Source organism: Nyctibius grandis, chromosome 9 (genome assembly GCF_013368605.1).
Source record: "Nyctibius grandis isolate bNycGra1 chromosome 9, bNycGra1.pri, whole genome shotgun sequence".
NCBI classification, from domain to species: Eukaryota; Metazoa; Chordata; class Aves; order Nyctibiiformes; family Nyctibiidae; genus Nyctibius; species Nyctibius grandis.
The window spans coordinates 10,997,512-11,141,690 of record NC_090666.1 but is presented as its reverse complement, the minus strand read 5'-3'; the positions used below and the strand labels follow the sequence as shown (position 1 = coordinate 11,141,690).

At 40.7% G+C, this 144,179-nt stretch overlaps 3 protein-coding genes across 13 annotated transcripts; 2 read left to right on the top strand and 1 right to left on the bottom strand.

The window, feature by feature from the left end:
- Positions 1 to 19,254: 19,254 nt before the first annotated feature.
- On the top strand, positions 19,255 to 43,914 carry DNAJC10 (DnaJ heat shock protein family (Hsp40) member C10). 2 transcript variants are annotated; one of them, XM_068407418.1, is made up of 23 exons: positions 19,255 to 19,361; positions 20,017 to 20,378; positions 22,182 to 22,347; positions 24,109 to 24,159; positions 25,558 to 25,640; positions 25,805 to 25,936; positions 26,808 to 26,901; positions 27,121 to 27,198; positions 28,452 to 28,495; positions 28,869 to 29,006; positions 30,139 to 30,228; positions 31,000 to 31,113; positions 31,912 to 32,026; positions 33,803 to 33,930; positions 34,201 to 34,317; positions 35,594 to 35,695; positions 36,736 to 36,891; positions 38,048 to 38,181; positions 39,665 to 39,718; positions 40,102 to 40,249; positions 40,714 to 40,833; positions 42,066 to 42,182; positions 42,776 to 43,914. In XM_068407418.1, exons 2-23 carry the CDS (start codon positions 20,178 to 20,180, stop codon positions 42,785 to 42,787), a joined length of 2,394 nt encoding a protein of 797 aa, XP_068263519.1. In that variant the 5' UTR covers positions 19,255 to 19,361; positions 20,017 to 20,177; the 3' UTR covers positions 42,788 to 43,914. The 2 variants fall into 2 exon arrangements, with proteins under 2 accessions (XP_068263519.1, XP_068263518.1); XM_068407417.1 differs by lacking the exon at positions 19,255 to 19,361 and adding an exon at positions 19,568 to 19,735.
- A 16,300-nt stretch (positions 43,915 to 60,214) lies between these two features.
- PIKFYVE (phosphoinositide kinase, FYVE-type zinc finger containing) lies at positions 60,215 to 130,023 on the bottom strand. Of its 10 annotated transcripts, none has more exons than XM_068407305.1 (43): positions 129,903 to 130,023; positions 126,171 to 126,352; positions 124,469 to 124,648; positions 117,442 to 117,560; positions 114,436 to 114,607; positions 113,502 to 113,709; positions 110,903 to 110,992; positions 107,508 to 107,646; positions 104,762 to 104,919; positions 103,835 to 103,946; positions 101,933 to 102,080; positions 101,266 to 101,433; positions 95,658 to 95,720; positions 93,476 to 93,605; positions 92,949 to 93,129; positions 91,542 to 91,616; positions 90,758 to 90,865; positions 88,776 to 88,916; positions 87,968 to 88,094; positions 85,627 to 86,813; positions 84,041 to 84,141; positions 82,792 to 82,863; positions 80,984 to 81,155; positions 79,471 to 79,649; positions 78,874 to 78,987; positions 77,468 to 77,576; positions 77,201 to 77,355; positions 76,468 to 76,558; positions 75,557 to 75,617; positions 74,816 to 74,959; positions 74,525 to 74,645; positions 74,075 to 74,119; positions 73,298 to 73,393; positions 72,497 to 72,580; positions 71,917 to 72,008; positions 71,100 to 71,264; positions 70,457 to 70,516; positions 69,889 to 70,065; positions 69,081 to 69,184; positions 68,684 to 68,812; positions 67,086 to 67,347; positions 64,833 to 64,907; positions 60,215 to 63,876 (listed from the first exon to the last, which is right to left on the bottom strand). In XM_068407305.1, exons 2-43 carry the CDS (start codon positions 126,340 to 126,342, stop codon positions 63,761 to 63,763), a joined length of 6,402 nt encoding a protein of 2,133 aa, XP_068263406.1. In that variant the 5' UTR covers positions 126,343 to 126,352; positions 129,903 to 130,023; the 3' UTR covers positions 60,215 to 63,760. The 10 variants fall into 10 exon arrangements, with proteins under 10 accessions (XP_068263406.1, XP_068263407.1, XP_068263413.1 ...); XM_068407306.1 differs by lacking the exon at positions 129,903 to 130,023 and adding an exon at positions 129,169 to 129,250; XM_068407312.1 differs by lacking the exon at positions 129,903 to 130,023 and adding an exon at positions 128,908 to 129,092.
- A 168-nt stretch (positions 130,024 to 130,191) lies between these two features.
- Positions 130,192 to 143,940, top strand: IDH1 (isocitrate dehydrogenase (NADP(+)) 1). The gene is made up of 9 exons (XM_068407703.1): positions 130,192 to 130,304; positions 133,126 to 133,253; positions 134,768 to 135,059; positions 136,824 to 136,929; positions 139,554 to 139,731; positions 140,175 to 140,326; positions 141,390 to 141,530; positions 142,320 to 142,482; positions 142,976 to 143,940. Exons 2-9 carry the CDS (start codon positions 133,132 to 133,134, stop codon positions 143,067 to 143,069), a joined length of 1,248 nt encoding a protein of 415 aa, XP_068263804.1. The 5' UTR covers positions 130,192 to 130,304; positions 133,126 to 133,131; the 3' UTR covers positions 143,070 to 143,940.
- Positions 143,941 to 144,179: the final 239 nt, after the last annotated feature.

Below are 144,179 nucleotides of genomic sequence, written 5' to 3'. Positions count from 1 at the left end.
AGGAGGTATTCAACTGTGCATAAGGATTTAATTAAATCCTTCCAATACTTGACATTATAGATATTCATAACATTGAATTTTGATCCCAGAATGTCATATATTTCAGCTCTCTGTGTCTAGAATGGAAGTTCAGTTACACGTACAGTATTAGACATGAAAGAAAACAGGAAGAATTATTAGTATAAGTGTATGGCTATATAACATCCTGCCTTTGAAAAGGATGCAAAACACATACACAGGCATTATTGAGTTCTCCAGTATTCCCTTGTGCAGGAGTGCTGCAATGCCACTACTTGTATAATGAAAGATAACACCTTTAAGGAAATGCATGCATTTTAAGCTATTGCATAGCTATATCCCTATTTCCTCCCATTCTCTAACTGCAAGTTTCTCCTCTAGAAAGCAGCATCTCCAACATTACAGCATCCCCCCAGCACTCAGTAGTCCAAAAGAACTGGCAGCTAAAGGCACTGTACCAATCTACATATTCTTCCCAGATTATAAAACTCTATTGGAATTTATTTTGTTCTTTAGTGCAAAACGGGCATGGTTTTCTACCTTCTCCCACCACTCTACACACAGGTTTTCTCCACATCTCTGCCCCGCTCATTTTGATCCAAGAGCTAATAATACAAAGGTGGCCTTGGTTTCTCCCACAACTTTAATCTGACCAGCCCAGTACAAAGGCATTTCTAACCATAGGAAGTTCCCATTTTAATAAATGCAAGCTTCTAGTAGTCTCACTATACAATGCACATGAGATATAACGTTATAGTCACTCAACTCAGACCACAGGGATAAAAAGGCCCCTAAGAATGCTTTGCAAAATTATATATAATCTATATATTAAACAAAAAGGGCAATTGTTTCTGGAATGTTTTTGTGATACCTATTGTCTTTTTGTCTTCTGAGTTACAACACTGTGTATGGTATACCAAATTGAACTTCTATAAGAGGCAGAAACAGACTGATCTTATCCTATTAAAAATGAAATGGCAAGATGTTAATGCCCATAAATCCATGCTAGAAAAATAGCTGCATTTCACAGGTAAAAAAAAAAAAAAAATCTAAAATTTTAAAGCAGCCTTTATGATTGCAGCACATAACTAAAAAAAGCAAATTAAACACATATATATGATTCCTGACACCTGAAATATCTAATGCAGCACTCCTCACTCCTAACTTAAGCACTCTTCTACTGTTCTCTGCTGCACCGCTCTGTTAACATTATCTTCCGTGTGATTTCTCTATCTGCAGAAACACACAGTCACACTACTGTGGTTACTCTTGTTAAACAAATCTGCACACCATAAAGTCACAGTTCTGTAAAGGGTTTTGCAGTGCTTGCTATCACCAAGTAATATTTAGGAAGAAATATCCTAAATATTACTAAATATCCTGAATATGATATTATAAATAATATATTATATAAAATAATATGACAAGTGATACTATAGTTAAGAAATAGGACCTCCTTCGAAAAAAGTATCACTGATTCCAGAAAAAGCAGAGGACACAGAAAATTCTGTTGTCCATCATATATTTACTTATATATGTATATATAAAAAAGTACATGTACATATATATATGCGTATATATCCGTATTGATAAATATTCCAATTTTTTATATCTAGTTCAATTGGGATTCTCTAACATATTACACAGATGAATAAAAGGATAAAGATTCGTTGCATTCAGCATTTTTAACAGATTCATTCAATTTTTAGAATGACAAAAACAAAGCAAAAAGTTCAAGTCAAGAATAAGTTATCCATAGTTTGAGGCTGGGCTTATGTAGATCACATTAATCTATACTTGCTAGACAATGCTGTAGGCTCTAAAGAAAGTACTTTCTTCATTTCTGTATGTGCACTAATCTCACTTGCAAGATATTTGAAAGATCAGCCTTTATCTTTAATGGATGCTTTTTGAAAAATAGAACAATGATCTCAATAGCAATTTACCCATGCTACAAATGACACATTCTATCTGTCCTTTCTAAACAAATAGATAATGCATTTAATCAAGTAACCCTAGACCACGCTGTTAATCAGCACTGGAATATAATTTCATCAGTACCCATTTCCAGTTTCATTTGCAAAAATAACTAATTATCTTATGGAATTACAATTATATAAAGAAGAAACTTTGTCACTATCTGTCAAAAGTAATGCTAGACATAGCTCTTACTCATCTTTGGATATGCAAGATTCTGAAAAAAATTTCCAAAATCAGACTTACATGTAACATGACCTTTTCTAAACTGAACAATTAATGTTCAAATCAGGCAAAGAGATATATTTTTTGAAGACTTTAAGACGATCAATCAGAATTTTTCCTACAAAAGACAATGGAGAATTTATCTGCCAGCACTAGTACTGGGGACATAAGACAAAGGATATAAAATACAACACATCGCAGAATGTTAAGGTTTAGCATATTTTGAAAGTTTTTGGTCAAATCCTGTAAATACAAGACTTGCTTTAGTGGAATCAAGATTCCACATGAAGGAATAAAAATCAATGATCACTATGAACCCTTTAGTCATATTGATCTTCACAGAGAGTAATATTACCTAAGCTTACTTGTGCTGTTATGCAGTAGGCAGTACCTCATGCTTACAAAAAGCTAAATTTACCTTTCAAAAGGGTTCACTCAAGTATTCCTCACAACATGAGGCATGAAAAGTCATTAGAACAATGGAAGTTGTTCACCATTTAGCAGGATTAGGCCTTTAATTCTTAAATAGAAAAGTGTATATTTTAAGTAACCAAAACACAATCTAATTTTCAAGAGAGTTACAGAAACTGTTATATGAGGTAGAACAGCAGGGAATTCAGAAGATAAAACTGCCAGATGACTTCTGAAGTGGATAACGTACCACATTACAAGAATTAGACAAACAAAAACAATCAAAATGCACTCTATCAATCATCAGAAATTCCTGTCCAGATTCAAAATGGTGCAAGTCATCCTAACCCTGCAATTGAAGAGATTTAATATCACAAGAAGAAACAAAAATTTTGTATTTTCTGATGAAGTACATCATCTCCCTCTTCCACATTCAACCTTCATTGTTTGAGAGGAAGGGGAGAACCATAGAAGCCAATTCCTTATATTGGGGCTGGAGAAAGGGGATAAGAGAGAGGAAACTCTCTGGATCACCACATAATACGGTGCAACCCAGCAAGATCAACAGTGGTCAAGGCAACACTCTTGTCACTCCCCCTTGGGCTCCTAGTTTGATAGTACCACAGAGGACACCCTTCAAAACTTACTTTTGCAAGTTCCTAACTTCATGGTCACCCTTACCTTGTCATACCTCTCTTCCACAGATTCATCACCTTATCGCTTAAGGTAACAAGTTCCGAGGATAATATTCCTTTTCATTCAGCTTAGTCCATAGAGTTATGGCTTTATACAGTAAGAAATTAATTACTGTTCCATAAAACATTACAGTCTACAAAAAGCATCTGCCTAAAGATAATGAAGCCTGCATCTGGTTAAGGATTCAAGAGAAAAGGACAGTACAACTACCTTATAATTTTCTCAGGATGGAGAAAATGTGTAATTCACATCTAAATCACAAGTATTTGCTTTCTTCTTTCTCACAAAACAAGAAGTAATCCTCAAATGAGCCATATTTCATTGACATTTACTTTGCATACCTCTCAAGTACAATATTTACTTTGCCATATATCTTCATTATTATACTGACATCAGTAACCACAACAATCGAGTCTCACAAAAATAATGCCTCAAAAGGATATTAAACAATCAGTGTAGAGTAAATAATTACTTAAAATAAGTATATTATTCCAGATTTAATTTTTGATTATAGACATATAGGGAAAACATCAATCTATATTCACACAGCCTTTGAAATGCAGTCCTGGACATTTTATTATATAAACATATAATCCATCACTTGGATTAAACAAACTCCTTCACCAAATTTTGCATCTAGTTTGTGAATCAGCTAGAATAAGACAGGCACTGGAGCAAGGCTCATCATGTGTTTACCCGATACTTCATGCATGCAGGCCAGCACATTGCTCTTCTTTAAACAGAGCCCATTCTCTAGAAGTTGGTGTTTACTCACAGCAGTAAAAAGACAAAATCCCTCATCAGAATCCAGCCAAATACATTCAAGCCCACATAAGCTTTCTAGTTACTACACGGGGCAGTACAGGGTACAGGACATGCGATTTCCACAACACAGCTTTCTGTAGCTATTTTCCATTTCCATTAGTGTATTGTTTCTCTTTCCACACCTTCAGGTCAAGATAACTAATTGTAATAATACAGTGTTCTACCAGGAGCTGCAGCTCCACCCTTTCACATACCTCACAGACAAAGAGAGGGAATGCAAACAAAATATTGCTCAGAGTAATCGTAAATACATAAGAAATGTCATATTATGAGTTTTCTTCTTTACATAAGAATAGACTGGAAAGCACATGGAACAAGTAGGCAGGTACTTCGGGCTTTCCCCCCCAACCTCTTTGTGGCAAGTGGAAAAACCCTGCTATGGTTTACGTCTGCAAGTTATCAATCACTTTTATTATAAAAATGTAAAACAATTTTGCCTGAAGGACACTTCAAGAATTTTATCTTAAAATACAATTGTATACATGACTGGAAGCAGATTCACCAATTAATTTTCAGTAATTTTCTTTCAAGCTTGTTATTCATGTAAACAATTACAGAAAGCTAGAATTATTTTCTGAATGCATGAGTATGATGAAGGACTAGCATATACTTTGCTTTGTCTAATGGAAAGTGCTTTTAGGCTGTGTAAAATGCTAGCGATGGAACTGTCAATCATTCAAACAAGTAAATAGCTTTTTTCCTCCAAATTATGCTTTCAGAACATTTTCATAGCTACTTAACCTCAGTCCCTCATTACTTGTGAGTCATTACTTTTGTTAAAGGTTCTTTCTCTCACTCATGTCCAGAAATCTTTATCTCCAGCTACTGGGAAAGCTCCGAGATCCATGGGTCTCCATATTTCTCCAGACTCACTGAACTTGAACTTCAGACACTGAAATCTGGCAAGTACAGCCTTCCACCAACACCTGAATACCGTTTAATACATCAATCCCAGCCAGGTCAACTGTATTCCGAAGAACACTTAGAAGCCTACAGCCTGCTGGCTGTAACTCAGGAATCTCCTTTCTCCATGTGACACAAGAACCTGCCTCCACAGCCAGTCCTTTAGAGAGAGACTCTCCCATTTGAGCTCCTTATACTCCACATCTAACAGAAAGAGCTACTTGAACAGTACTATCAGCTGCCTTTCAGAGCCACTTCCCCCAAGACAATAGGTAAGCGAAGACTGAGGAGCCTGGGCAGGGAACTGACAAAAATGAACTGGGTTTCACATTGCTTTGTGAGGCAAACTAACACATTATTTTCTAAATGGAAAAGGCCAGTAAGTGATAGGTAGCCACAAACGATTTCCTAACCTGACAGTTTGTTAGGCCGCAAGTAACCTGCTAACTTGGGAGTGTATTCTCTTCTTGGTGTCACTGTGTCAGCCGAAGAGTTTAATAAGTCATTCTGACTTTAGCTGCTTATTGTTGTCCTTTTTGAAATAGGGTGTCACACCTTCCAAATCTGCTGCCTATTTGCTTGTATACACCCTGGCCCGTTTTAGTAAGAAAGAAAAGTTGTGTCAGAAGAACTATATTCCTACTGTTTAAACTAACCCAGCTTATATTTACTCTAATGGGTAAGAAATTGCTTATATCTTTGCCCTTCAGGAAAACTGGAGTGCTGGTAGCCTCTGTCAGTATAGGTAGAACTAGAATAAGACATGCATCTAGACTTAATGTTCAGTTTCAGAAGGCTACGCAGTTTTTGCTTTTTCTTTTCCTTAAAGGTGCACATAAAGTTACTTGTTACTCCAGTATTAATCTGAGTATCATATTGCCAGTTTTAAACAGGAATAGAAATATCCCTTTGCTTCAGAGGAATGTTGTGAAAATCAGCTGGTTAATATTTACAAACCTTTTGTATATCCATGCTAAGCACCACAAAGGCCTATAAAATTAACAGTTCTGTGTTCATTCTGTGCTAAGGACAGAGAGCAGAAAAAGCACTGACAAACTCTTCAAACCATGAAAAGAATGTAAATAATAGCTTTGCACCAAATGTACACAGTATTTTAATTAATATATTTTGATATATTAAAACACATACACAAAAAAACGTAACATAACAGCTGCTAATTTTAAAAAAATTGCAGAAGCGGCTGTGATTTCTTACTATTAGAAGTAATTTCCTGTTAATCTTGGCAAAGCTACTTCAGTCAAGTTCTTTGTGATTAGAAGGCACCTTGGACTAAACCACATAGTCTGGACTAAAGAATCTGGACTAAACTACAAGTATACTGCACAGTGAGAAACAGTGTATACACCAAGGAAAGATGTTTGGGTTAGTATTTTCTGAATATTCTAAGTTTACGGAGCATTCTAAGAGCACAGTGTAACAGATGGATGGAGAAAATGTGTCCTGATAAATTACATACATCTCTATTCCTATTTGAATTGTAAATACCCTGTTCATACCAGTTACCCTGCAAATAATTTGCAGTACACACTTACATAACCTTCTGCTAATGTAAAGTGTTGGAAAAAATGCTTGCTGTTAGCTAGAAGCATGTCAGAGAGATCTGAATGCAAGTAAAAAGCAGTTAATACTGAATACTGTCTTTGTAAACAGATTTTGACAGATTTAGCTCCATCGTTTATAAACCAAGAGACTAAACATAAAGTGCAATTAGGATATTGAATGTCTTCAGTACCAAATCCCTTGCAAATTGCTATGTGAAATATGGAAGCTGTCACTCAGAATTAATAAATGCTTCATTTTGGTATTTTATAAAAACAACATTTTTTCCCCATTATTCTCTATTAATACAAATTGTGGAAACATTCCATCTCCCACTTCCTTGAAATGAAGGTATCCAGCACAGTGAATGTAAGGCTGGGCAGTTGAAACTAAAGTCTCCTTTTAACTCTGATCCAGACTTTCAGTCTCACCTTGGGTGAGTCCAGCTGCATCCAGACTGAAACTGGGAATGCTTCCCATCTTACGGATTCGAGTGTGCATCTTGACTACATAACAGGAGGAGACTGGGTGGGCACTAGCACCTGGGAGCATCATGGGCAGGAAACCCAGTCACACAGGGTGGAAACGACATCATGCAGTGCAGGTGTAGCTTTGAACAATCTGTCTTGGACAAAAACCTTGCTAAATTCTAAAGCCTCTTCCTCTATTTAGTGAGGAAATAATGTAACCAACAGGTTAACAACTAAAATTAAATAATCACTATAGCCACGAAACATAAGCTGCCGCAACATCATGCAAGGTCTATTGTCCAACTGACATACAGCTACCTAATTAGAAATCATGGCTGAAAAAGTTATTACTGCATGATCCATATTTTATCTGCCCACTGACACATGGCAGGAAGTTATATGCAATATACAGGTTCTCACAAACAAATGTAAAATCCTGTATACTGACCTTCTCCTCAAAAATCTCATGTTTCCACACTGCCTGCACAAGTAGAATGCCTCAAAACACGTGTACTCAAACCTTTCCTCTGCATTACCGCACTCACAGGGTCTTGAGAGCTCTTCAAAAGAGAAAGGTCATAAATTGCCTTTTATTACATAAGCACAAGACTGAAAATTCCTCTATTGTACACCTTCTGTAGTATTCAAAAAAAATCCAGGTAATGGTAAGGCAGAACTGACTTTATGAACTGAGAAATTTCTAAAGATGTTTGCAGATAAGTGTCCTACAGTACTGTGATATTTTTTTATCTAAAAGCCAGAAGAGATTTTACTTTAAATTACTCATTAATAGAAATAGTTTTATTATCTTTGTAAAGCCACTTCTCTCAGTGCAGAAAACTGTGAAATGGGCTCCCTCTAGAGTCTTATCTCTGATACAAACTTTGAATTATAAAAGACTGCATAGGTCATTTATATGTGCCAACAGCCTACTTAGTTCCCTTCCAAAAAAAAGTTCTGAAGATACCACTAGTGACAAAAAAACTTCACATTCCCAGTTAAATAGGTTTATGTATTTGTACAGATCAATTAAATTCTTAACGCAGTGCAGTAAATTTTGCTCTTCCATATATCTATCAGAAGATCTAAATAAATTTTGAGATATTTCAAAAACCTGAAGCTAAGCTTAGAAGGGGAATCCTCTATCTGTATTAAAAAATAATATAATAATGCATTTGTTTAAAGATATATGTAAAAACATCCCTTTCCACTTGAACACCTCTTAAAGTTGTTTCAGTAATTCACGTAGAACTCACAGCAACCTGGAGCTTGATCTTGTTTGATTCAGGTCAGTGGATTCTTTCCCACTGATACAAGCGTGAGAACATGCAAGCAGATTATTAGCTCCACAGTAACTAGAGAAGGGCATAAAAAGTGTGGGTGGACAACTTTTGCCATCAACTAGTGAAAATTGTATTATAACTCATACTCATGAAAGATATATTCTTGTCTTCCACCCAGAAGACAGGGAGTGTGGAGGGGAGATGGTGAGCAACAGAGTGAGACTGGGCTGTGTCTTCTTTCCCCCACCAAACAACGCCAGGGAAGCAGAGCTGAAGCAGCATAAATGGGGCACTAGACTGGACCAGTAAAAAGACTGGCATCATTAGTTTTTCCTCCCTAAGCAAAGGGAAATCATATTGAAATCATATTGTCTCCCCGACACAATTCCATGAGCAGCTCCACACAAATACATAGTACCTCTTTCTCCACCTAATACAAGCAGCAGTGATGAATGCTAGGGACAAGGAATACAACAATTTTACAATAATACGCTGTTTCATTTCATTTTCTATAAACTGGTAACACAAAATAAACAAACAACTGAAAAAAAAAAACCAACAACTTTTTGAATGTATAAAATCGCAGCGTAAATGTAGCACTTTCCCGGCCTTACATTTTTATGTTGTTTCCCACTCTTCAGGAAAGAAAACAAGACTTCGCCTTCAGAAAAATATATTTTATAGTAGATGTGACAGTCTCTTCTAGAACAAAGAGATTATTACTTCCTCATAAATCTGACAATTACAATTATGTAATCAACACGACTGCACATATATAAATTACAACCAAAATAAACATGTGGATTAAAATCTGCCATTGACAGAGATACAACAAATCATAAATGCTTCCCTCACTTCCTAATGCTAGGATTCACGCTCTTGTTTTGCTCTACAGTTCTAGATCTAAATCTCACATTGTACTTTAAAAAAAACCAAACAACTAGCACATCACTCGATTAAAATGACTATTAAGTTTTCTTCAGAACAGTTAAGAATAGTTTTCAGATTTTTTTTTCCCCAACTGCAGATTATCAGTTAACTTACATTTTCCCTTTGCAATGTACTAGGTGCATTGCTAGGGCTGATATCATGGCCATCCTCTGCAGAGTGTGGCAAGGAAAAGGTACAACGAGTAAAGAGTCTGATACCTTGACTATCTCACTCTTCCTTAAATTCTTAGGCTGAGCACAGAAAACTGTCTGTACAATCCCTTAAAAAACAGCGGCACTGCTTAGAAGAATATGTTGAATGGCATCGTGCAGTCCCCTAGGGTTTTGACAAGTATACGTCAGAGTTCAGTCATTTAATAGGACTACAGGCTTAGAGAGAACTATATTCTAGAAAAGTTTCACATTTTTAAAAAACCTTATATTAGTGAGTAGACACCAAGACAAATAGAAATAAATGCATTATGTCATATTTTCCTTTCTTTATGCTTCAGTGCAAAACTACATGTGTAATTATATCACACAAATTTTCATTACTAATGCAGTTAAGACTTCTAGTTTTACCTATTAATAAAACAAGCTAGCATCTGCTATTATGGGTTGGAAAGGATTATCAAATATTATATACAACAGCACATAAGTTTTCAAACACAAAATTAATTCAGGACCTTCTACAGAGCTCATTCTGCCTTGAATTCATATTAGCTTCCTTTCTTCTTTCACAAGTCCTACAGCTCCCCACAAGCTGGGTAAAAGATATTTTGGGGTTTTTTTTACCATGGTTGGAAGGTAAGGTTTTTGAAAAATAATCAAAGGAATGATTCACTATCAATGTACATTGCTTCAGGGAGAACCCCTTTTGGTAGCTCCATATTTTATTTAAATGGTTTTCAGTCAATGTGCATCCCAAAACCTGAATATACTGCATCCCACAACACCCCATCAGAAAGCATAGTAACATTTAGTCCGTGATTAAGATAATTTTATGACAACATCCTACAAAAAATATGTTCAAACATGAATAAATTAAGTAGTTACTCTAAACCACTTTATTGATTTCCTCAGGAAATCAGCAGCCATCCCACCACCCCACCGCCAGCAGGGTAACTGCAGCCCCAAGCTCTTCAACGCAGCTAGCCCAGCAGGCTGTTTGGCCTGGGGCTGAGCAGAGGAGAGGCATTGAACATTCCTAACCCAAAACCAAGGCAGCACACTTCTGGGAGCTCTGATTTGTAAAGCAGATGGGATGGAGCCAAAGCAGAGGGACCTGAGCATTCAATCGCTGCATCCTAGACAACATGAGCACCCTGTTTTCTCCCTTCCTAGGCGGCAACAGTTAAAAAGATCCCTTTCAGCTGAGCCTCATACCTTCTGATCCAGCACCCTTCAGAACACTACTACTGCTAATCCATCCTGCCACTGAGGTCACACAATTACATAAGCACAGCTCCTCTGTGCTGCAGTCCATTTCAGACACGTGCCTCCAGTCAAACATCCTTGACTTCACCCGTGGCAGCCCAGACTGTAGTAGGGAAGTAGGTCCTGAGCCTAGGTGGGACCCAGGCCCTCCAGGTCCCACCACAAGGCCACGCACACTGGCAATGCCCCTCTCCAAAGCTGGGATCTGCCCACATCTCAGCTCCACCATTGTTCCAGGGCAGGACTGAGCTGCTTGAGTGCAGGCCCATAGCTGCCCACGCCTGCCACCCCCCAGCACAGCCACATGGCTCATCTTCAACTATGGTAGTGGTTGAATACTGATATTAAAGTTGTTTACTCTAAAAGCAACTACAAAGCTCTTAGTAAATAGTGCATTTTTGAACAAATGCCAAGCATTCAAAAATTGCTTACATATTTACAATAAATATCAAAGACAGGCAGGGTTGAAGCATGTTGATTTGCAATCTATGTATGAATGCTAGTTTACATAACAAAAATGAATCAGTAACTTTGGCTTCCACCACATTCTGATAAATTCTTGGATCACATTAATACATTATGGCATTTCTACAGCTGCTAAATCTATCACCTCGATTGTACAGACTTAAGTTTTGCAAACATTCACACACACACACATCCTCTTTTTTTAATTGTTGTTTTTTTAAAGTATAAAGCACTTCAGTGCAGTCATTTTTTTTTAAACAAATGCACATGAATGCAAAGTGCCTACAGAACTGAGACTATGTGTGCTAAAGTTCCCTCTTTGAAAAGTATTTCTTTCATAATAGCCCTACTAATATCCTTATAATTTGTTTATAAGAAACCACATATCATTATAACCTTTCACTTTAAACATAAATTGAGTTAAAATCAAACATAAGCTTTTTTTTTTTCTTAATTCAAATACCACTTAGTAAAGAAGTTGAAATAAGCTGAGATTTCCAGCGTTGTGAGGAGGACACTATGACAACTCCCAGTGAGTTCAACAGAACTACATCAGTTCACACCACAGGGAAAGCAGTTCTCTGTTCAGGATCCAGCCTAGCAACCAGAATGGGCATTTAAAACACTCCGCATTTCGACTTTAGCACATACATTTATTGCAACAGTCTCAAGTGCAAACTGACTGAATTGATAGGTCCTTTAAAAAGCTAGTGTTTATTAGAAATCTTCACTTTATTACAAATTCAGCATAGAAGTTACAACTATATGATGATTCAGAGCATGAATACGAATCTATTTATGGATCACGAATTTTAACAGGGGCACAGGGAACGATTTTAAAGGAATATAGATAAAAATGATGCCATTAACATCAGTTTTAAATTAACGAGCCAAGTTTAGTTGGCTGTCGTTCCTCAGGCTCATTAAGGATATCTGAATGTGAATCACAAGAAATTTAAAATAATATATTGGGTTTATCCATCAGGCTTTTTAAACATTTTCTTTTCATAAAAAAATTATAAATACAAGCAAATAAATGGACAATGCAAATACATGAGTTTTCAATTCTCTGTACTATTTCCAAGGGTTACACTGCAGCACCCTGTACAGTCAGATGTATAAACAATGATATATGCTATACCAGTGGAAATGAATGCTTTTTCTCACAATGCTGCCTTCAGAAATCAAACTAAGCATGATATCCAATACAAAAACACCACTGTATGTTAAGACACCTACAATTTGGTAGGTCATGTTAATACAGCACAAAAGTGTATACAATTTGATGTGCCAGTTACTCTAGAACATGTCCATAATGGATAAACCTTTATCTGCTTGCAAAGTGGAAGGGGCAGCACCATCACTGCAAACAACCGCAGTCAAACACCTGTTCCACACTTCAGTGGTAAAATACTAAATAAAACCAAAGGAATGACCTATGTGCCGCCAGGGAGGATGATTTTAAATCCCAATGACAACAAAACAGTGGTGTTTCTACTTTGTAAACAGACTGCCATACAGTTTACTCCTACTGTGTATGAGAATACGTAGATATTTGTTGAAGACGTATGGCTTCCACTACACGTTGCATGTTACGGTTCAGGTTAGAGAATGCAACAGCCATGAGGAAATACTGAGGCACAAAGACAAGTAGAATGCAATTGTGGCAGACTTGTATGCTGATGAGGGGAGGTACCCTGCATAAATAGCACCATTCAGTCCCATCATAAACCCCTTGCTCTGAAAAGCATTTACAAGAACAATGCTCATGATGTCAAATGAACTGTTTTTATGAATAGGTGTTCATCAGTGAGAGTAAAAGATCACAACCTAAGCCATTATATGAAAAATACTAATCTTTAAATAACTAACCCAATATGACCCCTGCAGTCACTTTCACTGCCTTCGACAAGCATGATTTGATATCCTCTAGCCTAAAAACGTCCAACTCTGCCTCCTCCAACCAAATTTGCCTAACCACTGACTCTTCTTTCTCCTTTTTAATTTTTGTCTCTACCTCCTATGAGCAGACCTTTTTCAGTTCAAGTAGCTAAATTTGGACTAAAGGGCCTACAGGGAATAACTGCACTCTCTGCAGAGCACAACACCCAGGCATAAACCCATGAATGGAGAGCGGAAAACCGGGGCTTCAGCCTGTAGCAAATCATTCAGCAGCACGTACAGACACACACACTAGCAGACCTAACACTGAGTAAAGAGAAAGCTGTGCAGGGAAGGGAGGAAGTAAGACAAATACAGACTTGTCTCATTTCATCCTAATTCATATCGTCAGCTTGAAGTCAAATAATCTGACTTGCTGTTCATGGGCCATAGCCATAGTACCTAGTTTGTGAAGATGGGAAATCTTAATACTTTACTATGCTCTGTTTTGTTTCCAAACAGTGCCAGACAGCTCAGAATTGCTGAAAAGGGGCCAGTGCAGCATGCAAAGTGGCAGTAAGTCAGCAGAATCAGAGTAGGATGCTAAAAATCTTAACCCCCCCAAGGGAAGTTTAAATGATAAATGAGAAGAAGCAAGCCCATCTTGCATATTGACTAAATACTGTGAATATTAAGAACGGCTCCCATTTATTTACACTTTCCTTTTTTTTTTGTACACTGACAGATGGCTGCCACTGCTATTCTCTCCAAAGTGACACATGCACCACCATTTTTGAAAGCTTCTGCTTTGGTTTCAGACTTTTTGAAGTGCTGTGCCATTGTTGTTATTCTTCTGCTCTCTTTAATAAAAACTCCTTCAAGGATAATAGGAACTGAATCATCAATATTTAAAACATCAAATGTTGAAATACTCAGACAACTCCACCATCTGCTACACTGTGGTCATTCGCATGCCCGCCCTGTACATGAAGTCTCACTTCAGGAGATGTGGAGCTCTTTAAGACCCAAGTCAAGTTTATGGATGCATCGTATACAAATTAGCCACCCTTGTCCTTAAATTATTACTGAATTAGGAAAAACTGTTAAGCCATGACAGAGTAGGGGAAGACAGGAGTGCTGGAATCAAATCTGTCAAAATTTTTAACCTTTTAGTGGACTATAGTGAAGCCATCTCTGAATGTCTCTTCAGCTAAGAGGTCTGAAAATCCTATAAAATATTGTAACTCGAAGCTTATTTCTACAAAATAATTTATCCTATTTAGATTTACAAAAGATCAGAGTTAACACTTCATGTTCTTATAACAATGTCTGTATATATTAAAACATTAAAACAGGTATAAAGATTTCTGGGAGGCCATTAGGAAACAAAATGAGGCACAAATCCCTGGAAAGTACAAGGGAAAAAACACTTTATAACACCATAATCAGGAATTCAAAAGATCAACCACTGGCAGACCAAGTCAGACAGAAAGTACATTTTTGTGTTCAAGATCTATAAAGAAACTCTTAAACTGCGACGTATACGTTACAGGAAACTTCTGCCCCCAGAGTTATGTCTCATTTTATCTCCTCATCTTTTCTAAACTGTCAGAAACTGTCCTTCTGACAAGCACCTTGCAAACAGCCTTTCAATTGCATCAGAGAATCTCCAAATACACTTTAAAGTTACATGCAAATAAAGCTCTGCCTGTTTATAAGACCACACTCCATTTACAGAAGATTTGGAAAGTTTGCTAACAAGGCTATGGAATTCCTGGCGGGCTCCTTTGAATGTTCAGGGTTGAGTTTGGATTTGGCAGGTGGCTTTCATTTGTGCAAGGGTTCCCCAGGAATTCTGCCACTGGGAATGACTGAAGAGACATATCGTTCCTGCTCACATGCCTTCTCCTGCCAGCTCCACATAACATGAGTTCATGTTGATTCTTTAGCAGCCTGCAACAGGTATTAGTTTGCAGACACCATGGCCTGAAAGAACTGTATCCTATCACACCTTCAGTTACTAAGCATCGATGAAATAGTCTGCAGGAAAAGGCCCAGCTGATGAATAAAAAAAAATAAAACCCAGTTCCTCCTAAATTACCCACCATGTATCATACAGAAACCTTCAAACTGCCACAGTTTACTTTAGCTTTTGATCGTCTTTAAACCGCTAGTAAGAGCAAAAAACCTAAATGACAAAAATCTAGAAGTTAAAGTTCAAAATGTGCTAAATTGAACAGAATTCCTGCTCAAAATTCTCTTCATTAACAATTATTGCATATTTCACTGCAGAAGAAAAAAAAAGCAAGTCCTTAGGAAAGCTGAATGCTAATTTTAAAGCAATCAAAAATGCATAGATGTTTTAAATTACAAGAAATGGCTCTGTAACATCTTGTCTATTTAAACAGAAGCAGATGGTTTACATGGCTTTAGTGCTTAATTAAACATTTCATATATTCTATAAAATGATATCTGATGGCATTCTTTCCGATTGGCTTTCTAAATTTAAATTACAACGTAATTTTATGTATGCCCCATATTAACCAAAAAATAAATTAAAATACTCATATCCAATACTAACTTACTAACCTACTTTGTTTTCTAATACATGTGAAAAATCTAATTGTTCACCTCTTTCCTTTTTCTTCTTCATGATAACACTAACATTTTTTCATAATTCTACTGGGTTCCTTTATTTTAAATAGTCCTTATTTAAAAGCCAATATTTTAGATTTTCTCTTCCTATCCCCTTTACAAAAACAAAAATAGTGAAACAGGAAAAATAAGATGGAATTTATTTTATGAAGACCTTAAAGCCAGCTCCAAACAAGATATAGGTATGGATGCTACTATGATAGTAAGAGATACGATGACTGATGAGTGTGAAAGATCGGAGAGAGAGAGAAGAAGGTTTAAAGAAATTGCTTAGAATCCATGTCATGAAAGAAAGAAAACTGGGAAAAGGTATGCTGTCCCCAAATTCCCCAGGGGAAAATAAAATCAGGTTACATAGTTCCACAAAGCCACACGGTTGGAAGAAAAAGAGGGATGCAAAGAAAAGACTGAGCATAGTGGGTAAAGTTTTCATAAAATCTTTACCAAGTACAAATTTGGTGTGGTAATTCCAGAAAAAGGAAGGGTTTCACAGTTATTATTTACAGTTACTGGCATGACTTTTTAAAGCTCATTCAAAACAAACATAGTAAAAGGTAGAAACAGACAAAACAACAACATAATCACTGAGCCAGGGGCTTGTTTAACTGTGTGAGTACTAAAGACAACCTTAGATGAGAATGAACTTCATTCTGTTCTCGTGGGTTATAGTTCAAACTGGCAAGAAAAGCTAACATCACTCATTGTGTGCATAAATGGCCCTGCTCAGTCACACTTCAGTACGATCCTTACGTAAGCAGCTGACAAATGCCTATCACAAAGTGAAGCACGAAGTTGCTTTTAAGTGACTTGTGAGTCACGTCAAGTCACTAGGGTCGCAAGTCATTGCACCCTCCATGTAAATCAAAAGCTGTAGCATTAGGGCATGTTGCATGTTTTAAGCTACAGCAGCTTTTCCTCGTTCTTTCTGAGCACTTGTTCAGCACTCTGCAGCTCAGAATTCCACACTTTGGGGGCCTCACCTCCTCCGCTTGACCCAACACAAGCCCACACCAATGAGCAGGGGAGCAATACAAAACATTAATAGATATTCCTTAATTGATGAAATGCAGCTATGTCACAGCACCGTTCTTTATATATGACCAGTACAGTGTAGAAAGAGAAATTACCCTATTTTCCCACCTAGACATGCAGACATGTATTTTGATTAAAAATAGCAGTTAAAAAAAACAAACCAAAAACTGAAGCATTTTATTGAGTAAATCAGAATATCAACTTGAGAAAAAAATTTGCTGTAATATGATAAAACTAGGATAGTTAGCTGTTAAAGTTATCAGAATCCTGAAGACTATATAAGAGTGTCTGCTCCCCATCTCCTTTAACACACAAATTAGGCATTCAAAACCACTGACAAAAAGAACAGCAGAATAACTCATGGAACTCACTACCATTAGGAACTAAAGCAAATACTTTAGTGAATATTTTTAGACATGCATTGTTTTCAAAAACATAACATTAATTTAAATTAAGTTAAAGTTATTATTACAGTTTTAATCATGACTGAAGGTCATGAAATGCCTATTCCTGTATTCCTCTAGCTAAACAAGAGAGCTTTTACACTCTTCCACATACATCGTGCATTGCCTTCTAGCTGAATAGGAGTTCAGAGAGAACTGATTTCTCTTACCTTGTAGTTGCTTATATTCCTCTAAGTGAAGCTTAGGCTGAAAAAAAGGAAGAAACACTTGACAGTTAGTTACACTAAACTAACTTAGGACTGACACATTTCATATGTTTTAGCATGCATTCTTTCCTTAATACCCCTGACAGACTTTATGTTATCTTCATGTGCTAAATGAACTTTTAAAGACTGCAAGACAATATTCCCACCCATGTGGAAGATCCCAAGTCACTGAATACGCACATAAAGAGATAAATGTTGCAATAAAAAGTCAGGCCTTCTTATAGAACTCTCATTTAAATTCTGAAAATTGAAAATTAAAGGAGCCATCCACTGACCTACTTTGTCACATAACCATTAAGAAGGAAATATAAATGTTTCAGCAGATATGTTTTTCTTTGCTAGTTTGACAGACATTTTGATTTCCCTAAGTTTGTAATAACATGAAAATTATAAACTAATTTCTCAGGTACATTCTACTGGAGTATAATATTTTTGTCTTTGTTGCCTAAACAGGCTTTTCCCCCAAATATTTCACAACGGAAATGTTTGTTCAGATAGCTAAGACTGAGAACCAAACACAAAAATCAATTCACTTTCAACAACAAGCCTTAAGTACTTCTATGTCAGTTTGACATTGGCTGAAGTATCTAACTCACGTTTGGTTTTGTCTACGTAAACGAGAGTCAGTTCAGAGAGTGAACCGTAAGACTATTTGACATAATTTCAAACAAAGCAAGTGCGTGGAGGGGCAAACTGCAAGAAATTCTGCATTATAGGCATTGCAATCTAATCCATAATTATCTTTAAAACAGATAATTCTTGCAAAGATTTCTTGCAATGTCTATGTATTTGAGAAACTGTTTTCCAGGCCCTGTTCATGAAACCAAGCATGTTTTGTCTCCACAAACAGTAACAACTGGCAGCAAGCACAATAGTTCTTAACTATACTTGAATTTTCAAAATAAGTCCACCCCATCCCCCAAAGCACCCTATCACATCCCAACCCCTTCATAACCCTCGGCCTCACGTACTGTACTTAGCTGTTGGCCTGACCTCAGTGAGAAGGAGCACCCCTGTCCCCTCCGGGAGGGATCCAGCAAGCCAAATTACACTCTGTATGTTCCTTGCTCCTCTGCCCAGCAGGAAGCCTCTAGCAATGTCTTAGGCCTGTTTGTTTTCAGACGTTTATGCCACCATGGACGTGTGTCAGGAAAAGCAAGTGACCAACTGCGCAGAGACCACCATGGTCCGTCCGCTCGCCCTTGGGAGCCTCTCTCCGCCACCAGCCTGCCGAGGTCAGCTCCCGGAGCTGCAGAGAAATGCCCCTGAGGAAATGGACCCCTTCACTGCCTTTTATCTCTAGAGACCCGTGAGGCACCTTCGGACGCGGTTCTGGACTCAGGGCACAGGTGAGGCATAGGCCGGAGGCAGCCTGCCAGAGGCTCCCCGCAGCAGCCCCGCCGGGCTCCCCTCAGCAACCGCCTCGCGCCGCTCTGCTCCTCCACTCCACCACTTGCGCCTCTTTATTCCCAGCCCCTTGGGCGCGCTGGGGGCTCCCCGGGGACGCGGCCCGGCCCTCCCGCGTAACGGCTGCCTTCGGGCACCGCCACGGTGCCCACCTCGCCGCATCGCGGACAGCTGCGGGCGGCAATAGCGAAGTCTGCCGAGGGCAGGGGGCGGCAGCTGAGGCCGGGCAGAGGGCGGGCCCCGCTATGGAAGGGGCGGGCCGGGGCTGTGGAGCCCCGGCAGGGAGCGGCCGGGAGGAGCCGAGCCCCCCACCCGAGGCAGGCGCGGCAGCCACGTCATCCCCGGAGCCGCCCGCCCGCCTCCGGCCCAGAGCCGGATCCCGGCGCGGGCCGCCCTTCCGCCCGGCGCCGGGGTGAAGGCGCCGCCGTCCTATGCTGCTCCGCGCCGGCCCGCTCCCTCCGCCGGCTGCCCACCGCCCTGAGCCGCCGGCCGGCGCCGCTGCCCTCCCTGCAGCCTGGTAAGCACCGCGCCGCTTCCCCGGGGTTTGCCCGGCACCGAGGCCGCACCAGCGGCGAAGAGAGGGAACCGCGCGGCAACCCCGCCCCGCCGGCGCTCCACCGCCGCACACCCCTTCTCCCGCCGCAGCCCGGCCGCCCCCGGCCTCGCGGGGCTCGTACTTCCGGCCTCGCCGCGGCGGGCGGCGCATCTCCGCGTCCCGCCGGCCCCCTTCGCCGCGGCGGCTCCGAGCGCCGGCGGCCCCCGGCGTCTGCCCGGCTTTATCTGCGAGAGGCGTCCGCCGTCTCCTTGACGAGCAGCCCTCCGCCCCGGGGCGGCTGCTGGCTCCGAGCGACCCGGGCCTCTCGGCCGAAATGTCCCCCTGCGGTACTAAAAGTAAGTTTGAAGAAGTGAGCTGTACTAAACCCGCTTTTTTTTTTTTAATGTGATATAAGTGGCTGGTATTGAGTGTCATTCAGCAAAGCTTTGCGTGATTACCTCACTCACAATATAATCGAGAGATGGTCTGTCACTTGTGTGTTCTTCAGAAAGCCGGTAACTAGCCACCAAGAAACTTCACGTGCAGTCTGCACAAGCTGGCAGTGGGGTTCTTTACTAATGTCTGTTGAATAAGTATGAAAATGTACTTAATTGCTTTTTCCCCCCTCTTCTTACAGGCTGTAACTTTTGCAAGACTTGTGACGTGAATTAGGACAACCAGCATTTTGAAGAACTCCATCATAAATACGGCTGTATCTCTGAACCCTGGCGGATTTACTGGAGACTCTTCCTAAAGCCTGCTTGAATCAGAACCTATAAACTTTCTAAAAGCTTTATAATGGAGTTTTTAGTATCCAAAGGAGATTATATTAGATATTTGACAAGATCTTTATTGCTACTTTTAGTATGTGTAATAGTTCTTGTGTACACTGATAAGGACTACTATAGTTTACTTGGAGTATCCAAAGAAGCAAGTAGTAGAGAAATACGACAAGCATTCAAAAAACTGGCATTAAAGTTGCACCCTGATAAAAATCAGGTAAGTTACATCTTTAACAGGTCAAAGTTGTTGAGTTAATGGATCTTAATGTTTAAACAAATAGTGGTTTTAATTTATCTAAAATGTTACTCTGTTCTTGTGAAGTAACATAACCACCTGATAACATGGTTCAACTCAGATTTTCTGCAGAGAAAATTTACAAGAAGGGATAGATTCATCATACATGGTTGTGTTGAATTTGGGCCATATTAAATTGCTGTAGTAAAAAAAAAAAAAAAAAAAGAGGTAAGGTCATTTAATTCTCAATTATATTTTTGTAAATAAAGGAAAACTTACATGTGTACCATACTACCTTGTTGGTAAACTGATGAGCTTGTCTCTTTCCGTTTAGCTTAGGGGAACTTACTGTTTCCCTGACATGAAGTCTCATCTGAACAGCAAACAGCAGCAGTCTGTACTGAGACAACAGTCTCCAAGTATCAGACAGGACAAAGCAGAAATTCTGGGACTGCCAGGACATAACGAGGGAGGGTAATAAGGAGCTCTGGGCTAACTAGAGAGAGAAGACTGGGAACAGTTTAGTCTGTGCTACCATATTTTCCAAAGTACAAATAAATAATTTTTAAATTTAAACATCATCAGTTTTTCGTCAAGATTTCCTGAAATAATCAGAAATTGACAGGAAATATGAGAGTTTAGATCTTTACATGTGCAACTGCACCTGCACTGAGCCCCAGAAGACAGTGATGTTCCATATGAGCTCAGGGCCTGCCTGCACAGAGTACGTTAAAGCCTCTGACACACTCATATTTTACAATGGGTTCGAACATGACAAAGCTCAAAGAGAAAGCCAAATCTCAATGAAGTTAGAAATGCCAACTTGTAGCTATTAACTGTAAGTTTTGTTTTCCCTGTGTTGATACCTTTCAAAACAATAACATTTTGGGTCAGATTCTGTAGTTTCCAAGTCTGTGAATACTCTTAAAATACTACTAAAGATTTTTCAACAGGTTATTTTCAACATTAAAGGTGATATAAAGAAGACGAAGCCATTAGACAAATTCCATAATAGTAATTAATTTCATGTGTATCTAGGTAAATAAGTCAAGAATCTTTAAGAAAAAGTGTCTTTTGAATGAAACATAAGCAGAAGTTATAAGTGGGAGAGTGCTGCAGATTTTGCTTACCACTGTTACGCTGCACGAGCTCAGAACTCAAACTGGGGTTCAAAATATGTCTGCAGATTTTTCACCGTTCTAATTCCAAAGCTACCTAGAACCAGAATACTTTCTAAATAAAAAAGGGCGCCTCTGGCTACACTGTAAGATCAGAAGGGATGAATCTCTCTTTTACAGCAGAGATTTTCAAACTGGACAAGTGAGGATTCTAGGGGCGCCTCTGGCTACACTGTAAGATCAGAAGGGATGAATCTCTCTTTTACAGCAGAGATTTTCAAACTGGACAAGTGAGGATTCTAGGGGAGTAGAAAAGATTATAGAGGAAATGGTAAGTCGTTGTTCTTGAGTACGTTTTTTTTTCTTCCATTGAAGAGAGAGAGTTGAAAGAAGAGGGATCACTGGAGAATGTTACAGCTTCCTACCAGTTCGCTTTGTATTTCAGTTAGTACTTTAGTGAGGATGAAGAAATGAGGACAAGACACATCTGGCTTCAGGAAAGGAAAACTTCATTGTAGTTTGTTTGGAGATCACTGTGTAATGTCTGCTTCCATCACAACTGACACCTTTCATAGGGATATAAAAATATTTCCAAATATTATTTTCTCAGCATTATATGTACAATATGGTTTATTAATTAATTGCTATTATCATTTTCCTTAAATAGAATGATCCAAATGCACATGAAAATTTTTTGAAAATAAATAGAGCCTATGAAGTACTTAAAGATGAAGATCTACGGAAGAAGTACGATAAATACGGAGAGAAAGGTCTTGAAGATCAGCAGCAAGGAGGTCGTTATGAAAGCTGGCACTTTTATCGCTATGATTTTGGTAAGTTATGATGCATGTTTGTGATTTGCTTAAAACAGTTGCAAACAAATGCAATATTCAGATCTATTTCAGGTCTTTTTACATGTTTCTGATGTATCCTCTCCAGATTTCTGCCTACTCTGTTCTCTTGTAGCTGTCATTTTCTCTTTGTTGACCCAGTCTTTTATTTACCCTGTTAATGGCTACCGAAAAATACCAAAAATGTAATAATCTATTTACATAGCCTTTTGTTCCTGCTGCTTACCTTTTCATTGGTCATCTGACTTCTTGTTTATTTTTTTTAAAGTACAAAGCTTTTTTTTTTTTTCACTTAAATTCCAGTGTTAATGTTTCATCAGTATTCTTTTTAAATCTAATGCAGGAAGACCTTTTTTGTTTAGATAAAATATTCTCAAATGGATTTTGAGAGGAGATTTTTGCAGTGTCAAGCCTATTTTATATGTAGTTATACAATTAGAGATCAGTAAAGAGGTAGTAGAAAAGAAAAAATAATAACAGAACATACCTAAAATGATCATGAGACAAGTTATTTAATGTTTCTCTCCACAAATTTTAGGTTGTTGTAAGGAAAGGCTGGGATGAGCCATTCTCACAGCTGCTGTAACAGGAGTAAGCTAAAATAGGGAGCTGAGGAACATGGTTTGATAGATATGGAAGAAAAAGCTGAAATGAACCTCCAACTTGGGAACATTTTTTTCTGGTGTAGTTTGATTTAATATGTCCTAATCTCTAAAAAATGGCAAATTGAAATTGAATGAACCAGAGGCACAACTGTCACAGGAAAATATGGAAATTACCCTAAAACTTCTTCAGATAAACAGATTTAAGAAATTTTATCTGTCTGAAGTTGCACTGCTTGATTGAGAAACAATATCCTTGAGTGTCTATTTACCAGTCGTTTGGAGAGTATCTATAGCTATATTTTTATATGTGTGTATATATATAAAGATATTTTATATATATGTATAGGTGGGTGTATGTATTATATTGTGTACTATATAAATGGATAGTAATGTGAAAGTACCTTGTCACCTGTAGAAATTAATTTCTCTCATTATTTATTTGCGTTTAATCTTTGCATACCTCAGGTGAAATGACATCTCACCATGTTAGGTACTGTAAAAGATCTGTAGCCACAGTATTTTTGGTATCTCTGCACTGCCTTTCTTGCGTACTTGAAGTAGTAGACTCTTTTGTAGTGATGTTCTAGGTAGGACTGGTTAGCTTTTTAGAAAAGCTGTCTTCCTTACCTTTATTCTGTCCACTTTATTCCACTGCGTTCACACATTGTTAGTGGAAAAGCTTGTGGCTGAAATGCCTTTGTGATCTAAATAGTTTAGATCACCAGAGGCTGAGAGAAGAAGTGAAAGCTTCTAGACATTACATACATACAGCTCTCTCATGGAGAGCTGAAGCTTCTTGAATTTTAATCTGACAACTGGTTGATGTTATTTCTCTTGCCATAACAGTGGGAGTTCAAGTTTGCTGCTCACTCAGTGGCTGGTCTACTAAAACACCATAAGAACTTTTCTGTTCTGATGGTGGCTTTTGGAGCACGAGGGCATGGGAGTTAGCAAGAGATTAAACTAAGGTTACATATTGCTAAACAAATATAGCTTTGCTGTAAAAACTATCTTTGCCAGCTTACTATTTCAGTTTAAGTGTACTGTCTTCTGTTTTCTGTCTTGTGAATAAGATGATAGTTTGTTTCTTCATTTTAAAGATGGCAAAAATAAAAAGCAATTTTTGTTTTTTTAATAGGTATTTATGATGATGATCTTGAAATTATAACATTGGATAGAGGAGAATTTGGTAAGTTTTAAATAAATAGCTATCTGTTGAACAATATGGCAACCCAGAGTAATAATTTTTACATTCCGAGCCGTATATCTATAAACTTCTGTTTCATATCTAGACAAAAAATTGTCAGAAAATCATCTTCAGATGAGAAAACAAAAAAAGCCCCCAAACCCTTAATGCTTCCTGGTAAATGCTAGTTAGCAAATAGATCAATATCAATAAACAGATTAGATTGTTTGAAAGATATTTTGTGAGCTCTGTGAGAGGAAATTATTTGAATTAAAGTTTTGTTTCTCCTAATTTATCATTACTATTTTTTGGTCTCTTGTCTAAAAATGCACTTGATAGAACTTTTCTGTTATATTTCTATTAATTTTTTTTTGTGAAATCCAGTCAGTTGTGCCTTGCACAAGAGGTTCCAGACCAGAAGGTGATACCAGATACTAAGAACACAGCTAAGTAAAACAAGGTCTGGAAAGATAACACTTTCAGTGAGGACATCATCTAGTTTTTTTCTTCTAAAATTATAGCTAAGATGTTTGTAATTAAAAGAGACAAGAGAGAAAAAATACTGGATTTTGTGTGATTTTTCATCTGCATTTTGAGTACAGCTTCCTTTGTATGGACTGGGTTTACATGCTGAACCAGTTCTGTAAACTGTTCTAATAGCAGAACCTCATGATGCTCTCCATGAGAACCTGGTCTTGCTTTAGTTAATTGATTTGAAGAATCTACACATTCCTTAGTTGGCTTGTTTCTGAGGATATTTTAATATAGGCAAATATAACTTAGAAAATTCACTATAAAAAATTATATCCAAAAATGGAGAGACAGAAAGCCATGTAATTGAGGCTGTAAACGTCTATGCCTGTGTATTTTGTTGCTGTTTTCTTTTATAAGCAAAAGTATTTAATTATGTTTCCCTTGACTTTTCTAGTAATTATATTAACTTAGATTTTAAATTCCATTTTCATCTATTAGATAGGGATTCTATATAAAAAGATTGCCTGGTAGAACCCAGAAAATACATGAAGTGATATAAGGAAATGGAAAGTTCTAGTGGTAAAAATCTTTCAGAACTTGTATTTTGTTTTTAAGGTAACTAGATTTACACTATCATGCATTTCAGCTAGGTTAATCTGTAGAGAGTACATTTATTCTTAATTAATAGAACAGATGTTGAAAGTCAGGGTGCTGATACCCTCTAAAATACAATTTTTGCGCACTTGCCTACAACAGCGAGTATATGTGAGATGCAATCTTTATCCCATCTGAGTTACTGTTACTAACTGCGTCTGACATATAAATACTTACTTCAGCTCTTGGGGAAAACAGTGTAGTAAAAATGTACATACTAGATATGACTACATTGCAGATGTTCATTACTTACATTTTCTTCTCTCCATCTAGATGCTGCTGTTAACTCAGGAGAACTGTGGTTTGTGAATTTTTATTCTCCTCGATGCTCCCACTGCCATGAGTTAGCACCTACGGTATGTATAACAAGCAAATTAACTGCATAAAACTTAATGAAGTGGATTTTTACACTGAAGCTGAAAAGAAAGACAACAATTCAAGATGCCAGGCATAAAACATGTACTGATTTTTCATTATATCTTTATAGGAAAATATCCTCCTTTTTTTCCCTTTTTTCTAGTGGAGGGAGTTTGCTAAGGAGATGGATGGAGTAATACGCATTGGAGCTGTCAACTGTGGAGATAACAGAATGCTTTGTCGAATTAAAGGGATTAACAGTTATCCCAGTCTGTATGTTTTCAAAACCAGAATGGTGAGTGCTAAAACTTTAAGCATTTTTAGAAAGACTGAAATCGGGAATAGTATTTCTTTAGGACTTGTTCAATCATAGAACTTTATATAATAAAGTTCTTACTTTTAATATATTACTTCCTTTTAATAAAATACTTTTCCTTCACGTTGGTTAAATTAATTTAGAAAGTTAACTTCCAAAATAGATACCTGGTTTATACAGTGCCTTTTTTTTTTTTTTTGAATCATTTTACTGTGCAACATATCACTTCTGATTTGGGAAGATACTATCAGCAATGGTTCTGTAGCAAAGCAACATGTCTACTTGAACAGTTTCTCTTATAGTATTGTAATGGATTTTTAAAATACAAAGAATATTCTGTGGTTTTGGGTTTAAAGAATACGACTACGTACCTAAAGAAACGTGGAAACTCCTTCCACAAGACTTCCTCCATGCTAGCTACGTTATGTATGTCATGCTTTACAGCTGCTTGTTAAGTAGTGGTGCCAGAGGTGGTGCACAAATTGCACTTGAATAGTTGGGTATGTTTTGACAATGATAAGATTTGAGAGGTTGAATGCAGAGATTGTGCATACACTAAATGGACTGATGCAAGCAATTTTTATTTAAATAGAAATATAATCATTGGGAGTTGGTGTTTCTAAGACTAAATTATCCTTGTGTTGCTGGACTTGGAAAGCAATCACATTACAAAAATCTAAAATTCCAAACATTCCAATATGGGAGGGAGAAAACAGTTAGAGCTAAGGTTTGGAGTGGCACAGGGGGAATCCCACAGTTGCATAAGTACTGTTATAACAAACAGAAGGTTTTGGGGTGTTTTTTTCCTTTTTTTTTTAACTTTAGAAACTTTATTCTTTGTCTTCTATAGCAACCAGTGAAATATTATGGAGACAGGTCAAAAGAGAGCTTAAAGAACTTTGCCATGCAGTATGTTACAAGCACAGTCACTGAGTTATGGGCAGGTAATACTAACACATTTTGCTTGAGGTGTTGTTCTTGAAATTGCATTTACAATATAAAATATGGCAGAAACTACTATACAACTGAATCTGTCAATTGTTGCTAAGCGTTATTTTTGAGATTAAAAATAGTTTACTGTAATTTGCTAATATAAATATAAAACCTTGTTTCATAGTCAGGTTTAACTAGTCACAGACTGATGCAAATTGTTTCACTCTTAGGAAACTTTGTTAATGCCATTGAAACTTCATTTGCTTCTGGCATTGGCTGGCTGATCACCTTCTGTGCTGAACGTGGGGGTAGGTGTATTAAATACTTTTCACATAAGGCAAACAGAAAAAAAGTACTTTTGCTGATAGTGGCATAATCCCTTTTGCTTCTAATAAGAAGTTGTAGAACGTCTTAGATGATGATCACAGTATTTGGACTGTGGGTCATTTAAGTTCCGTTTTAGAGGCAGTTTGACAAAAGGGACATTAATAGAAAGATTATGCTGTTGTGCTTCTGTAATGTCAGGTGACTCATTACAGCGGCTCTCAAGTATAACCCCTCAGGAAGGGAACTGGCAGAAAAGGCCTCTGACTTCAGTTTCCAGCTCAAGCTCAAATGATAGATACTGCATAGGTGCATGCCAGCTTGTCATGATAGCTAGGCAGAAGAAAGGATGTATCTCCCCATGCAACAACCACTACTCAAAAATTAGCTGAATATTTTCTCTTAAGTTAGGTTTGGACATAGTAATTGGTTCTTACCACAGATGTCATGACAAGAATTTAGATTGGCATTATTTTTTGTAGCTGTAACTGACTTTCTTGGGATCAGTATTGGATACAGTATACGAGAAAGTTGCCTTGGTTAGCTGGTAGAGCTAAGTAAATGTGCTACACCTTTGACAAATAAAGATTTCTCGGTCTTATGAAGAGACCTTTGCTCTGTGAACTGAGTAACCAGAGCTGCAGTCTTGGATTTACGTTTGTAAATATCTTGACTTCAAGTTGCAGTCCTTTTGTTATTAAGTTTTCAACTTTGGTCCAATTAAAGTGAGGTTGATACATCATCTTATTTCAGAAAAAAGCCTGCATCAGAAGGTAACTATTCAAAGTCTGGATGGGTAATTAGAGCATATGATGTATTTATTATAGCGAGTTATTATTTGAATCACCGAAAATTGATATTTCCATTGAAATCTCATTCCAAGACAGTATGTAGATACCTCTTGAGGGTTTTTTAAACATTGGTTAAGAATAAATTTTAAAGGTCCATCTTAGTATAACAAATAAAATATTAACATTTTTTTAAATGAGACTTGTGTGTTGATGAAGCAAGACAATGTTATTCATGTTATTTTTAACTTAGAGCAGACAACCATCAAGTGCTAATTACTAGATGTTACAACTTCAAGTCACTGAAATACTGGACAAATAGCCAGGAAGCATGCCTTTTGAAATGGTCACCTTTGTAAGGAAGAAAGGGGTAATTCTAAACAAGAGTAGGTTTAGTGCATTAATAATTTGAGGTTTGTGTTTGTAAATAAATCATTTTTATTTTGCAGATTGCTTGAGTTACCAAACACGCCTTAAGCTAGCCGGCATGTTGGTAAGCAGTGTTTCACTTTGAAAGCATTACCTGTTATAGTTAAAATAACAGAAGTGAAAGCATAAAGTTGTAGCCAGAACTCTCACTGAGTTCAGTGGAACTAAGATTTCACCCATTAACTTTCAGAAGACTGAAATATTTTGACTTAGAAGCTATTAGAATAACATTGAATTTTTGAAGAATTTTATAAAATATGAATGAATATTAGCTAATGAATTACAATGTGGTCTCCTTCCATTTTCTAAATGTTACATATAATTGCTTGTGTTGGGACTTTCAAAAGCATTTCTGAACCTGAAATTAAAAAATATTCTTTGGTTTTGTGTTTGGTTTTGTTGTTTTGTGTTGTTTTGTTTTGTTTTGTTTTTTACAGGAAGGTCTTGTTAATGTAGGCTGGATGGACTGTGGCACCCAGGGTGAGCTTTGTGATAATTTAGATATCTCATCTAGTACTACAGCATACTTTCCACCTGGAGCCACCATAAATAACAAAGAGAAAGGAGGTGTTTTGGTACGAGTTGTTTCTCAACCATTCTGTATTTAGATAAAATAAGGTGATGACGATGACAAAGGAATGTATAAATAATTTCCAGATTGATTATATACAACTGAAAAGATGCCTTTTTTTTTTTTTTTTCCCTCCCCTAAGCTTATATGCCCTGGTATGAGTTTATATCCCTCCTGGCTTCTAAGGCAGTGATCCCTGGAGGTGGTCCCCAGTGTGCTGGTATGCTGGGAGAGTGAACAGGAGCACGCTGCAGCAGCAGCAGCAGCCTGTAGCTCTGCCTAGACACCTTGTCAGGAGCCTCCCTGAGCAGCTGTGGGAATCCAGGGCTGGGATGTGCTCTGTGACAGGCCCAAGAGCTAGTTCTGAAGCTGCTACCCCAGCTATCCTGGGCAAGCTTGGGAGATTTGCCATGTGCCCCCAATTTTTATTCCAGAAGGAATACGCCCCAGGTACCACAAGTTTGCGAATGCTACTCTGAACAGAGCACTGACGTGTGATAAAAGTACTGCATTGTCTGTTGGTACGGATTATGCTGTTCAGCTATATTCTAATAATGCAGCCTCCTCCTACATTTGTATGGTAGTTTTAACTTCCTTAATTGATGGGAGATATTTCTCAGTTTGAAGCGCAGCTTGTTCCTTTATTGTCACTACTGTTATCGATATCTTTAAAAGGAGGAAATTAAATTTGTAACCTACCTACTTTCAACCTTGTAACTTACCAACTGTGAGTTACTGATTCATATTACTTCCTAAATTTAAAAAATTATTGAAACTTAAATATCTGTACAGTGCAGTTAAGTTAAAACTAGATTGGAAATTTTGTAAACTTGATTGATTGGAAAATTTGGTTTGAAATTTGAATTTGAGACTTTTAGCACCCATTTTGACAAAATATGATATCTTGAATTTAATATTGTGGGAAAACAAGCTAAAAAGCAGTATTCTGAGAGAGATATTTGTGAAACTATATCATATTGAAGAAGTTGATCAAATAACATATTATTAACTGCACTCTTCAGCTGATGGAAAGGAACAAATTAGAATAATTTCCCTGACACTTTGAGTACTAATCATCAACAATAAGGTGATGTTTGTAATTCCTTATAAAAAACACAATTAACTTTCCTTTCTAGTTTCTTAACTCCTTGGATGCCAGAGAAATATATCAGGAAGTAATGCAGCATCTGCCAGACTTTGAAATTATCTCTGCAGCATCATTAGAGGTAAATTTTTAAAAATATGTTAAGATTTCTTTAAATAATGTATTTTTATATTTTTTACATTACTACTTACATTTTTCAAATCCTGCTGATAAAACAACCTAGTATTTATTTAACTGAAAATGACACACACACAGCCCCCCCATAGCCAAAAGTATTTAACATTGTTTGTCTACATTTACTTTTGTTGTTTACCAAAACAACAAAAGTAAGGGGGAGAGGTGTATTTAATAGGACAATTGCCACAGAAATTGCCATTGCAACTCACTCTGCAACTGTTTTTTAAATCAACTACATTGTAGAGAATTTTATTTTAAATGCATTTTGTCAGTAATGTAAGAAAGAAAATAAATACTTGTTAATCCAGGATAATTTATGTATGAACTGAAATTAGAAGTCATAGAAGTTATTCATGTCTTGGAGGAAAAAAAAAGAGGAAACCTCTTTTCACACTTGTAGTAACACTTAACAGCTTGATCTACAATAGGAAACACACATGGAAATAAAAAGTATAGAGGGTAGCATGTAGCCAGCTTGTTTTCAGCTTTTTTCCTCTTTCCTGCTTATGATGCAGTAAAATGAAGTTTAGTGGAAGGATTACATGAAAGAATTTGTTGAGTGAAGGAGGTCACTCTGAGATCAGATGAATAACTGGGCATTTGCCTTTATAAAACATAAAAGGAATTTACAAGTTGGTATAAGCTGGGAATAATTTTTTTTTTCTCTGTTTTCTTGTTGTGGTTTGGCTTTTTTTTTTTTTCCCTTTGTTTAAAGGACCGTCTGGCTCATCACCGATGGCTGCTTTTTTTCCAGTTTGGGGAGAGTGATAAATCAAATGTACAGGAATTTAAGAAACTTAAATTTTTACTCAAAGATGAACACATTCAGGTAAGACTGCTCGCTCATCTGGTGTTAAATACCATTTACACTCAGAGAACAAGTCAGTATGCTTTTCATTATTATTAGCTGTTACTACAACCTGCCACCTCTGGTACTGAAAGACATATGCTACCATATGGCAGATCTGTAGTAAAGTTTTTCATATAAAGCAAGCAATGAAGTTTCCCATATGGTTTGAATAATTTAAAAGTAGTCAGGAAAGAGTATCGTTTAAATCTGCTCTCTCATGGGAAATGTTGCTTCAGATTCCATTTGGTTAACAATTATAAGTTAACACTTCACCATCAAATTGATGTATGTGAAACTGTATTTTAAGTACTCAGAAAAACCTATAATTATCTTGAAAATTTTCTTAATAAAAAGAAACAAAACTCAAACTTTGTACGAAAGACTATGGATTGTGTTATTCTATAAATATGTATTTTAAAAAAATTGTTGCATTGACTAGAATAATTTTAATGTCACATTTATTTTAGGTGTCTTTTTGCTTCCTTGCTATTTTGTTTGGAGCAGAAAAAAAAAGAGGATTCTTAAGGGTTTTATTCCCTGTTTTGACCTTTAAATCAAAAATTATCAACCAACCTAATATAGCTGTGCTAGTAGTTTTCCGCAAACATCATAGTTACAAGATTGTCTTAAGACCTCTGTTGTTTATAAAAAGGCTATTACTTTTCCATATTTTTAACTTTTTCTAATTAATCTATCCTAATTCTTACTGCCTTTCAAAATATGTTAATCTATATAAATTAGCATGCCTTAATTAAAATGGCACTGTCTGTTAAATAGGTTGGCAAGTTTGACTGTCTTTCCTCACCAACCATCTGCAACAAGCTATATGTTTATCAGCCTTGTTTAGCAGTCTTCAAAGGAAAAGGAACGGGAGATTATGAAATTCATCATGGTAAGGGAGACTTTGGCAAGTTTAAATCATTACATAATCACTTTGAGATGACACTATCTTTGGAAAACTGCATTTGTTTTCCCAAAGAACAGTTTTGTAGTTTTAATATTTGCTATTTTTCCTCTGACCTTACTGTAGCTTTGCACAAACTTATAATTTCCTTTTGGATTTTTTTTTTCCCCTGGGTAAGCAGTCAACAGATGCCAAGAGATGTATTTTGTCTTTACTATTCTGTCTATTTCAATGTCATTTACATAATTACATACAAATGACATCTCTGAAGCTGATCAGAACAGTTTCTGCTTTGGGTAGGATAACCAAAGAGCGCTGTAAGGCAAACCCTTCGGAGAGGCTTAACATGCTAGTTATAGAGTGCTGCTAACTTGAGAAACTTGGATTTGATTTCATGTGTCACTGCACTAAAACTAATTCCATGTTTTGCTAACTTCCATCCAAGAAAATCCATATTGGGACTTTTACCACTTACTTTCATTTCCAAGGTAGCAGTTTCCTTCCAGGAGAGGCTGGAACTATGTTACTGTGTACCACTGAAAGCATTCAAAAATGCTGGTTGAAGAAGAATGGAGCCTGAAGGAAAACTGTAGCTTGCAGCAACAGGTGTAGCTTCATCCAGAATGTGGCACAAGACAATTATGCAAGATGAGTTTCTCATTTTTCAGTCTCTGAGGTATTAGAAACAGCTTGCTAGAATTAAGTCAGAACCTCAGTACTGTAATAAAGAAGAAACGAGAAAAGTTTTTGACTACTTTGAAAAGATTAGTCATATCTAAGGGGGAAAGATGATCCCATAAGTCTAATGATTGCAGCTGGGAAAAGCCTTATATACTCTCTGAATTTCCACTCCTGCAGAGAAGCCAAGAAAGGGTCATATACATACAGCATTTTCAGATCTTTTTATAATTGCATAGATTACAAATAGTGTAAGAGAAATACATTGGACTACGGTACGTATATCCTTTTCTGAATGGTTTGGTTTACTTTTAAAAAATAGATGGCATCTAGAATGTTTGCCAATAGTCATCTCACTCCAGTATTTAAAACAATATAATACTTGAAAGAATCGGGCTTTTTTATATGCTATGTTGAAGGGCTACAACAGCTTAAAATCTAAGAACAGTAATAAATCTTAATAAGTCATTGTGTAGTGACTTCAGATTTAATTACTGTGAAGGTTCTTATTCTCAGTTCATTTCAAGACACAAACTCTCATTTCTACTGACAAATATGTACATGAGGGGTATGAAGAGACTTGATCTTTGCCCACTAGAGCTGTGTCAGCAGGAACTTCAGTTACACCTAAAAAGCTGTGATTTATCAATATCATTTGTTTTGCTTGAAGCCTTTACTGTGTCAATACCTTTGCCAAGGCAAGGCTATCTAGAATAGTAACTTTTTAATTCCAACACTAGTAAGATGGTAAAACAGCCAGTAGTCCAGTCGCTAAAGCAATTAATTTTGTTTGACAAAAACTTGTTTTGTTGTGGATAAAGCATTTATTTGGCTAATATTAGGTAAATATCCAGTTTAATACTTAGCCAAAGATCAGCTGTCACCTAGAGTACATCTTACCTATGTAGGTTTGGACAGTTTGTCTTCCTGAGAAAAAGCAAGCCAGTACCTGTTCAATTTATTTAAGCAGGCCATGTTGAAAGATCAATCAAGGGAACTGAAGGACTCCTGTTGCTGTCACTGAGTTTTTTAATGAGATCTCTCATAGGGAAAAATAAAGTTTCCTTTCTACATTGTTCTTTGAAGGAAAGAAGATCTTATATGACATTGTTTCATTTGCCAAAGAAAGTGTCAACTCTCATGTTATCACACTGGGACCTCAGAATTTTCCTGACAAAGAAAAGGAACCGTGGCTTGTGGATTTCTTTGCACCGGTAAATATTTAATATCTGTATTTCCCTTCTAAAATCTGTTATGCAACTGTGTAACAAAATACTAGCAGTATCTTGAAAGTGTCCTTCAGCATCATGAGATGGTACTGTAATTTCTCATTCCTTGGCAGCACTAGTTCCTAGACTGTGTGGGTTTTATATTTGGTGGAGTCTGCTGTCAAAGCAGCATGTTATTCATCTCAAACAGCTTACATTCTCCTGAGAGCCAACAACAGGGAAAGCAATTGCGCTTACTTGCGTTTTGTTTTCCAGTGGTGTCCTCCTTGTCGAGCTTTGTTACCAGAGCTGAGAAAAGCATCAAAGCATCTTTATGGTCAGCTTAAATTTGGAACACTAGACTGTACTGTCCATGAAGGGCTTTGCAACATGGTAAGCTACAGGAACTAAAAAAAAAAAATAAAATATTGTCCTTTCAAAGAATATTATTTTCTTCTAGTTGGGGGTAGTGGGATGGGGGCAGACAATGCTTGTTCTTTAATGTTACTTTCTTAAAGGGTAGTAAACCAAACAGGACACTTGTATCATAATTTTTTTCAAAGGAGCAAACTATGTAACCACTACTGATAATACATTAATGCAAAATACAGGTCACATTTTGCTCTCATTTCATAGTGTTACCGGAAGTCTCTGGAAGTGTCAGAATTTAATAATTCCTGGGTTTTTTAAGAGGGAAAAAAAGAATTAAAGCAGACCCAGAAAGTTTTTTTCTAGTGTGTATATAAATACATGCATTCTTTTTGTGCTCACATAGGAGGATAAAAAACAGCAAAACATTTAAAAATACAAGTTTTATATTGATATACCACTTTTTGAAGATGTCTGCAAAACCACTTCTAATTCAGTTCACCCTAACTGACTTTGCTTTTTGGGTTTTTTTTGTGCTTAAGAAGTGTAGGATCAATTTCAAAGTAAAAGAAAGTTTATTACTTATCAGTTTACATTTATTTAAAGATATAGTAATGGAATGAAAAAAATTTTTTTTTTAAATCTTGCCCAATTTTCCATGCTTAAATTTGCTTAAGTTTTGCTTCAATGAATTTATCATGGTAGAAATTATTGACATTACTTTTTCTGAATTCCAGAAAATACTGCATTTTGACAGCTTTCCTGCATCGCGCACACTATTGTTCACAAGAGCTTTCTATGCTAGAATGTTTGTATTTATCTTTAAAATGTGAATGTCTTGAAACACATGAAAAATGAGCAAAAAAGAACAGGCTTTTGAAAGTTTTACTTAGATGTGTTTACACACTGAAGAATTCAAATCCTGGAAGCATCTGTGTTCAATAGTAAACAATACAGTTATTCATACAGTACAAGCGTTTTCACCTGCAGTCTGGGAATAGCTTTAAAGTTAAGGCTTAGAAGGCCTGTGAGACTAATTCCTCTATTTGTGGAGCATGGCCAAAGAACTACTGGCTGGTTTTTAAATTCAGAACAAACGATGTCATCTCTGAACACAATTGGCATCTTTGCTGTACTGATTTGTAATGGTTTCAAACTCCCATCTGCATGTAAGTCTGAGCAGTTGTACTGTACAAACTGGACAGATTAGTGGCTGTGAGCCACCAATACCGATGGCAGTTAAAGGAAAGTACAAGAAACCTAATAATTCCTTGCAATTTCTTATTGTCTGTTTTGTTAGCATAACATTAGAGCTTATCCAACAACAGTTGTGTTCAATCAGTCTGATGTTCATGAATATGAAGGCCATCACTCTGCTGAGCAGATCTTGGAGTTTATAGAGGTATGTAAATTATAATCCTTGCAGTAGTGCTTTGTACGCAACTCATCCACAAACATGTTCTTAGTTGGAACATTCTAAATTTTTTTTTAATTAATTAGACTAGTAAAATAAAGAGTGAAAACCTTGGGCAAGATAAATGGTCCAGCAATTGTCAGTCAGGGATTGCCACCTAATGCATTAATTTCACTACTCTGTCAAGTAATTTCTTTGAGATTATTAGCAAATAACTTAAGATCCCTTACAATCTCCAAAGTAATAGTAATGATTTCTGTCTCATAGAGAGGATGAAGGAATTGAAAGTATGAAGTGCTGTAATATTAAGGTGAAAATGCCTCACGTACACACATTGACATAGGAGGAGGTTCACATTTTTGTCAATTAGCTTGCTGCCCTCCAGGCTTCTCAGCTGTTTCTTGAACTTTCTTAACTCACAGAACTGCAAATCATTGGTACTCATCATTGTTGCTGACAGAGTTCTGGCACCCATCTTTCCTCTGGCATTCAGGTTCTCTCACTGCTAGATCCACAAGCTATTTTCCACTCTTTGAAGAGACACTTGATTACCTCTCGGCAGCCCAGAAAAAGCAGGTTTAAGAGCACACATGGAGGAACAGGTGGGGATCAGTCTCTTTCAGTTGATGTTCAGAGGCCCCTAGTGCACCATCTGTATTCTTCTGCATCCCAGTCTAAATAGCACAGCTGATTCTCATAATGCCTGTTCTTGCCAGGTAAGCTGAATTTCTTGCCTTTTGCCTCCCTTGATGGAGAAGAGGCAGAAAACCTCCCTTTGCAGCCTGGCTGTATTTTTTTTAATAGCTCTTCTCAGCAAATCAGACATACGCTTGTTAGGTTGAAGGGATGACTTTCGATGCTTCCATGCCTTTCAGGGGTGTGGAGTCTGCCCTACCACAGCAGCAAGCAAATGTCACTAAAAGAGGGACAGTCTCACAATTTGGTACAGTCTGTTTGTATGTGATGGCGCTAGATACAGGATAACTTACTGTTGCAAAGTGTATGTCTGTAAACTGTCTTTACTTTAGGATCTTAGGAATCCATCGGTGGTCTCCCTAACACCAGAGACATTTGTTGAATTAGTTCAGAGAAGAAAACGAGAGGAAACCTGGATGGTTGACTTCTACGCTCCGTGGTGTGGACCTTGTCAGGCTTTAATGCCAGAATGGAAAAAAATGGCCAGGGTAAATGACATTCGATTTTTTTTTTTTATTTATTTTTTTTTTTTTTTTCTGATTTTGTGTCCTGTTCCGTGGAATTATTTAGACGGTACAACTGTTGTCGTAGAGTTTTGTCAACTGAGAAAGTCTAGTGATTCATATTGTGGCCAAAACAGGGAATTCCTACCTGACAGTTTTATATTGTTTCAAATACAAAGTTTTTCTGTGTTTTTTTTACTGGTTTAGTACACTGATACTATAGTCTAGTTTTTCCTGTTGATACAAGTGTGTTTTCCCAGATCCAAGAAACTTCAGAGTAACTAACTTTCCTTGATGCTTAGTGCTTTATGTAAACAGCTCTGCATGTTTAAAACAAAATATGAAAAAAAAATTATCCATAAATTAGATAAGAATTGGTTTAAATAATTTGCCACTTTATTCTCAGTATTCTTTATGATCATTAGTCATCTTTAGGATAGCACTTAGACCTTGGTGAAACCTCTGACTTGAATTCAAGATTAAAGGAGTTCAATCTGGGTTTTTCTGGACATGTTTCCAGGAATTTGAACTAGAAACTTTGGGCAAAAAAATATGGTTTTGGAAACAAGTCCATGACTTTCAGACACTTAGAACTTACCTAGACTAGGAGCTCTAGCCAGGATTCTATATTCTGGTCAAATGTCTGTGAAATGCTATTAGCTGTATAGTACACATTCAGTAATCATCAGCTTCCCTGCCCATGCCAGGTGGTTGGGGCCTTTGTAACAAGTACAGCATGTTCAAGACACAGGCCAACTGTGCAACTGATAGCACATCTGCACTGTACCAGGATCTGCCATAATTAATGAGCCTAGGATATGAAACACGGTAATACAGTCGGCCTTATACTAAATAACCACACTCATATGTACCTTTGAGGCAAGGTAGATGCCTCAGGAGCCATGTGTGTGCAGCTTGTACTAAAATATATGTGCATGATGGGAGTGTACCTGGGTGGCTGGCTCCCATCAGATACCAGTGACCTATTTATAGGAAGGAAGAAAGCCTTGTGAAAATCTTGGTTTGTTTTGTTGTTTTTTTTCCCTGAACTAAGTGATTAAGACTTAAATTATTAAGTATTACTGAAATTGTAGAATTATTGATTAGCATATTTTATTGTAGGTTTTCTTCTTTTTTTCAGCTGTTAAGTGGATTAATCAACGTAGGCAGCGTGGATTGTCAAAAATATTATTCTTTCTGTCACCAAGAAAGTGTTCGGGGATATCCTGAAATAAGACTCTTTCCTCAAAAATCAAACACAGCTCATCAGTATTAGTAAGTAGTTCACTTCAGTTTTGGAAATGTTAGGTGAATGTACATTTTCTGTTAGGTAGAAAAGGTTCATCACAGCTATTATAATAGGCTGTTATGATATTACTGTCCTGGCTGTTATCGACTTTTGTTGACTAGTGCCATTTTATTTTGCCATTTCATTTCAGTAATTTGAATTGAGACTAGCTCAAGAATCTTAATTTTTATTTCTTGTTCTTTATCGATTGCCAGTTTTCTAACTTTAATTGCCTGTTAAAGTAGATGATTAAAATCATATAATATAAAAATACTACTAGGCCTAATTGATTGTAGCTTTATCTTTAGAGAACAGAGTGATGTAGCCATCTGATCATCCTCTCTGCCAACAGTCTGTTAGCACCATTGCAAAAATTTTCTGTCCTATATCTGGTCATCCCATTCATTGTATCATTAGTGTGGAAACATTAATCATTAACAAAACAATAAAATTCTATGGGAAACTAAATCTGGCTAAAAACAAACAGCCTGTCCCCTCCATTTCACAGTACTGTTGGACGATCTAGGGACTTCAGGAAGCACATGCATATTTAAAGATAGATAACAGTCTGAAATAGCAGATGTGTTGCTTCATTATTTTACAAATTGGAAAGTTCTATTAAATGCTGGCAGATAATAAATTGTAATGCCTCTTCATCATAGTGCATAGTAGCAGACTTCAGTAGCTTTCATCACTGGACTGCTTGCTTTTATTCCGTTCTTCTAGATAAAGTTTCTCTTAAAAGCAGAATTTTTTTTCTTGTTGAAAACAACTATGTTGGTAAATATGACTGTTAAGTGCCAAATTCCTAATCATGAGTCAGCTATTTCCTGCAAAAATATGGAAATTTGTCTCTTAAAATATCACCAAAAACTATCACGTCAGATTTTGACCAGGTAACTCTTGAAAAATACTTTACTTTGTTATAAGTTGTAAATTAGCAGATATGAATCTTGAATTAATCTTTTTTTCTAACCTGGCACTGGAATTTCAAAACTAAGCAACGCTCTGGAAGTCTGAATAAAAAAATCCTTGTCCAAGTAACGAGTTTGCCTGGCTTTTCTACTGTCAAATTGAGGGAAATTGCTTTATTGAATGAACATCAGTTAGAAAAGATATTTCAATTTAATTCTCATGTTTCTTAGAGCCTGCAATTTTATCTGGAGTTATTATCAAAGAACCTTCATTCAAAATAGTTCTAGCTGTCAAAGCTTATGTGCTCCAAACCAAGTTTCTTACTCTTGACATAGAATTTTCTTCTCTTCATCTTCTAGTCTTTAATTCTGTATCTTTCAATTGTATTAATGAGACTTACTTATTCAGATTTGAAAGCAAGGTAGAAATATATCCTAAAACATATGCATTTAAGTTCGTTATTTCCCCATCTCCACTCTACAGCGTGTTTTTTTCCAAATATAATTCAAACTACTGTGCAACTGGATTTTTGTTTGCTTTTTAATCTTTTTATAGTAGCTACAATGGATGGCACAGAGATTCATATTCACTGAGAGGCTGGGCATTGGGGTAAGTTACTGCATTAAACTTTGTTCACGAGCTGCTAACATAGTTTGCTTGTTAGGAGAAACTAATATTTAAATGCTATGTAAATCAAGAATTGGAAACAGGTGTATGTATTGCTTAATTTAAGATGTTAAAGTTCCCACATCTTTTAACTCAAGCTTTTAAAACGTGGAGAAATACCATACTCCTTACTGTCCACCCATTTTCTTAAGACAATATTATTATTTTGCCTACCACTTTTTAAAAGTGATTCTCTTATAGTACAAAGTGTAAAGTAGGGATTTGCAGACTACTAATAATTTCAGAAATCTTTCTTCTGCTTAAATGGAATTTGAATATGTTTAAAGTTTTGAATGGATTATGACTGTTATTCTTCCTTTCCACAGATACTTACCACAAGTGTCTGTAGATCTGACTCCTCAGAGTTTCACAGAAAAAGTTCTGAACGGAAAAGATCACTGGGTCATTGATTTTTATGCTCCTTGGTGTGGACCTTGCCAAAATTTCGCTCCTGAATTTGAGATCCTTGCAAGGGTAGGTTTTTAACTGTATTAGTGGATTGGTGTACTCATAATGGTTAAAATATGACTCATCAGCACTTTATTTCTTAGCAGTCATCCAAAAATCGCATACCCCCAATGATCCTCATTGAAAGTCCACACTTTTAGGTCCCAGTTGCCAGTGGGTATTGTCTCTTGCACGGACACACACACAGACCCTCTTTTGAGATAGATTTCGGCTTACGATGGAGTGACCGTTTAGAACTGTGATGTGATTTGCCCTGAATTCAGGTAGAAGCATTCTACTGAGTATGTGTAGTGACTTCTGATGCAAGGTTAACAGTCTGAGAAGCAGGCAAGCAACTAACCTGAAATATTTAAAAGATTTGAGCAACGTCTTTCATTTACTTTTAGCTACACTGCTGGCTTATTCAAGTTACGTGCTTACAGTCACCCATGGAAACTTGAAGTTTGTTTCTAATAAACATTTCTTTTTAGACCATTAAAGGAAAAGTAAAAGCTGGAAAAGTAGACTGTCAGATGTATGCTCAGACCTGTCAAACTGCTGATATCAGAGCCTACCCTACTGTTAAGTTTTACCCCTACCAAGGAACAAAGGTAAAGTGTCTCCTTTGTGTACACTGGTGAGCAGGTACTTTTAGTAGATGTATTTCATTTCACATTAAGACTTAAGAGACTATTTCTCTAACATATTAAAGTGCATTATTTAGATATTCAGGAGATAAAATAATAATCAATTTCAGTAATATTTAAAATACTATGACAATGATACAGCAATAATGTGTTATTGAAAAATAATAAATTGTAAATTAAGAGAACAGTAACTAAAAAGTGGCTTAACAAGAACCAGGGTTTAATTTTGCAGGAGTCTCATGTGACAAAACGTTTTTCAACCTTTACAAATTCCACCACCAGCTACCAAAAGCAGGCAGTCTCTCTCTAAATGAAATGTGGACAACGTCATTTTGGCCAAGGAGAAGTAGTCTTTCAATGTCATCATAGCATTTCATTATAAAATTCATTATTTAAGTCAAAATTAAGATAGAAAAGTGATTAAAAGTATTTAGTTATATTCTGTCTCAAAAACAAACCTTATCAAACAATTTCAATTATCATCGTGATTCTCTGTTGAGATCAACATTTCCTATTAACAGATTAGTAGTAATAAATTAAAAAACTGAAAAGTATCCAGATAGTCCTAAGAAATTGCCTTTATTGTAAAACTATTAAATTTCAAGAATATTATAGTCATCTTTTTAAATGTATGAATGCTGAAATATAGTATTCAATGCATTCTGATAGTTAAGCCATTTTTTTTTAATTATACTTTCCTTTTCTTTTTTTAACTGAGTCTCTTATGGGCAGTTCTAGAAATCTTTCCTCACACAATCCCATCAAATTCAATGAGACTTTTCTGTGGTAAAGAGTAATGGCTTTTCAAGTCTCAAAAGTAGTGACCCACACTGACAGATTTCATGAACGTAGATTACGAAGTGGCAGACTGTGTAATGGCTGTCTACATTAAATAGCTGAATAAACGTGAAAAATTGTAGCTATTTCAGGTTTCTTTAAAGATGAAGAAAAAAATCTGTGTATTTCAAAATTTATGTAGTTTTGAAAACTAGCAGCTAAGAGTGGTTCTTACTATAAAGAAATTAGTATTGTTTAAATGGAGACAAAAATATATCTGTGATAAATCAGCCTACCAGAGCCATTTTCTTCCTCCCTGCATTCCTCTTGAATTCTATCTGAAAGTAAGCAGATTTTCTATTCAGTGTAAAGCATGGGTAATGTGTTACACAATTTTTTTTTTTTTTTTTTTTTTTAATAAAAATGTTTTTGGCGAATATATAGACAGTAGAGATGCAAAAAGTATTGCTGACCTTTTGAATGAAAAATTAGAAGCAATTCAAAATAAAGGAAAAAGAAAAAAATCTAGAAATAAGGTAAGAATACTTATTGTGGGGCCTTTTGCAAAAGACATTATTGTAAAGAATAGCCCTTTAAAGTGATGTTAGTATTTGCTCTTTGTCTGGGAAATATTAAATGCCATATCTTCAACTAGTACCAGGTACATCTTACTTCCAGTCTTGTTTTGGGTACTATTATTTATTCAAACTCAGTTCTCCATGTCCACAGACACAGCAGAGAATATTGCAGTTGCAACATCAATTATGGCAAGATTTGGCAGCTAATCTATATATATCCATAGGACAGCTGCGTTGATAGATCTATCTATCTATCTATAGATAGATGGTTGAGATGTACTGTATCCTTAAGTGTAATCCTTAGACTAGATTTAGCAAGCAGGCACCAAATTACAGCAGCTGATTCGTGCACGATTGGGATTGACATTTTAACTCAGAAAGAAGATACTAATACACAGCTGTTAAGAAGTACCCTGAATTCTATTTAAGAAACATTTGTCCAGTTGAAAAATTAGTAGCACAGAGAAATTTAAAATCACAGGAAAAAAAAATAATCTTGACTTTTATTTGTACTTTCAGAATAACTTAATTGTTTATTTTCTTGTCACTAGGATGAACTCTAAGTGGCACAGGAGGTAGATACGATTCAAAATATTCTGAAGCTGTGAATACAGAAGACACCACAAGGAAAATATAAGGCTGATTACATTCATGACAGGACAAAAGAGATGAAAACTAGTTTTAAGTTCACAGGCATATGTGACTTTATGAATTCTGTTTAAACTGTGGGGAGATGAAAGCGTTTTGGTTTTGGTGGAGGCATTCAGTGTTTCTGCAAATGAATTCTGGCTGTCCCTCTTCTGATACACCGACTACCTTCTTCCTAGTCAGACATTGGAGCTGACAAGAAATGTGGACTGTATCACTTTTACTTACCTATTTACTAATTACTTATATTTTTCTGTCTCTCTTCAATGTGGCATTCAGCCTGTGGCTGAATATGCACTCAAACCACTCTGCAATGCAGAAACACAATGAGGGATTGTCTGTTTGAAAGACAAACAGTTTTACCTGATGATTATTGTGCTTTGGGGTTGCATTATTGTCTAGTCAATTGCTCAGAAACAAAATCAAGAACTGGTAGCAGGATAGGTTTATTGAATTACATTGCTCCTGCCCTTGAGTGGATTACTGTATTGTGGCACTGGTGGTCATGCCTGGATGAACAGAACTTTGAAGAGCTTCTTTGGTTGGTTGGTTTGGGTTTTTTTTTAATTTTTTTTTTTTAAATAATCAAAAAAAAAAATCAAGGACTTCAAACTCAGTGTTTCATTGACTTTCAAAATTTAAGTTATGCCATAGAAACATCTGCTTAAGTTATTAGGTCATAACTTTATTATTGTCTTTTTAAATATGAATGTATTCTGTGGACATATTTAACCTCTCTTGGTATTACCACTTTTCCTTTCTCTGCAAACATGTTTTGGGGGTTTTGTTTGTTTGTTTTTTATATAATCTTTAGGCAAGCAGGCTAGCAAGTGCCTTTTTTAATTTAATAATGAACACTGTGCATTGCAATGTCTCCTCCTACATCTTAATAAATTCCCACTCTTTAATATTTTTCATAGCTTCTCAATAGACAAGAAAAATTACAGATGACGACAAAATGTCTGCTGCATTTAGAAGTTCCACATTGAAATGTTTCCCATTTTCAATAAAATGCTGCTGAGAAGTTGTCAGATGGACTTTTCTCCCTGCTGTCCATGTATTTAGATTTGGCATGACTACTTCCTCTAGTGTGATTATTATGAATTTGTAAATATGTTATCTACAAGTAATTTATTTTATAGAGAAGGCAGCAAGAAATAAAAGGAAGAGTCTAGTAAGTTCAGGGTTGCTTCTATTGCTTTGTGGTTTTGTGAGAAAGAAGAGAATGTGTTGCATCTATTTTTTAATAAAGTAGACCCTCCTACATCTAAATCAAACTTCAAACTCAATCACAGTCAAAAATGAAAATTTTGGTATTTTCTGACTTTTATACAAACTTTGTTTTGGTCAGTTTTTGCATGTATGTTTAATTGTAACTTCAGTTTCCACTGCCTACCTTCTTCCTGGAGAATGAGGTCATGGTTATATACTCTAGGATCCTACTGTTAAAAATCTAATCAAAAATAACCCACTATAGGCATTTGTACAGTGTCCTCTTTATTCCTGCTAATGTAAAGTTTCTCTCTTATTTCTGCTAAGAGGAACAGAGTAGTTGGACAAAAAAAAACACAACCAAAAAAACAGCAAAAGTGCTTCACACCAGTCTCCTCCATAAGATGATAACAGCATATATATATAAAATATATATAAAGAAGAACATAACTTTCTGGCATTACTATGGCTCTATTCAGACTTCAGCTTTTTGTAAAAAGTTACTTTATCACTTCCTTCTGGTTTAATCATTTGAAGCATACAGGTAACTACTATGAAAAGACAACACTACTACCCTCATCAAAATAACCTCTACACTGACTTACTTTGTCCAGGCTACTGGTTTTGAAACTCATTTGGTCTGTAGGGAAGAGGATTTAGTTTAAATATCAATGAATTTAATTTTTAAGATTTAATTCTGTATCATGATATGCCCTTCGCATCCAATTTTTAAAATTTCTAAGCTAGAGACCAAAGTGATGTGTATGGGGAAAAAATTATCTTTAGAACAGAAAGAGAGTGAGATGTAGATGATGTAGGTTTCTAAGTTTTTCCAAGTTTTCATGGTTTTTTTTTTTTGCCAGCTGCCCTGACAGTTTTCAGTAAGCCGCTTGGGGGAAATGCAGTGAGTAATAAAATCTTGCCTTTATTCCTAGCCATACAAATCAATAAATAAAACCTTTTATACATAGTTATATCTCCAGCCTTCTCTAAGGACAAATTCACATAATTACATGATCCAATTTTTACTAATCAAGGATTTAAACTGGTTATTCAAGACACTTCTGGAGCAGCACTATTTTTAAATAATAAGATCTTGAAGTAGCCAGGTCCCTGAATTTTCTCCTGTAGAATCATGGAGGTTGTCAGCATTGCATCATTCTTCAGAAATCAAATTCTAAAAAACCCCAAAAACCACCCCATGACCAAACCACAAAAACCACCCAGAATAATAAAAAATATTCTCAAAATGCAATCAAGAATTGTATTGGTCAACAAATATTTTTGGAATATACTCCCCCAATGCCAAACATAGTTCAAAACAAATAATAGTCATATTTTAGTAACTGTTTTGATACTTGGAAGTTCATTTCATATTTTTAAAAGAAAAACCTTCAAATTCACATATCCAAGCAATAAACCAAGTGGAAGATGAATCTGAAACAGTACATGAATGAATGCTCCAATTTTAAATAATGTTCCACCATTCCTTAGTCCTCCTCTCTTCTCCTGAGAGTAAGTGTCAATTTTACTCTCATCATACAACCAAGGTTGTTCCAGTTCTCCCTGTAGCTACCTGTAGATAGTGTTTATTATCCCTTATTCTTCACTGCTTTCCTAGCACCACCCTCTAGCGTGACTGTTAACTGGGTGGACAAGTGTGATGACCTGTGGGTTTTGACTGAATGGCACAAAACATCTAAAGTCACAGCAGGGCACAAGCACTCTCCAGGGCCTCTGTTGCTTAGGACTTGCCAGGGTGTTAAATAAACATTGGCAGCCGTGCCAAAAGTTTTCAAATTAGAGGCAGCAGACCGTGAGGCTGGCCATGTACCTTTTCCTTCTCGTGTAACTACCTGTGCACAAAGAAAGGGCAAAACACATAATAAAACACAACATACGTATATGCTGTACAATAGGTGGCACAGTACGTACGGAGGCCTAATGGCTTTTAAATTTCTCTCTTGCATCCTATTTCGCTTTAATTAAAAGAAGAACTTCTATGGCCATTTAGTGTCACTGAACTGATAAGCTATCATGCCTTACACTAAAACAACAAAGTTCCCAAGACACATTTGGCTCCTTTATCTTCTGCTGCTGCTAAGAGGCATAAAAACAATAGAATATAGCAGAAGTTTCAAGCAACATACTGTTTTTATATGGTCTGCAGTTGGAAAAATATTTTGATCAAACTTGGCAAGTTTGATTTTTTCCAGTCATGGACATCCTTCAAGTTTAATTAGTTGTGGAAGTTCCATATGTTTTTATCAGTTTATAAAAAGAGTTAAAATGTTTTAATATTTAAAGTTTTCAACGCACAAAAAGAACTTACTTCATTTACTGAAACTTTGCATCTGAAAACACTGACGTTCCAAGTCCAAATACTTTCAACCTTTGTCTTCTCTCTATGCTATAATTCATTATTAATTTTTTCTTCCATCTTTATGTAAGCCACCACACTTTGGATAATATAAACAGCTAAAGGTAAATCATCAACATGATATTAAGTACTTACCCCAACATTAAAAAGACTCCTCCTTGTACTGCTAATTTTCTAAGCTCTAACAGACCTCTCTGTATGTTACTAGATACCAACAAAAATTAATTACAGTTAGCTGGGCATAAAGAAAAATGTTTCCTAAATGAACGTATACTGTCAGTGTATTCTGCAGACTATTTCTTGACTAAGACTACAAGAGTCGTGTCTGTTAACATTTGGCATGTGTTCTTCACAAGCCAACACATCTTGTAAGAAAACGTCTACCTTACTTAAATGTCAGTGTTTCAAAAAAAACATTCAAGAGCTGAATTAAGTAGGGGTTGGGTGTTTTTTAGAATATGATACACAGTAAAAAAGTTAGTTCTGGTCAATTCTTACTATACAACTGAGCTGGAATGGGAAATACTGCCTTAAAGATGTTCTCTGCTTTCTAGGGCCTAAGGGACAGAGAGCAGAATATTGTTTTTCCATAAGGCAGCTCAAACTTATATGAAGAAGTAGATATAATTTCTGCATGTTATGGACTACCGTGGAGCCACATAAAGAATGGCTTTAGTCTTTTCTTTTCCATCCTTGTCAAGTACCAGACACGTTAACAAGAACACACTTCAACCAGAATTGATTACAGTTCCTTTCAACGATTAGAAATTCATATGGCTGACCTGGAGTTTCCAGAAAATAATTTTGTCCCTATAGTATGTGTGTTTCAGATAGTCTTTATAATCCTGGTAGAAAAAGAAAACATTTTCTTCCTCTTGTTATGTGCATATGTGTACATTAATGTCACGGTTTAAAGCTGGGCCAGCTATTAACCTGGTGGCAGACGCTCTCTGTTAACCCTCTCCCCCCCCACCCTAAGGGAAAGGGAAAAGGGAGAGAGACTTATGGGTTGGGAAGTTAAAACAGTTTTAATAAACTATAGTAATGAAAAAGAGTATAATAAGAATAATAGAAATAATCAAATATATAAAAATATCTACAAATCCAAGATTGAGAGCTTGGAAATCCTCCTCAGGCAGAGTTGCTCCCCCCAGCACGGGCAGAGGAGAAAATGCAGTAGCTCCCCTGCCATTACACCTGCAGGCTTTTAACTGGAGAATTGGCAAAGCTGGTACCAATCAGTGGAAGAAAGGAGGGCCCCTCCCTCCTGGGCCCCACCTCCAGGAGGCAGTGGGTTAGTGATAAATAGGAAAGTGAGAATGATGTGTATGGGATGGAATACCTCGTTGGTCAGTCTTGGGTCACCTGCCCTGTCTGCTCCTCCCTGCAGGTGTGACCCCCCTTCAGCTCTTCACTCGTAAGCAGTGAGGAATTTAGCAGTGACCTTGGTTTCTCTAAGACTAATTGGCCTGGTTTGGGCCAAACCAGGACATTCCACCCCTTATTCCATACCATTCACGTCATACTCAGATCACCACTACCTTTTCATTTTCAAATATATATACACATATCACTAGTTTATGATTCATCTCTATACAAAAAGTTCATTAAGTTCATTTGGTTCAGGATTGTGGGTTTCCATCTGGCTAGCAGTCTCTCAGCAGTCTCTCTGGCTAGCAGTCTCTCTTTTGTCATGGTTCGTGCCCACAGGTTGCAGGTTAAAGATGTCAGACTCGAGGAGGTTACTGGACGCCACTTGATGAAGCTCCGGTCTCATCACCACTGTCTTAACCTGAAAGACACTTATGCAGCAACAACATACAGTTCAGAATTAAGTAGTCTCACCCAGAATCAGATCACCTTCAGGGACACATCGGACTTCACCATCTTGCAACATCACCCACCAAGTACATCCAGGTCCCTGAGCAAAAGCAATCCCACAAATGGGTTTACCTTTGCCCGTTGCAGGAAGAATCCAGACATTTTTTCCCAATAGATTCCTTTCATGCACCACCGGGACTTTATCTCCTTCTACTGTATGTAGAAGGTCTGACTGAGCAGGGCCAGCTCGATTGATAGATCCCCTGGTGTTAACTAACCAGGTAGCTTGTGCCAGATGCTTATCCCAGTTTTTAAATGTTCCACCCCCCATTGCTTTCAGGGTAGTTTTTAACAGCCCATTATACCGTTCAATTTTCCCAGAGGCTCGTGCATGATAGGGGATGTGATATACCCACTCGATGCCATGCTCTTTGGCCCAGTTATCTATGAGACTGTTTTTGAAATGAGTCCCATTGTCCGACTCAATTCTCTCTGGCGTGCCGTGTCGCCACAAGATTTGCTTTTCAAGGCCCAGGATAGTGTTCCGGGCAGTGGCATGGGGCACAGAGTATGTTTCCAACCATCCGGTGGTTGCCTCCACCATGGTAAGCACATAGCGTTTACCCTGGCGGGTTTGAGGGAGTGTGATGTAGTCAATTTGCCAGGCCTCCCCATATTTATATTTCAACCACCGCCCCCCATACCACAAAGGTTTTAACCGTTTGGCTTGCTTAATTGCGGCGCATGTTTCACAATCATGGATAACCTGTGCAATAGAGTCCATAGTTAAGTCCACCCCTCAGTCACGAGCCCATCTGTATGTTGCATCTCTCCCTTGATGACCTGAAGTGTCATGAGCCCACCGAGCTAAAAATAGTTCACCTTTATGTTCCCAGTCCAAATCTATTTGGAACACTTTAGCAGCTTGATCCGCTTGTTGGTTGTTTCGATGTTCCTCAGTTGCCCGACTTTTAGGTACGTGAGCATCTACATGACGTACCTTCACGACTAGTTTCTCTAGCCGAGCAGCAATATCTTGCCACAATTCAGCAGCCCAAATAGGTTTACCTTTGCGCCGCCAGTTGCTTCGCTTCCACTGCTTTAACCACCCCCACAAGGCATTTGCTACCATCCATGAGTCAGTATAAAGATACAGCCTTGGCCACTTTTCTCATTCAGCAATGTCTAAAGCCAGCCGGATGGCTCTTACCTCTGCGAATTGACTTGATTCACCTTGTCCTTCTGTGGCTTCTGTGACTCGTCGTATGGGACTCCATACAGCAGCTTTCCACTTCCGATGCTTTCCTACAAGACGGCAGGATCCATCGGTGAACAGGGCATACTGCTTCTCATCCTCTGGTAGTTCATTATATGGTGGGGCTTCTTCAGCACGTGTCACCTCCTTTTCTGGTGGCATTCCGAAGTCTTTGCCTTCTGGCCAGTCCATGATCACTTCTAAGATTCCTGGGCGATTAGGGTTTCCTATTCGAGCCCTCTGTGTAATTAATGCAATCCATTTACTCCATGTAGCATCAGTTGCATGATGGGTAGAGTGGGAACCTTACCCTTGAACATCCAGCCTAGTACTGGTAATCGAGGTGCCAGGAGAAGTTGTGCTTCAGTACCAATTACCTCTGAAGCAGCTCTAACTCCTTCATATGCTGCCAGTATCTCTTTTTCAGTTGGGGTGTAATTGGCCTCGGAGCCCTTGTATCCTCGACTCCAAAATCCTAGGGGTCGACCTCGAGTCTCCCCTGGTACTTTCTGCCAGAGGCTCCAGGTAGGACCATTGTCCCCAGCTGAGGTGTAGAGCACATTTTTAACATCTTGTCCCATACGGACTGGTCCAAGGGCTACTGCATGCACAATCTCTTGTTTAATCTGTTCAAAAGCCTGTCGTTGTTCAGGGCCCCACTGAAAATCATTCTTCTTTCTGGTCACTTGATAAAGAGGGCGTACAATCTGGCTGTAATCTGGAATATGCATTCTCCAGAAACCCACAACGCCTAAGAAGGCTTGTGTTTCCTTTTTGTTAGTTGGTGCGGACATGGCTGTTATTTTGTTGATCACCTCTATCGGGATCTGGCGACGCCCATCTTGCCATTTAATCCCTAAAAACTGGATCTCCCGGGCAGGTCCCTTGACCTTGCCTCTTTTTATGGCAAAACCAGCTTTCAGAAGAATTTGGATTATTTTCTCCCCTTTGTCAAAAACTTCTGCTGCTGTATCACCCCACACAATGATGTCATTAATGTACTGCAAATGTTCTGGAGCTCCACCCTTTTCTAGTGCAGTCTGGATCAGTCCATGGCAAATAGTAGGACTGTGTTTCCACCCCTGGGGCAGTCGATTCCAGGTATACTGGATACCTCTCCAGGTAAAAGCAAAAACTGTGGCCTGCACTTTGGTGCCAAAGGAATAGAGAAAAATGCATTAGCTATGTCTATGGTGGCGTACCAGTTGGCTGCCTTTGACTCCAGTTCGTATTGAAGTTCTAGCATGTCTGGCACAGCAGCACTCAGCGGTGGCGTAACTTCATTTAGGCCACGATAGTCCACAGTTAATCTCCTTTCTCCATCAGACTTTCGCACTGGCCATATAGGACTATTAAAGGGTGAGCGAGTCTTGCCAATCACTCCTTGGTTTTCTAATTGTCTAATCAGTTTATGAATGGGGATCAGGGAGTCTCGATTGGTGCGATATTGTCGTCAGTGCACCGTGGTAGTAGCAATTGGCACCTGTTGTTCTTCAACCTTCAGCAACCCCACAACAGAAGGATCTTCTGAGAGGCCAGGCAAGGTAAACAGCTGTTTAATGTCCTCAGTCTCTACAGCTGCTATACCAAAGGCCCATCTATACCCTTTTGGGTCCTTAAAATACGCTCTCTTGAGGTAGTCTATGCCAAGGATGCACGGAGCATCTGGGCCAGTCACAATGGGGTGCTTTTTCCATTCATTTTTAGTTAGGCTCACTTCGGCCTCCAGTACAGATAACACTTGAGATCCTCCTGTTACTCCTGAAATACTGATAGGTTCTGCCCCTTTATGATCCGATGGCATTAGGGTGCACTGTGCACCAGTGTCTACCAAGGCTCGATACCTTTGTGGTTTTGATGTGCCAGGCCATCGAATCCACACAGTCCAATAAACTCGGTTGTCCCTCTCCTCCACCTGGCTGGAGGCAGGGCCCCGCTAATTAAGAAATGGATTCGTGCTGCTCACAGGGACTGGACCTTCATTTCTCCTATTCACACTTGGGAAAAAGTGATTTGAGGCCCATCTACCCTGACTGGGGTCCTGCTCACTGGTAACTGGAGCAGCCATCCTCCTAGAAAAATTCTCTCTGGTATTTCTTTTAGCTTGCAACTCACGTACTCGTGCCTGTAGGGTACTGGTAGGTTGTCCATGCCATCTGCTCATGTCCTCCCCATAACCACGCAGGGCAAACCACAGGATACCTCGTGATGTGTTCCGTTTCCTTTGAGCTGGTCCTGTAGGAGAACGTTTTCTCTTAACAGCTGCAACGCGCGCCTGTGTAGGTAGTCAAGTTTATTCTCAATCTTGGACAGTTTGTCTGACAGTTGTTTAAATGAGTCCTTGTTCTCCTTAGTCAGTTTTTCCACAGCCGAGATGCGTGCCTGCAGTGGGGAAGAAATACTATCTTCATACTGTCGCATACAGTTAGCCATTTCGCCCACAGTAGAATGTGCCATAGCATCTTCTCCCCAGACTAATATTAACAATGTATGGGTATGTGTCGGTGGAGCATTCTTCACAACCTTCCGGAACATGGATCGGTTGCATTCCACTTCATCAGGATCTACAATGTCCCGTGGGTGTCTATAAATGATCTCTTGCACAGCCAGTTCTCTAAGGTAGTTAATACCTTTTTCTATAGTGGTCCATTTGTTTAGGTGACTCATAACATCATCTTTATAGGGATACCTGCTCTTTACAGCTGACAAGAGTCGCCTCCAGAGACTGATAGTGTTTGACTTTCTTGCGAGCGCCTTATCAATACCACCATCTCTGGACAGGGATCCCAGCTGTCTGGCTTCTCTGCCATCTAATTGCATGCTATCTGCCCCATTATCCCAGCATCGGAGCAACCAGGTAATAATAGGTTCACCGTCATAACGGCTGAAGTCTTTCCTTATATTTCTCAGGTCCTTCAGGGATAAGGAGTGGTAGGTTATCTCTACGTCCGAGTCCTCCTCTTGTGATAGTTCTGCTTTAGAAGGACCTTTCTTCTGTGATGGGTCTGCTTTAAAAGGACGATCGAGGAAACCCCCATCTGTGTCAGGCCCTAACTCTGCCTGAGAAGGGCCTTCACCTGGGTCATATGATGGCTCTGCCTTAGAAGGCTCCGAGTCATCATCCTTCACTTCACGAGCTGATTTCTTTTGGTATTTCTTCCTGGTTACAGGAGCAATTGGCAGAGATTCGATAGATGCTGGAGTCTGAGTAGATGCAGTGGCCGTCTTGGGGGGTGTAGCAGCTGTGGTGCAGGCTGCCGAGGTTTCAGTGGATTTAATGGCCGTAGTGGCAGCACACGCTGTAGGATCTGAGGTGGCTGCATAACACCTACAACTGTCCCTGCACTGATATTTAATCTTATCCCACATCAGAAACACATTCAGGACAACCGAAAATAAAAACATGCCACCTAGACAGCACCATCCTAATTTCGCAAAATCTAGTGGAATCAGCTTGGCAGAAAAGGAGAAGGTACTATTTCCCGAAGTAAAACTGGAAGTGTAATCATTAACAGAACCAGCTAAAGGACTCCTGGAGCGTGCAGATGAAGTTGCTGCTACTGATTCGCGATTAAAGCTGCCCATCATTGTGTCATAGAGATAAGAGATCGGAATATTAACTGCCCAGTTTATCACAGCATAAATCAGTATCAAACCCCATACCAAAACAATACATTTCGACCAGCGCCCACTGCTAAACTGCATGTAAACATTCATAAGAAGCAAGCAATAACACAGTGCCCACGGCAGGTAAGGCATCATTGCAATACTCAATTGTGAAAGAAACTCTATAAAAAGATGAGATAACACAGCATTCAAAAATGACATCACCATCTTCACTATCTGTTTTAATTTCCAACCCCTCATAAATCTCAAAGGAAGAAATCTGATAATCTCTCAGCTGAGCTCTCTGGGTCTCCTCCCACCAGAGCCAGGATTCAACTTATCAGAGCAACCTGTTGGAGCTTCTCTCGAGCCCCACATTGGGCGCCAATAAATCTGTCACAGTTTAAAGCTGGGCCAGCTATAAACAGACACTCTCTGTTAACCCTCTCCCCCCCCACCCTAAGGGAAAGGGAAAAGGGAGAGAGACTTATGGGTTGGGAAGTTAAAACAGTTTTAATAAACTATAGTAATGAAAAAGAGTATAATAAGAATAATAGAAATAATCAAATATATAAAAATATCTACAAATCCAAGACTGAGAGCTTGGAAATCCTCCTCAGGCAGAGTTGCTCCCCCCAGCACGGGCAGAGGAGAAAATGCAGCAGCTCCCCTGCCATTACACCTGCAGGCTTTTAACTGGAGAATTGGCAAAGCTGGTACCAATCAGTGGAAGAAAGGAGGGCCCCTCCCTCCTGGGCCCCACCTCCAGGAGGCAGTGGGTTAGTGATAAATAGGAGAGTGAGAATGATGTGTATGGGATGGAATACCTCGTTGGTCAGTCTTGGGTCACCTGCCCTGTCTGCTCCTCCCTGCAGGTGCGACCCCCCCTTCGGCTCTTCACTCATAAGCAGTGAGGAATTTAGCAGTGACCTTGGTTTCTCTAAGACTAATTGGCCTGGTTTGGGCCAAACCAGGACAATTAAGCAATCCCAGTTGTGCTGTCCTAGATATCTAACTTTTTCATCGGGTAGCTATTTACTTCTGTTACATCAGAAGATCTCAGCTAGTTCAGTAACAGAAGCCCACATCCAGGATACTACGTGTTTCATTTTTGCTGAGGCTACATTAGAAAAATATTGTATGTAAACAATGGAGAAAAGTTACTATACATTCCCATCCCACCTCTACAACTGTAATTCAATGCTCTCTTTTCAGTAATTATGTTCGCTTCCTTTACTATCCTACCTTTGATCACTGGATCGTTATGTCTTGAATTACTTTGTTATTCCAACTATAGGTGTTTAAGGAAAGACTAGATGTGGCACTTAGTGCCATGGTCTAGTTGACACAGTGGTGTTAGGTCAGAGGTTGGACTCAATGATCCCAGAGGTCTCTTCCAACCTGATTGATTCTGTGACATACTAGAGTGAGTGAACTGTGTTTATAGTGCACAATTTTTCTGTTCAGGCTTGAGGCTGGAACAGCATGCAAGAGGTACCTGTATGCCTGGCCAGCCACTAGAGCCAAGAAGTACCAGCTGATGTTCTGGCAGTACCTCCTATTCTGCTTTGGTCTTTTTTAGCATGATCATGCTCTTGTGCAGCTGCAGCTGTCAGGTACCCCTGTTCCACAGGCACTGCTGTTAGAATAAGGCCAATGTGGGGAATTACAGCTGTAATAACATAGGTCTTTGTGCTTAAGGCATCACACAAGATGCGATAGCTCCCTGTAGGATGTAGTGTTACATGCACAGCTGCACTCAGTTAAGGTAAGACAGGTAGGCACTTTGTCACCTTTTCACCTTTCTGTTCTCAAGGTGTTTAAGGGCTAAGGGCTAAGCTACAGTACATAAGTATGCATGTACACTGTATAGAAAAGAACAGATTCCTACAAGACTTCGTACCTATAGTTGCTTAGCTGAGATTAAAGGGGCATCATACTAAATACAGCAGAAATGAGCAGAGCAGAAGTGTTACTTGCAATCTTAAATAGCAGGAAAGAGTTTTAACCATAGGTATTCTGCACAACTTTTACTTCAGATTGTTATCCTGTTGCAGAATAATTAGTAGAGCACAAGGATCCAACAGGCTAAAAACTAAATAAATACTGCAACATACATACAGGTCTTTAATAAAATGCCTTTAAAATTTTGGACAAGTGAGAGATGCGGATTTGGTTCTGAAATCAGGAGTCCAAAATTTTTTCTGGTAAAATAAGGACAATGGCAGCAATTTCACTGAGCTCACAGAACAAGTTTTTCTTAAAGAAAACATTTCTTGGTCGTCCTCAGAAATATTGTTTCATTGCTCTCGTACTTGCAGAAAAGCAGAAGAGCTCTGTTCTTGTGAATACCAGCGTGGGCCATCAGAGGTTATGCTACAACATCAACATCTGAATGCATGGGGAAAAAAAAATTTTCCCTACCAGTGCAGAAAAAGAAAAATACTGTGTGCATAAACATGTAAACACCTTATTTTACAACATAGCATCTCAGCACACAATTTCTTTGTGTAATATGACAGCGAGACAAAAACATGAAACATCCTATGACAGCAAACTGTAGGTCAGGTTCATCTTAAATTTCATCAGCAGTAAACAGTTAAACTGCCTAATTTTTCTCTGGAGGTACGTTTAGTAAAAACAGCTTCAGTCATGAAATTGCCTTTGATTCAATCCTTAACATACGCCTTCATTTGCTGTATATTCTCTTGTCTCCATTTAGCCCACACCCAGGGCTAAACAATACCCAGTTGTTCTGTCACCCAACTTCCCCTCCCCAACCGAGAAAGGGAAATGGGAAAAGGAGGGAGACACATAGGTTGAAATTTAAACAGATTTAATAAAATCATAAAACCAATATCGATACTAATATAGACGACAAAAAATTATACTTAGCTCATAGAGTGGTGACAAGTCCCTCCAGGGATAGTAACCGTTGAGAAGGAGGGAGAAGAGAGCAGAACAAAGAGCCCCCCATCCCTAGCAGCTTTCCCATTTATAGTGACCCCACGTTAATGTCATAGAATACACCTGTGGGCCAGCCTGGGGCAGCTGCCCTGGCTCTCACTGCTGATGGTCTTGACCACCATACCACAGCTGGCCACACACTGAAACAAAATGCAACAGAAAAGTGATTCTATAAATCTTATCCCTGCAAAACTAGGACATTATGCATATAAATAAGGGTTTCTACAGAAACTGGATATAAAAATATTTATCATTAATTTGGGTTTTCAGGCTACTAGGCTTGGTGTGCTATTCAAGAATGGGCAGAGTTGCTATTGCCAGTGAAAGGAAGAGAGCTCTGAGATAGGAACACAGAGCTGCCCTGCTATTTTGCCAGACAACCTCAAGCACACAAGACAGCTCTAGCCAAATACTGATAAGAGATATTGGAAGAAAGCAGGAGTTCTCCCCCAAAACTAAACAAGTAAATAAAATTATAGTAGTCATGAATTCTGACCTTTCTATAGTGAGAGTAATCACTAGTCAAATACTATGCTATATTCAACCACTACTTACTATAGAATACATCTGTAAAAACAATTACTAGAGAAATATATCTAACTAGCAGACAGCATTGAATTAAAAATTTATTTTCACTGTACAAGACTTTTAACTTTTTTTTTTTAGAGTACTATGTTCACATCACTAAAGGCTGTAAACTGGTTTTGTGCAGACATACTGAGATCACCACTCTGTTCTTGCTATTTTGGTTGGAAACTGGGAAGCAAATTCCACAGGCCCAGATCCTTAGTACAGCCTTTCTTTGACAAGGAGCAGGATACAGCTGTCATGTTTTTACTGGCCATAGACATTAACAGAAAAGATATCTGTCCTCACTGAAGTGCTTATTCTGCTATTATGGGACTTCAGTCCTCCACCTCTTCAGAAGTAGATTCACAGCACATTTAGACACCTGGAAAACAATATAGAACTGCCAATAAGATCATATTTTCTCTTAAATTTTTATGTCCTGTGAGGTAATTTAAGCAAACACAGAGCTACATGAGGAGGAATGGATAATCTGAACTGGTATGCCAGCAGGTGGGAGCGATGATTCAGGAGCAGGTCTCCCACAGGCCCTCAAGCAGCTTACCTTTTACAAGCAAAACAAAACAATCTGTAATCTGCTGCTGTAACTATACAGTAATCACTGTTTTTTTCCTCACATCCACCTTTTCAGCAAAAAGAGCTTCCTAACTGCAGTAAACTTTTATTTTGTCCCCTACACCAAACACAAATAACAACATCCAGGACCTTGTAATACACAAAGTTCTGTTCTGAAGACAAAGTCCAGGAAACTTGACTCAAAACTGCAATTTCAGGAGCATGTGCAGGTAACCAAAGGCCAAACACTTCTAGGGAATGGTAGGGAGTATTTCTCGGTAATTTACTACTTCAGAAGGCACACTCTTACCTGTTTTGGGGGGTCCTCGTTTTGCTTTTTAACTTCAACAGTGTTGTTTTATGTCTCTTTCTCCCACCTCCTCTTTGTCAGCTTCATAGATGAAGCACTACAAAATCCTCAGAGCTGAAGGCAGGGTTCTTCTGTTTCTGGCAGCGAAAGCACACCCTTCTGTAAGAATAACTTTCCAAGATGATAATCAGCATAAATCATCTTTTATACTTTTCTATCACTTTCTTCTTCTACTGACATGTTTGCTTTTTTACATGCTTGCTATTTTCCTCACACAAGTCATCTTCAGCACTATAAAGGTGAGGCTATAATTACTAAGCCTAGACATCTCTCCTTCAGAATGGCAATGAGATTTTACAACTCCTCTCACATATTTACATGTACAGCCAGTTTCGTCATCTTAAGAGTATTGACTGCAATGGACCTTTCACTACCAAACCTCTATTCTTTCTCCTCAGGACTCCTCACACCACAGCTCCTGCATACCTAGCACATTTCTCCTGTTTCCAGAACTTGTTTACAAGTATATTAAACAAACAACTGGAAGGAGTCAGAAGACAGGTTGCTAAGGCTGCAAGGACTATGGACTAGTTAGGTAGCCTTCAGACTGGGTTTAGAAAGAGCCTTCAGATTAGGACCAGAGACCTTATGTCAGCTAATTATAGTAACACAAGTTTACCTACAGAGATCTACGAGCAAGGTCTCCAACAGAGGAGCTATCTATAAGCACAGAAAATGAGGTGCAATGAAAGCAGCTCCACAAATGACAGTCCAGCAGGAAGGGATCTCACCTAAGGAAAAAAATGCAGAGGGAATAAGGAGTTGGCTGGCTGCTAACAGCTCTGCTTTCATGTATTATTGCAACCTACTGCAGGAGTTAAACTGAGAAACAGCCTCTGTAACTGGCACAAGCTGTGTGAAAGAGCACAGTTTTGTAGGATGACAACCTTGTGCCTTTGGAAACACTCACCAACACTGGCTTTATGGTATGTAAGAAGCTAGCCTGCTTGGAGCTCTGCAAAGCTGAGACTCAGTATGCAGGATGATAATAATTCATAGCCAGGGATATTTCAGCATTGGTTTTCATCATTCAGACTAAGCATTGCTTTCTGCCCTCACACACATCACTTGGTGTAGGACTTGCATGCCGTGAGAGGCAGCAGGGGCTGGAGAACAAGGCATTGTAACAGGATGCACATGTTGGGGCTCGTTCTGACTCTGCTGGATTATCAAACAATCCCCCAACCCACTCCTCTTACCTGTTCTGTCATCCTTAATCTTTTGAGAAGCAAGCTCTGCCTCCAGGCACACATTTAGAGATACAGACAAACCTCTCACCAAAAAAATGGGGGTTTTTTTGGTTCTTTTTGTTCCTTACAGAAATCTGACAACAAACCAAGGCTCCACAGCAGGAGCTTGAGGACCCGACATTCCTGTTTTGTTATTACTTTAGTAACAGTACCAGCTAGTTTCAGTGTCTAGCACAGCTAGATCTTGAATCTCTACTGTGCCAGATTTCCAGTTCTGTGTCCTGAAAAGAGCGAGATAGAGGGATGGCCTGGCTTTTCCCAAACCTCCACACTGAAACTGAAGCATTAGGCCATCATAGGACGCAAACTGAGACATTACAGCATAGACTGAGATGGTGAATCCCAACTTTTTTTTTTTTTTTTTTAAATAGTAGTATTGTCTAAATCGAGGTGGTTGTGGGGAAGTCAACCAATGTCTCATACCATCAGTTGCATCAAAGGAAAACACATGCAATTACCATTTCATTTTCTAATACTGATGACTTCAGTACCCACCAAAACAAGCTTTGCTTAGACCACAAACTCTTGTCCTTTACTAGGTGTTGGCAGTCCCACTTGTAAGTATTAGTGAAATGCTGTTCTAATAACCCTGCATTTGTGCTTTTAAACTTTGTGCCAGAAGTCCCTCAAGTCCCACCACTCAACCTTACACCAGAGTAAGGCAGCACTGCCCCTGAATCGAGCATCCCACCTTTTGCCTTGCTCACACCCCCATGGTGGGACACCTTCTGATACAGTTTCATACTGCAGCAGATAAAAGAACTCAAACTCACCTGGCAAAAGTAGTGATGGCACATACTACAGGTAAAATCTTTCAGTTTTAGAGTTTTATATTCTAGGAACCAACAAGTCCTCTTCCCAGAACTAATCACACATTTTTAGCTTTAAGAGAGGAGGTTACTATATACCAGGTTAATATGAAGCAATCAAGATATGCCATTAATTTTCAGACCTCCTTGGATTTTTTCTTTATCTAGTCCACTTAAGAGAAGACTATAGAAATACCTGGAGATTTTTCTTGAGGAGTGTGTTCTACCTCTTGGAAGAACTGGGCCACAGCAACACCACCATTAGCTGGGATAAGCGCATGAAAGGTTATTTGTGCATTCTACTGCCGCTGACCTGGACAGCTGCCCAGAGGTCCTGCTCCATTAGAAGATACGAGCTGCAAGGTATAGAGACATGACAGCCATGTTTACACCGCATGCAAAGCTGGCAACCTCCCACAGAGCAAATGCTACAAAGCAAGAAGAGGGCTTAGCCTCTGATCAAGAAAATGGGATGCTATGAGACCTAAATGCTCTACCACATGGAACAGACTCAAATATATTTTAGTCACTTTATTTGTATCTATATACATTACATTTTGATTCTCCAAGTAGTCAAGGCAGTTATTCTCAAATAGTTTAGTACATCAATTTTATAAAATACAGCTGAACCAAGGTAGATTAGAAATACATACATTATGGTACATGAAGTGCTTTGAATAATGATTAGTCTGGCCACCTGCTAGTGAGAGATTCATTTTGTTTTTTTTTATTCTCAGAGGAGAGTCCACTCCACAGGTAACTCCCCTGAGCCCAGCAGAGCTACTTAACCAGTAAGTGTCCCTCATGTGCTTTTGGGGGACAGAATGCATCGCTAGGCCACTACAAGGCATTCTACCGTCTACGTGATGACTCAAAGCAAGTCACCACTTATGTCTAAGTCTTGTCCCAGTCAGTTGTCACAAGGCCTCAGATCAAAACAACAGAAGAAAAAGAGCCAGTGTTGCTCTGAAGCAATGCAGTCTTCATGTTTGCAACTGGGATTTTCTTACAGACATATATGTTAAACCTGTGTTATAAAGAAATAAAAAACTCTAACTAGGCTGCTCCTCTAGGACATCCTTAGGCATGCTACAGGGACACAGACCTAACACAGTCCCACAAGGAGCTCTCTCAAAGACCTCTTCTGCATGAAGTATCGCCCTCCTTTTGAGGAAGTCAGCATTGTAGCAAGTGAAATGCCAGGACAATTCTTACTCTGAAAAGGGAATGCTTGAGGAGATCTGTTCAGCTGCTGGGATTTGAATTAGAAATGCTTACAGCTTTATGTCACATGGCACCCAAAGATGTCCCAGTTCCAGCTGATACTGCAGCTACTGTGTTACCCATGACTAGTATTTTACTATTTACTCCAGTCTGGTCAGGACTAGTCTATCAGCCACATCCTGACCCGAAGTTAGCTGTTGATGCCAGCTCAAGATCCCTCCTGCAAATCTCTCCAACTGTTACAACTTCTGCCCAAGGTCGTCACAATTCACATGTATGGGCTCTGCTGCAGACAGGCTGCAAAACAGCTGGCCAGTGGAAGGTTCTCTCACTTTTACAATGCTGAGGGCCTCATGCTGTCATGTATAGGGGAACATTAGCTACAGTCAGATGATCATGTTGCTTTACAGCCAGCTGCTTGGGACTCTGCAAGGCAAGAAGTATAGAGTAGCCAAACATCACTGGAGTAAGGGTTACTGGTGACAGGACAGAGCTAGCACATCACAACTCTACATTAGCCTAGTGCAGATGCCATGACACTACCCATATTCATGCTCCATCAACCAATCCACATACTGACAAAGGTGGAAGATAACATAACCAGCTGGTGTTGGGTCACCTTAGCTGATCAGGCAAGTCAAGTTTTTTCCCTGTAAACTTTAGGAGGGGAAGGAAGAAGAACACATGTAAACTTTAACTGAGACTGGAACAGATTCAGGCTGCATGGCATGCTCTTTCACATCAATGGACCAAGACAGAAGGTAGAAGCCACAGAAGTGAGAGTAGCATTGAGCTGATGGACTGGTTGGTTCCACATTACACAAGGCCCCGCACACACCTAGCCATCCTGGGAGTACATTTCAACACAGGAGGCAAGATGTGTCCCATAGGTGGTCAGCTGTCCCTGATACACTGTGTTGGACTGAAGGGACTCTGGGCCAGAGGGAGCAAGAAGTACTGTCTCATCTTTCCACAGCACACATCACTGCAGCCTTCAACACTGCACCCCTAGAAACAATGATTATGTCGTACAGAGGAAGCGAGAACACTTTCATTTCTGCTGCTTCAAGGTCAGTATCTTTGCTCATCCTCCAGCAGGGCTTTGCAATGGGGTGGGGAAGACTTCTTCCAACAAAAATGACTGTTGCCTTCCGGCAGCTCAGACCTGAGCTGCACTGGTTGTTTTTTGGAGCCAACAGTTCAATTCTCACTGCTGGCATTTTCCTTTCTCAGTGCTGCCCAGTTGTCACTCCTGAACAGAGTCACCATCATCTGTTGCAGAAGAAAATACTGAACACAGAAGGAGTGAACAAAATGCACATTTCAATCCATAGTTACAGTGAAGATGGCATTATCTGGCAACTGGTCAGAACAAGCAAGAGATCACAAAGAGCTATACTGACCCAGACTCCATGTTCATTTGAAGTCCTTCCATCAGAGACTGGAAGTCAAAGGACAGTATTCTTGCCTCTCAAACTCATTAAAAACCCTTTTATTTACTGGCCTATATTATAATGAAGCTAAAAAGTAAACTCATCACCTACAAAACCAGGTAAAAATTAATAAAAATTGAAAGAAGTGCTTATTGTCATAACACAGAGATTCACAGATCTCTGCACATATTATCCATCATACAAGCTAGCTGCTAGTTCAGTTTTTTCTTTTTACAGAAAAAGACAACTACATTCATCTCAGTGGTGCAAAAAAAATCTAATACTGCTGAAGAGACAGTTTTTCCATTGGGACTGCACAGTGTCATGAGATCTGGATGCTCATTCTCATCAGCATGTCATGAATGCAAGAAAAACATTATCCTGGCAAAGTTTCACCATGAGGTAAATGCATTGTTTGAAAGTCCTGGGGAACTGAAATGGATATGAAGTGATCTGTCAAGAATGATGGTTTCATTAAGGAGAAAGTTGTCACTCTAAGGCAGTATGCTTCATTTTGTCTAGCAACCTAGCACCTTCTGCTAAGGAAAGGGTTAATCAGCTTCATAACTATAATTAATCAAGTCTTGTTAAATTAAAGGGTGTATTTTTTTAGTTACCTGTTTCCAGAGATTTGGGCAACATTCAGATCAAAGTACTGTTTAGGATTGAAGGGATATGTTTTGGGGTTTGCAGTATGCTGATGACTGACAACCCGTTTTTATGGGATTTAGCTAAAATGAAATTATGACAAAAACACAGTTGTACTGCAGTAATATAACTTAGAAGATGTAGTGATATGGCATTATAGCTGTGGAGCTGCCTTTAAAAAAAAAAAAATACTGTTTACAGAACCCAGGAAAAATTGAAGCTACAGAGCATAAGCAGGACAAGTTATTCATGGATCCTAAACAGGTCAATTACAGACCACTGCAAGAACAGCAGAACTCAGGAATTAACTTCATTCTTCTCTCACCCACCCCCCCACACACACAGCGGGGGGTTATTTCACATTTGCAGTACCACACATCCACTACAGAAACATGAGCTGCTCATATTCAACACCACTTAGGCAGTGCAAGACCTACAGAGATCATGTACTTCTACACCATCATGAACTGGACAGTAACAGTTTCAGTGCTCTTACATGGAGATAGCATCACCTTCCCTACTGACAGAGTATCTTATCAATGCTGTTCAGTGGTACCTTACAGCTTAGATCCTTAGTGAGGCTGGTTCACTTATCAGCCTCCACGAGAGGATTAAAGTGCAACAAGCAGGTTTCACACTTCACAACGTGACGCAAATGGTCAGTGTAGACACAGAACTGCAATCCTCTTGCTTACTGCTGGACAGACCACAGGAAGAGAGTGGCCTATAATGTCATTGTCTTCTTGTGCTTTCCCAATATGGGCTTTAGCTTAGCAATTCAGGCCCAGTCCTGTCCAATGGTCTGGCACCATCAGGAAATACTTGTCCATAGCTTCACAAAACCTGGTCCGGTACAGTTCTGGAGAGACCACAGTTGGCATCTTACCTAATGTGTAAGAGTCAAGAGCAGTTAGAAATGGGCTAAAGAGTATACTGCAGTACAGACAGATATCATATGTGATTACAACACCAGACAGCATAATCATGAAGGCATACTGTACATGGAAGGGTCTTGGAACCAACAAGCATTATCAGATGTCTTTTTTTTCTTTGATTTTTATTTTAAACATTTAGGAGAGAAGACAGATCAAGGTCTGGACCCCTAACACCGAACTGAGATACCTGAAGTTGGAGGAACCATCTAGGCTTTTTACATCAGCCCTGATCTGTTTGTTTCTTTTTCTCTTCTCCTGTCTACAGGTCTTTGGGGTTTTCCCACACAGGTGCAAATTTCTCCCACAAAAGATTTTACTCTGTGGACATGCTCTTATCCTTTCCAGACACCTGAGCAGTGGTACATCAAATGTTCCCCTTCCCCTCTCTTTCCAGCCCTTGTACTAACATATGGCCAACACTAGTCAATGCTGCACAAAAGGTACTCTACTCACTTCCACAAAGGAAACTCCTCAGCTCCTCAAAATACGGGTAGTAGTCAATGATTTGATAAGGATTCCTCCACACTAACAGCTCAGAGTATATTTGATTTTCTGGACTCAGAAAACATCTTCTGAAACCAGGCAGCAAGGTTTTTTGCTATTATCTCTGTATGGATGACTAAGTTTGTATGCAAGTAGTTGGTAATGAAGAAATAGAAAAGAACAGTCTAAGTAGGTGACTTTTACCCCATTCCCAGGAATTATAGTACTTAAAGGGTCACTCATGGAGGCAGATCAATGTATTAATTTTTCTGAAACTTGTTATTCCTTCCCCTGTTCTGAACAACTTAATCTAGTGTTGCAAACCTGCATGACAGGGAAGTTGTAGCTTTATTAGCATAGTTATCAGAAGCTTCCAGGTAATGAGGAAACACAATCAGAATTTTTGCTTTCATTCTGAACTTACCTTGTCCTCCCAAGATGCCAGTTGACTTCACCACCATTTCAAGCTTTTTGTCCCAGGTAAAAGTGCGAATATAGTCTGTTGCAATAAAAAAACAAAACAAAACACCACAACATACACAAACACGTCATATCTTCTATAACCCAAGTAATGCTGTTCTAAAATGTATCTATTTCCCCTCAAAAAGGGCAAAAAAGCAGTAGGCTTCCATAGCCAGAACTTCAGTGTTCCCCCTACCAGCTGCCTCTCTTTCTGAAGCATTGATTATATTTAGGTAGCATAAATATGATATCTCAAAAGCCCAGCAAGATCACAATCAACTCTTCCTGCCTCTACAGAAACAGACTGTCCAGGCATGTCTGTCTTTATCCATGTTAGAGTTTCAAGGGCTCATTTACAAGAGTCACTTAGCTGATCCTCATCCCAGAAACAGCCCCACTTCGCTACAACAGCTCCCACTACTTCAGTGCAACAGCTAGCAGCATTAAGACTTGGACACCTATCCATTTAAGCCAGTAGTATTCCTCATCATTGCAGCCACCTACAGGTTTGATAACAGAAAGCAAACACTTTTCACTCCATTATACAGAGGACTAGAAACACCACCAGTGATCCTAATTGGAAAAGGGGGCTGCAAGGAGAAGACTTCAGAATTGTTTCCAAGCCCCTTTCAGAGAAAGCGTGCTCAGTCATTACAAGCACACAAACATTTTGGTCTGCAAAGCTGAAGCTGCAATAAGTTTAAGTTTTTCATTACTAGATATCATTATCTCCTAACATTTGACTACAACTGTAATTACACAATTTTGAATTTACTGTTTCTAGATTTACAAAAGGCCACCATAAGTATCCACATGCTTCACCTCAGCTGTGCTTTACACAAAACTCATCCAGACCTGCCAGTGTTAAGCCTTATCCATTTAACTAAATACTTTTTGAAAATGCTCCCTTAGAGTGCTTTGAGACTGATATAATCAGTGCACTAACTACTGTGACTTCATGCCCCAAGGCCCGGAGCCCCACGCAATAGCGCCTACAAATAAAGTCTTCACAACTCCTCACAGACCTAACTTACTTGTTTCCTGTATCACATTAGGATCTAAAATAGGTAGAAATTCTGACCTCAGATTCAAAGTCAGTCCAAGCTAATGGTTTTTAGTTCCTCCCCCCCTGCCCCCGCAAATTTAGCTTGAGTACTTTCTAAGTACTCAGGGTATCATTCAGAGAACACTGTGATAGCTTGATACAGCAGGCGTGTTCTCTCTGGAAGATATTGGTGTTAAACAAGCTCCTTCAGATCATGAACAGCTGTCCTCACCACAGTGAAGGAACTGTTAGATTTAAACATTGTATAAAATATACTCTTTAATCAGGTAAGACTTTCCAGAGGACAGCAAAAAGTCACACATACAGAAGGAGCAGTCTCTCATCCCAAGTATTCGAGAGTCTACAAAACCAGAAAGTAATAACAACTTGCAGTTCTTTGTAGCTGGGACTTCTACTCTCAACTAGAAGTGTTATTGGAATGGCTTTCAAGCTTTATCAGAAAAAGAGTAATCCAGACCTCCTGGCTTGAGATCTCATCTGGAAGCATTTCTGAGCTAGGTTTCAAGAGCCTCTCATTTCCAAGAGTCACTTCCACATCCTTCAAAATGGCTTAATCTCCAACTCTTTTGCACAATACAAGTTTGCCTGTCTAAAGATGAGGCTTTACTTTCCAGTTACAAGTCACAGGATGTGGCAAGGTAATTACTGCATTGCCACTCATATTATCCAGGTCAGACTGCATGATCACAAGTGATCCCATGACATTTAACTTCCCTCTTTCATCCCTATCAATATTGCTTCTCCTTAGATCCCCTCCACACACGTTAAAATTTAAATGGCTATGTAAACATTACTGAACTTAACTTTAAACACATAAAAGCACACAAATAACCTTCCCTACTTCAACCGGAGTCAAAGTGTAGGTTAAACACCAACTTGACTGCTTTTCACTACCTGTGAGGCCTCCTATATATATTCTTAGTAACGCAAATGCTAACACTAGCCCATACAAGAGCTGGAGAGAAGACTTCCTGCCTCCACTTTGAATAACCATGAGAGGTGAGGGTGGTATTCCATCAGGGAGAAGACAAGCTTTCCTGACACACATCTCTCTGGTGCTGGTACAGTTCTAAGACTACTACAAACACCTAAATCAGAAGGAAACCAGTTTCACCAGCTGAAAGCAAGAAAATACAAAAGACAACCTACCAATGATCCCAACAACCAGCTCGTTGTTTGCATCATCACGACCCACCAACAAGGAATAGTCAATGATGAGGTGGCTGGAGAGGAACTGGGAATCACTGTGTATGGAAGCTCTCAACACAGCCTTGCAATGGGAACGGATGTACAAAGGATTGTCCCGGACCATCTTCAGGAGGTTCTCATCCAGCAGGACGACATCACAGCTTTCTTTGCCTGTGTCTGTTTTAACATTTCTATTCCGGAGGGAGCCCTTCAGGTCAAAAACCTGCACATGGAGAACAGCACTACTTTGTTCCATTGTTCTGTGAGGTGAAAGACTTCAACATGCCTAACTGCAGTGTTTGAGAAGGCAGCATGGCAGGGCAACTCTTTCCTTCTCCACAGGCAGAAGACAGTTAAAAAACATTTTCGTACTACAAAAATTAAAGCTCCCTGACTGGAAAGTAGCATGTAAGCCTACATGGAAGGTCTACGACCTCAATTCACAAATTTTAGGCAAGTTATTTCATTAATATTTAGCCTAATTTAAGGGAAAAAGGGTGTCCCTATTTTTATATTGTATGGGTAAACTCAGTTTTCCAGCCAGCTTCTCCAGGCTCAAACATTGACAAAAATAAAGTCACTGAAGAAGGAGGTGGGTCTTGCATGAAGTACCATTTAACATCTGTTGGCAAGGCAAGCGACTGACCATCATTAGGTTGGAAAGGATCTCCGGAAGTCTCCAGTCCAATGCCCTGCTTGAAGCAGGTCCTGTTAGAGAACGTTGTTCAAGCCCTGTCTAGTCAAGATTTGACTAACTTCAGGGATAGAGCCCACAGTCTCTTGGGGTCTCTGTTCTAGTGCCTGACCACCCTCATGATTTAAAAAACAGATAAACAAAAAGAAAACCCACAACATCCTTTATATCTATCTAGAATTCCCTCAGTTCACTTCCTCCCACAAACATACCCCATTTGAGGCCAGGTACTGGGAGAGAAGGTGGAAATATTTGATACTACCTAGTTTTAGAAGCGACATTTGTTTGAACTTCCTTTCAGCATCAACTTTGTATTTGAAGAGAATTTTCCCCCAGTCATTTTAAGGTCTTCACTCTACTGCCTCATTACTTTTCCTTTGCTAAGAGCAAGACTGAACTCAAAATCTTGTCCCACACATGAAGTGGTTCAGAGAGAACAGCAGGTTCAAAACATTATTAGTTTTCCACATACACACTACACAGTAGCTCACCATCTCCATCAGTGAGACTGTCCTTCTAAACAAATTAGTCTGTAATCCCAGTTAGTTCTTCTAAAAGCTCTGCAAAAAGGTTTCACGTTTTCCTAATTAGGTTGGTAATGCTTCCTCTCAGACTCCGGAGATGCAGGGACAAATAAGACTTCTAAAAACTGAAGCCTGCACTACAGCTATCTGAACTAGCCCATATAGGCACCAAGTTAGCAAGGATCACGTAACAAGGAAACAGGCATGAACTGTCATCTTGGAGCAGTGCTAGATATAGGCAGCATATGCAAAGTGAAAAGTTACCCAGATGACTACTGGTAACCCTGCTCTTGCTCCTAGTCAGAAATGCACTGCAAGGGAACAGAACACTTGGTTCTTACCTGAGCCATTTTCCTGCCATAGAAAAGGTTTTCCATGACAAGCAGATCCAGCTTCTTTTCAGTGTTGTTTTGAGAGTTCTTGTATCCAATTCGATACACCCCAAGGATTTTGGCCAGTGCTGTGGGCTTCTGATGAAGACAAGACATGGGGTAAGATCTCTGTGTACTGGCAATCAGCAATCAAATACTAGAGGCACCACTATTCTGTCTGACTGTGTATTACAGCTTAGAAGCTCTAGCAAAATTCCCACTTTTCATCTTAAAAACACATCATTAGTACAACTCATACCCTCCAACATTTTCTTTTACTTAAATGAAAGGAGATAATGGAAACTGTTACTAGTCTGTAAAATATAGACCACGGCCTAAAATAAAAGGCACTTTTTTTTTTTAATACCTTCTGCTGAACTGCATTAATGATGTAAGTGAAGTAGTGTGGCGCGAAGTCAAGGAACGACTGGACTTCCAGACGAGGCATCTGCTTCAAGATGAATCTATCATCTGTTTTAACATCAGAGGCATCAGGGTTACATACAGTAAGCAATGTATTCTTTGCAAGTTCTTTGGGACTGTCGCACAGCTGAAGTGGTTTGAAAAATTAAAGGACTACAATTCTCTTAAATCCTTAGCTACAGAAGCTCAATTCTAGAAGCTTTTTTACTTCATATATTCTGAATTTCAGCATTTCTGGATTTCAGCCTTTTAGCAAATCAGGGAGAGGAGACTGCCCAAGTTAGATTGACCTCAGCTATACAGGCTTCTTACACAGACAACAGAAACAGCCTACAGACCCTTCCATTCAAGGCTTGTTTTAAGTAGGGGCCTAGAATCAGCCACAGTTAAAAAAAAAAAATCTTATAAATCAACTATAGCATGTGGGATTATAAGAAACACTGTGTCTTTAATAACCAGTTTTCCCTGAATTATACTCAAGTTTTTGTTTTCTGAAGCCTGCCTAAGAGAGTACAACCCTTCTGCTCAACTAGCTGCTACTACTGAAAAACAGAACTACATTTTGTTCTCCTGCACATACAGAAAGACAAATAATCTGATATTAAAGACCCCAGAACAATCCACTTCCCATTCTGAGTGACCACAGTCAGCAACCCTCTGGCTAGAGGAAATCAGGGCTTAAATGACACACTAACCACCACTATCCCCAAATAATACCCTCTAATTACAAAGGGGGAAGAAGCTGCATTTACCCTCAGTCACATAGAACGCAGCCCCAGATTTTCCACCTCGAGCCTGCCAGGGCAGAGAGTGAGAGAGGGATCGGATGAAGTCCTCTTCACTGCTCCCCAGTATCACTTCACGCATCTTGTGAAACTCGCCAGCATAATAAATCCGGCAGTAGAACTTGGCATTCGCATCTGAAAACTCTGCAAAAAAATTTTACTGATGTCTAGAAGAATATTATTGTGCCAAACATCCCTCTCTCACACCTATTGTACTTTGGACGTTTAAACCAATAGGATTTAAACGGAAAACTTACAGGAAAGTCAACCCCCTTCAGGTTAGCTCACAATATATGCCATGGGAAAGTGGCCAGACAGAAGATCAATTTAAAAAAAAAAAAAGTTTTATCAGGTATTTTTGCAACAGAGAGATTGATTACAGTAAGTAAAAAAATGCATTGGTCTGTTCTTGATTTGTTTTTCCTTCCTGCCCAATACAAAGAAAAAATAATTATTAACTTCAAGATTTCCATTACATTTACACAAAGAAAGGAGTTTGTCAGCTAAGATTAAGTTCTTATTTACAACTACTCACGGAGTTCCACATGGGGATTCACCAGCTGTTTCCTCTGTCCATCTCCTCCATCTATGTCATCTGAAGGCATAAAGGGACCATTCAGTCAGGGTTGTTCATTATTATTACTGAGAAAGCCGTGTAAGATACTACTTGTAAACTCACATTACAAGAAAAATATTTTCTTTTTTCAAGAATACAGATGGAACTATACATAGGAAATCAGAGATACAGCTATAGTTGTACAATATAATATGTATGCTAGAAGGGCACTGCTGTTCATGGGACACAGAAGTACAAGCTTTCTCTTTGTTTTCTCTTCATTCATTTTCCATAGGCTGAAACAATGAAAGTTAAACAGGAAGTGAGGAAGAGAGGCTGGGCTGCTTAACTAGCATCAACTCAATCCAAAGGCATTCAAGCCCAAACTACTCAATGTCCCTACAGTTACCCAGGTTTGAAAGACCCTCTTTCCCTTCTCATAAAGCAAAGCAATAGAGAAACCTACATTTGATGTTCAAATCATTCATTTTCAATGCATGGTGAGTAATCTTGGACTCTTGAAAAAGTACAAGCAGGAGGGCATTCTGGGCCTTACAAGTATGAATGAGGTTTGGGAGAAGTAACAGTCCAAGACAGAATATGGACTAAAAAAGCCTTGTACCTTGAGGCTCTGCTCCTTGGTTTTCTGCTCCCTCTTTGCCCATCTGTCCAACCTGGTAGTAAGCACTGTCAGCACCACGTAAGGTCTCTTTCTTCTGGGAAGATAGGTCTGGGCTCTTCCCTCCCGTGCCACGGAAGAAAGACAAAACACCAGATGGTTTCTTTGCTACAGTGAAAAGGAATAAAAAAGTTGGTCTTGGCATCTCCACAGGCAATTTAATAAAAGCATGACTCATACAAGCATTCTCCATTCATTGTTCTAACTAGAGGAATGATGTCATTCAACTGTAACTCATTTGCTATTCTTCAGGCAACCAAGGTCCATCAGGTTAGCTGATTTAGTGTTCTGAGTAGCATTCTGGAATGCTGAGTCCTTTGAAAACACAGACCAAGTGTGAGTGTCTTTAACACAGTAAGAACCTCACTTCTCCACTTCAAAATATTTTAATTGCCATCTTTTTAAAAGAAGGCAGTACCAAAAGAGGTCAGAACATATTATGGGCATCATACCCCACTGAACAGGCTAGACTCAAGAACAAAACAAGGTCCACTACATCATAACATATTAAATCAGGGAATGATAGTCTGATCTCTTAAGAATCAGAGAAAGCCATCATGGGCGTAGACTTCAAAAAACAAACACACACCCCACTCCGTGTTCTACGTCAAGTCAATTCTAAGACTAGTCACAATTTCAACTCAGAATGCATTTTCTTTGTTCTAACTCAACTTTCACAAGAGCTAGAACCCAGGTTAAGTGAACTCAAGTCTGAGCTGACATTAGCATTATGGATATGATTTTGGCAAAATGGTCTTACGCTGTTCTGGTTCTGCACTGCGATTTGAAGGACCCATGTTAGCCTCAGGCAGACGGACAGGGCTACTGCTCTTTGGTTTGCTGTCTGACATGCTGAAAAAAAAAAAAAAAAAAGTCATGAGCCTAACAAATACTGCCACCTGAGACACTACTGCTTTACTCCTCTACATTTATTTCTCCTCCATACCTAACACTAAATACTGCTAAGGGAAGAGGATACAGTTTAAAGTTGTAACAGTGTGGGACTCTCCAAAGTTGTTCTCTTCCACCTCCCCGAGAAAAACCTCTCAGGGTCCATAGCAACAGTTCCACCCATCACCACAGGAAAGGTTAGCAGGCCCAGTAATCCCTACCATGCACACGGTCAAGGGATCAGATGATGGAGCCAGCACAGTCCCTGACATGAAATGGAAACTCATACGCTGCAAGTATGTGTTGGTCATATAGGATGCGTCAGACTCCATAAGAAAGCAGAGATCATAACAGAGGCATATTTTGAGCCTCCTTCCTCATCCTAGTTTTGGCTTATTCACTATAATCACTGTGCCTTTGCTCTATGTACTATAGTTCCTGCACATAACCTGTTCTGCTGTTGTCCTTCTTCAGAACTGTTCTTCAGAGATGCTTTGGACAACTCATCCAGGGCATTTCTGTACTCCTTGCAACTGAAGGGGAAAGGAAAATTTAAAAAGAGTCAGCTGTTCTCTGGGAGACTCAACACCAACCCAAAGATTCAGTTCACACACAACCACAGGAAAAACAAACCCACAATAGAAAAACCTCTTCTTCTTTTTTTTTTTTTTTTTTTTCTTACAATTAGAACTTAGTTCCCTTAGATCATACTGCAGGAAAAATCCTCCCTTGTTTCTCCACCTCCCAGAATTTAAGAATGCGCTTCTTTAAGAGTCTGCTGCCTTGTGACACGCAAACCCCAAGATTTACTGAAGCAGCTGATTTGGAGAGCTGAGTAGTAGCAAGAGTTGCTACAACTGAAGGTAGGCAAGGGACAGCTGCAGTATGAATACCTAACCATTGCTCCATAGCTCAGTTGCACTTCCTCCAGGCTGGAGAGCTGAGCAAAATTTATTTGCACTTCTCTCTCTAACAATATCACATTACAGGGAACACTGCACAACTAATTCATTTTTCTGTACTAGAGTTCAGCAAGAAAAGTCCAAAATCCAGTTCCAAGTTGGAAAACCTACTTTCCATATCTTAGGAGTAAAAGGAGAGAGCTTCAGCTCTGGCAGAAACTCTCAACACAGGTGAGTGAAGAAATTCTGTCATGCTTGTTCCCTACCATTAGAATTTAAATATTCCTTGCACAGAAACGCTGATAAAGTACAACAAGTGTCAGATGAACAGCAAAATCACACCAGTACCTGAGAGCAAAAGCTATGATGGAGCTTGGTTCTTTCTCACAGACTGCGATAGGTACACGTTCATGCTCATACATTAGGTAGTGCTTGTCAGGGTCACTAAATGAAAATGACATAGGGAGACTGTCAGTAAATCATAAAAGTTTGTGGAAAGAAAAGGTTAAGTTTTGATCAAAACCCAGATCTCATCACTGCACTCCCAGGCACAAGCTGCAAGTCTCAGCATAGAACCAAAGCTCCCCAGATCAGCTTCTCCCAATAGACACAATCATAGCTATGTGGTTAAATCTAAATGGTAATGTGTTAGGGCAATCAGCACTTCAAGCAAGCTGCTTATATCAGAAGACCAGCTCCAAGTTAGAGTAAGAGTCTATTTCTGTTTAGCAGCCAGTTTCTAATGGCACCAAAACCTGCCTGAGTTTGTTTCGACTGTCCTGCAGCATAGCCCGCAGAGTGAAATTAAGGAACAAACCTGGACTCATTTCTGAACAAGCAGTTTAGCACAGAAAATTCCCAAAAGCCTCCTGGGTTTCTGTAAGATTTTCTTTTACTTATCTGTAGGGTCCAATCATTTAACTTTTACCTCATTAGCCCACGGCCTCCACTACTACCCTGGGGGTAGGAGTCACAAGTTAAAACTCAGGCTGCCAAACATTAGGCTCATGTCAAACAAGAAACACTACCAAGCACGCAGACCAAATAGCTGAAAGACTTTCCAGCCTGCCCATTTTCACATGAGAGGGGGACTTGAGGGCACATGCAGTAGCCATTGAACCTGACCTACACCCAGACAATGCCCATTTGAGTCCAACCCTTGGAAGAGGTCTGGAAGCAAAAACAAGAGGCAGGCATGAAGCTTTAGTAAGTCTTTGCTAAGGAAGGACATTTCTGCTCATTCCCTGCAGCAATGAAGTTAGAAGGCACCTTTCTCCCCCTTTTCTCCACCCCCTCCCCTCCCACAAGAGTTCTGAGGAGGCATGCCTGCTAGGAAGAGGAGAAACTGATAATGTGTATGCACAAGGGTGGATCATTAATAAGAAAAATGGGTAACCTAAAAACACCTAGAAGGCACACAGAAAATTTCTTGCCTTGAGGAAGTTCTATAGCTTATTCAGAGGCAAACCCAAGTGATGACTTAAATTATATACTGAGCAAAGGAAACATGCACAGTTCTGTGCAATTTGGCAATGCTTCTAATTTTGTACATCGTATATATTATGCAGTACTTACAAGGGAAATGGAATGGGGTTATAGTTGTTTCCAGGCAAAAAGTTAGCCAAAATAGCTTTCATAGTAGACTTTTCCTTCACTTGGCTGTCTGTAGATCCCAGTGAGTGTCCATCAAACACATCTGGAAGAGACATAAGTTCAGTCTGCATCACAATGTCAAACTTGAAGCTGTAAATCCAGAAGGAAGGTTGCAGGCCACAGAGTTACCAGCTTTGCTGTTTCCTAAACGGACCTCATACACTTGCCACAGAGAAGCAAGAGAAAGAATACAAGACCACAAATGAACTATACCTTCTGAGCTGCTCGTTGTATCCTGTTCAGACAGTGTGTTGGCACCAGTCATATGCTCTGATACAACCTCTGGAGGGGTGGGCAGCTGAAGATGGGTGGAGCCTGTGGAGCTCTGACTTGATAAAGTAGTCAGGAAGCGATCCTCTGAGAGTACAAGGACAGTTAAGGACAGAAGAAAGCATTTTACATGGCTGTCAGAAGTGATATTGCTTGCTCCTGGGCCAAGCTATCTCCAGTGTCTACTTTCAAGAAGTTTTTACTTAGAAAGCAGGCAAGGCCACCCAGAGCAAAGGAACGGACAAGCTGAGGAGTGTAGCACATAACCTCCAGAAGTTGCATACACTTATACCTACTACCTTCAGTGCCCACAAACTCTTAGTATGCCTCACAGGTAAGAGGTCTCAGCACCCATAACCACTCCACAGAAGAGGCAAGAGGCATTTCCCAAATTCCATGTAGTTACTCAGTTACTTAGAAAGCCTCTGAAAATTTTTAAACTCAAGTTCAAAGGAAAACCCTTGCTGGCCAATCTAGTGTCTAGTAATTCAGCTTTGTATTACAGGCAGACTTTGCTTTTTGTAATAGTAAGCTAGAAATTGGCTTATTTCCATCTGACACAATGGGGATTCAGTGTTTCTCTAAATTATCCAATTTGACAAAGGCTCCCATGTTATGTCAGAAAAAGGGTTACAGCAAGCTGCTTTTGGTAGCTTAAGAAAAATAAATAAATATACAACAGACCTTTCTCTCCATTTTGCAGTGCTGGAGAAGCATTGCGTGGGGAAGCATCCATGCTACTGATCTAGGAAGAACAACAAAATACCAGTGTCGATGCCAAGCTCTTTATAGCTGTACCCCTTCCTCTGGGGAACACTCGCAAAAGCAGATGTACCACAACAGAGCACTCCCACCCACTGTACTGCCACTGTATCTGCCATCACATGAAAAAGACAAGGCAACAGCAACCCAGCTTCACAAGATGCTTATGACTGCTATCATCTCCGTGTGCTGCTTTAAAGACTACACTCTTCCTCTATATAAACCTACTTGCTGCTAGATCAAGGTTAAGTGCGTTTTAGCATCTAACAAAGATGTGTTAAGTGGAAAGGACATGTATGCATGCAGCAGAGCAAATCCAGGGTCTCATGGGGTTTCTTAGTGCACTTTGCTAATGTTAGAACTATTGGAGTTCAGCCTCCTTGTATCATGCTTATATTGTACTGCCTTTCAGTCTGGACATTTTCTCAGAATAGCAGCTGCCCCAAGGGTGGTTGTTCAGTGTGCTGGCAACAGTACCCTTAGACAGAGCTCTTGGGGTAGCAGTCCAAAATCATTTATACAGTCCCTCAAACAGTTCCCACAGACACATCACAGAAAAGAGATGAACCTGAAAATTCAGATTAACACTACACAAACACCACAGAAAATCATCAAATCCTATTCATACTTAGTCTTCCTTCTGTGTAATATGGCTTTTGCTTCACATCTTCAGGAAAAGATACATATACTAACATGCAATTCAAGCTTTTACAGCTGAAAACTACATGATGCAGTAAAACAAGCTTACTAAGTGAACTGAAGCCAGTCTTAAGACTATTGTGTTGCCCCAGAAAAAAAAAATGTTTAAGTAGCTTCCAGCCTGCTACTCATACCTTGCTTTCTTCACCTTGCCTCAGTCTCCCAGGGCTGGGTGGTACTGATGGACGTTTTCTCCCTTTCTCTTGTTGGAAGAGATCTTGCAATCTTTAAAAAAACAAAACAAAACAAAACAAAAAAACCCCACAACACCCCACAAAAAAACCCCAAAACCAAAACAAAAACAAAAAAAAAAACAAGCAAAAAACCCCAAAAAAACCAAACCAAAACAAAAAAACAAAACAAAGAAAAATTAATCAAAAGATAGATTACAGATATTAGCTGTGAAAGGCACAAGTTATGAAGTTTCTCCATACTAGAATACAGCCAAGCATGCCTTCACAAGTCTTTACTGCAAACTCAGATGGTTGCTAACATGTGCCAAAGCTATGTTTCAAATGACCAAAATCAGAACATTTTCTTCACCTCTGAGATAATTTCACCCAATTAATTGCTTTCCCACACTCCCCTCTTCCCCTCTCTTCTACCTTTATTCAAATGACACTTTCTCCTCTCAGATGCAAGTTGTGCTCTACAACACAAAATTTTTATTATCTGGCCTCAAATGATTTTCTGTTCCAATCAACCAGCTCTGTGGTCTTAACCAGTCGAGGACATTCAGCACAAGCTGTCGTAACACCCTCTATATAGCAACTGCACTACAGGGAGAGAAAGTAAAAAAGAACCTCTTCCCTTCTATAACCAACACAGTATCAGTGTTGCTCATTATTGCAACATGTGTACTCTTACCTATTATTCCAGGCTTGTAACATTTCACAAAGCCCTTGCTTTTTAGCTATCAGAGACTCAAAAAGAGATTGCAGCTGTTGAGGCGTGTCTAATGATGACAAAAGCAGCCTTGCTTGGATTTTCTCAGTCCAGTTTCGAAACTCCCCCTCTTCCATCTGCCAAAAGAAAACCTGTCAGTGTTCTGTGACCAGAGGTGACACTAGATCTGAGTGGCTTCTCCACACAGTTTGCAGCCTACAGTCTGCCAATGTAGAAATAGTCTGTTACCTCCTTTTGGGCAAAGAGGTCTTCCATCTTCTCCTCTCTCGTTTTGCTGAAAGTATCTGTTTTCAGAGAAGCAAGGCGATCATCAACAGCAAGATACACTTGTGACACCCTGTCGACAGGGATACAGAGAGTTAAGCTGTGACTACTTGGAACATCTTCAACATTCTTTAATAAAAGTCTGAATGCATTTAAGAATACAAAAGATGATATATGACAGTCTTCTGCACAGTAGGCTGTTTCACTGAATTTAGAGGGAAAGTTGGAAAAAATTCATTAGTAAAGCAGAAACCTAAAAGTTACACACACTGACATTCCTCTTGACAACTTATTCTTAACAATGAAAGTTGTCAGAGAGCAATAGAAGAGTCACAAACCCGTCACTAGCAGAGAGGAACTGTTGTGTCATCTGTGTCTAGGAAGAATCTGGGACTGCAAGCTACACCTCCACCGGAGGAAGGGCTCAGAGACAGAGCGAGTAACTATTTCAGCTCTAAACAAGGCTCCACAGGTTCTGAAGTCAGGCAGTCACAGAGACATCAGCCTTATAGGAATGCTGCCACCAGGCAGACCAGCAGTCAGGCTGGATTTAATAGAGCTTCCATCACGCCTGTCTCCCACTTTTTTATTCCTATATTTAGAAGGTGTCTAGGCTTACAGTAGTTTACCTTATACTACAAGAAGGTACCAGACTGTCTGCTGTTATCATATGCAATAGCTAACAAAGGCAATGTGTTTTACACAGCAGAGAGTTTAGTTGTCACATGACCAATATCATGAAAACAGTTCTGTTTGGACAATAGGTTTGAGCAATGCCTTTGCAGTTTTTCTGGGCTGAAGGTAGGATTTAAACTTAGTCAGATCTTCCAAAAAGGAATGTTAGGGTAAGAGTACAAAATGTTACCTGCAGATTTCAGATTAAGCCTTCTAGGACCACGTCCTCTGTTCCATTCTTAGTATTAGCAGCAGGAATTAGAAATACTTTAACTGTGTTTGAGAAGGCATTTTGTAAGAAAAGGTGACATTTCATACACCAGCTGATGGTCGACTTTTCATTGGCTACTTGGCAACATCATTCAGAAACATGCTATATCACTCAAATAAGTGCAACATTCAGGGGTGGAGAAGAGAAGAATCTTAGTTTCTACTGCCTATGTTTAAGCTGAATTGCTACCAGATGAGAAGGTGAGATTAGTACAGAGAGAGCAGGTAAAGGTAATAAAGAGGATGCCAATACCACCCTCCCTTAGAAGTATATGCACATATAAAAGTGTTTAAAACCATTACTTTTCTACTAAATAATGAATATTTAGCAAGACTTCTCTATACTAGCAAAAATGGGTTCGTGTTCTGCTAATAAAAGCCCAAAATACAAATAAGCTGAGGAAGGCATTAAAAACAAAGCTTACTTTTGAGAGAAATCCTTGAGATCCTGCAAAATAGTAACCTTTGACGGAGCCTGTCGTTTGATGTAGATCTTGGGGAGTGGGACACACACTTCAAGCAGCCGGATTGGAGAGTAGCTAAGAAGGCAATACAGCAGCTATTAACAAGACTCTCCCCACATAGTACTAATTCTACACCATATTGCAGTTTGTGGCCCTTATATGAAAAGGGGCACTGTCAATGCATACAGGGCTTTAGTTACTTTTAGTAGCAATATCACCCTGTTCATTTATCTCTTACATAAAAAGTAAAACCACAAATCATGTTGCAAAAACAAAATTTTGAAAGTTTGAGATCAGACAGGAAAAAGTGTTTCCCTTTTGTATCATGAACTGGAGCCATCCATTCTTAGGAACACTGCCCTCCCCATCCAGGCAAGTGATGGCACCCACAATGCCCTCTGCAAGTCAGCACACAATCCTGCACTTGTGGTTATAGTGCAGTTATGCTATCCCATGATGTACTCAAAGTGAAGGAGAGACCTGATGAATCCTTACTAGAGCTATATGCTTCACATAGTACTCGAGAGAGAGAAGAAAGTTTTTAGCAGTGGACCTTACCTGAAAGATGCCACCATCTGATTATAGGAAAAATACTGGTGATAGTCATGGTGAATGGAATGACCACAAGGCTCTGCATTGGCCCTTCGAGTGTACTGGTGCCCATAGAATCTCAGCTCAAGGTATTTTGCAAAAGACATAGACCAAGAATCACTGGAAAGGGGAACAACCGGTGTCACCTGGAAAAGTGAAAGCCAAATGTCTTAATTTCATCCTTCAACCAAGATTAAGGACAGCATAACCTAGACAGCAATCTAGTATTTCTAGTGCTAGATGACCCTGAAACATACTAAACAACAAAGATAGTATTTATGCAAAGCTAAGACCAACACATAGTTACAATAAATCTGCTAGTTGATGATGACAGGTGCTAAGTTGGGGGAGTGTAAACATATCCTTGATGGAAGTTTATACCTGGGATCCTACTTCTCTGCATATAGACAATTTACAGCAACCCAGTCAGCAGCAGTGATTTCATCATATACTGTTTCCCTAGTGATTCTTCAGCTACAAATACATTAGTATTGCTCTGCAGTGTATTTCAACTTCAGCAGTGCTTGCAAGCTTAGTCACCGCTTTATACATACTTAATAGCCACAAAAATATTAGTGTTTACATGAGCACAAAGAAATAAAAGGTTATAGAACAGATGTATATACAGCAGCGCAGGGCTTGCCTTCAGCAATTACATTAACTTCCTCCAGGTATCTTTAAATCCAACACCCATGTTTAAGCCAGCACAAGCAGGTGAATTGAGTCATCCACATGGGTAATTGAGATGTTTTGCATTTCAGGCACTGCGTAAATCTCTTTTAATTAAGTTTTATTCTTGTCTCTTTGAAGGCTCTTAAGTTTTACAATGTTTAGCTAGAGATGAGTATCCAGTTGGTAATGTTTTCTTAGCTAAGTTACAGAACATGTTTAAAATAATACACAATCTTACTATCTTGTGTTTTTTAAAGCAATTTATCATTCCTGTAATAAAGATTTTACTTACTTTCTAACGACTACTAAAGGAAGTCTAGACATCACATTGACGTAATGCAGACTGTCCAGTCCACAGCAGATCAAAGAATACCAAGTGGTTTTAGCCAATTACTAAGCCGGTAGATTTCACTGTCTGCCCTTCCCCATATATACATTCCTTTGATGCTTGTACTGATTCACTGCAGGGAAGGGACCATACTCTTCATCTCCAAGAAGGCAACTCCGTTTTTTGAACGCATCAGAAATTAGTTTCCATCAATATATCAGCTCCACTTAAACCTATCCTCTCAGAGCCAGGTTTGACACTTCCCAACAGGACTACCTCACACAAGATGTTTCACCCTCAACAGCCCGAATTCTACAAGAGGAATTTGTAGATACGTGAGAGCATCTGTATCAGTTATACGTTTTTGCCATAGCTCCAGAGATGAGCACTTTCTCAAAAATGCTGCCTTTCCATGCAAGGCCAGATCACAACAGGAATACTAAATTGGAATAGCAATGATTCTTAAGTCCACATCCTTACCTGTTTGCACAGTCTACACCACGAGTAAGTAAGAATAGTGTGCTGGTACCCAGGGACTGGGGAGTCCAGCTCCTTTAACACAATTTGCACACAGCCTTGCCCATGAACAAAACGACGAATGTGGTGCACCATTGGTGTTTCACAGAACATGCTGGGGCATTGGTAGGAAGGCCTTATAGAAAGAAATGGAAACACTTATGAATTATCATATGCTAGGCATTGCTAAAGAACTGATTCAACATATCTAATATGCTTTTTAATATCACAGTACTGTTTATCTTTACTGTAAAAGTCTCCTAAGCCTTTAGTGAAAGCTGCTTCTGCAGAGTGAATTGTACTCATTTAGAAATAGCATGTGGGGAAGTTCCCTTGCTAGCAAAGGCTGTATAGGTCCCAAAAGCAGTGACTGGATACTGGTTGCTATCACAATCTTTTTACAAGTAATCACTTTCTACTAACCTATTCTATACAGTCCACAAAATATGGATCAAGCACCTGGAAGTGCTTGGAACCAAATTTAAGGACCACTTTGGCAGTGTACCAGAGCAAAGGCTACCGAGGGCAAAGACACACCAAAGAGCATTCAAAATCATAATGTTTCAGCTCCTGAAGGAAGAGGTGAGCAAAATAGTGCCATATAACCTCTTTGAAAGAAAAACCCATGACCTTTCTTTGGATGGGTTTCTTTTAAGTTAGGGAAGCGAGACTGACATCAGAAAAATAAAAGCTGAATTGTTTAGGTACCAAAGTGAAATAGGGAATTCTTCAAAAACAGAAAGAACCTAAAAAAGCCCAGATCCTCCTTGCTCATACAAAAAAAAAAAAAAAAAAAGGAAAAAAAAAATTTAATTACTGAAACTACAGAGATTGAGAAGCATTCACTTTAGCACACACTAGCTAGTCAGCAGAGAGAAACAAGAATTTAAGAGTGGGCAGCTAAGCTCCTCCTTCTCATTGACCAGCACAAGAAGAAATACTTGTTCCTCCAGAGAAGGCTGAACAGTAAGAGCATTTTGCTACTGCAAGTGGCCAATGGAGAGAACAGAGTAATCTTGTCTTCTGAGGAGCCACAGGCTACCTATCCAGCTTCCCAGCCTGCTGAGACCCTGTATTGGGTTCTGGCAGTACTGGTTATTACTGAAACATAACAACTTGCACCTCGGTCAGATGAAATAAATTACACAGTACTTTGCCAGGGCTAAAAGTGTTCTGGAACATTGACATTAGCCACCTTGCAGATATGACAAAGCCTTACTCTGAGACGTTCAGATAACACTAAAGGAGTAGGTTTTTTCCAGAACTTGTATGAAAGTTCAAATAGGAACCTCAGAAAATTGTGATCAGTACAGCTGCTTGTCTTGAAAAACAGCCATTTGGAATACGTGCTCAGGTTCTTAACTAGGCCCTTTGAGCCCTAATCGCTACAAGAAAGTGCTAAATTAACACATTTGTCTTTATGAACTTGCAAGTCTTGTTTCATAATCTGCTCCACCTCCTCATAAAGGGAAATAAGAGGGACAGGGCCAAAGTGGGAAAGCAGTGCATGTATTTGCTTGTAAGAAGTGAGCATGAGTGAGTGAGTTCTTAAATCCAGTTCCTGTTTCACTACAGCACGATAATAAAGCAAAGGGAGCAACAGATTTAAGTGATAAGCTTTACTAGGACACAACTGGCTCTGCAGACTTGCATACTATTCTCCTAAGAGCACAGGAAGCAGAGCCTATGAACAGGGCGAAAGGTCAACTTCACAAAGCTATCAAAAGCTTTTGTTTTGTTTATAATAAGATTTAGAATAAGTTCCTCCTCACCTGAAACAGTAGCGCTCCAGGAAAATCCCTAGAGTCAGGTCATTTTTCCCATAGAACTCCATAGTCACAATCCTAAAGCAGAGAAAGAAAAAGCTTTAGAGGGTGGATGCTGCCACTGTTAGCTGTGCAATGGCCTTTAGGTGCACAGATCTGCACCCACTGCTGGCTTGTTTTCAGCCCTGTATATTTTCAAAGGCTTTTTTTTCCCCTCTTTACTACCCTTCCTAGATCCCTGCTGTCAAGTTTGCTAATAATGAGACCAGAGTCCTACTACAACAACTTTAAACTTGACATTCAAAAGTCAAATACAATTCAATTGCATTTTTGAAATTCATGTTCAAGAGTATCTAGGCACAGAAGTCTAGACAGCTTGAAGCCTCAAACACTAAACAGTTACAAAATTAGTACATCCAGAAGATTAAAAAAGCCTTAAGAAAACCTTAGTCTTCTAGAAGATTTAATAGCAGCTTTTGTTTTCTCAGAACCTGAGGTGACCAAGCCACTTAAAACGTGTAAGTATCAGTTTAAGTGTCACAATTCAGACATCTCTAATATCAGTAGTTTACATCCTCTTATTGTTGCTGTTTAGTGAGCTTATCACCACCTTCTTTGGTTCATTCCTAAGCTTTTACAGGAACTCTAGACCTTTCCCTGACAGAGAGCCATCTCTATGTTTTCACCTGAGCTAGATGATGAAACAACCAAGACCTGTCCTGTTTAGTAGAGCTAGAAGCGTGTCATAAGTTGCACACAATTAACAAATTACAGTCCCCTAAGCTGGTAATACGGTTAAAGCTCTTAATGCCGCTGACTACAATATGAAAAAGATAGCAATATATTCAAATGCCACTCTCAGATAATATAATCTAGAAGAATTCTGAGATTCTGTCAAGGCTTATTTTGGGGCTTGGACATTCTTCTGTGTTTACATACACTAATTCTTTCCCACAAGACTGCATGCAGTGCCCTCCCCATACATACATTACTCTGCAGTGAAAGGACCAACTAAAGCATTCTGGTTTAGGCTGGGCTTTCTCGTTCATGCCTCGGGGATTACAAAGGCTACGGGATACTGCTCTGGATCCACCTGACCAGGCAAGACAAAATTCTTTTGGCAACAGTTCCTGTTACAGGATGGGCACAACCTACCAAGGAGTCCTCAAAGAAATACCACTATGAGGCAAGCACTGACCTTGACTTAGCAAAAAAGATAGCAACTATACAAGCTGTAGAGGAGTAGTTTTCATACCATGGGCTAACACAGGCACTTGGAGCATTGCTGGACTGAGCAGAAGAGCTACTGAAGAGAACACAGAGCCTCTGATGGTTTACTGGACTCAGGCAATCCACCTGGTAGAGAGAAAATAACTCATTTACTGGTTACAGACACCTCCATCCACACACAACTCCCAATGACAAAATTCTATTCTAGTATTTTTATTTACAGATGAATCTCTGCTTGCTCCTTTTGTATAGATTAATCTTGCATTATCAACTCTGAGCTTCAGGTAGACTTGTACCATGTTTAATTACTAACTGCCATTTTTAGAACAGCACTAACTAATATGCATAATGAAACCAATGCACACACATGTGTTTCTGTGGAAAGGAAGCTACGGGAAACAGAAAACAACAAAATCGCCAAAACAAACATCCAGAGTCTCCAAAGCACTGTATAGTTCAGGACACCTTGGAGTCAAAACTCTGCCAATATATTATACCTCAATTACTCATTCAGGCTATAGAAAGACTTCCAACTTTCTGTCCTCTGTGAAGAGATTTACCACACTGCTGCTGGAACAGAGCTGTTTCCCCTTCCACATGCTACAGAACTATGAAGTTACCGAATACTTTTCTTTTATCACTGAATAAATTTAAAACAGCATCAACCAGTCTGATCCAGAGCAAGGGCTAGTCTTACAGTTTGTAAGATTATGGCCTGTGAAGCTACAAAGATTTACATTTAAGCATCAACTAAAAAGTGGCTTCTGCTCATGAACTTGGGGGCTGATTGGCTCAGGGACCAAAATGTTTGGCTATTTCCAGAGATCAGTTCTGCTACTCTTGTTCATAGACTTTTTTCCTGAACAGCTTCCAGTTCAAGAAAGTCCCAAGATCCTTTTCCTCAGGTACAAGTTAGTGGCTTTCATGGCAGTTTCCCAAAACTTGAAATATTTTGATTACAAGCACATACTGCCTTGCCTTGAAGGTTCAAGGAAGATACCCCTCTCTCCATTATAAGATTCTCACATTTCTTCAGATCTCCCAAACTTTTACAAACAATCAAATACTTCAATGTAATTATAGCTTACTGCTGTTTCCATGACATTAAGCCCTCTGAAGATTAAAATATTTCACTTTCAGACATCACCAATATAAGCAGCAAGAAATCTCAGTTTCAGAAACAACTTCTTTAAGCTTGCTCCCCCTTCATATACTCATTTTCAGAAATCAGTCATGTACAGCTGAGCTGTACAGGCAATGTAATATGCTGATTCTTGGCTAACTTTGTGCATTTCTTAGAAAGTAGAGTCTCACAACCTCTTCACTTCTCAGGGAAATTTTGCAGTCAGTCTCTTGTTCTGCTTTCTTATATCCACATAGTCCCTTGTTACATGGACTTGTTTAACTGCCCAGAGCACTGCAGTCTAAAATGCAGTTTTGACCCAGTCAAAAAAAAAAAAAAAAACAACACAAACACCCAAAAAGAACCCCAAAAAAACCCAACCAACTCTGGTTTACCATTTAATATGAGACCTAATAATACATTTGATATGTAGTACCAGGAGAAACTGATGTAACCTAGTTTTTCAGTAACATAGCTTTGACTCTTACCTTATGAGACCATGAGGATTCACTCTGAGCCAGTCCCTTCTCATCCTCTTCAATTCTGCATCCAGTTTTTCCAGTAGGGACAGTAGACACATCCTTACTTTGGGCAAATGGATCTGTGCTTTTCTGTAGTATCCTCCCTCCTCTGGCCCGATAGTCAGCCAGCATTCTGGCTAAGCTCTGGCTATCACCTAGATGTTCTGCTATTCTAGTATTAACCAACTCATGAGAAGGTAAGATTTGGATAGCCTTGGCTTGGACACTCCCATTCATCCCTTGTAGTCCGGAAAGATCCCGCAATAATTGTCTCTTCCTTCTGCTCTCCAACTCCTTATATTCCTTATTGAGGAGGGGAGACCAATAAACTTGCTCAGGGAAGTATTCCCGTGCAGGGCACCTCATGCCTTTTTCAGTCAAAAGAAATGGTTCACGGAACATCATTACAGGAGAAATACAGAGAATGACATCTTTCAACTCCTGCTTAAATGCTGCAGAGTAAGTCTTGAGACGATCCTCAGAAGAAGTTACCTCTTCTGTGACATATAAACCAGTATCATCCTGGAGAGGGTCTCTGAAGACTCTCATCTGACTCTTGGACTCCTGCAGATCATCTGCCTGTTGAAGAGGCTCTAGTGTCTGACTATCCAGAGTGACCAAGTGCTGGTCCATGCCATGGAGGGGCAGCAGGGATGTTTCAGGTATTGCAGGGGGTACAGAGTTGAACACTGGAAATGGTGACTCCACTTTGTGGTGCTCTTGCAGTTTTGAGGATGTCATTTCCAGTTGACTATTTTCTTGGTCACCTCTCTCAAGTAAACTTCTTTGTTCAAGCAAGCTGATCTCATCAGAGGACACTGACTCAGAGATTACAGGCAGCTTTTCAGAGGATAGTTCAATGTCTCTGACTGCTGTGCTGAAATCCTCGCCATTGAAGAGATTCTGTTGTTCGTTTTCATCTCCTGGCTCCTCAATAAGGGAGTGAAAGGAGGTGTTTTTGGTCAGAGTGGGGGGCATGGCAAACTCATCCATAAGGAAAGAGATTTCCAGCTGGGAATGATAAGCCACACAGACCATGAAGATCAAGATCTCCTTCACACGGGCCAGTTCATACTCTGCAGCACCACACAACTTGATAGTGCAACCCAGGTGCTGGGGACACCCTTCAAAGAACATCAGGGTTTTTGTCTGATCTAGAAGAAAAAAAACCAAAACATAGGAGTTAGGATGACAACTACAGTTAACCTGCTCTTAGGCATCTCACACACTGAAGAGACCGTAACAGAGACTAAGAGCAAGTAACATTGGTAGCACAATCCAGCTGCAGAAATTCACATCACTGTACTGAAATAACTTATTTTTGCAAGCAAAACAAGCATTTGCCATAAAACATCTCCTGTTTTGTAAAACTAGTCATCATGAAGTCCATGTGAAGGCCACATGGAACACATTAGCTTAAACAGTGTATTTTAAGATCACTGTAGACTCTGCAGCAGTGAAACAAAAGAACCACTATCCTCCCAGGCACATTTGTTCATCCTTATAAGTCAAAAGTCTACAAGATTTGAGTGCAATTTAAAGGCTGAAAGCGGGCATTGGGAAGTGGAAGGGGGAGAGATGCAAAGACTGCATCTCCACAGAGATTTGCATCAACAGCATTTATGTGTGCCAGCACCGTCAGTAACCTGTCAAGTAGCATTTCTTCCTTCTTCCTTTGCAGACTTCCACTGCCTAAAGGGAGTTACACAGAAAAAGGAACTTGATTTCTCAAAGGTGCACAATGACTGGACAAGGGGCAGTGTGCCTAAATAGCAACAAGGCAAATTTTGATTGGATATGTTAAGGTTGGACCAGATGATCTTTCGAGGTCCCTTCCAACCTGGTCTGTTCTATGATTCTCTGTTTCTATGTACAAAAATTCTTTATGCTGAGGATGGTTAAGCAACTGAACAGGTGCCCAGACAGGCTATGATATCTCCATTCTGGAATATTTTCAACAGTTGGCTGACAAAGCCCTGAGAAATCTGATCCTGCATTGAAATTAATCCTTCCTGTTTTGAACAGGAAGTTGGACTAGACAAACTCCAGGATGGTGGGAAGAGAAAAAACAGTTTGGAAGGAAGAAGCCAGCCTAATGAAAATCTAGTGTGCCTCATCTTAGTAAGATCATGCTTTTGTGCCCACAGCCAGTGCACTGGAGTTCCAAGATGTAACAGAAGTAAAGAAAAATGAGTAGGAAGGACAATATTTGATCACACAAGGCACCAAACAATTCAGGTCTAGTTAAGAAGAGCAAAGCATTTATCCTTTCACACACACAAGCTAAGGCACATCAAGTTTTACTCACCATTTGGCAACTGAAAAACCTGCATATAAAATTTATGACAGGTTCCCAAACGTGGTTTGGTCAACAGTTGATCCATTGACATCACTAAGTCTCCCTGGGTCATTCGACTTACCCGGTCTAACACTTGCTGTAAAAATGGAAAGAACAGTAAGAATCTGCAGTGCAAAGAGGACACTAGCATCCTTAGCATGCTTTTAAAAAAACAAAACAAAAAAATGCCAGCGTGATCCAGGAAACCTCTCAGTTAGATGCAAACTCTGGGTTAAACCCAGTCACATAAACACACACCCACAATATACGAGAACCTTAGAAAAGCAGTTGGGTGAATATTTCTGGTGAGAGGTAAGACTGTGCCTTTCCTTGGAGATATCTGGATCTGTTCAAGTGAAAAAAGTTCCAGGAGGTACAGTACAGGCAGCATAGTGATGGCTATCAGGAGCTCAGCCAGCTCCCACAGCCACTCTCTGTTTGACTGCTTCACAGGGACAGGGAGGCTCTCTGGGGATCACTGAGGACACATGCAGGGTTTGCTACAAATAAGAGTCAGAGTTAACTAGAACCAAGCCAGGGTTCAAGGACCTACCAAGCAAGGACACAGCAGAGTAGCTGTGAAGAGCTGAGGAAAAGTTACTCTCTAGGTTTGCCTGTCTTGCCTTCTTGGAAGAGAAGTACCATTAACAAAAAAAGCCCAGGTTTGATTACAGGAGAAAACAAAACAACTCTTTGCTTTCTCCAGGGAGCTTGCTACAAGGAGAAATTACAGAGGTCCACCACAAGGCCCAGTCTGACTCTGATAGGAAATGCTCACCGGCTTGACATTGATGACCAGAGAGATACCATGTTCTAAAAGCATGTCCTGGGCAATTCGGGACACAGTCTTCTCAACAAGGACCAAATTAGGCCTGACATCAACTATCCGCTGTACGTAGTTCTTCAAGAACTCTCTTTCCTGTAGACAGGAACAAAGTATGGCAGTTAACTACTGCAAAGTCATCTGAAAAAAACACTTAAATGCTTAATATTATTTTCTCTCTCATTTATATACTGACCTTTCCTATAACACAGGGAAAGCAGCTCTCTAGAAAGCACCATCAGTTGCCCATTGTGCATTTCCCCAACCTCACAGCACAACACCCAGTTTATCAGTAATCTGTTATATGCACTAATTGCACATGAGGATATAGTCCAATGAAGGTCTGAAGTAAGAGACCTGCATCAGAATCCAAACATATATGTATACATATATATATATATATATATATACACACCTTACATCCTTGTATGGAAAAAGGCTTTATGTTCGAAAGGTGCTGTAATTAAAGCATCCTAAACTAAAGCTGTTGGCAATATTATGTTCTCCACCTTCGGATACATGCTAACGTTGAGTGCTGACACCCAAAGACACTTCCATTCATGAAGAGTATGCCAGTGCTCTATGCCTCTACAAGACCGTACAGAGCCTCAGTCCCTAAATTTGTACTTGGGGACAGTGCTTCTGGAGTGGGCTCCCAAATGCTGTGCACTGCAACACTGCTCTTTTAATCATGGCCACCTTCTGGCTTCATCTCACGTATCACCTCCACACTTTTATTACCATCCATAAAAAGAGAAAGCAGGGCTGCAACTCCATCAGAACTAAAGGCTTACACTGCTAGAGGGAAGATACAGCTTCCCAAGCTAGGTGTTCTCAGTTGTGTTATTGTGGCTCACACCAGTCAGGTTTTAAGAGTTCTGTGCAAGAGAAAGATACCACAAAAGCAGTTTGCCAGCTCCTCAGAACAAACATTCATGTTAGTGTGGCAAAGATAAAGCTTTTGCTAGAAGCTAACCTTTTCAATTGAACTAGTATTTCTGCAGTATTTTCTGTCGCATAGGACTTTAATGCAGAGACACAAATAGTTATGGTAATGTTCTGAAGCAGGCACTGAAATAATCATCGAGACCAATATTTAGAAGTATAGTAGATACTTCTACCCCATGCAGATAAAGGACAGGTCTCAGTTTAAGCTTTTACTAGAAAACCAATTTACTAGGCAGAGACAAGTTTTATTGCTAAAGCTTTCATACCTGTAATCCTGTCTATTAATCACCAAACAGAACTGGTCTTAAATGCATGCTAAGGAAATAGAAAAATACAGAAACAAACATGGCCTAAGCTCACTAGGGCACCAAATACACTTGTTACAAGTATCCTGGCAAGCACCTGAAGACTGATTCTCAGACAGGAATGCAGTTTGTTAAAGAAAAGGTCTATCTTTTTTAGTGTTTTCATACTTAAGGTACCTCCCTGCTCACAGAAAGTGACATTTTGTAGTTCATCACTTCATTAGATTGGTTGTTGTCCCATTTTTTTTAAGGCTGACAAGAAATAACATGGGTGCAACCTAACCCTCACCTACCCTAACTTTTCTAATATTTCTTCGCACACCTAAACCATATCTAGCTCTGACATTCTGAACCATACGTTCCTTACACAGCATATCATTAAAAACAACATGTTTCTAAAACACTGCATTTAATTGTGAGGATCATACGATCACTCTCAGTACATGTAACTTGATGACAAAAGCTCTCAGCAGAAGACTACAAGTTTGCACTGTATTTACTGCAACAGTTTTCTTAGCTAGCTGCCAAAAGAGGAAATTTTTCTCTTTCCTATGCAATCCCACTCACTCAACTCCATCTTACACACTGAAAAAAAATTAAAAAATCAGATGTGCACTGATCATAATTTCGTTTGAATCACTACACCTCAGGCAATTTTAACCAGGAACAAAAGCATGCTCTCACCTGAAGTACTATAGGGTCTATGCAGGTAAACTTTGTTTCTTCTCGATAAAGGTACTCAATTGAGCACTTCAGCAGAAGAATTTTGGGATTTTTTAAGCAAGAGTTCATCTAAGAAAGACACAAAAATAGTTAAAACAAAAATACAAACACCCCCGGAACGAAAAAAGTGCACAAGAAAAAAAAAAGACAGACTTCTCATGATTGGTGAGGTTTTTTTCCCCAAAAAAGTGTCTCAGCTATCTCCCCTGCCCCGCAGACCCAACTACACATTCCTTCCTTCTTATGAAGATGTTATATCCAGTTGTTGGAATTTCACAGCTACTGTCCAGTAAGAGTGTAATGCTAGAGGTTTCAACAATCACCCCCAAGAACCCCGCAGTCTTGATACACTTCAAAGCCTCCATCCAGATCACTTCTCTCTTGCCCTCCTGTCTTATTTAAAGGCTCACTTTACTATATCGTCATAAGTCAGAACCACAAATGCCTTTTTCTGGCTAAAACTTGGGGTAATTATTAGATGCCTTCTGGGGTGGAAGGGGTAGAAAGAATGTTCTTCTACGCATGCATGAGGAAATCTCCTCTCCCTAGAATCTCTGGGCTAAAAGAAAACAGCTTGGAAAGGAAATGCTTTAAAAGCCATTCTTGTTTAGCGTCTCAAACTTAAGAAGGATCGTAAACCTCCTGAGCGGTGAGAAAAGCTTCACAACACAAAAAGGAAGTCACAGCACACTTGTTTCCTCAGCATGCACTACAGCCAGCACTTGATTAATCAAGCCTGCATTACCTTTTTGTGTGCAACATTCTTAGTGCAAACAAATCCATTCACCACCATGGAGTCAAATTTCTTTCCACCAGGGATCTAATAAAACAAAGAACATTTTTAGAACTGTCATACACTCCCATAACTTCTAATGCAGTAAACCTAATACACAGAATACCTATTGTAGCTGATGTGCACGCTTCAGCTACACTCTCAATTATAAGATGAAAGATCAGATACAGTCATGCTAGACACATAACTCTTTTCCTTTAAAGCCTGCCAACTGAGGACAACGTGAAAACAAGTACTAAGTTCCAGGATCTCTACGCCCCTCCCAACACATGCGTATTTGTTAAATCGGGTACACTCTGGATGATAATATGGGAACCTAACTTCTATAGGCCATGGGGAACATATACCTTTGCACATGCCACTTCCACTAACAACAAACAAGTTGTAAGGAAAGGAAAGGGGGGGGGCAGGGGGGGAAGAGAAAAACCAAACAATCCTCTACCTACTATTTGAACACATCAAACACTTGCCCAGTGTGCCTACGGTCACAACCAATCACAGGTGTAATAAACAAAATGAAACAGGTTTCTGAATAACATGTTTCAGAGGACATCTCTGTTATCAGCATGTGAAAACAGCAGACAGCTACAAAGAGCTTTCACCTCTGACCATCTGCTCTTTGAACCAGAGTTTCAGAAGAAGCAGCAATAACTGATGCTGCCTGAAGAAATGCCACAGAGCTACCACCAGGACCATAAGGGTCTCCTCATATCTTACATGGCTTCCAAACTAAAGAGGCCTCCTGAGGTGAATTTTGCCAAAGAAAAATAAGCCCAAGCCTTTTATCCTCAGTCACACCAGCTCCTTGGATGTTAGTTTCACATCAGCCTCTCAGAAGAAACTCTGCATGCCACAACTCCAGTCTTACAGTTCGACAATGTCAGCACTGGGTCATCTAGCAGAACTGGATGCACCATCCTATAACAATTAAGTTTTCCTCTTGAAGAAAGTCATTGTACTTGGCATAGGAAGAGTTTAATCCTCCATAATGGGTAGTTACAGGGTAACAGATTGCTACAGAGTCCTGCAAGCTACGTATCCCACATTCAGCACATCTCCAATCCCAGCAGAAACCAAAAAAGGAAGCAAGTCATTACAGAAGTATTGCTGTTTGCTACCTTCTGCAGCCTACAGCCTGAAAAAAGAGGTCAGCTCCAGGGCATTAAAGCACCTTTCACAGGATGCAAAGTTCCTTCTGTGCAACTTTTTCTAGAACCCTACCTTATCCAAAGGCCATGTTGGCCAATTACACCACTGAACATGCTGGGGGAAGTGGTAAGGGGACTCTTCTCTTCAAACAAGGGGTGCTGCCAGGAGCTGCATCCTTTTGTTTCCCTACATCCACTGTTTGAAACGTACTTTTTTGATGTGGACAAACTGGCGGATATCCATGTCATCATCTCTGTTCTTGACATCAGGCCGTACAGTTTGAACTACCTGGCAGACCACAGGTACAATGATATCCCTCCAGGACAGTGACAGGGACTCATTGTACAGAAGCTGCTGAAGCAGTGCCATCATGTGGTTGTGATTAGCAGAGCTGTAAAAAAGGCAAAACAAACATTTCTCATGAGCAAAATACAGAGCAGTGATTAGTTTGAAGTCACATTTCAGAAGTAAATTTCTTAACATTTACAGTGCCGGAAGTCCTCTGAAGGAACAGCTGCCTAGAATGTTCTACAGTCAACTCTGGTCCTGTACTTCAATATATAAAAATCACAGGGGAAAAAGCAATCAAAATATACTGTAAAAATGCAGTTTTCTTAATGCATATTTGTTCCTTGTATTGTCCACTGTAGACCAAGTCCCACTGAAAGCTGGTGGAATAGAGGGGCTTCAGGAATTGCTACTCAAGATAGGCAAATTCCTTTTTCTATGTTTCTTACAGCAGCCTTTCCATGGCTTGTTTCTCCCCATTCTCTTCTCTCAGGAGATCCAGATTGCTGTGGTGCCAGCCTAGGGGTGTGAAAAAGAGTTCTTTGGACTTCTCCTCCACCCTCCTGTTGAATAATGACTCTGCAAGAGACAAACAAACCTTGTTAATATAAGGTCACAGTTGAATGCCTGTGTCTTTCTGAAAGACTACTTTAAAAAGGAAAGAATTTATTAAGACATAAGTCTAAGCCTCTTAAAATACTGAGTTTGAGCTAGATGTCATGGTAACATGATGCAGCAAACAGTATTGAGTATAACAGTGGAGAGTGTACAAAGGAAAAGTGAGCTACTAAAATTCGTGTACTGCCAGTGTAGAGCAGACTGTTTTCTCTTCTAGAATTGAATTGTTACCAAGTTTGTTAAGACAAGGAAAAAAATCTTACATCCCAGTTTTGCCTATAAATAAGCAGCAGATTCCAAATATCATGTATATTCATAATATATAATCATAATGCCTTTTAGACTTGGAACATTGGTCAAAGGCACTACTTTGATACACAAAAAGATGCTGCTTTGAAGACATCTACATATAAGTGGCATTAAAAGATCTAGTTATTTCATTCAGGCTGCAGCACAAGTATCAAAAATATCTTGGTAAAGGCCTTCTTTAGCGCATCTCCCAAATGTATTTTAAGGAAATGCTATGCTACCAATTCATATGCCAGACTTTTGAACCTTTATGTGACTTGCAGCACTGATCCCACACACCACCTCATTTCTGCTCAGGTGCAGAAGGAGCTGCCAGCAGGCTGGTTCAGCTAGTCTGTGTCACAGTATTTAATACTACAGAATTCTCAAGGATCTTCTGTCAAGAAAGTGGCACAAGCTATTCAAAAGATCTTCTCACCTCCATTCATCTAACCATCATATACACAGGTATCTCTCCGCTCCGATGCCAATGAAGGCTGTATCCGCTGAATACAATTTTTTAAATCCTAAGGTCAGCATGAACTATAGCCATTTCTGGGTTTGGAAACAGAAAGCATGTTTCAATGGTATAAGACAGTCCTCACTTGGAGAGGGCCTGCTGCTTTCAATCACTATGTTGTGTAGTAACTCCTTAGAACTGTTCTCTGTTTCGCAGTACCAAGATTAGAGGTTATTCCAGCACAGTTTTCTCCACTTTGAAAGAGTTGCTAGGTTATTTCCCACACAGGTATTATGATACTATAGTAAAGTTATAAAGTTCTCCATTCTCATAATGGCTGACTATATTATAAGTCATGTATGCTAGTAGTGTATAGATTTTCATCAGCAAGTACGTAAGCCTCCAGAGTTAAAGCTTAAAACTCCTCAGAATGCATGATACGACTGCAAAATCCTCATAAAACAGTAATCTGAGCAGGACCATTGGGGGCAGGGGTAAGACTCTTTAAAAACAACAATTAACTTCTTCCATATGTTCCATACCCAAAATTAGCTGTGTAGAACATTAACAGAAGTTACATTGGTTTTTCCACTTTCCTTTCTCTTGCTAAAGCTCAGTTAAAAACTAAGTATCAGTTTAATCAAAGACTCTATTTTTCTGTCTGCACAGACATTGGGGTTTCTTCCTCATTTCCTCCTCTTACAAGCTCACCAAAATCAATAGCATTAACTGGGAGAAAAAAAGCCCACAAGTGCACCTGGCCACGATATTGGAAGGCATATGTGTTTTAAAACCAACAACTGCATCTAATGGCCTTTCATTTCAGAAGCAGTAGAGGCGGTCACGACGACAGGAAGCCCAGAAAGATTTAAGAGATGAAGCTTTAAGCTACTATGTAGAAGCAGTGTAATTAATCATATCACATCTTCATTTGCTTGCACAGAAAGTTAAAATCGGTGCCTGTTACATAAGTTTGTGGGTGGGGAAGCTGTGAACAGACTTGCCACTTACACTTCTTTTTTAATAAAAGCTTTTCTTTGAGTGCTCTTGAATGAAGAAATCTGAGAAGCGAAAGAAATTTAAGCTTGAAAGTGCATTCAAAAAAGTTATAGTATAGTTTATATATCAGTTTTGCCACAAATAAGCTGAGATTTACTGTCAAGTAAATATTTCTAAAGAGTCAATGCCCTATTAAAGGAGTATTAAAGGAGTTTTCATCATTATATTAAAACTGCACAACAGCAACATTTGAAGTTTCTCCTTACCTTTAATAAAAGCATCACTTATAGAGAACATCTGCTGCCCTCCGTTTTCAGGATTCAAGTACTCTGAAAGAAGAGAGAAGAGGGAGATAGGCGGAGACAAAAAAAATGACAGGTTACACTGGTGCGCCCATATAATTACAATGTACACACCCACACCAGAAGAAGCAGCATTACTCATCTAAGTGTTTAGTCACCAATTTAGCAACAGCTTGATGAGTGGTCAAGACAAGAATATCCTCTCATTCTTGTTCTATCAAAGTTCTAAGACGACAGGAAAATAGTACTCATTACTGTGAAGAAACAAAACAAAGTAGACACGAACAAAGACTGAACTAGGAGTTAAGAGTTTGCTTTTCCAATTGACCCACACCACGCTTTTCTAGATCTGAATACAAATGTGTTAAGCTGCAAGCAGACACCATGGGAATGTCCAGACATGGAAGGGTCTCCTCACGCTGGTCTAAAAATGCAGCTTCAGAAGCCATTTTGCTCTTACACTCCAATGAAGTATCTCAGACTGAGGGAGAGATCAGCCATAAGATGTTTCTTACACAGTGAAGGAAACAAAAGACACCCTGTCTTTCAAGAGCTAGAAGTCTGAAGTCTAAAACACTTTAAAGTGTTTTGAGGAATCCATGCCGACAGAGTTGAACTCCCAGCAACAAAGGAAAGCAAGAATTATATATCATTTTACATAAGGGAAATAGAATGAAGCTCCACTCCATCTACTACACTTGTTTAGCTTGCTAGATCTTGATCTTTCATGCAGGCTAGCTGGCTACAAAAAGCTTGTTTTCTCTGGAGGCCATTAGCTTGTTGTGCCTTTAGTTGGTTCCTTGCTTCTACAAAAAGGGTTTGTACAGTGAGAAAACAAGAGCAATAGCCCAACTGCTTACACAGCATGATGATCCGAAGTCCGAAGCTAACCCTTTATCACCTTTCCTGAGAATGGTCCAGACCTACTGCCACAAACAGAACGCAAAGCCAGGCAGCTTTCAGACACCAACAGAAAGCAACAGAAAGTTGACAGGACACAAGCAATCACAAGTCTCTGAACAGCAGCACTCAAGAGACCCCTTACGTGCTAACAGTTTAAAAATCTGAGCTTGTCTGCAGTTGTCCAGTTTGCAAACAGATACTCAATATACGATCAATGTACTCAAGAGAAGTTGTAAGCCTCCCTCGCAGCTTGATGGTTATTTGCAGATTCCTTTCATCTCTTACTTAGATGAAGAATTTAGCATTACAAGCAACCTACTGCTTGATAAAAGCTGGCTCACCCTCAGCATTCATACACCCACAGCCCCACAGACTACCTAGAGAAAGTCATGTCACGCTGTACCTACACATGAACATGTATACTAGCACCTCCATCCCTCTCCACCTTGCAACAGCCTCAGGGCAGCAGCTCTTACTGTGGATGCACTCAAATTAGGCCTGACACATATCCCTGACTGGCATGGCCAAGGCAGGAATTAACCCCAGCTGAAACCCAACCTTAGTTCTGCTTTGGACAAAGACACAGGTGGCACCTCCAAACTAGGAACGCTTCTCTGTATTGAAGCTGTATTCAATACAGCTTCATCTCCTACAACTTTGCTTCCAGTTGTGCCCCAGGGGAAGTTCCTGACAAGGTAAGATACCATACCTTTTCCTAGACTGAACAGATAACACACTCATAGGTGTGAGTTTGAGATCATGAGAGTGACTAACATGCACATTTCTTACCTCACATCATCCCTACATGCATTCACGCTCCATCAAATGTTGGTGGAGGGGAGGAGGTTCCTGTAGCATATTTTGTAGCCTTGTCTGCAAGCAGATAGCTATCAAGAGATGATCTTGCAAGCTCCCCTGAACAGCTTCACCAAAACAAGAAAAAAAAAAAGAACCAAAAAACCCCACGCCAGAACATACAAATTCCTAGGTCTGATATTCAAGGGCATCACTGGAAGCAAATACCACAATGCACACAGAAATTCACAGGTCTCCAATGGAAACCAGCGCGTACAGATTTTATATACCTTACAGATTACTCTGGTTAAACATCAAAACAGACTGGGCAGCAACTACAGCTTTTCCTCTAGATACACAAACAAGGATGCATACATCCACAGATAGCCACTGAAAACGGAGGTGCACCTTTTCAAAAGATGATGCACCAAAAGGGCTCCTGGCAATGGCACACTAAGCCTTGGCAAGCAATGGTGATAAGAAACTGTGTTATGGTTACCCAGATCCTCTTCTCTTTCCTAACTAGATGCAGGCATCAAAAACTAACTACCCAAAATACCTGCTACCAGGATCAAGGATATCTGGCTGCAAGGACGTTTAGAAAATAAAGTTTCCCATATTGACAACTGTATGGCTTTAAAAATAGCAACTAAAATCCACATTTAAAATAAGCCACTTAATCTCTTCCCCCAATTTAAATGAACAAAGTAGTCTTACTTTGTTTCCCATTTTGATACACACTATAAAGTACCATTGTCTTTAGGCAGATGATACTATAAATGAATCATTATACTCACTTGTAAGATACTACAAGCCAGCTAACTTGGAGTCACTAGAATTTCATAGAAACACACCAGACATTAGTCAGCCTGTAACATCACAAGAAGTCCTGCCATTAGACTCGGACTATATACAAACCACTCTGTTCCAAAACACAGCTGGTATATCATAGGCTGTTGCTTCAAAGCAGCTGACCTCTGTGACTGATGGAAATTGCATATCCCTTAATCATTTGAAGAAACCCACTAACCGCTTAGATCAAAGCTGACCTGTGCTTCTAGCACTGATGTTTTGTCCTGTCAGTCCTCCCCCAATGACTGTAATTTACACAGTTGTGAGGAAATTGAGTTACTAGCCTCAAAAGGTGGGTGTGATCTTCAGTTTTACTTCATTATTTCAAAGAAAATTAAGTCACTGTCATCCAGTCTAAGGACGAAAGACAATTCCAATGAAATCAAGCTGAATCCACATGCCCGTAACGGTCACAGGAAAGTTACTGACCCCTGACCGCAGCAAACACACCACATCACTGATTGACTACCGTACCCTGCTCTTAAAATAACCACATCCCATTTTACATAGAAGCTTAACTATGTAGTCTTGGCTGTTTAATCATTGTGATACTCTGTAACATCGTGGATGGCATCTTTTGTTGAATATAGCTAGGATACCTCAGGAACACAAGGTGAAAGTCTTTGCACTCCGACTTTAGTATTTCCAGAACAAAGTTTTAGAAGTCATCCATTTCACTACTCTAGGCACTGCAGTATGCACTGTATGGTTTTGTCCCACCTAATTTCTGAAGGCCTTGAATAACAAAGATCTAAGTATCTACAAAATTTCAGTCTCCCTATTGCCAAGAAGTGTTTCTTGCTATTCAAGATGTTGTCATTCATTTTAACTTGTTGCTCCCTGGTTAGGTCTTTCCTCTAGAGACTCTCATGCCAGGAAACCAAAAAGAGATGTACAGTAAGCCCTCTGTATTTGCAGAGAAGATAGATTTTTCAAGAAAACTGCAGGATAATGCCTACCTCTCCACAGTGTGTTCTAATGACTCACACCTCCACCCTATCCCAGTTCTGGGCATATTACGGATACTTTCCCCTCAAGGGAAATCCCTTCTTTTAAAAGGAATTGTTCCCAGTTTTCTACTACAAAACACACTCCTACAGAACAACCTGGTTAAGAGACCACACATTTCAGGAACAGATAACAAACACCAGTCAGCAGAGATTCACCAAAGATAGCAGAGTGCTGCCAAAATATACATTGCAAAGGCAGAAGCCTTTCTCCTTTCAGTCCCCTCACCACTTGCCTTTTCTTCTGGTCTTCTCCGAGTTCTTCATCACCAAAATCTTTCTCAGAAGAGCTTCAGTTCTGGCTATGAGAACCCTTGATTTGGTCAACAGTTTCTGAGAGAGGTAGGCTCTCTTACGTTTCCCCTTCATCATATACTGCTTTTTGTATAAGGAGATAAAGACTGAGATGTGCCCGAAACCAAGACTACCACTCTACAAGTCCTTTAACACCGGCCAGAGCCAAACTGACTACTGCCTGCTTTATTGCCAACACACACTGATAAAGATAAACCTGCTACAGCTGTAAATTCATAGGATACTGCAGCACACCTGGACCTGTTTCAAGCTCACTTAATCCAGCATCCCTCCTTCCTAAAAGGAATTAATTGATATATTCTCCCTCTCCACACCTTTCCTTCCCTACAGATGCATTAGCTTTTCATTTGATTAGGACACGAGCTGGAAAAAAAGTTGAAAGGAATCAATAACAAGCTGCTGCCAGTAGTGCTGACAACCCATCCCTACTGTTGAGTCATCTGACATCAACTCAAATTTCAAACCTGCTCTGCTCCTCTCTCTGGGGGGAAAAAATAAGCAGTTAGATTTCCCTTCTTCTAGACATATTTTTAGCAAGTAAGAAAAGGTGACTACAATAGGCACTGACAAATGCCCCCTCTAATTTGCCTCACTCTCTCTCCCATGTCTAACATACTTTGAAAGTCAGCTGTGACCAGTTCTCCTCCCTCACTCTCTTCAGGGACCATTTTACAGTTTTAGAAAATGCAATCTGTATGCAAGCACAAGGTAAGTCTTCATTCTGATTCCATTGGGCTTTACAGAAGGATTAATTCATTAGAAGGAGTCCAAATTATTTAACACTGGATCATCTTTTAAACTTGGAAATACTGAAGGGGTGGGGTGAAACAATAATTAAGAATAAGAAACTCCTTAGAAGCAGCCAAAGATAGAAGTCTGCAAAGTTGATGTAACCTTAGGTAAGGAAGCAGAGCAAAGATATCAATTGCTACCCAGCATGTAAAGCAACTAGAATATACTAGACCCAAGCCGGTGGCAAGCGCTGGTTTCAGTCAGCCCTTGTCCAATTTAGAGAATATAATTGTCAACAGGCAGGCACATTATTTTTTCCATAAGGATTTTGCTTATAGTTAGAGTCTTTCAATTTAGCACTTATTTAGGATAAAAAACTTTCAAAAGAAGTCTTTGACACTGAGTATTTGATTTCTTCCTACTTCACTTAAGTGGATGTTCTCTTTTGAACAAATGTTGCATATATGGATTAAGTTAGGCCTTATTGCTCATGAGTAAGATTCTTCTGTCAAATGTAAGCTTATGAAGGTACCATGAGAAGACAGCACAGAGCTCTTCCAAGTTCATTTTGTTTTTTGTTGTTTGGGGTTTTTTTTCTTGCTTGCTTTTCCAGTTTAATCTCAAACTGTAAAGACACATATCAAATTGGTTCATGCACAGACTACTTTTCCACCCCAATTAACCAGAAACTGTATATGTGGATCTGCCCTGTTATGTATGGGCAGGAGACTTTGCTTCAACCGCAAAGAGAAAGTCACAGGGGAAGTTACACACTCTGCAGAGAAGGCATTTCAACAGGTCTACTGAGCCTCCTCAGAGGTGAGCACATCAAAACTGCAAGCAAGTGCCAGCTAAATATCATATTTCCCCCTCTGTAAGACAGCTACAAAAGTACTGTCCAAATAGGTCAGTATTATTAGGGCCCAGCTCTCCATCATGTGCAACTCCAGCTAGTGACTACCTCATACCTTTTTGGTCGGCAGGGTGAGGGGGCACATGTGGGTACTTGGAGTGCTTCTTGATATGGAAGTTCACGTTGTCCAGCTCCACGTTCAGGCTGATGGAGGCGGCTGAATCACTGTCCATTGTGGACTGGAAGCTGCTGACTGAAGTGCGCTTGCTAGGGCTGGCAGAGTCTTTTAGTGTTGGGTAAGGGGGAAGATACAGGGAGGAGAAGGGTTCAAATGGGTATCATGAGGGTACCGGAGAGGAGAAAAATTGTCTTTAATACATAAAGACCAGTGTGCAATACTACAGGAATACAGCATTTTCATAGTTCTAATCTTATCTTCATGTGTGCATGCTGACATATTGGGTATTCTTTAGTGCATTACTATAGGGCACAAATCAAGCACAAGTCTGCCTGAGAAACAGAAGGTAGCAATTTACATGCTTCTCCTCCATTAGAAGTATGAAGCTTTACCAGTTCCACTAAATACAAAATACTGTATCCATCGTAAGAAACAGGAGGACTAGCTAGGTTATAGTTTGCTTAGATCCTTACAGCCCCATGCACACACACAGACACACACACACACACAGAGAAAGCAAGACATGGTTAAACTACTATGTCCTGAAGGAGTGGGGATAACAGGGGAGAAGGCAGAGTGAGAACAAGACTCAGGTGAAACTCACTAGCTAAGTTATCTTCTCCTTCATCAGCCATCTGCTCTGTGTCACTATCATCAAACTTTATGTCTTTGAACCAGGATGGCTCAGAGTGCCCCTCTACGGAGTTCACAGAGTCACTGTCTGGAGATGGGGTTTCGGAGAATTCTGTGCTCTAGAACACAAGGAAGAAGAAAAGGTGTTAAAGTGCAGCTCTGCTGAAATATTAAGCTGCCTTAGAAAGCAGCCTGCTACAAATGGAGATCAGACATTTTAAAAACCAGAGGATACTCTCAGTGGGCTGAGCCACCCGCCTTGGCATGAAATAGGAACTGTTTGGGACAGGAAACAAGTATTTCTTTACACTTCCCACATGCTTAGTCTCTGACTCCTCCCCACAAGTTGTGACTAAGTGGCACTAAAGGACAAGTTTATTCTACTGCACATCTTCAGTCACCACATCCAGCTAAGCAGATCTGAATGCTCCTTATTGCCAGCTGAGGTGGGTGGTAACCGCATCCTTTACCCAGAAACCAGCACATGCAGCTTTTCATGGAGTCTGATTTTAAGTTACTGGAACAATTCTGTGACTGACCAAAGCAGCTCTAAGAGTTTCACTCACGAGTCAGGCTCTAGCTGGGGCTACTGTGCCAAAACGAAGCCTGGCTAAAGTGCCAGAGAACCTGGAGAGCATCTAAGTGATTTCAATCAGCCATCCTGATGCCTCCAGTCATGTCAAGAGGAAGTTCTCACTATCATTCGTTTGGCTACAGTGAGTGCAGCAAGCAGCTGAGTCAACAACATTATTTCTCCTGACTCTTGTCCAGGAGAAATGAGATCAGACAGTGCTTTCAGCTGATGAGAACAAGAATTGGCCTTAAACCTTGAATAACATAAGCCCCTTAGAAATAGTTACAAACAGGGATCCACAACCACTTGCTAGTTAAGGGCAGACTTTTACTAGCAAACTGAGATAGTGCGGTTAACTAGCTGAGATGCCAGATGAAGCCTAGAGCGATCTCAATGGAAGACCATGTGACTGTGGCCAAGAGCTGAAATGCATGAGGAAGACAAGATGCTAAAGGCTGCAAGCTTTCTGACTGAGGTCCATGGGACAGCTGAGCCATTCTTTATTGTGAGAAGATGTAGAACATGGAAGACTCTCAACTGAATGCTTTCAGGTACCAGAGAGGCTACAGAGATATTTTGTTCAAGTTGAAAAAAACCAATCAAATCACTCAGGCCAGTGACTGCTCTTACCCCTCAGCAAGTTTGACTGCAATGAAATACAGTAGGATAGCATCTCTGGTCACTGGTTCCCTGCCTCCTCCTCAGCTAGCCAGTCCTATTTGGGAGTCATGACAAAGACCTCCTCCCAGTCTTGCATCATGTGGCTAAGGTACTGAATTCTTCATTACTGCCATCACTGGAGATCAGAAGAAGGTTACCAATACAATATATAAGAAGATCCAATACTCTATATCTAAAATAACCACTCTTCAGAAGTTTTTTTAAGAAGGAATTTTGGAACAGAAGACCACCATTGTGTCTCAGTCACCAGTAATTGCACACAGATTCTAGATTCTGCACAAGATGGCACAGCTGCCACAAGCACAGAGTGTGCCATTCCAAAGCCTCTGTGGAAGATGTCCACCATGAGAGGCATTGGCCTAGAGTAGAGACCCTTTCCTTCGCTTTAGGCAGCACTACGTGTAACAACTCATCCTCCACAGTGGACAGCCCCAAAGCTTTCTGGGCAAATGCAGCTTCCTCAGGCTTTAAACCACTGAGGAAAAAGGCCTAGACCTCAATTCTCTGTATAGGAGAGCTGATATAGAAAACATACAACAGCTGCTGAAAACAGGATTAGAAAAGATTCTAATGTGCAGCCAAACCCAGGAAGAACCATAGCTTTCCTACTCCTTTTACCTGCAACGGTCTGTAAAGAGCATACTCGTCTCTGAAGAGCTGATCATGATGACTGACACATTCTAGCCAGCGTCCATCAACCAACGCTTGTCCTATTGCAATGGCTTGGACCCTGGAGGTACAAAAATAGAGATGGTTTTCTAAGTCTTGTTCTAAACGTACATGGTTTATGGTATGAGCATGCTACAAAAGGAAAGAGTCATTTGCTACGCACTGACTCATCAGTATTTCATTGCCATGTTTAACCAGATAATATTTAAATGATTGTGGAGAGGCAGCAGAGTGTACTGGTTCAAGTATGGAGCTAGATGAAGAGACTGCCAGTACTCTAAACTCAGCTGAGGTGTATAACAGACGATTAAGACATACTGTTTGTGCTCCTCCAGTGTTGTTAGCTCAAGTTATAGATGCTGAGTGTCTCTGCTGAGTGAGGACTGTTGCTCTGCACTTAAGAACCATCTCAGTTTTATCACCCTCTCGCATAGTTAAATACACCAGATTCTTTACACTCACTTAGAAAGTTAAGAGCCTGCCAGCCCCACCAAAAATTTAGCTATCAAACACTATTAGCAGTCTCTGATCCCAGGGGCAGACTTGCCCTTTGGAATATCAGTGAACATTTTTGGACAGTCTTTGTAATACACTCACTGTTCTCCCAACTGTTTGAGCGATACTTGTCCCATAAGCTGCCTCCCACCCCAGCTCCCAAACCAGACAGCCCCCTGTGCCCTGTTGTTTTGTGCCACACAGAGTTAGAACCCTACCTGCTTTGGTAGGCAGTAAAGAAGTGATCTGATTTTTCTTTTTTTCTCACCTTCTTGCAAAGGGGTCTCTCTCTGCAGGCTAAGGTACCCTGTATCAGCTAAAACTCACAACCTCCTGTCACAGAGACAGAAGATACCTGCTGTCCTAAAACATCAGGGTTACCTTGTGGTTATGTGCCCATTTCTGATGAGCCAGTTGACCAGCTCTTTTCCCACAATGCAGTTAGGATGTGTCCGCAGCCAGTAGCGATGGTCTTGAAACTCCATCCCATTATTGTGATGGCAGATTTTCTTCCACAGATCTTTCAGCTGGACTGAGTCCTAAACAGGGAGATGTGCAAGTTACTTACTATTCTGACCTTAGCACTGGTTTCAAGGGCATCAACTTGGGCCCTCAGATCAGCTTCTAGAGCAAGAGCCTTCCACAAACAGGCATAAAATCTAAGCCATTCTGCACAACCTATGTGAATGTGCAAACAGACATGAGATCAGCTCCTTATATCCTTCCTTTTATATAAAGTTGAGAACAAGGAAGAAACAAAGTGGATACCCTCAGAGTTAAGGGGTTTTTGTTTTTAATGTGGTATGATTCTGTACCAACTACAAGATACTTATGTCCTCACTACTGCCCTCTTGCACCCTATTCTCAAACTCAGGTGGTGTGTGTAAATATAGAGAACAAAGAAAACTCATCCCTTGGAAGAGGGTTTTTCTATATAATCTGTGTTCAGCCTAGGCTTTGTGAAGCATACTAGTCCATTATCAAGCCCAGATATAAAGCAAGTACTTGACACAGCAATGCACACTGCTATGTTCAAGTTCTGGAATACCATTTCTTATTGAGGATTCCTTTTATATTGTTCAGTATCAAGCCTTTTTTAGACACTGCTAGCTTTGGCCACTAAGCAAAAAAGGTGTGTACCCCTCCCAACTCAATTAACCATTTTTGAATCTGTGGATCTCTTCCCCTCACCACTTGGAACACTTCAGCCTATACCTCAAACTTATTTTCGGGCCTGTTAAGCATGTGCGCCAACTCTTGTGTAGGCTACAGTCCATCCAAACTGAGCCGTCTCTCTGCACTTGGCCCCTTTTGCTTTCCCGTATGCACCCTGGCTTTGGCACAGCACAATCCATTGTTGCAGAGCAGAAAATGGGACCTGGGATTATTTTGAGAGTGCAACAGAGCACCCCAAGGGGTGGAGAAAAGACACTACATCTCACTTTCCTCAAATACCTCACTCATTCTATTTTTGTGTAACAGAGGAAAAAAAAAAGCTTTAATAAATTTTAACTGGTTTCAGCTTTCCAGTTTACTGCCAGACCCACATTATTGCACTTTCCCAAAGGTGCCCTGAGATCCAAGAGTTTTGCTCCACTTCTGTTACTGGACTGGCTTTCTGCTTTTATTTCCAGCAGTGGCTGTCCTGGGTATTATCCTAAAACTAATGCCAGCTGCCCCCCTTTCATATCAGGTATAGAGTCAAACGGATCAGTAACAGAACACGTCATAGGATCACAAGATTTGATGCAACTGTCGATTCCATAGTTCAGCTGCCTTGCAGTTTACCCTTAACTCACATGGTGAATTCAGTAAACTGGCCAAACTGGCAGAACACAGCAAATCATTTCAACTCAAGGATTTTGACCTCTAGTTCAGAGAAGTATGTGCTTACCACAGAGTACGCACATCCTCCCCCACCTTTTATTTCATGAGCAAAGTTCATTAGTCTTCTGAATGGAATATGTTACGCTTTAAATTACTCCTGATATAGAGTCAGCTCCACTTGCTAAGGGCATTAAACAAAGAGTGGGAATTCACAGAAAATAGTAATTAGCTGACACTGCATCTTCTGCACTTACACGAACAGAAGCGATAATACCAATCCTCTTCTCCCCCAAGGAAGGAATCACAGCATTTTAAATTTCATTTTTCCTGCATTAACATACATGCACGGGGAAGGGTGGTGTAAAGACGTGCCTTAAAAATGTTTCTCCCTCATGCGATTATCCATTTACAGAGCACCCTGGAAAGGAGTTATGCAACTGAACAGGAACTAGGGTGTTTCTGCACCCTCAGGAATACTTGCATGCATTTTGCTGACAGCAGGCAAATACCTGACAACACAGAAATTAGCCTTCCTGATTTTAAATTGGCAATGGGGAGCAATCTTGTATCTTTTAATGTATGAAAAACACTCCCTTCCCTTCTCTGCATCTTTTTGTCCCATTTTTTGGAAATGCTTCCCCTCTCTCAAAGAAAAGAAACACTATTTTCTACTGAACATTGTACAGTAACTGCCATGTACAATACTGCCTCTGTGGGGAGGGGATAACAGGATTACACAGAATACTGTTGCACATTGATTTTTCTTTGAACAAGTATGTCACTACAACCTTCTACAAAATGTTACGTTTATCCTGCAAACAAGGGGAGGGCCCAAGTTATGTTTTGGCCCAATAAGCTGTAACAGCTTTAACTCACTCATCATGGTGTAACCATTCTGAAGCAGCTGTTTAAAGTTTCCGATTATGTGGCCTGTGAAAGGGAAAATCTGAACTTGGAGAAATACAGAATCAGGTCATTGTATTACAGCTGCAACCATGACAGGTTTAACCCACAAGGAGCCACCATACACCAACTCCACACTGCGTAACACACTTCCCAAGACTAAAACTGTAAATACCTTTATGCAAACACCACATGAAACTATGATTTGTTTCAGGAATATGAAAGTGCCCAAAGCAGCATCAATATTCTCCATCCCCACACCACCTGGAAGAGGGGCCCAGGTAAGAGTGCTCAGACAAGAGCCTTTAAAGGCAGCAAGATACTCCTGCTGCATAATACAAGAAAGGCAAACTTCACTGCCTTCACAGAGCAAGGCAAACAGAAGTCTGAAAAGTACCAGAAGGATTTTGCGCTCATCCTCGCTGGTCTCTGCCTTCATATGTGTGCGACTGGCCTGGGGGCTGACAGATGTCTCATAGGCAGGCACCATTGGTGAACCTGACCGATCCAGTGACAGGTTAGTGATGCTGGCTGATCTGTAGTAGAAGAGAGAAGAATTGAAGTATAAGTGTTCATCGTTCAGTGCTTCACCAGAGCAGGCATTGATCGTGTAGCATGCTAAAAAGGAACTTAAGCCTGTGACATTGTTCACTCTCCTCAGTACAGAGTTACTGCTTAAAGCTTCCTCTGCCGTCAAAGCAGAAGGGATTCCTAGGAAGCAAGTGTAGTGCTTTGGAGCATCTAAGTTAAACACAAACTTTTGTAAAGCTCTTTGTGGGAAGCAGTTAGAACTAAGTTTGGCCACGGCAATTTGTATATGTCTGCATTTGACTAGGCTGGGGAAGGGGTGGGATACTGGGTAATAGAAGCTCCAGTGGCTTGGAGGCAAGACAGATGCCAGCAAGGTCAGCCAACACCAGGATCCCTGTAACAGGGCACTGAGATTCTTTATCTCCTTGACCCATTTAAAATTCCTTCTCCTCAGCTCTCTGAAATATATGGCTGAGCCTGCAGAGTCTGGAAGTTTGAGCACCTGCTCCCTAGGGTGGCTAAACTATCTGCTGAAGCTGGAGGTTGCTCCAGCCAGCAATTTTCCTTGTACTGTGATATGGAGCATCCACCTGATCTCAGCCCAGCTGTTAGGAAATCTTGGCTATGCATCCAGTACAAACACACCATTTTGCAATAATCACTGCAAAGCTACGAAAGCAAATACAAGTTCCAGATATGCTCTGCTCCAATATCCCACAACTAGACTAAGCCCCTGAATAACCAGAGTGCAACTTCTCATCACACAGCAGCAAAAAGCATGCTGTGTAAGCTATTCATGCTAACAGCGCTCTAAGGAGTGAGGATGGATAAGGCTTCTGCATACAGAACAGGGAAGCGCAAAATGCCAACGCTAAACTGACTCAAGAGGCTTGCAGCAGTCTCAATGATGAGAACTGTTGCCAGCCTCTAGTCTTTGGAATGAAACTCAGATAACTTCACAGAGCTTGCTAACTGGCTAAGAGGCACTCTAATTATTCCCAAGAATTCTCAATGGATGATGCGGCTGAGCCCAGGCATGAAATAGCAATGCCACTCTATTACAGCTTTTGTACCGCGAGGAAGTAGGCACTGAAGGCACAATAATCTCAAAATCTCTGCTTTTTCCTCCTCTGTCTCTTGAGAAGGAAAAGGGCTGATAAAGGCTTTTACTCAGTCCTTTTTAGTCATTTATGCAGAATCAAAGGAAACTATGTTCACACTACATCTAATATACATCTAGGGGCAATAAGGAAAAACTTTCCGTCATAGTCAGGCATTCAAGGCAGCCTAAAATTCTGCTAATCTTCTACTGTTCAGATGCTCTCAAGTTAAGCAAAGTTAGAACTGGCAGAGTTACGCAGCTTAACAGAAAGCATTCTTACGTGTAAGATGAGACTGACATGAAAGTCCATCATTAAGCACTCCTCCCAGCTGTTTCACAGCAGCTACTTTAACCATCCCACCTACCTGTAAGCAGCAGGGACTTTTGATTTGTGTAAAAGGGCATTAAGCAAGAGTTAGAACAGTCAGATTTCATATCTGTGTCTTTATCATTACCAGTTACATCCACAACTTTATTGTATTTATCTTTTCTAAAAACAGAGGGGGAGATTTTGCAATGAAAAACCCTATACTTTAGAAGGATCTGCAAAGGAGAAGTTTGAATCCCTCCACTTGCAACATTTGACTGTTGTGCTGGGTTTTTTTCTCCATAAATGATCAGTCTGAGAAAAAAAAAAATCACATATCCCCCACCCACAGGGAAAACTAATACTAAGTAACTTCTGCTGCCTGCATCTAAATGCACTCAACCTGCATCTTTTTTGCCTCACCTCATCTAGAAAGAGGCATGGTCAAGCTTGCCTCAAAGAAACATCTACAGCTGCTTTGAGAAGATCTAGAGGCTAGCATTGCTTAGCCCAAAGCCAATAGCTTTGTTTCCACAGGTTCAGAATTTTGACGGAGACAGGTTATGCCTCATCATTACTTCTCAAATGTGAGTCCAGACACGTAAGTACTATGGTGAGGCCATGAACAGACAGAGTTAAAATTTAACTTGAATGAGCAGTTTGAGCCTGCCAGGTCCAGCTTGGAACCCTTCTACTACTGCATGTGTGAGCAAACAGCAAAGGCCTTTTAAAATAGACAGCATCAATTCAAATAGGAAGCAGGAGAGCATCCTCAAAGTTTCATACACTTCTTGACATCACTGCAGCTATTTAGCACTGAACTTTTAACTCTGGACTCCCTGCCGTGTTTGCTCAGAATTGATTCTTGGTATTAGTTTATTCACCAGTATTTTACTCCCTCTAGGTGAGATCTTTGGTTCTCAGTTGTCCCATCAGTGTGCATCTCCTCCTAACCATCCCCATCACACAGAAGACAAAGACTCCAAGCAGTCCGTTCCCTGAGATGCACACCCAGCATCCTTCTCAGCTGAGTTCCCTAGTCTTTGCTGGTCCTGCCAGATCCCACCAAATTGCTAAACATTCTGCGTTCCTGTAACACCAATGCAAAGAAGTCTCTGAACGTCTCCTGACTACAACACTGAAATTTGGATTATCTTTGCTCTGTTCCTCATATCCTTGCCTCACCTTTGTTTCCCCAATTTAACCATAATGGAATTAGGTAACCAGAACCATACCAGAAGCACTGTGAAGTGGAAATTACTTGTTCTTCTAATACCAGCTTATTTAGCGGGATTAAGCTCAAGCATTCACAACTTATACTAAAGCTCTCATGAACATTTCCAAGTTCATTCCAGCACTCTTGCACAAAGACCTATGAGGGGATTTTAGCCTAAGGAAGGCTGGTAACTTAAACAGGATCACACTTAATGGAAGAACACAGGGAGCAGAGAGTGCACAGAGAGCAAAACAAACAAACAAAAACTACACCTCTGCTCCTCCACGACCTCAATCTTTGCCTCCCATTACCAAGTCTCTGTTACTCTCTTTTCTTCAGCTTCCTCAGAACTCTACCTTTCTCAGCCACTTCTTTCCCTTTCTGTCCTCTTCACCACCACTTCTATTTGACCGACTCAGCAGCAAACTACAGGTTCCTCAAAAGTAGTACATTTATTAATACGAATATGTAATATAAATGGTCTTTCCTTATCATTACATGTGGGTAATAGAGTGTCTCATTTTAGACATGAAACAGCATGCTCAGTAAAAAGAAGCCTCAAAATACAGGCTTTAAAGTGAAGAGTGTGCTAGGAGTGCATCCAGAACAGAAAATACTCAGATATGATTGGTTTACCTGTTCCTAGCTGGCGACTTCCCTGCATCTTCCTGGACAGACCCAAGGCGTGCAGACAATGTGGTAGTTGAAGAGTCTGGGTGAATCAAACTGCAAGCAAAAGGAGCATGTTACAGATGTTTGAGAGATTTGCCACATGCAGCAGTGTCAGAACAGCTGGAATTAAAATACAGCTAATTATAATGTTACCTCTCATTCACACCCATGACTGTTAAATCAATGAGGGAATAGGGAAATCTTTCCCCATCTGTAGGCCAATGATATCTGGAGGACAGTGCTCAAGTCTTCTCCCTTCAGACTCAGTCTTAAGACAATACAGCCTCTTCCCACTTCTCTTATTACCCTGCCTTCCTGCCTTCTTCCCCTATATCCCTTTCTTACACATCCTCCTTCCTTACAGGCTGCTATTCCATGCTTTGGAGGTAGAGACATCGCCCCCATCTCCCCAACACATCCTCTTTGCAATCCAAGCAATGCTATCTATAGCTATTGCTAGACAGCTTTTACTAAGATAGCCTGACAACCTTCTGTAATTATTTAACCTGATCGCTGTCACCTTTGCCCTCCTTTTCCTTCCACCCCAGGAGGAAGGAGAGGAGATGCTTGTACACCATCGATAAAAATTCCTACTGGCAAGACTGTATTGGATATAAGCCACTACACTCCAACTGATACAGTTGTACTGGCTGTGCTCTGGGATGTAGACATGTTACTAGCACAGTACATGCTCTTCATGAGAAAATGTACACAATACAACTGAGTAGCTGTACTTGCCCAGAGTACACCACTCCTTCACTTTTAAAGGACATAGCACTTCAAAAGTCAGTTAAAGCAGGAGCCCACGCCTCTATGTTCCAACTGCTCAAAGAGCAGGGCAATGTCAGACAATTAAATACAGCCTCACTCCCCTAAACACTTTTCTTACTGCTTTGCAGCATATGACAGCAGGAGAGGCAAGAGCCTTATCTCAGATACTTTATTTTGGGAAGAGCCTCAACTCCCAAGTTTTCTTCTGAAGCAAACTGCTTCTCACACAGAAGCCACATATTAGAAGAAAAAAGCTTTGCTTCTGTTATGAAGCTGCGAGTTGCCACTTCCCACTGTGGTGCTGTTTAAATTCAATGTCTTGAGTTTAAACCTCTGAAGGTCAACCAGGAACATACCAAATGCAGTATTAAAAAAAAAAAAAAAAAAAAGCACTGTAGCCCACTGTAAAGTTTTACATTTTAAGAGCAATAAGCACAGAAAAAATTTGTAATCCTCCTAAAGCAACAATAAACTACCTAATCTCAATCTCTCCCCTCTCACGCACAAAAGCAGCCCATGTTTACTTAGTGTCTACCAACAAGATTAAGCATTCTAGTATAGGAAGAATTATCAGCCTTTACAGAATACACAGTATTTTTCTCGAGTGCTACAAGCTGCCCAAAATAAAGATATAAATACTTTCTTTCTATGTTCATGTCTACAAGCTGTTGAATTGCCATAATAAAGACACTAATAACACACCAGAAGACAGAACTAATGATACCTTCTATTATTTTGTACACCTGAAGAGAAGCATTCCGAGCGCACATACTTATTCTCTAATTCAAAATTTGGTAGTATTTATCCCAAGCATTACAACATTACTGCTTTAGATGACTATGACATTGAACCAGAAGTACTTTCCTTTATTTAGGCCTAAAGCTGATTATTTAAGTGCTTCCATATAGGAGCACCACACTCTGAAAAGCAATATGCAAAGCAAGGGTCAGGGCATTTTCTGACGACAGTTGTTTTTGAGGTTTTTCTTTTAACACTATCAGAACCACTAGAAGAGATCTGCTGAGAGGCACATGTCACTAACACTACCCCTCAGTTAAAGAAATGCTCTGACACAAGACCTCCTCAGTAGTTTCACACCTGCCTGTTCTTCTGTTTTTAGGGAAATGAGCACAAACACCACACCTGATTATTTCTTCCCCCTCTCACATTAAATTAAATCAAGGTCCTCAGAAACTAACTTGCACACGACTTGAGAAGAAGTACAGTGTTCTTGTATTCATCTTCCAAAAATAAAGATCCCCTAATTTGAAAGCAATAAGAAGAAATATACTTTGAAAGGAGATCAGAGAACCTTTATAGCTATCCTTTCAATCCCACTTCAGTTGAAACAGGTGGTTACTTCTACAATTTCTCTCTTATTTACACAGACAGCCTCTCTTATATTGTCTTGCCCAATCCAACATGTGACAGGTAAAGCATCAGTGTCACACTCACTTGCCTCTCGATACATCAGTGGTTAGAAGTGATGCTTTTTGGTTTTGTCTTTTTAAACTCTGAAGCTAAAAGCCTGCTCTGTCACTGGTACAGAATCACTGATTCAATAGAGGTTAAAGGAAGAACTGCAAATAATTTAAAACTCCACTAGAAAAGCTTCCACATTTCAACTTCTAGAGAAGAATATTAGAAGCAAGCACAGAATTAGGTTATTTTTACAGGAAATACACTTCTAAGTTTCCTAGATGAAAACCAGCACCTAGCTTTTGTCTTGGCAGGCGTCAGCCTGAAAACACAGTTAAGATTCTGGAGCTCAACATGAAGCCATTCACTTTACCTTTGCCAGGTTAGATCCTCCTCCAGAAAGATGTTGCGGCTAGCTTTACGGCTCCCAACTGGTGTGCGTGGCTCGACGGGATCCAGCACTGATACAGAACACGCAGAATCTGACAGAGCATTTAAGTCTTCTCCAATGGAGTTACTGTCTGTGGAGTGTGCATAGCTTAAGGCTATTTTGCGGCAGTAAGTGCAGGCTCGGAGATCCCCTATGGAAAGGGGAACCAGAGAGTGTAAGTGAACAGGAACAAAAAGTACCCTGTTCCTACAGGATCAGAGGTGCATAGTGGTGGGAAAAGAAGGATTTCCTGTTTCAAAAACCTCTTTGCATGTTTGAAGTCTAGTTCTCATATTCCCTTAAAGAGCGAAACATCAGACAATTATACACTCAGGGAATTTCTCCAAGTCAAATGATGCATAACACATAATTAGTGTGAGAGAGACAGGTTGCAGGGGTGTGGAGAGAGAGCACATGTGCACACTGAAATTACGGTACAACAATAGCCAGTCAGATATGACATACCAGCTGATGTCTGGAAATCAGTACCTCCATCAGGAGATGTCTAGAGTTTCGTAATTGGTATTTCCCTCACCCTCAATTAGAACATGTGACTCATTACATTTTAAAACTACCATTACTAAGAGCAGCTTTTACTTGAGCGTACTTTTTGTAGTGAACATCCTTGTTAAATAGTGGCCATATTTGTTTTGTCATCATGGACATAGTATTGATAAAAATAAGCAGGCATGGCATATTCCACCATTGTGCATACAAAAAAATCGTAGAATTAAGTCCTGTGATTCTTTTTGCTTATTTCTAAGCCCACTAGAGACCTGTACTGCATTCTCTAGCAGATGCCAGAATCTAAAATGCAGTAGTCCAAACAGAGCTGAGCACAGGGAGAATGTTCTGCTTCTCAACAGATACACCCTACCTGTGTAGCCCATGAATTTTCCAGGAATTTCCTGATTGCAGCATCGACTACAGAAGATCTGCCCACAAAGTCGACAGTGGTGCCTCCGCCGGAAGGTGGTGAATTTCTCACTGCAGTCATAGCATTCTTTGCACTGGCTGTCAGGCATCCAGTACTGCTTCAAGTCACTGTCCTACAAGGGAAGGCAGCAGAGAACAATCTTTTTTTCATAAATAAAAAAGCATGTTTAGATTCATGACTGCTTTGTAGACTGTGCATATGAAAAGGACAATTTCATATATTCATATATGTGTGTGTTTGCACACTCTTGTGTATAAGCACACACATGCACAGAAAGGATTTTTCATGTGGTTTTAGAGGGAGCCAGAAGGCTGAGAGAGTTCTTAGTCGTGAGAATAGGTCTAGTAAGCCTTTGCCGCCTTGATCCAAGATGGAAGCAAAGTAGATAAAAACTATCATGAGCTGTAGATAAAGGTCAAGCATCACAGAAGATCTCGAGTTGGAAGGGACCTATAAGGATCATTGAGTCCAACTCCCTGCTCCTCGCAGGACAAGAAGAAACAAACATATGAAGTACTGATTGCTCTTCGCTCTCATTTGCCCCTAGCACATGACAGGCCCTCAACTAGCACAGTTTAAAAAAAAAACAAAACAAACAAACCCCACGCATTAGCTGAAGCTGTTATCCAGATATCAAGTTATCAGGAATTATCAGTGCAGGAAGATCATTGCAACTGTTAATACTGTCATGTACTTTAAAAGGATTATAGACACACATAAAAAGTTTTGTTATATGATCAAATTCTTCAAAACCTCAGTAAACAGTTGTAAATGCCTGTGTCCCAGATTGATGCTGTATCAAAACTCCAGGTTGACTGCTGTGTGAAGACAACTGTGGAATACACATTCAGCAGATAACAACATACACTGATATACAGCATGGGTGTAGCCACAGGAATTTTTGTCTTGTTTTTAAGACTTGAAAACAAAGAGTTAAAACTTCCATTTGGTGTTGTAGCTATAAATAGAGCAAGACAAATCTCTCAATTATGATTCTGAGCACACCAGCTACAACTACCACGGATGGAGACAACTGCTAAGGGTCACATGACAGCTCTGACTGTGAAACACTCTTTGCTAGAGTTCAGTTCCAGCAATAAGCCTTTTCAGAGGCACTGAATACTCTGGGTTTTTCTTATGAAGAGAAAGTGCTGCAAGAATTTTCTCAAAATAACACAAGAAGAGAGTAACCACAGAGAAGAAAGGTGATCCATACTCTGATTTTCGCATAACCAAAAAAAAAAGCATACCCTGATTTGGGGTTTATTTTCAGATGTTCACAAAGTGAAGTTTGACATAGCTGCTAGACCAATTTTGAGATCAAAATGGCTATAATCAACGAGACAGCATTTTCATGCTGTCCTCACCGAAGAAAACTCACACAGAAAGTGGTCAAAGACTGCTCAAGGCAGTCTAGTGTTCAAGAGAGTCTAGAAATTCTTTAAGATGAACACTAACTAAGCTTCAAGCAGGGAAAGATGCAGTGAAGAGCTTTGCCCAGGAACTGCTCCAAAGCTGCAGGGGATGCCAATTAACGGTTTTTGCTGCAGCTCTGTATGATAAGCCAAGTCTCTGGTTCTGCCACATAGAGAGTGGCTGTTCCAAGCAGCAGTGCCTGTGCCTACCATCTGTCTCACGTTGCCTCTGCCCCACTTGCACATGACTGGGTGTTTAGAAACACAGCCATTGCTGGTGACACTTTCCAGCTCTCTGCCTTGGTCAAGTCAGAGCCAACACTCATGACAAGAAGAGCCTACAAGGAAGGGTTCAAAAGACTGGCCCGCATTAGCAGTAGAGGTTGATTAGAGCAGCACCATCCAGGAGCTAACACATGCTTTCTACAACAGCAAAGCGGTCTCAAGTAGAGACAGACCAAGTCCACAGTAAGAAGAAATTGTTGCCTGGAGTGACTCAAGCAAAACACAGCTGCAGTCAAGGGCAGTGATGCTGCACACAGCACCCTGACAACTAACATACCACTTTCAGAGAAAGATCTAGACATACTGTTTTACTGCTGCATCCTGCCTGTTTGAGCACCTCTCCAATAGCTTCAAAGATGTCTGAAAATCTCCAGGGCCTTCAGAAGCTGCCACAAACTGAAATATTAGTAGGGGCCACACTCAATGCCCTGCTTACTGCAATGAAAGGCTTTTGTTTCACCCTCAAAAATATCACCTTTTCTACCAAAGCAAAGTTACTCTCACAAGCAGAATAGCACTGGAAGCTAAGTGAGTTTACTCAAAGTCTACCTGTAAAAGCTAGCAAGCCAAAAGCCTTTTTCCTCTTCATTCAGTTTAATTAAATGCACTTTTGCCTGTTCATGTCTTGCTCCCAGACACAGCTATTTATATTGTCACTTATAAATAGCTGTGGCTTCTTTTCTCAACTAGATCCTCCTCTTAAAGGCATGGTCCAACACAGCAGAGGGAGGTGAAATCAGCAAGTCAGTAGCAACCACCAGACCCTTATCCAGCTGAATCAAAATTGATAAACAGGACAAGCCTTTCAAGCAAATATTGCTGGCCAATCACTACCACAGTAAGTAGCAGATCTAATTCATCCTCAGAATTCTCATTACTATTTGTGACAGTCGATGTGTTTCACCTGCCCATGGTTAGCCTTCAATGCAGAAAAGCATCAGGTAATACTAGATTAGGTAATACAGAAGTGGGAAGGAGTCTAAAATGAGAGCATCTGGTCCAAGTTCAAGAAGCTGAGCAACTGCAATGTTTTGCTCCCACAATATGACAGATGTTTGACACGTCAAAAGCCAGTGTTGACTTAAATTGTTTCCCCTGCACTCACACAATGATTTTTGAGTTTATTCACTTATCCTTCAAACATCTGAAAAAAATCCCCATGATGTATCTAAAACTGAAGCTCAGAGAAGCCCAGTAAACAGTTCAGTTTCTAGATAGTTTGGGCCTACAAATCCCCAAGAATTACCTGGCTCTTCCCCTCCATGATTTCCTTGAGGCGCTTTAAAACGGTGCTGAGGCTTCTTAACTGAACTGCTGTTCGAGGATCATGACCTCCAAGAGGCGGTTCTGCTTTCCTTCGATTGTCTGGAAGGGGAGAGTAGTATTCATTTCTTCCATGACACATCAACATTCACATCACAACACAAAACCAGATTAGAGGGAGAAATGTTCACACATGTATGCACTTTACAAAGTTGCAGTGTGTATCATTTCTTGCCCTTGCACTCTTATCCCCAAGAAGGAGCTTCTGATGCCAGATAGCTTGCTTTGACTGACATTTTAAATACCATCCGCTGTGTTTATAAGAACTGATTTAAGTTCTCTGAAAATGAAAACATCTTTTAAAGAAGTGAAGTTATTTTCAACCTACTATGTGAGTGTTGTAATAGCCTTTCAGAAAGCACTGAAGCCTCATTTTAGAATGCCCTCTAGGATATAAATACTTACAAAAAACTGCAACAATATTCACATTAATTCTAGGACTGGTATAAGCCAATGTCTTAACGTGAACTTATTTATAAATGACTACAGCAAGTCTCAGGACTCAATTGCCCAGTTTCTATTAAGAACAGTAACTCAGAATAAAATGCATCCAGCAGTTCACATTTTTGAAGTTTATTTTTGTTTTTTTTTCCTAAGAAAAAAACAGAATTGTTGAGAACTTGTAGAGTCATTCTTGATTAACTATAGCAAAGAGATTCCTGAATAAAAAGGTAACGCAGTAAATTTCTTTCCTATAAAATGCTAGATTACTTTGAAGCATTGCTGTATGAGTTACAAATAGGATCCTTTACTCTAGAAAGATCTGCAAACATAGTGCTGTATTTACCTGAACATTTAAACATTTTCAGAGTCACTTTTCTACATCAAAAACTTTTCTGAATAGTTTAAAGTTTCTTACCAGCTTCGCTGCTCTCCATCTGACCAGCATTTTATTTTGATTCCCCCTAGTACAGGAAGAACAGACATGGCTGCTTTCTGTTTACTGCTTTAGATATCACTGATGTCAGCGGGAATGCTGACAGCACTAGCAGAAGCATGTTAACTGTTGCTGTACAGTATCAACTAGGCTATTCCTTTGTGTGCAGGAGATCAAAACCCTGAGAGTAATGTGATTAAAACAGTGGGATTCCATGTTTCCTCTTCAGGTTCTTAGTAAATATTTTTAGTTAATCAGCCCACATATAGCTGCTTAATGACCTACGTACAACAAAGAATCCACAACAGGAGATGATTTAGAGAGATTCTAGAGTGCTTAAACCCAGTTCTGTGGCTAGCCACTCGGAATTTATTTTTAAAAAATCAAACAAATATACTTTTGGACAGTACGAAGTTGAGTATTTTAGAGTATTAAAGGGACTTTAATATTTCAAGACAACATTGATAATACCATAGAAACCTTTGGCTCCTCCTTACTTCTATCACAACATCTATGTGGCATTTACTTTCTGCACTTCCCTGCTGTAACTTTTGAACTCAAGAGTACCTTCTTTCCAGGAATGTTGCTTCCAATTCAAAAAACTACTATCAGGCCTCCTGCCTAACTAGCTACAAATCTTGTCAGGCAAGTGGTTCCCAAAGTATGAACATAGACAGCACTGAGGAAATGCGACAGGTAACTCCACACTGGTTCTCGTCTTAGTTAAATGCCATTTTCTGCACTACATAAAATGGTGTCAAAAGGATGTCATCTACATCAGAAAAAGCATGCCATCTGCAGTAGGAGAACATGGCTAACCTATTTACACCAGAGAAACTGACCGATTCTCAGATTAAAATTCAGTTGGCTCTTTTCCTTGTCAATCGTGATTTCTCCCTTTCTGGGGGAAAACACACTGTATAGAAATAATGTAAGAAGTTATCATTCCTGCAGTACAGGACACACTGTGTCTAAACCACCATCCTTATGAAAGAATTCACGTGTATCAACCTTAGGTTAACTCTTACTCCTGATCCAAATTCCTTTCCTATAAATACCACAGCCATTTTCTCAGTTAATGCACGCAGGATTTACAGATGTGTATGTTTTCAGCATTGTAACTGTATTTCCTTATTTCACCATTAAATCTGCAAAACTCACATTCCCTTCCACAAACACGGAAACTATAAGAGTATTTTTCTTGCTTTGCCTGCATCATCATCCCAACTGCCGTCACAGAATGGCTGAGGTTGGAAGGGATCTCTACAGATCATCTAGTCCAACTCCCTACTAAAGAAGGTTCACCTAGAGCGGGTTGTACAGGGTCACGTCCAGGCAGGTTTTTAATATCTCCAGAGGCGAAGACTCCACAACCTCCCTGAGCAGCCTGTTCCAATGCTCTGTCACCCTCAAAGTAAAGAAGTTTTTTCTCATATTCAGATGGAACTTCCCGTGTTTCAGTTTGTGCCTATTGCCTCGTCCTGTCACTGGGCACTACTGAGAAGAGTCTGGCCCCCTCCTCTTGACACCCACCCTTAAGGTATTTGTAAGCACTGATAAGATCCCCTCTCAGTCTTCTCCAGGCTAAACAGTCCCAGCTCCCTCAGCCTTTCCTCATAAGAGAGATGCTCCAGTCTTCTAATCATCTTTGTAGCTCTCCGCTGGACTCTGTCCAGTAGTTCCTTGTCTTTCTTGAACTGGGGAGCCCAGAACTGCACACAGTACTCCAGGTGTGGCCTCACCAGGGCAGTGTAGAGGGGGAGGATAACCTCCCTTGACCTGTTCCTAATCAGTTGCACTTCTGAAGAGATTTTTTATCTTCTTTTGATTTGATCCCAAGAGGGCTGACCACACTTACACATCTAAGTAGTAGCAAGCTTTTTTAGTGCTCCTGAAGCAGCAAACTCAGTATATGCTACTAAAAAGAACAAACCCAACCAACCAAAAAAAAACCCACACAGAAAAAACCCACACACCCCGCCAGCCACAATTAAAGTTACACACAAGAAATTAGATTTTTAAAATAAAATTAAACTTTATTTAAGTGTTATTTAATCTGTTATGACAGCCAGACCAGCTCCACAAACTTTCTCTTGTCATTGTCCAACCAGGAAAAAAACAACTGCAGGAAGTGAAGACGGCTTCCTCACGGTTTTGATATATAGTGTCCTTATACTTTCTCACTCCACAACTCTAACAGATCTTCATCCATTTACTCTTCTTCCCTAGGCAAACACTCATACAAGACAGACATTTTTCACTTGGTATTATTTTGCATTTAACAAAATGCCAGCTGCACCTCAGCCCTTCAATGTAACACACCAACATGAGCATGGAACACATCTTTTCAGGGCAACCAGTTTATGCAGCAACTGTGTTTTTCTTATCCATTCCCTTCCCATCTACATGTTCACTGAACAAAACCTCAATATACCAAAGGAACCCCATCCAGATTTCCAATCTGACTCATCTCTAACCTATTTATCCTAAAAAAAAAAAAAAAAGTCCTCATATTTCAGCAGTAATCTTCATCCTTCCTACATGTCTTCATGGCTGCTGATCCTTGGCAAAACCTATACATCCTCTGAAATACGTTTTTCTCCTCTTTTTCCTACTCTCCTCACCTGAACTGTGATCACTGGGAAGGAACCTGCAATACCATTCCAGCTATGACTACCTACTCAGTACACTCTTCTGAGTTCAGGCCACAGAAAGATTTGCTCAGAGAATCATGCAGTTGTTCTGCATCCTCAATTACTGAATCACTGAAATATATTTTACCAGAGTTCCTTTCATGACCCTATGTATTTCAGCATTCATTTTACAGTGAATGACAAGTCAAAAACACTACAAGAACTACTTTGTTGCAACTTAACGGCTAGTTTCAGTTTAAGGGAAGAGAGCTGACCATAAACTAACACAGGAGGTGCAACAGAGAGCTTCACACAGTTTCAACAATAAACAAATACCCCTATCAGGGATACCACAGTTTTGCTAATACAAATCAACATGAATTGCTTTCTAGTTATTTGTTGCCAGAGCATATGATTTCATATTCAAGTTCACTATCACAGTTCAAACATCACATCTTCCTCAAGTCAGTGCCGTACAAAGTACTGACATGAAAAGTATGAAAGTCGGCCTTAACTTCATTTTACAACATGCATTTTAATTTTCCAAAACCTTTTTCAATAGAAAAGATGCTCTGGTAATAAGTCATGTGCTTTGTGCTTCCCAGTAACCACCATACGCTTTCCTCAGGCCTTCTTCCCCCTCATATGATCATTAGCCTTTCCTTACTCCTACTAAGTTCCTTTGCCATTCCCTATTACTGCCAGTCTGCTGCAAATGTCTAGCATTAACAGCATTATCCTGCATGACAGGGTAACAAGCTGGAAGTGCTTTTACTACCAATGCTCCCTCTCCAATTGGTCAGCATTTCTAGTTCTCCTTAAACTGGATTTGAAAGCTGTGACATTATCCCAGTAGGAGACTATTTGGTTCAATCCAGCACCTTGAAAGCACTCAGCTGACAGCACAGACAGACACATGCAGTCCAATACAACCAGCTGGGCCCACTATCTCTGCAGAAGTGACACCAGCTCCCCAGCACCCTACTCCAGCACATGAGGATGCAACAGATTACCCAGGAGGGATGCTACAGAAGTCAATGCAGAGTCTCAGCAACGGTTCTTCAGCCATACAGCCCACAAAGCATCTCTGACATAAGACAGGCATCCAGTAGCTTCTCCTATTTTCACAAAAGCCAGTAAGGTGCTATTATAACGTTTTCGTGTAAGCAGTCCTGAAGGGAAGCACACAACTGAAATCCTACATATCTGACACTAGACAGTTTCCTACAAAAGCCACCATCCCTCCATGTTGTTCCACACTTGCCGGTGTCAGCCAGCACGTTCCCTGAGCAATGAGAATATCTGCTGTGCAGACAGTGCAAGCTAACAGTCAGATGACAGGTAGGAGTCAGCATCTTCAGGAACAATTTCATGCCATCACCATTTAGAGGCACCAGCCGCCTTTTATTTATTTATTCCTTTCAGTTTGCTTAAGCTTGGCATGTTATTTAAACTCAAGTAGGCTAGAGATCTTTGTGAAGGACGTAGGCATTTTCCTGCCTACACTTGCCAATGTTATGAAGTACCTGATTCATGACCAAGCCTAGAGAGATATTTACAGGCCTGCAGATACAAGGTTGCAAGAAAACTCAAATTAGACACCTCACTGTCACTGAACTAGGTGGGTGAACTGACTTACCAATCTAGGTCTTCATGTAAATCACATCACTTCTTTTCATACTTTTCATTCTTTAGATATCAGAATAATTTCTAAGATTATTTGTGCAGCCCAGCATCAGCTGCAGTGGCAGAAGTAAAATTCTCCTCTGCTCAACGTTCAGAAATCCTCAAAGACCTGATTATTCAGCACCTTTTAAGACAACAGAAGGCATGAAAATTAATTTTCTAAAGTTTGCTTCAAAAAAAGCAATGCCTGATTTTTGGAGAGGGAAGATGCAAGTATTTCTCCCCTCTTCAAGTACAGTCAGAGGACATGAAAAACTCCCCTGAAATCCTCACCAATCCAGTATGCTTTTACTTGCATTACACAGAGTTCATGTTTGTTATAGCACCAAGGTTATTTGGGGGAAGATACTCAACACTGAGTCAGGCCACTCAGCACCCAATATCACGGAAATCTGTTGAAAAAGCCAGCAATTCCTGCTTGGTCTAACTTTACTTCTTTCCAGGCTGATTCATCATCACATTTTTCTAAGCGTACTTTCATCCAAACCCAGGTACATGAGTGGAAGTCCTGAAAAGGAATAATGCAGCAACAGTTCCTCCCCCACACCTTAGACTAGTCTCATGTACCCTGGCTGCCTACTCCCAGTGGAAGTCAAACAGCAAGATTATTTCTGCCTTCTGAGTACCAAACCACCTACCTCACCCGAAGGTTTATAACCTGTAATCCCCAGATAATTTCCAACTGATTTACAAGAGGTAACTAAGAATGAAGTAAATTGGCAAATCAGCCAAGAGCACACTTCTGTACTTGAGGCATTTGAGAAAAAGCTTAAAAAAAAACAACTAAACAAACAAATCAACTTTAATTGTTTTGTTGTGACAGGTACAACTGAATAGCATGAACAATACTAGAGGGCAAGGAAGATGATGAACGTGTTCAACTGAGACAGCACACGAATGACTTCGAGAGATAAAAATGCTAGTTATCTGTACTGGACTTTTGCTTGGTTACCAAGACTAGACATCTTTCTAAAAATCCCATACACATTAACAACGTTTAAGATCACATTTGTTTGCACTACATACCATACTCTCGGAAATACTGTCTTGCACAGGATTTTTACCCAGCTTAGCAGTTTGCTCAAGGCTATCACAAACAGCTGACAGTAACCAGGCAGATGTCAAGAGGGACCCCTGCAATCTACTTACTGCTCTTCCAGATCTTCATAAAGCCACTATACAGTTGCACCTTTGAAATCACATTCAACTCCCATTCCAGCTAAAAGAGATTCAGTATGGCATCTGGCAATAGTTTCAAGGTTAGGAATAAAAAAGGTTTAGATACAAGTTCCTATTCAATTCTCAAAACAGCTACAAGCAAAAACCTGCATTTCTAAATCCCTTCAAGACACAAACATCAACCCCATTCAGACTGAGCTCTGAAGTTATAGTTTGCATGCGGCTGTTAAGAAACTGAAGTGTCTCAAAACAAAGCAGAAATTTTCAGTATCAAGGTTCAAGTGACTTTAAGACATTGGATGTGTTTTAGAAGCCTCTTTTGTTCCAGACTGTTTTGTAACTGAACAGTAGAGCCCCAACAACAGTGTCTTGCTGGAACACTAAGAAGGGTGGAGGGAGCATGCTTCTGAGGTTAAAAGTGCGACCTCACTAACAGAAGCAGTGTAGCCTGACACCAAATTCTGCTATGAATCTAGACAGTCAATGAACCTTTGTTCATCTCTTTCCACCTCACTCTGAAGCATTCCAGATTGGCTAGCACAACATTCCCTTGTAGCACAAAGAGCTGAAATTACCCAGGGTTACAGAAGATCTTCTTTGCAGCTCACCAGTCAGTTGTTTTTTGTAAGGAACCGGTGACCTCAGGGACTGAGCCCTGGTGGGATGCTGAGGACTGGACCAGCCACCACTCAACGCTTGTGGATCACTCTGTCCTGCCTCTGCTCTCTCTGCCGGGGATGGAAGCCTGCCATCATCTGGAGTTGACAAAAAGCAAGAAACCAACTGTTCAGACATGATAAAGAAAACCAGTACTGCATGTAAAAAAACTCTCATAAATAGCTCATTTGGATCATGATTATACATAACAAAAGACATGAATTTTTAGTCTGAAAAGTACCATACAAAACATGGAGACAGGCCAGTATATAGAACTTGTCTGTCAAGGCTCAGGCTATTTCAGAAATATCCCTAATGTGAAAAGAGTCTAAAAAAATCAAACCATCAAGTATGAATTATTCATGCTATATGGAATAGCTATGCTTGATTATCAGCTTCTGCCCTGAAAAGTTTTTCAGTTATGTTAGAAGCCAGTACTGAGGTCACATTAATAAACCACCCTTTTCCATCACAGGAGCAAGTACAGACAGGCTCTCACTGATTCCAGTAACATGCCCATTTCATGTACTGTTTCAAGGTTGTTTTCACATTCTTTCAACACAATACTTTGCTGACTGGAGCTACATTTGTCAGAGACAAACAAGTGAAGCCAATATTGACCACATCTTACGTTACTTTCAATAAATTAGTAATGACAGGTGATATTCTACTATACAAAATAATAGCAGTCATACCAAGTAATTATTTTTCATTCTGCATAAGAAGAGTCTGAACAGATCAGTTTGCTTATGCAAAAAGCTCTCTTGGCCCTTTTTCCCTAGCCCAAACATTGCAGAAGTATGTTTAGCAGAGCTGGATAATGAACAGACTAAACAAAAGCAGATGACCAGTTTGCCATCTCCAGCAAAGAGATACACAGTTTTTGTACAAAACCAAGGTGCATTCATTCACCACTCTTTGCAGTATATTTCTTTGAAACAAAAAAAAAAACCAACTCTTTAAGAGCTTGCCTACTGAGAACGTGTTTCATGATACATGTAGCACAAAGACCAAAATCCAGTAGTACTTTTTAATATACAAAACTTTCACAACACTTCAGACCTCTTGATGGGGAACACCTAAGCCATGCAAATTAACGGTGGACTTCCTGTAAATACACTGCTTTATTGCAGCTCAGCTGCCACCCAGCTGAAGGTACAAGATGCACAGGAAGGTAAGCAGTGGGGGAAGTCTGGAGTAAGAACTTGCATTGGAAGGACAGGCACACATTTTGCTCATACAGGCTGGCAGAGGGTTAACTCCTGCTTTTAGCCTCAAAAACTCAAAAAATTCATACAGGCAAAGGAAATCCAGGTGCCCAGCTAAGAGGCTATACAATACTATCTGCTAACTGGCTTGTCTCTGACCTTCACGGGCAGCCACAGATTTCTAGCTGCAAGACGCTGGCTATCTTCTCCCACAGAAAAGCTCTACTATGTCACCCAAAAGCAAGATGCAACATCCCTCACAAAAGGACTGACTCATCATCCATTTGGCCAGCCATCTGACATTATGTTCTTATATTCAGAGGTGTTTTTACAAGTTTCAGTGGCAGCAGAGGGCATCAATACAACAGACAGCATGCAAAATCCACACACACACATTCCACCAAGCACTCACCTTTGCTGAAACGGAAGAGATTTACAAAAGAGCTGTAGGCTGATTTAAAAGGAGGGTCTTCCTGGTCAGGAGTCAGGGGTTTGAAGTGAGTGAGATGAGACGGACTACTAGGAGAATGAGGTAGATCACTGGTGGAGTCCAGTGTCGGAGACCGTTTGTCATCTGCGGCCATTTCACGTGCTCTGGAAAGAGTTCAGCAACATACATTATACACAGAGTGGTGAAACAGAACATCTTCAGTCAACTGAAGAGGAGGTGTCTCATTAGATGCTAGAGTGGGGACATTCACCCCATCTACCACAGACACCTGCTATTAGCACAGGTCAACAGTGCCAGAGTTAGGAGCCCATGTCCCCTGCCTAGTCTTTGGCAAGAGATCAGCATCTCTCCAGAGAGCAATTCAGAGCTCCTAGTTAAACATCCAGAGCAATCAAAGTAAGCAAGCAGCCACTACACTGTCTGACAACACACTCCAGTTGCTGTTTTATGGGAACTTGAAGTTTTCAAATGGAGACTCTGCATGCGTATCACAAATAAATTTTGACTTCAGCTCAAGAGAAGAGCTGTCAATGCTGTGACTTCTGCAGCCCTTATAACAAGAATACTGAGGACTGGCATGCCTGAGCAAACAAAAGACATACTCGTTGTTTGGCCAGGTTAACTTCAGCATGAGAAATAGAATGAACTGCAAACAAAAGCAGGACTGAAGGATTAAGTTTGGTGTCACGCTGCTTCCTTCCCCTCCACACTACAATACAGGGCCTTGTCCAAGTTACCAGGGAAGCAACCCAAACTGTGGTTTATTTGTTGTCATATCTAACACCTCCACACTCCCTTGTTTTCAAGAGTAGCTACATTAAGGAAAAACAAACAAACAAAAAACCAAACAATATTCTATATTAGGGGAAGCCATACTTGTTAAGCCTACTTGCTGTGTACCAAAGCCTTCATATGGCCAAGAGTCATACCTTCCCACAGCCCATATTCTTTAACCTCAATACAGACCTGATTTCTTCCACTCTGCCTCACTAAGCCTGCACTTCTAGCCTGCTAGGCTAAGGTGTTTACTACCTTCATCTTTGTTTAAGCAAGACTTAGTGAAACATTTGAGAGAGCAGGAACATAGGGAGCTGATGGAACCTATGAGTGCCAGCTGACTTTTACCTGCACCAAGGATCAAAACCCTGTATGTCTACTTCCTGCTTAGCAGCTGATACATGCTCCCTCATGAAATACCTGTTTCCAGTTTCCACAACAGATCCCTAGAATCTACAGGCATATTTTGGTTACTAGAACATTTTCTTCCAAGTTCTAAGAAGCCACACTAAAATTTATGCAGTCCAGAGAAAATCCACATGGTTGACAAGTGACACTGGAAGTGCTAACAAGTTGCATGCAGCTCATGTGACAAAGTGTGACCACTCCTACAATGAATGCACAAAAGATGGTATCTGCAAGTCAATCATATGACTTCTCAGTGGACTTTTGGCTGTTGCTCTGTATAGTAAGCGCCTTTAGCTCAGAGTTTCTCCTGATATTCACATATCCTCAAGAAAGAAAACGGAGAGACATCATTCACAAAGTTTCAAAAGAAACTTTGGTCAGGTTCTTTATGTAAGGTTGAGTCGTAGTCTGGAATGCTACTGCATCCCTCTCCCCTGTAAGTCTGCTATTTTTTGCTATTGTGCATTTCAGCAATATTATTCAAACAACATATGATTTGAACACACTTAAACATCAGAGTTCATGGAAAATGCCTTCAAGAGCATGCGTTCAGGTAAATTTGGAATTGTTTCTTCAATACTTAAGGCAACTGATAACTTGTTTTTTAAATGTTGAATATATGACAGGGCTGTGCTCCCCCACATACTACCACATTAAAAATGCCATTATGAAGTCAACCAGAAGTTTTATAGGAAACTATGTTCATCTCTCAGCAACTGGCTACAGCCTGGCAAGACAAAAAAGAAAAACAAACAAGAAAGTCTCCGAACTTGCATACATCATATATGTGATTCTGGAAAAATAAACTTTAGCTTCAAGGGAAAAAAACACACAGTAATTTCTTCTGTGATGGCAGTACTAGCCTAATTAAAACAGATTGAAAAGAAGACCACTGTACTTGGCATTAGCTCCAGAAACACCTGGATTTTCTGTTCTGCACAACACATCAGCTATGGAGTGTATCACCCTTTCTTAAAGCACATTAGTTCTCCCACTAAAAGGAAAACACTCCTTTCCTCCGCCAAGAAACAGGGAAATAGTCATTTATTTGTGTATTGTGGGAAAACAGAAAGCAAGCTGCACTTATCAGCCAACAGGCATAAAACCAGACTACATCTTCCTCAGGATCCTTACCAAACAGCCACAGGAAGCGTATCTAAAGTCTTCAGGCGGCAACGTCTTCAGCCATCACCAATAAAACACAGAGTGCAAGTATGGGTGTGAACACACGGTCAGCAGTTACATCCAGAGTAGCTCCGTGACACCCTGCACCCCACAAAACTGGCCACAACCGCCCAGTTCCAGAAGGGTCCAGGCACTCCTTGTTACTTGGATGTTACTCCCAGGCACCTGGCTAACATACCCCGGGTGTAAAAGCTGAACAGTCGCAATTTAAACGTGACTGCGTGACACACACGGTTCACTCCAACCCCCGCGCCGCAGCCACGCTGACTGCTCTGCTTTCCCCTCTGTGAAGGGGACACCCCTGCCCTCCCCCGCCACAGACACGCACCCGCCCAAGGCGGCTGCCGCCCGCCTGGGATGGCGAACCCGGAAGATCACCTGCGCCGGGACGGGAAGGAAGCAGCGGAAAGCTGCTCGCAGGCAGGGGCCACGCAGCGAGCCCCGGGCCAGCCTAGGAGCGCCGCAGCCAGCCGCTATCGGGGACCGGGCCAGGCCCCACAGACAGGGCTCGTACACCCCAGGGAGCCACTACCGCGGGCCCACGCGAGGCCCAGGCAGGATCGCCCGGTGCCGGAGGGGCTGCCCTCACCTGCTCCCCGCGGGTGCCGGTGCCGGGGCGCAGGCCCAGCGCGGCACCGCCTTTTTTCACCCTCGCTCCCGCCCCGGCCGCGCGCCGGCTCGCTCCCCCGCCCCGCCCCTAACAACCCGCCGCGCTGCCGCCAGCCCTGCCCAATCGCCCGCCGATGCCGGCGCTCCTCGCCGAGGCATCGCCAATCGAGGCTCCCCGCCGATCCACTCGCCGGCAGCGGCCGTAGGGGCGGGGCCGCTGGGCCGGTGTTCGCCGCACCGCCCTGTCGCTGCGCTCCGCCCCCGCCCCACTCCGTCTCCGCGCTGCGAGGAGGCTTCGCCCGGGCGTGGTAGTTCCAGACTGCCACAGCGGGAGCCGCCGCCAGCCTAGCGCGGCGAGGCGGGTGTGCCACCCTGGGGTTCCTCCCCTGTTCCCGCTCCCCGCCTCGCCCCGGCCCCAGAGGGGAGCCCTCTCCTGCCCCTCAGGGCGGGGAGCCCCGCTACTTGTAGTGCTGAGACGGCTGCCTCCGTGTGCTTGCCGGCCCGTATGTCCGCGTACCCCCCGGGCTGGGCTGCGGAGCGGTTCCGCCGGCACCCCGCGGCTGGGGGCAGGCCAGCACAGCGCTGAGGGTAGGCGGGCCGCCCCTGCTCTCCCGGGCCGACTCCAGCAGCCCGGGCACACTCGAGCCCCCTCGGAGCGCCGGCCTTCGTGCCGCCAGCGCCACCGGCTTCCCTGTGGCGACGCAGGCCACTTACTGCGGCTGTCTCGGGAGAGCGCGGAAAAGGCCCGGTCCCGGCGGTCACGCCACCGGGCTGCGGGCTGCCTGGCCCGGCGGAGCGGCCGCGGGGCGTTACGTGCTGCCGCGGCCGCCTCACAAGGAGGCATCGGCGCGCAAACCCCGGCCAGGCTCGGCGGGGCGGGCACCGCCAGGCGCCGCCCGCAGAGCCACGGCGCGAGCGGGTCCCCGGGTCAGGGCCGAGCAGCCGCTCGCCGGCCGGCCCGCCCCTGCCCCGCCGCCGGGAGGAGGGGCCGGGCGGAGCCGGCAGGGGGCGCCGCGGCGGCGGGGCCGGGCGGTGGAGGGAGCGCGGCGTCATAAAAGGCCCCGATCAGGGCCAGGTGCCGCAGCGCCGTGAGAGTTGGACCGGCACCGCCCGCAGGTAACGGGGCTCGGCGCCCAGAGGCCCTGCGGGTGGGGCGGGATGGGGTCGTGCCGCGCCCTTTGTCCTTCTCCTCCCGGGCCCGGCGTCCCTCGCCCTGCAGGGGGGCCCTGGGACGGTGGGTTTGGGTTTTAAGGGCTTTTTCCTCTCGGTTTGGGCGGGAGCTCCGCGGCAGGCTGCCCGCCCCAGCACCCCCTCCCGCCGCAGGTGCCGCTGAAGATGTCCCGGTGCTGAGGGGGTGCTTGCATCCCGGGCTTGGCCTCCCCGGCCCGGGGCTGGGCTTTCTGCCCTCGCAATCCAGATTTCTCTCAATAGTCGGTGGTGTCACCTCATGCTGGTTGCGCCTTGGGCCCCTCGTGTATCCCGGGGCAGCCCTCCTGGGCTGGGGGAGCGCCCGCCGTCACTGCCGTGCTGGCCGGGCCCGGCGGCGCCTTGCTCCGGTGGTGCCGGTGCCTGGATTTCAGCCTCAGCTGCGGCGCCGGCGGCAGCCCGCGGCCTGGCCGGCAAATCCTGCCCGTGCCAGAAGAGCTCGCCCGCTTCGCCTTGTCGGGGCGGGCTGCGTGCGGGCACGGAGGGCGATGCAGCAGAAAAACGAGTGCGGGCAGGATCTCGGTTAGTGACAGCCATCTGCACTGCTCTCCCTGGGAGCATGCCTGGTCTTAAGAGATCTTCTGTAAACCTGAATTAAGGAGTTGTTGCAATAGTTAATTATGACTGTAGGCCCTCAGTCCTTCCTGAGGACCGAGGAGTATTTGGAAATTCATAAAGTTTCTCCTAAGCTGCCTTGGCTGAATGCCTGGGTTAAGTGTATTTAAAGAAGAGTTGCTGTAGGAGAAAGACCTTGCTGACTTTTGGTGGCTCTGGAGAGTACAAAATCAAAGGGAAGGAGTGACCGAAAGAGTTGAATTCTAGGGAGTGTGTGCTCTCTAGAGAAACCTCTTGGCATGTTGACTCTGGTGCGCAGAAGAGGGATACAACTGCAGTACTGCCCCTGTACATAGAGAAACTGGGGACATCAGTGTTTGAGGAGGGACGAGTACTGGGGCCATGATCAGATAAACGTGTAGGATGCTGTCAGAGTTGTTTAAGCAGCTGCTGTTTCCACATATCAGTGGAGATGTATCTCAGTGGAGGTGTGTCTCACGTACCTTTGTGTTCCCCTTGTGACAGCAGCACCGTATAGGTCTGAGGCCAGATTTGCAAAACCTATTGCTATGACTGACATACTCTGATTTGTCTTACTTAAGTAGGGACCAAACCACAAAACAAGCAATGGTGAGTGAGTGTCTGCATACATTTTGGCCTAAATGAATCAGACTGCATTTGTGCAGTGCGAAAAGCAAACCCGAAGTCTCCTGAGTAGAAATTCTGTGCCTAGGCCATGGGAGTGTGATACAGTCCTTATTTAGATAGTCACAATTGAAAATTGTGCCCAAAATACTTGAATAAATAAACTGAGTTCAGACAGACTGTGGTCATATGAAGTTAAAGTTTTCCATGAGTACTAGAGAGGCCTAATATAAGCCAAGATATTATTTTTCTTTGGGATAGGAGTGCCTTGGACTTGTTAATTTTTCAAGTTTATGTGCTCATAGTAAGTAGAGTCTCAGTAACTCACAACTTCTTTTTACTTTTTTTTTCATTTTTGCTCTTTAAAAAATTTGGAAAAGCTTGATGCAGTAGCTAGAACATAGCTTAGAAAGTTTATTCTCTTCCCAGACTAAAAATGTTTAATGGATTGGTTTTTGGAAATGCAGCACAAGTTTACTAAAAAAAAAAAAACAAAAAAATTTGAACGAGGGAGCAGTCTCCCCAAGTGCTTGTAACCTAGGCCCTTGCATTGCAAACCTCACACCTCTGAATAACTTCATCTAGATGAATAGACTCTGTGTACAATAGGACCCCTCATTCTGGATAAAGCCATTCACGGACCTTGGTATCTGTGAGACTGCAACCTCAGGCATGAGGGCTTGGTATCTCACTGTAGTATCCTAACAGCTGCATGCAAGAATGGGGCGGATCAGGAGGAGGAACTTGCCAAGTCACAGCTCTTGCATAATCAGAGCTGAGAACCAAGAAACTGTGGCTGTTAGAAAGCAGGGCACTGAGCAGTTCAGTGGCCTGTGGGGTTGGGCTTTGTCAAGGAACAAAGTGCAACTAGAAGGGCAGAGTTCAGGTTTATTTTTTGAGGCTTTGTGAGTAAATATCTTGGGAAACCTCTGTTCCATACAGAAAACAAATCTATCCAGTATTTATTTTAACAGCAGAAGTAAAGCTTGCCACAAGAAAGTACTCTTGATGTGGCCCTTGGATTTCTGTACCTGTTTCCTTCCTTCCTGGGAAAGGAAACTAATAAAGAAGCTGGCAATGTGTTAATAGCAATATGAGCTGTCATTAAAAATAATGTCGATTAACCCCTGTTCTTCAGAAAAAGGGGGAAGAACAGGCAACTGCACTAGAACTCATGAAATCGAAAAATAAACAGTGCTCTTCTGTTTCTGTGGAACGTGGGGGAAGAGTTTGGTCATGCTTTCAAATTCTTTTGTACAACCATAATTAAAGCTCATGTCCTTAAATCTCAGATATTAACCTTTTTTTTAATCCTCACATAGAACTCCCTAGGAGCTGGGGCTTTAAGAAAAATACCAGTTAGCATGAAACCAGGGATGAACTGTGGTTATTTTCAAGACTTTTATGAGAGATACGGTATGCTATATTAGTGCCTCTCTTCTAGTTGTGTTGTAAAAATGCAGGATACATGTATTTGTGATGTGTGTTGGCAGTTTTTAACTTAGGTTGGATTTTTTTCTGTCTATTGCAGCTCAAGATGTCTAAAAAAATCTGTGGAGGCTCCGTTGTGGAGATGCAAGGAGATGAAATGACACGGGTCATCTGGGAACTGATTAAAGAAAAGCTGATTTTTCCTTATGTACATCTGGATTTGCACAGGTAATGGCTCTTTAGGACACACAGCCACTTTGTACTGCAATTTGCATGTGTCATTAGGCATTGATCATGTTTCAGTTAGCACCGAGAGCCTTATAGCTCCTCCTGCACTAGTGCAGAGAGGCTAACCAGGCCTTTTTATACTGGTAAAGTCCCCAGCAGACTCCCCTGGTTAACTTACCTAAGGGCCAACCTCACTAAGTACTCTGGAAAGCATGGGCTCATGGTGAAGGTATTTTGTCAAAGTCTGGCAGCCCCTCTGTGGTTGCTCACAGTAGTAAGCAGTGAATGCTTAATTGTGAGTTGTCTTTTTTCTGTACTGTGCCTCTAAGAAGGTCTCCCATGGACATGGTCTGAATTTTTATCTCCTGTGTCTTAGCTTTCCAGCACCTGGGCACTCTGCTTGGCTTCCTGCAGCCTAAACAATTAGAAACATAGGGTGTTTCAGCCACTCCCTGACCTTGAAGCCTAGCATCTGTGGACTCTGAGTAGGTTTATGGCTTCTTGCCATCTGTGTTTGAAGAACTGCCCAGAGGGCAAACGGGTGATTGTAGGGCATGGACTCTGCCCTGATGTCTGTAAGCTTGAGCTCCGCTGCTGACAGTGTGAGCTAACTGTTGCAATTATTCCCTGAACCTTGGCTGTGCTCCTATACTCCCTTCTGGAAAAAACAAATACTAGCAGCTGGTATGGCAAAAGGGATATGCTATCTACAGCATCTGGTCAAGCAGAACAATGAAGCTCTTCCCTTTCTAGCTGCTGAGCTGTAATTATTAGAGAAGTATCCAGCTGCATTGTTCCTAGCCATGTGGACAGAGGCCTTCGACGGTATCTGCCATTATTAAACTCACAAGTCTGACCTCTTCACCTGTTCCTGGAGTCATTAGTATGCCACCTACATCAGGCTTTCTGCTTGCTGGTGTTGAGAACCAAGCAAACAGGAACCCAGCAGCATAATACATGCACACAATCTGGAAAACATCCCTTTTCAAAGAGGGTGGGAGGAGGGAAAGCGGACCCCTGGCTGAGGCAGCACAATGGCTAGATTCATGGACAGCTGGCTATGCTTCAGGGCTGTCCCACGCTGGGCACCCATTATTCTCCAAAAGCTGTTAAAACAGTGAGTGTGGGAAACATGTTTCCTCTGACTGTTTGAGGGGAATATTGACAGTTTTGCTGCCAGAGCAGGATTGTGGGTCCATTGTCAAAGCAGTATTTAAGCCTAGTGTAGGCTCATATGCTCAGTACATGAAGGAAGCCAGAACCATGCTGGCAGAGAGCCTCAGCCATAAGCTGCTGCTGGTAGGAGGTTGGAGAAAGGATAGCTTGAGAAGTATCAGTATATAAGCCTATGTTTTCTTCCAGTCCAGTAGCATTTGCACTGGAAGAGGGATAACTTCAGTTATGGCAGAGTGCTGGAACTATACTCACAGACACATACGGGGTCTGGTTTCTCTCCTGTTGGGCACAAACAAATGTCCTAGGCAGTTCTGACTATCTTTGTGGGTTTGTTACAGCTATGACTTGGGCATTGAGCATCGTGATGCTACAAATGATAAAGTAACTGTGGAAGCTGCTGAGGCCATAAAGAAATACAACGTTGGCATAAAGTGTGCAACCATCACTCCTGATGAGAAAAGAGTGGAGGAGTTCAAGTTGAAGCAGATGTGGAAGTCTCCTAATGGGACAATTAGAAACATCCTAGGTGGCACTGTCTTCAGGGAAGCTATTATCTGCAAGAACATTCCCCGGCTGGTGTCTGGATGGGTGAAACCCATTGTCATTGGCCGTCACGCTTATGGGGATCAAGTGAGTCACTTCAGTGCTTACCCCTCTTTTTCTCCGAATGGGCTTAGTCCTGACTGGTATATATAAAGACTTAGACATCCCTGTGCTGCTGCTTTATCCCTTGCACCCCCACCTGGGCATGGGTACTTGCTAGCACTTTGTACAGCACATGGCAGAGTGTGGGAGAGCCTGGGTCATGCCTCTCTTCCTTAGACAGTGTAGCTGTATAAACAGCATTCAGAGGCCTGTGCTTGGATTAGATAGGCCTGTACTTAAACACGGGGTATAATTCCTTGAAGTTATTTTTCTTCTCCTCTGCAGAACCCGTCTGCCTACGTAGCAGTGTCTTTAGAAAATATCCTTTACACTGCCCATCTTCTTACTTCTCAGAAAGGCTTTTGGTGGCAAATGTTGCTCACAGCAAAAATATATCTCAGTGATTTTTTAGAAGTGGGCAAAGTTGCCTTCTGTGCATGGGTGTGGTGTTTTGTTTTGGTTTTGTTTTTGTTTTTCAACTGTGATCTGCTGCTTAAACTAACTTACTTGCACAGCACTCCCGCAGAGTTGGTATTCATACTGGGCACATCAGGCTGTGGTACCGAAGTAGGGGAACCTCCTTTATCGGAGCTCTCCTGGCAGAGGTAGTACAAGGCCATGGAAAACCCTAGCATGGCACTTAGTGTAGTGGCCTTTGGGCAGCCCAAAGGACAAGAATCAACCATACTGTTCTCCATGGGTAATGATATGCTATAAATCAGCCAAACATGACAAAAGAAAAGACTTCTAGAAGAGACAAGTGCTTAAATAGATGGGTAAACCCACAAACTGAGGTCAAGACATAAGACTAGCTGGGGGGAAAGGTAGAATAACAAACTTCCAAGAGGAAAATAATTGCAGAGCCCTGACATTAGAAAAGAATGGGGTTCAGTATCCTTAACGGTACTGAATAATTGAGAAGGTCAAAACAATAGTAGGAAACAATGGATTAAGGGGGAAGGATTGAAACCCTGCCAAAGTATGAGATTAAAGTGAAAGGCATAATATAAGAACATGTAAAGGACATATGACCAAGACACTTTGGAAACTTCAGAACAGCTCGGGGAACCAGTTCCCTCAATAGGAGGGAAACTACATGGAAAAAAGGATGATGAATTTCAAGGAAATGTAACCTTAAATATAGTACTGTTAGGACAATTAGGAAGATGAGACACCATTTAAAAACTTAAAGTATGTGTTGGCTCTTCTTTTGAGTCTGTGTAGCTCAGAGCAAAATGTGTACCCATTTAAAGAATTCAAAGAGCTCTTACTACAGATTGGCCTTTCAAATGTCATATGATGGATAGAAATAATGGCTTTTGTTAAGGTGCTGTATGATTCCCCCTTATTCATAAGGTCAGTAGTTGTGACATGAATGGCTTTTTTTGAGGCAAGGAGAGGACCCTTTTTACTCGCAGACCACACAACAGTCTGGATACTTTGCACTTTAAAACTTCAGCGCATCTGCAAAAATACTCTGCCAGTTGATGAGGCCCAAGAATCTGTAAGCTTTTTCCCTTAAAGATGAAGATCTCTTCTGAAACAGGCAGACTCTTGACTGCTTGTCTTTCTAATATCTAGTAAAATAATCCGATGACCACATGGCTGAGTAAACAGAGCCTGTTCAATGGGGTTTTTGGTACAACTGTTCACGCTTTTCTGCACTCTGCCCTTCCAAGTGCAGGTTGTCTTTTATGGTTCTGTCCTCCTGATAGATAAAATCATCATGGCAATTATTTTTTTTAACAGTACAGAGCAACTGATTTTGTGGTACCTGGGCCTGGAAAAGTAGAGATGACCTACACTCCGGAAGATGGAGGCAAACCAGTCACATATCTGGTCCATAACTTTGATAGTAGGTATTATCTCTAAGTTGTGATTAAAACTGATATTTTTGGTTTAATTCAACCTTGAAGTATCAGTCACATCTGTTTGATGGTAAAATATGACTTTGAGGTGGAGTGGGGAAGAAGGGCTGGGCCTTCTTCATTTATCTGGGAAGTACTGAAAGTTACTTGAAATCTTCCTGGGATCAAAGGGGCATATTGAACACACAATCATTTTAGACTGGCTACCTCTAGTGCTCCTTCTATGATGACTCTGTTAGTGGCATGTATGCTTTTCTTTCTGATGAGAAGGAAACTTGCTATCTAAACAGAGCTTGACCTAAGGGGAGATACATTTGAGAACAATTCAGGTATAAGTCTTTCTGGTTTTAGTTTGTCTTACTGGGGTCTATATACCTTTGCAGTTTGTACCCTTCTCTATTAAGCAGTCTTTTTTTCAATAGAAGTGAGACATGTCACTTACTCTGCAAGGTGAAAAGGAGATTTGACAAGGATGCTGCTGACTGTGTAGGCTCTAACTGTTTTAACCGATGCCGTCCCAAAGGTATTGGTGTCCCTCCTAGCAATATTACTGTGCTGGCTGTAGACCTTGCTAGGCTCAGGAGGAGTAGTCCTGACATTGACAGGCTTTGTTGCGTAAAAACAACTACATGCATGTTGCTAGAACACAAGGTGTTTCTCTACGGGCAGGATTTAGGAAAACATCACACAAGTCATCTTTCTTGCCTATCAGCGATCAAAGGGTTCAGGATTTGAAGCCTTATGGTGACCTATGTATGCGAGTGTGCAATGTTTTGTTTCTAGCTACAAAAACCTACTACATCCATGTAAACCACGGAGTCCTAGTTTGTATGGAGTTGACTTGGCAAACAGGTACCAAGACTGCCAATGACTCTTTTGTAATAGTTGATTTCTCTGGCATTCTTGCTCACAGGAGCCTAAATCTCTGCTGTCTCTTGTTGCGCAGCCTTTCATCTGGAGTTCACCTGCTTCACTGCCAGTCCTAATCTGTTTTCCTTTGATAGGTGACTGGTGAGCCTGTATTGGAGACATCTGGCAGTTCCAGCTGCCAGTCTGATTCACTGCTCTGTGTTGCATCAGGGAGCAGAAAGCAAGGAACTGCAAAGGTGGCAGATTACTGCTGTTGCTCTGGAGGAACTCCCCTCCCCATAGATAACTCTTGTGCCAGCATATCTCCACAATACATAAGGGAAGCTTGTCCTGTTGTTGTACTAATATGTTCAACCTTGACTGAATCAAGAAATTTTAGTAGGCAGTAGGATTGTATGATTGTAACAAAGGGGTTTTTTTTTTACCTATATGCAAATAAGTATTTGAATAAAACTTAGTAGCTGTCATCCAGCAACTATGAAATCATGGCTCCAGAGGACACAGTCTCTGTAGCTGATCAGACCTTGTTCTGTCTGTGACTCACTAAGGGAGGCAATGTGTATCCTCACTGGTAACAAGAGGAATTTTGTTCCCTGCCAATATCAACTTCAAAAGACCTTGCTATCTGGGCAAGCAGATAAACCGTCTCTGGCTTCCCCTCTTCATTCTGCATGCATGTCCATATAGTAGCAACCATTTGGAGGTAAGGACAAATGGATATTAGGAAAGGCTATTTAAAAAAAAAAAAAAAGGTGCGTTTCTAGAGCCAGTGCTGTACAGCGCCTTTATCAGAGATCTGATAAAGGCGCTGTACAAGAAATTAGAGGGGTGGTGGTAGTGAGGTGCTAAAATTAAGTACATGGTATCTGCTTTTCACTAGAAACATAAAGATCTGTGCTCTGAAGATTACATTTTTCATGAAGCCCCAGTCCCTACTTTTACCCACAATCAGCCTCTCCCACGACCTGAATGCTGCTTTACCCCAGGTGGGCTGTAAATTTAAGGCACTTCCATTCAGGCTGCTAACACATCTGCATTACACAATCTAAGTCATGTGAGTGTTGATAGTTCCTCAGAGCCTTCTCAGGACTTTCCCTGGCACCCAGATGATAGGCATGTTCTTCCCACAACTTGCTAGAAGTGAGCCTGAGCAGCTGAAACAAAGCTGCAGGGTAGGCTAGACGCATGTGCTGAAAAGATGCAGGAATGCATGTGGGGACTTGTTCACCTGAGCTAGGCAAAGCAGCCTCTGACTGCTGGAGTTAGTTCTGCAGTGCAGTCAAAGCCTGAAGGTACAAGGCACTTAAGATGGGAGCAAACCCATTTCTAGCTTTGACCAAGACCCCTGCTCCAAACTGCTGCCTGCTGCTTTGATAGAAAAATACTCTATATTACTTATATGGCTAGTAGGATTTCAAGCACACTCACTCCTGTCACAGTTTTGCTGCTAAGGCTGGATTAGGAAGAAACTTCTTAGGGGAATTAGGTCACAGTATTACAGAAGTACCTAGCTGTAAAACAAAACCACCTTCCTATCCATGCGTAACAGGACTGATGGAGCTTTGAGCTGGTAGTGCAAAGTGAATCTTCTCCTGAAAGAACCAGCCTTAAATTGAGAACTATATCAAGACATCTGGGGATAACACCAGCCTGCCTGCCAGAGTATGCTATGGGGATACTGCCAAATCCTTAACCAGAACTAAATCTAGTTGATTCCTATCTTGTCTTCCTCCTCTAACAGGCTGTGGTGGTGTAGCCATGGGAATGTACAATCTTGACCAGTCTATCAAGGATTTTGCCCACAGTTCCTTCCAAATGGCACTGTCTAAAGGCTGGCCCCTCTACATGAGCACCAAGAACACCATCCTGAAGAGATACGATGGCCGCTTTAAAGACATCTTCCAAGAGATCTATGACAGGTAACTAGGATAGTTATGTACGTCCTACCATAATGCATAAATCTGCAGCCGGAACATCCTCTCCAGCCTTGTGAGCTGCCACAGTTAATTCAGCATTTTCAGACACTCAGCAGCACTTTGAGGGGGCTGTGCGCCTTCCCTGTTGCAGTCTCCCTTGTCCTGCATGGCACAGTACTCAATGTTTAAAGCTCTGCTAAATGTGGCTGTGGTGTTCATCTCTCCTAACAGAGAGTCACAGACTCTCTATGGGCTCCTCTGTGATTCTGAAGCAGACTTGCAGTGACCTAGTAAAGGAAGCAAGGAAAAAAGAGTAAAGAGGATGCAAACTTAAGGGGTTTTTTTCACTCTTATCTCTATGCACCTCACCATGCATAATTACTTGCACAAATTGTGCAATCCCTGTTTTATTTGTATGACAAGGTGTTCTGGATTTTGTTTTCCAGAGAATACAAGTCCCAGTTTGAAGCCAAAAAGATCTGGTATGAGCATAGGCTCATTGATGACATGGTTGCTCAGGCCCTGAAATCTGAAGGAGGCTTTGTCTGGGCCTGCAAGAACTATGATGGGGATGTGCAGTCTGACTCTGTTGCGCAAGGTATGAGATGTTTCCTGTGATACGCTGACATAGGCTCAGTAGCAGTCTCTTGTCATATCTTATGTAATGGCCCAGGAGGTGGTGTTGGGTCTCAGAACTTATATTTCAAACCTGTGGCCAGTCACAGAGATAGCAGGCAGGCAAAGAATTTCTAATTTCACTTTTACAAGAAAATCCATTGAACATAGACTCTGTAGTTGCGGTTCTTTACCGGATGGCAGTTCCTACCAACATAATAACAGATAGGCTTTGCATTCTAATGGAAGGTATCCAGACAGCTGGGATTCTGTCACTGACAGCTTCAATTAAGCTGACTGGTGGTGAGCATACTGGCAGGTGCTCTACAGATAAGTAAGAAAACCTTCAGGACCTAAAGCTACCTGTCAGAGGTAAAGAGAGATATTGAGATGTTTAACTTTACAGACTTGTAGTGCTTGTTCAAAATCCTATATAACCAAGCTGCCTGGTGCCAAAACAAATATGGATGCAGAAACCCCCAGGGTAAGTTGTGTGGCTTTATGTAATATGCTCTTTCTAAAGTAATGCCAGTAAACTGCCTCCCACAGAACAAGGATGTGTGTTGGACTACTGAACAAAGAAGCTTTCAAAGGCACAGATACCTGAAACCTACAGGGTTAGAAGTGATATGAATGTCCAGTTTTGCCAGCTCATGGTTTGTTTCACTAGAACAGATGCTCTTGATATGAAGTAGGTTTGTTTCCTGTCACCCTGTGGGGAAGATAGTGATTGGCAGCCCAGTGCTGCTTATTTAGGATTCTTGTTCTCTTACTTCACCTTTTCAGTAAAAATCTGTCCAGCCAGTTAGGTGAGAATACTCATTTTCTTGAAATGGTGCAGAATGTCTGCATATCTGTATCTCATGTTCAGACAAGCTGTTATTTTGATGTCTCAGGACTAGCCAGTTAGTTGCAGCAGCAGCAGCACTGCTGTTCACAAATACTTACATGAAGGCTGGGAGGATGTAGGGGGATTGTAGGATGGGGGAAATAAGGGGAATTTAAGGGGGCTGTCCAAAGGAGACACTGAACTCTGTATTCTGTAGGCTACGGCTCTCTGGGGATGATGACCAGTGTGCTGATCTGCCCTGACGGCAAGACTGTTGAAGCAGAAGCTGCTCACGGCACAGTTACTCGTCACTACCGCATGCACCAGAAAGGCCAGGAAACCTCCACTAACCCCATTGGTGAGCTGCTTTTCACTGCCCTTCAGTGATCTCTACACATGAAAGAACAGGTTTGGAGTAAGAACATCTGCATCCTTTCTGCAGAGAATTGCACCACTGAGTGGTGAAACTGGTAGTTCATCAGGCATTTTTCTTCCATGGAGAGAGCTGCAGCCTGGAGCAAAAACAGGCTAGAATGGAGTGAGTTGTGAGCAATAAACTAGACCTAACCTAGCCTTTGAGACATGCTCTCACTCTTCAGCAAACGATGGGTTTATAGCCACGATGGCCTTGAGGTTTAGGTTGGTTGTTTTTTATTTTACTCCCCTTCCTTATGCTCCAAAAGACCAAGCCACCCCCCAAACCATGTGTATACTTAAAAGTGTAAGTGCACCTACAATGGGACATGAGGGAAAGAATCTTCTACAATTGCATAGGGACCAGAGTGTATTGTAACACCAGAAAGAAGACTGCACCTTTCTATCATAAGGACAACTTTCTGTGTAACCAGAGTCCTACCACTGGTAATTCTTTCTGACTTGGGCAGGAACAAAATAAGATAAAATGGCATGCACAAAGAGATTGCTGGAGGAGCGAGTAGTTTTGAGCGTTTGCTTTTCTTTAGAGCTGCACAAAATGCAAAAGAGGCCTAGATGAAGATAAGCGTTCTCTTTTCCATACCAGATTTTCTTTTTTTCTATCTGTTTTCAGTTTTATTAATAATAAAAAATAATTACTGTTCCACATGACAGTTTAGAACAATGTTCAGGGAGTTCTAGAAGGACAGAGTAATCTAGTATTCTCTCTCAGCCTCCATCTTCGCATGGACAAGAGGACTAGCTCACAGAGCTAAGCTGGACAACAACACTAGCCTCAAGAACTTTGCAGTTGCCCTGGAAGAAGTCTGCATTGAGACCATCGAATCTGGCTTCATGACAAAGGACCTTGCTGCCTGTATCAAAGGCCTACCTAAGTAAGTGTATGAAGTAATCATCTGTGCTTGGAGGAGGCTGTTTGTTTTACTTGGTGTTTCTGAACAGCATTTGCTGTGAAGTTATTTTAGTATGGTGAAGAGCAGGGCTCATCTGTACCCAGTGCTGTACAAACAGAGCATGAGACACTCCCTGCACCAAGTAGCTTAGTCTAGGTTGCTCTGTCCCTGCTATTGTACCAAATGCATGGGGAAAAAAATGAAGAAGGAACTGCAAAGATTTCTCTTATGACAGGCTGGCTACATTGGCCAGATCCTGCCCTGTCCACTTATTAGGAAGGAGACCTACTTCACTGCAAAATACCACCTGGCTACCTCTTCTCTGGAGCCTTTTGGCAAAAAACATCAGCCTGATGAGTAGGAGATAATTCTTTTGGTTTTAGAGGCAAGACTTAAGCGTTCTTTGAACAGTCTTCCCCTGCTTTGAGCGGCTTTACAACTAATGTCTGTCTTGTTTTGTTTTTCCCCCCCTCAGTGTCACACGCTCTGACTACCTGAACACCTTTGAGTTCATGGACAAGCTTGCTGAAAACTTGAAGGGGAAGCTGGCCTCTCTGACCAAACTTTAAGGTGTGGGTTCTACTAATGCTCCACTAACAAAGTGTCTCCCACTTACACCAGAGTGTAAGTGGCACTGTATCACACTCTGTTGTGTAACATTTCAAATACTAGACAAAAATGAACATGTACACTTCTTTAAATGTTTAAAAGACCATGTTTTCTTAACCCCCTTGAGCTGCTGGGCTAGGCCTTGCTTTTGCTAAGCAGCTGAATGTGATATTATTCAAGCTCAATGTGGGTCTGGATTCCTAATGTCATTCACAGCAGACCTGAGGTTTCTCTCCATGACTTTATGACCTCTGTCTCTTTTCTCTCTTCCTCTCAGACTGAAAGCCAGTCTGTGTCACAGCTCTGGTCAAACCAGACCTTAGAAATCAGAACCATCTTCATCTCTTCAGTACTGTCCACTGAGTATAAGTGAGCTCACAGGGCTATGCCAGCTCTACTGCAGCTCCTCTCTTACGTAATTTATCTTTTAGTGCCAACCAGAGCACAATATTCTGATACTAAGGGATTTGGTCCCATTGCTACAGTCAGGACTGTAGCATTTGAGAAGAAGCACTTAAAAAATGCTGGAAACAAACCCTATAGGCTAAGAGCCTAATAAAGCAATGCTGCAGTGTCTAAATTCAGGCCGTGCATTTAGTTATACTCCTTCTGACTGGATGTGAAGCATAGGAACTGTTACCTCCTCCCACCCCACAATTCCTTAAGGTGCAAAACTTCTCCAGTTGTCTAGGCGATTACTTACCCATCCTGTTATGATACAGCAAGTCAGATTATGACTGTGAAAAACTATTCCATCCATGGTTTTGTGTTTGGGGTTTTTTTTTAAAAGAATATTTTAGTTCAGACAAAAATAAAAGCCAACTAACAATCTTTGTTTCTCCTTCCTTTGTGTGATTAGCAGACACATCGAAATTCTGCTTCAGAGAGAGACTCCAGTACCTTTCAGCACAGTCCAGGACATGCTGGGACAGAGTGTTGGAATGTGATATAAACACAAAATAATCTCTCCCTTCTTAGAGTTTTAATTTGTTCTGGCCCAGGGCAAGATGTGATCTGTAGCATAGTGGTAAGCATGAGGTAGTGTACAAGAATTTAAAGGTACCACTTCC

Excerpts from the sequence above, each read along its gene's own strand:
- PIKFYVE (XM_068407305.1), bottom strand. The coding sequence starts at position 126,342 with ATGGCCGCAGATGACAAACGGTCTCCGACACTGGACTCCACCAGTGAT. Across the intron at positions 88,917-90,757 it reads TAGACCCTATAGTACTTCAG|GAAAGAGAGTTCTTGAAGAA; the intron begins GTGAGAGCATGC and ends TCCTGTCTACAG. Across the intron at positions 74,646-74,815 it reads TACAACGAGCAGCTCAGAAG|ATGTGTTTGATGGACACTCA; the intron begins GTATAGTTCATT and ends TGTCTCTTCCAG.
- DNAJC10 (XM_068407418.1), top strand. The coding sequence starts at position 20,178 with ATGGAGTTTTTAGTATCCAAAGGAGATTATATTAGATATTTGACAAGA. Across the intron at positions 28,496-28,868 it reads TTAAGCTAGCCGGCATGTTG|GAAGGTCTTGTTAATGTAGG; the intron begins GTAAGCAGTGTT and ends TGTTTTTTACAG. Across the intron at positions 34,318-35,593 it reads ATGAAGGGCTTTGCAACATG|CATAACATTAGAGCTTATCC; the intron begins GTAAGCTACAGG and ends CTGTTTTGTTAG.
- IDH1 (XM_068407703.1), top strand. The coding sequence starts at position 133,132 with ATGTCTAAAAAAATCTGTGGAGGCTCCGTTGTGGAGATGCAAGGAGAT. Across the intron at positions 133,254-134,767 it reads GTACATCTGGATTTGCACAG|CTATGACTTGGGCATTGAGC; the intron begins GTAATGGCTCTT and ends GGTTTGTTACAG. Across the intron at positions 140,327-141,389 it reads GTCTGACTCTGTTGCGCAAG|GCTACGGCTCTCTGGGGATG; the intron begins GTATGAGATGTT and ends TGTATTCTGTAG.